Here is a 134,523-nt window from a genome sequence, read left to right as displayed (position 1 = left end):
TATTGTGAACATTATAGTGAAGTGAAGAAAATACCACCTGTATATCCTTTAAAGGTCTCATTCATAGATTGTGTGGATTTCAAGTGGAAGAGTTTTGCATACTTAATATATTAGACATCTTTAAGCAATAAAGCCATGACTTTATTGGCAAATGTTTGCTGACAGAATCATTAAATGTTTAAAAAGACAGTGACAGCAGACATGGTTATATAAATTACACATGGGATTTTTTTGGAGGGATAGGGCTATGGATATAAACCTTCCCTAATCATACAAATGTTTTTCCTAACATTTCTAAAAGCGGACTCTAAAGGGGCGCGTAGGTGGCTCAGTAGGTTAAGCGTCCGACTTCAGCTCAGGTCACAATCTCGCGGTCCGTGAGTTCCAGCCCCGAGTGGGCTCTGGGCTGATGGCTCGGAGCCTGGAGCCTGTTTCCGATTCTGTGTCTCCCTCTCTCTCTGCCCCTCCCCCGTTCGTGCTCTGTCTCTCCCTGTCTCAAAAATAAATAAACGTTAAAAAAAAAAAATTAAAAAAAAAAAAAAAGCAGACTCTAAATTCGTATCAAGAGTCTGTAGCCAGTGTAAAAACTCCCAAGGAGGTGAAAAGACAGGAGTGGGGTGTGCGGTGTGTGTACAGAGCCTGAGTTTTCAGAGCCACACTATTAGGATGGCCATAAACACAGTTTTTTTTCACTTGAAGCATTGCTGTTTTGGAAACATTTGTTGGTAATGTTTCTATCTAAAACAAAGATTTGGTTTTATTGTGGTTACCGTGTCCTACAAGACAATGTTTCTGAGACCGGCATATTTGGCAGACATCGACACCATAGTTGTAGATTATCGGAGTATGAAATTTCTGTAATACAGATTCACCTGTAGTCAAAACACACATGATCAGGTAATCTCCAAGTTCTAAACACCTAATCCAGGGGCACGGAGCCCTGGAAATTACGACCTGATGCCAAACCAGAAACCAAGAAAAGTTGTTTTATTTAATCCCCGCAAGGGCCAAAAGATATCCTCCGGGAACCTGATGGTCACTGGCAGCAGCAGGGGCAAGACGTGTCCCTGGTGCCGTTTCACTGCCTTATCGTGCTGTAGGCAGAAGAATGTAACAGAGCCTAGGCTGTCTGCCTTCTAGGGCCGTTCCATGGACTACTAACCTTACACTAAGGAAAACAACTCTCTAACTGAAGTTACGGTTTAGGTAATGATTAGTAAAAAGAAATACCCAAAAGCAGTATTAATGATTGGATTTGAGTAGAATTATAAGTGATGGTCAACCTTTGCTATAATTTCAAATGAAAAACTGTCCCTAAAGTGGTGGTTAGCTAAAACATTGTAGTAAGAAGAGAAGTCCATAGAGCCCTCAGAATAACAAGCAAAGGTCAACACGAAGATTACAGTGTTCGTTTCTGCTACATTCCTGGGTAAGGGAACTTTTGTAGACCCAGTGGGAACTTAACCACTATTTCCATGGGAAAATAAATTCCAGGTTCCAAATAGCTCATCTACAATGATGTTCTGGAACATGTCCATTAATTAGTTTGGACCTGCTACACTGTGACATCTTTGTCATATATTTGTTATAGAATGCCAGAATTCAATAGTAAGGTTGGAGAAAGGGGGGAAATTCTCTCATTCAGTTAAAGTAAGGAGTAACTAGGGGCCCTTGGATGGCTCAGTTGGTTAAGCGACCGACTCTTGAGTTCGGCTCAGGTCACGATCTCATGGTCTGTGGGACTGAGCCCCGGGTCTGTGTTGGCGGTGCAGGGCCTGCTTGGGATTCTCTCTTGTTCTCTCTCTGCCCCTCTCCTGCTCACACGCCCGTGTGCTCTCTTTCTCTGTCAAAATAAATAAGCGTTACAAAACAAAAAACTTCCTATCTTCTCAGTTTGTTTAAAAATATAAATAAGGGGTAACTGTTAACACAATTCAAACAGCTGATTCAAATTCAGGTGAGGAGGATGATCAAATTATAAAACGGTAAGGCCAATTGTACACCAGGAGGAAGACCTCAGTAACCAAAAGTTGTATTTTCACCTTAGCTGCATACATTGGTGTTTCTGTTTTACGCATATCTGGGTGCTATATGAGCTTACAAGTAGGTGTTTGCTTTTTTTTTTTTTTTAAAGTTTATTTTGAGAGAGAGAGCGAGGACGAGCCGGGGAGGGGCAGAGAGAGAGAGAGGGAGAGAGAGCGAGAATCCCAAGCACGGTCTGTGCTGGCAGTGCAGAGCCCAACACAGGGCTAGATCACACAAACGTAGGAGATCATGCCCTGAGCCAAAATCAAGAGTGGGTCACTCAACCGACTGAGCCATCCAGGGGCCCTGCATTTTGTTTTATTAAGGCAAAACCAGAAAGAGAAAGAAATGGACAGAAGTAGATACGATTCTACTAAAAATTACCCAACCTCATTCTTCTATTAGGTCATTGCTGTTTTTTTCCCCACGCCGCAAGCCACGGCCATTCTTGTCTTCATGCCTCCGTTCTGAGCTCTGCCAGTTAAATCCTTGAGTTTTCTAGGTTTTGTTTGTTTCGTTTGTTTGTTTCCACATGTGTTCCTCTTGTGCAAAAGGGCCTGATGTGGTTGGGAGTTCAGCCATCAATCAAGGCTATCTGGTTCAGGAACTTGGCTTTACCACTTTCCTTGGTAGTGTGATCCTGGGCAAGCTACTTAACCTCTCCCTGTCCTCCTTTGTCAAAATGAGGATTACAGAGTTGTGAGGATTCAGTGGCATAGTGCATGTAAGGCCCGAGGCAGGGTCTCCTGCACCTAGTAAGTGCTATGTAAAGGTCAGCTGCTCTTTTTGATTGCTTGCCAATAAACACTTTACAGGCAGTACGGCTCAAGGTCAGGGAGAACTGTTTTGTTTTTGTTTTGTTTTGAAACACTACCAAGACAGTGGGCTTAGCAGCACTAGACACAAGTTGACCTCAACACAGAAAAAGATCAAAGACTATGATTATGGTATACCAAATATCTGCATTAAAATATAAACAGTCCATTGACTTTTTTTCCAGATAGTGTTGAATACCCAGGTAAGTGACAGTCTGCAATAAAGAATTTTAAGTTTAGCTGAGATTTTTGGTGTCCTTCAGACTCCATCAAAGTGTTAAGAAATATAAAATGGGGTACAGGAAGAGTACACACAGAATGCACAACAGGAGAATATGGTCACCATTATTAACCCCTCCATTAGCCATCCTAAAGAATGAGAAATGCATTTCAGCTTCAATATGAGGTATTGAAGAAGAATTTGCTGACAATGAATCATAAAAAAGATGATGAAACATCTTCAAAAAGAGCCATCCCACAAAGGACCGAGTAGATGTTTGATGTGTAACATTTCCAACTAACTTGTTTTAGCGGGCAGGTATTCGTTTTAAAATGCAAATACAGTTCAGGGTTAAAGTGTGGGGTTTAGATCAGAAAACCATGTGTGAATCCAATAGCTAATATTTATTTACTAGCTATGCAAACGGGCAAGTTCCCTAGTCTCTCAGACCTCAATGCTCTCATTCTTAACACCATTGCTTGAATAAGATGATTTATAGGACCATCTGTGGTATAATATCTGACACCTAACAGCCACTCCACAACTGTCCATTCCTATTTCTTTTCTCTGAATTCATAGAAAGCAACTGGAATCAAAGTAGGACTTTCATTAGAAAATGGAAAGGGGCCAGAGGGCGCCTGGGTGGCTCAGTTGGTTAAGTGGCTGACTTCGGCTCAGGCCATGATCTCGTGGTTCATAACTTTCAGCCCTGCGTCTGGCTCTGTGCTGACAGCTCAGAGCCTGGAGCCTGCTTTGGATTCTGTGTCTCCCTCTCTCTCTGCCCCTCCCCTGTCTCTCTCTCTCTCTCAAAAATAAAACATTAAAAAAAATTTTTTTTAAGTATTGAACAAATACCACATTAATTAGAACCCTATTTACATATTTATTATTTGCTTGGAAGATTTATGTGAGATTTCTCTTTGAAGTTATTAGTGGTCTTGATGAAATGAAAGTTTAATTTTAAAAACCATGATTGAACTATACATTTTCACAGCGAGAACGGATTCAGCCAACACAAAGCCACAAGTGTTTTATTCACTCAGCTATGTGCCAGACTGATAGGCCTTTACCTAGAACTTGGCTCCAATGGAAAATGATCACAGGGGTCTTCCTTTATAGGGTACTAGGTGATATAATGCCAAGAGAACTCACCTCAACTCTGTGGCATATTGTGTTTGAAACAGGGAACTTAAGAAATCAACTTCGCAGCTAATGACCTACTAAAAAGAATAGAATGATAGAACGGAAAATATCCAGAGTCATTGTGGTCAAAGTTTATTTCACGAAACCGTTCCCTTCAGTTACATGCGCACGTATGTGCTTTTATGGTGAACCTGAACAAAAAGTTTTAGAGCTACTGCTGTGTATTCTGAGGCTGAAATTTGTAGCGTCCTGCAGGGGATAAGTAGTGAACCAGACAGGCCTTGTCCTCGTGGGCTTTACAGCTGAAGCGTAGGATAAAGGTCTGAACTGGCCTAGATTGAAGACTATAGGGAGAGGTGGAGCCGGAGAGGCGCATGAGACCAGTGGGCTTAAAAATATTAAGTTTCTTTTTCTCTTTTCTCAACTGCTGGCCAAACATTCTGGGGGCAAATCTGCTGGCTGATGAGAGAACACGTGACCCTGGATAGGTTATCTCATGAAAATGCAGTTTGTCCACGCAGTTTAGCTTGCCGTATCTCAAAGACGTTGTGTGGTCAAGGATGAAAGAAAACCTGGAAACACTAGGACTTCTGTGCTTGGAAAATATGAACAGGGTTGTGATTAAAGTCACTGAAGGAAGTAGATCAGCTGAACATTAAATCGTTTACATAAAGTCAAAGATAACTAAAATCTCAGGTGAAGTATTTAAGACTAAAAGGAAGTATTTTTTCACCCAGCAAGCTCTGACCATGTAAAACTTAATTCAAAAGGCGGAATTTGTGGGGCACCTGGCTGGCTCGGTTCAGAGATTGTGTAACTCTTGATCTTGGGGTTGCAAGTTCAAACCCTGCATTGGATGCACAGGTTACTTAAAAATAAGGTCTTAAAAAAAAAAAAAAAGAATTTATTGCAAAGGTTAACTTTGTAACAGTTGAAAATAGGAGACTCAGCCCAAATTGGTTAGCCTTCCTTCAATTAGGGAAATATTTATTGAGAGCTTGCTGGGCACGGCACTCGGACTCTGTGGGGAAGTAGAAGATAGTACATAGTTGGGCACAGGGAGCTTACAGTCTAGCTGCAAAGATAAATAACATCCTGGAAGCCCTGGAGACAAGCAAGGGCTCACAGTAGGGAACCAAAGGGGCAGAGTAAGGAGAGAAGGCCAGGTCCAGGCCCTACTGGGTAGCTCAGTGACCCTGGGCTGCTCTCAGAACTCTGAGCTTCTTTCGCTCCTTCTAAAAACCTGCGAGTGTGCTTGTGTACGTTCAAGAAAAGATGTGAAAATCTATAGCACAGTCCTGGCACATGGAAGATCCTAGATGAGTGTTTGTTGAACCTAAAGGGAGAGGGTTTTTATTTGGGACAGAGGAAGTGGTATGAGGTAAAGCAAGAGTACTGTGTCTTACAGTATCACAAGAGTGTGCTGAAAAATAGAAATTAAAGACGAAGGGTAGGGCCCGAGTGAGAGAACTTCGAAAGCCAAGCTGAAAAATCTAAACAGATACAATAGGCAATAAAGAAGCATTATTTGTACTTAAGCAAAAAGGATCTTCTGCTATTTAATTATTCAAGGAATACCTATTAATCATTTATAGTGTGCCGGGCACTGCAGTTAGGATACTGGGAAAACAGTAGCCCCTGCCCTCAAGTGGCTTCACTCTGGCAAGAGAGAAGAGAATTATTGTTTTAGAGATGTTTTAGTTTATACAGATCCCACTCTAAAAAATGTAAGTACCATGAAGGCTAGGGTTTTTTCCTTTATTATTCTTATTTTTTATTTTAAAAGTTTTTTTTAATGTCTTATTTTTGAGAGAGAGCAAGAGTGGGGGAAGGGCAGAGAGAGAGGGAGAAGCAGACAGAGGATCTGAAGCTGGCAGCACAGAGCCCAATGCAGGGCTCAAACCCATGAACTGTGAAATCATGACCTGAGCCAAAGTTGGACACTTACCCAACTAAGCCACCCAGGCACCCCTTAAATTTATTTTTCTTTATTCATTTTTAAAGTAGGCTTCATACCCAATGTAGGGCTTGAACTCATGACCCTGAGATCTACTGACTGAGCCAACCAGGCACCCCTCCTTTTTTTTTTTTTAACCTTTTTTGTTCACTAAGCGTCTAGAAAAGTGCCTGGCACAAAATTTGCACCATAAATATTTATTAACTTAATAGTTTAGATTTTGAATTCTTAAATAGTACAATGTCTTCAAGACTATTACATAATTAAGATATGGCTATTTGAGGGCACCTGGGTGGCTCAGTCGGTTAAGCATCCAACATCAGCTCAGGTCATGATCTCGCGGTTCACAAGTTTGAGTTGACAGCCCAGAGCCTAGAGCCTGCTTCAGATTCCGTGTCTCCTTCTTTCTCTGCCCCTCCCCTGTTCATGCTCTGTCTCTATCTCTCTCAAAAATGAACATAAAAAAACGTTTTTTTAAAGATATGGCTATTTTATAGGTTGAATGAGAAGAGTTCTGAGGAAGCAAATGTGGACTTTCAATCTCACTAAGAGTCCCAAGGTGATTAGTAAAATATCTGTACAATTCTAATGATGCCAATATATTCCAATTGTCCATATTATAGTGTAGGCTAAAAAATCTGGGAGCAGTGGAAAGTATGCTACTTTTTTCTATTGGCTTATTTCTCTTGTACATTTTTTATTGCCAAAAAAAACTTTAAATGTATGCATACTCTATTTTTAAATGATTAATGCCACATCATATTGAAAACTCTACAGGTTAAAAAGTAATATAAAAGATCACCTGAAATAAAAACAAACATACAAGAGAAGAAAAATATGGTTTTATGGGGCACCTGAGTGGCGTAGTTGGTTAAGTGTCCGACTCTTGATCTCAACTCAAGTCATGATCTCACAGTTTGTGAGTTCGGGCCGCACATCGGGCTCTGCACTGATGCTGTGGAGCCTGCTTGGGATTCTGTCTCTCCTTCTCTCTGACCCTCCCCTGCTTGTGCTCTCTTTCTCTCTCAAAATGAATAAATAAATAAATCATTTTTAAAAAAAGAAAAATATAGTTTTAGTTACAGCCTTTTGTATGGAAACTCTGTAGCATACTTGAGGAAAGATCTTTAAGTATTCCCTTCCCCCATTTTGTAGGACATAATCAATTATTCCATCTGCTCTTCTGGGTAACTTAGCATCTGCTAATTGACTAACATTCTTCCCTGAGTTTCCTGTAGCCATAGATGGTTCTAGAACATAAAAACAAAAGATATCTAAGAATAGCTTTCATAATACAAGTTTCCTTTAAATTATAGAGGAAAAAGGGAGGGGGTGGAGGGATGGGTTAAATAGGTGATGGGGATTAAGGAGTGCACTTGACGTGGGGAGCACAGGGTGATATATGGAATTGTTGAATCACGATATTATACACCTGAAACTAATATGATACTGTATGTTAACTAACTGGAGTTTAAATAAAAACTTTAAAAATAAATAAATAAATAATAAAGTATAGAGGGGGGAAAAAAAGAATCAATATTGACCAACTGGGAAGAACTAAATAAATATTTACATAGTCATAAATCATTTTAGTTTTCCCAGAGATTTTATGATGTTTTAAAGTATTAATATATAAAGCAGAAGCAATTAAGCAATTTAATACCAACAGAATTTATACTTCAGATGGGGGAAGAATGGATCATCTCAGTTTGTGGTCAGATACACAGATGCTTCCTGTTACTCTGTCCAGAACGATGTTAACATTAACCTCGGAGGAGGCCGTTAAGCCAGTCTTGAGCTGGAAATGGTAAGCATTGTGTTTCTCTCTATGGAGGAAGGAGGGAAGAATTATGTTACCTAAAATGTACAAGCAGCAAAGTTAGAGTACTTTATACAGTTATCACTGATGATGTGATAAAGCATCATTCAATCCACACCATATGTGTCCATCTCTCTGAAATAAAGCTGACAAAAAATTATAGGGGAAGAGACTCATGATACCATACTTAGAAAGCTCATGTAGGGGCACCTTGGTGAAGCAGTCAGTTAAGCGACTAACTCTTGGTTTCGGCTCAGGTCATGATCTCATGGTTCATAAGTTTGAGCCCCGGGTCCTCTGCACTGACAGGGCAAAGCCTGTTTGTGATTCTCTCTCTCTCTCCTCCTCTCTCTCCCCACCCTCCCCCTGCTCATGCTTGCTCTCTCGAATTAAATAAACTTTGAAAAAAAAAAAGAAAGCTCTTGTAAATACTCCATGTAGTCCATTTGTCCTTTTTTTTTTTTTTTTTTTTCCTATTAGAAGGGGGTTTCTATCTTGTCTGAATCAAACTGTTTGAATGGTGTGTTACTGAATTATTTTTTGGTTGCCTCTCTTTATCCTGACTTGAATTCAGAAAATTTCTGAAATGTTCATTCTTTTAAACCGTAAAAGGATTTTGTGTATTTGTTGTTTATGCCAACTCTTTAATTTGAAATAAAAAGAAAATTCAAAGAGCAAAGCAATAACTGCAAAAAGCCTCCACAATGTACTAAGTTGTCCAGATTTTCATTTTTGGATTATATCCATTCATAGTATTTGCTTTCATTAATCTGTATCAGCACATCAAAATCATTACAATGTTAAAGCACACTAAGTCTTCCAAAACATACCAACTCTTCCAAAATTAAGCTTTCTTAAAGGAAAATAGAACTACTAAAAAACAAACAGTAAGCGACTATTTCAGCTAAGAATCTGTTATTTATTTTTTTTAAAGTTTATTTTGAGAGAGAGAGAGAACATGAGCGGGAGAGGGGCAGGGAGAGACAGAGAATCCCAAGAGGACTTCATCATGACCTGAGCTAAACCAAGAGTCAGACACTTAACTGACTAAGCCACCCAGGCGCCCCTCAGCTAAGAATCCTAAAGTACCACTACAAACTCACTGTTTGTAACAACTGGAGAAACCAAGTTCTAGCAAGTGATTTGTTTCCGGTTACATAGCCTAGCCAGTTCTAGAGAGAAATGACTGTGTTTTGTTGTAGTTTTTGTTGTTAACTGCAGATTTCACCAGTTTACCACTAAAGTCCTTTTTCCACTCCAGACACTCAGTCTTTCCTTGTCTCTCATGATCTCAACTGTCTTGAAGAGTACTAGTCAGGCATTTTGTAGAATCTCTCTCCATTTGGGTTCCTCTTATGTTTTCCCATGATTAGATGAGTTAATTTATTTTAGGCAAGAAAATCTCGTATGCGATGTGTCCTTTTCAGAGCACCCTATTGGGGCATGATGTTGAGATATGTTATGGTTGCCTGTATAGTTTTCTTCCGCTGCCAGAGTAAATCACCACAGACCCAGTGCGGTAAGACACCACCCGCTTATTATCTCATGGATTCTGGAGGTGAGAAGTCCAGGCAAGTTGAAGCTGGGCTTCCTGCTCGGGGTCTCACAAGGCCGAAACTGAGGTGTCAGATGGCTGCATTCGCATGTGGAGCTCGTATCCTTCTTCCCAGTTCATGCAGGTTGTTGGCAGAATTCAGCTTCTTGGTTATAGAACTGACCTGTCTTCTGGCTATCTGGCAGCCAGGGATCACTTTCAGTTCCTAGAGGCCACTCTCAAGTTCTAGTTGTGTGGTGCCTCCACCTACAATGGCAGCAGGAACACCTCCCAGACAATCCCTCTCACACCTCGAATCTCTGACTTCTAGGCCAAGATTTAAAAGACTCAGAAAGGGGCACCTGGCTGGATCAGTTGGGAGAGCATGAGACTCTTGATCTCCGAATTATAGGTTTGAGCCCCATGTTGGATATAGAGATTACTTAAAAATAAAATCTTACAAAAAATAAATAAGTAAAATAAAAGGCACATATGATTAGGTCAGGCCCCAACCCATCATCTCCCTTTCTTAAAGTCAACAGTGTCACATAATATAACCTCATTACAGGATTTAAATCCATTATATTCACAGCCTGGAGGCAAGGCATATATATCAAAGGTAGCAAGGACAGAGGAAGTGAGCAGACATCTTAAAATTCTGCCCGACACACTAGTGATTATTGATCTTGATTACTTGGTTAAGCTTCTTCTAGATTTCTCCACTGTAAAGTTATAATTATATTAAAAAAATTGTAATTTAAATATATCATGGGAGGGGCACGTGGGTGGCTTGGTCGTTTAAGCATCCAACTTCCACTCAGGTCATGATCTTATGCTTTGTGAGTTTGAGCCCTGTGTTGGGCTCTGTGCTGACAGCTCAGAGCCTGGAGTCTGTTTCAGATTCTGTGTCTCCCTTTCTCTCTGCCCCTCCCCTGCTCATGCTCTGTCTTTCTCTGTCTCAAAAATAAATAAAAAACAAAAAATTTAAAAAATAAATTAATAAATAAGACTTAAAAAAATTTTTTTAATGTTATGGGAGACATACTTTGAACTATGTAAATATTCTGCTTTTCCTCAAACTTTCTCACATTAATTTTTTCCCCCACATTAACATTCTTCAATGGAATTGTCCACTCTCCTCCATTTATGTATTTATGTATGTATTTATTTTATTATGGACTCATGCATATATATTTATACTTAATTTGGGGAGTTATAATCCAAATTATCATTATTTTGTTGTTCAACTTCCAGCTTTAGCCATTGATACCTTTTTCAGGTAGTGTCTGTACCCTTTTGACATACCCTCAATCTTTTTTGAGCACTTCTTCACTTTCTGATACCAAAAGATGCTCTAGATTCAATTATATTTTTTCCTACCCCAGCCCTGGAATAAATCACTTTTCCAAGGATAACTCCAGTTTTGTTTTGTTCATTTTTTCATTTCATTTATTTTTAAAGTAGATTCTATACCCAACATGGGGCTCGAACTTATGCCCTAAGATCAAGAGTTGCCTGCTCTACCGACTCAGCCAGCCAGACACCCTAAGATAACTCCAGTTTTAATCCAAGAGAACTAGAAGTAAATTTCAGTTTGTACTGACTACAAATTAGTGTCTCCATAAATTAGGTGCAGATTAATGAATGTATAATAGAAACTTGCTGTCCTAACAAAGTGCCACAAATTTAGTGGCTTACAAAAACACGGTTTAGGGTCACCTGGGTTGCTCAGTCAGTTAAGTGTCTGACTCTTGATTTCAGCTCAGGTCATAATCTCATGGTTTGTGAGATCAAGCCCCACATTGGGCTCAGCACGGAGAGCATGGAGCCTGCTTGGGATTCTCTCTTTCTTCTCTGTCTTGCTCTCTTTTTCCCTCCCCCTCCTTTCTCTCTCCCTCTCTCAAAAAATAAACTTAAAAAAATACAATAAAATGAAAACAACATAGATTTTTAACTTACAGTTCTGTGGCTCAGAAGTCCAAAATGGGTTTTACAGGGCTGAAATTAAGCTATCAGCAAGGTTGCATTTCTCTGGAGGCTCCAGGGGATACAATCCGTTTCCTTGCCTTTTCCAGCTTCTAGAAGCTACCTGAATTCCTTGACTCATGATCTCTTCCTATATCTTTAGAACCAACAGCACAGTGTCTTCCAGTCTCCTCTGTCTCTTGTCCTTCCTCCTGTCTCGCTGTATTAGGATCCTTCTGATTACATTGGGCCCCCACTCAGATAATTCAGAATAATCTCCCCATCTCAAGATCCTTAACTTAATCATACTTACAAAATTGATTTTGCCATGCAAGGTAACATATTCATATGTTCAGGAAATTAAGACACAGACATTTTGGGAGCCATCATTCAGCCTACCACATGAATATATTTAGACTAATTAATATATATGGACTAATGGGACAATCAGGCCACATAAATCAAGCAAAAGGGAAATATCTCTTTAATAACAGGTCCCTTTTTATTTTTTCATAGCTCAGTAAGTCACTTTTTTAAAAATTGCAGTACGGGGGAGTCTGGGTGGCTCAGTTGGTGAAGCATCCGATTTCAGCTCAGGTCAAGATCTCACGGTTTGTGAGTTCAAGCTCCGCATTGGGCTCCATGCCAACAGCGCAGAACCCGGAGCCTGCTTTGGATTCTGTGTCTCCCTCTCTGTCTGCCCCTCCCCCACTCACACTGTCTCTCTCTTTCTCTCTCTCTCTCTCTCTCTCTCTCTCTCTAAAAAAAAATAAACACGTTAAGAAAAAGTACGAAAACACAAAATAAAATGTATTTAAAATTTTTTTTCAATAAAAAGTAAAAATTGCAATATGTTTGTAAATATGTCTAAATCCTTCATAAAAGTAAATGTCGGTAATCTTCCATTGGTAGGACATTGGTTTTGATTTGTCCTCCAGCAGGAGTGAAGAACTCTTGCTGATCCATCTATCTGTCTTCCTCCTCCATTTGCCACCAAGAGCACAGAATTTTACAGGATCACACGCAGTTGTAAAAGCAATGATTATAATTTCCTATGATGCATTACTCTGTGGACCAAAGAGCTTGATTCATATAACCTGTATGCACTTTGCTGGTTGGGAATTACATTGCTGGAACTAAATGGAAAAAAAAAAAAAAAAAATTAAACACTCTCTTCATACTCTTGGCTTTGTGAATTTACTTTTTATTCATTTATTTATTGAGCTAATGTTTGAATGCCTGACTGTGCAAGGCACTGCAATAGGTACTGGTGATGACTACTACTGGGCATGTAATAAATCATGATTCAAAATAGGGGATATTGCTTTTAGTAGCTAAACCTCAGGGAGTAATCCAGGTATCCAAAATTTATATACTTATTTTCTGTCTGGAAGTTACTTCTAAAGACAAGTTTTCCCCATTCTTATTACTTTCAACTGACTAGAAATAAAATTTTTGATATAAAGCATTATGTGGAAAAAGCCATAAGGCTTTCTACTCTAGTCCTAAACTATAGATGGGTTGCACTAAATCACAGACTTCTAAACACACATTTTTAAAAAAGTAATCTCTACACCCAATGTGGGGCTCAACTCACAATCCCAATATCAAGAGTTGGATGCTCTACCAAACTGAGCCAGCTAGGCATCCCTAAGTATACATTTTCATTCTTTCTTTTTAAAGGATGAAATAACAACTAACACTTACTAAGCACTACTCTTGCTTAGTGCTTTATATATATTATTTAGTTAACTCTACGAGGCAGGTGTAATTATCCTTGTCATTTCCATTTCAATAGGTAATAGTAATAGAAATGACATAGCTGATAAGTGGTCAAGCCAGGATTCAAATCTGGGCAATTAACTGATTCCAGAACTTTCTTTCTTAACACACAAATCAGCGTGTACATTGAAAAAAAAATTTTTTTAACATTTATTCATTTTTTGAGAGACAGAGAGAGACAGAGTGCGTGCAGGGGAGGAGCAAGAGAGAGGGAGACACAAAATCTGAAGCAGGCTCCAGGCTTAGCTGTCAGCACAGAGCCTGACGCAGGGCTCAAACTCACGAGCCATGAGATCATTAGCTGAGCTAAGTCGGAGCTTAACCAACTGAGCCAACCAGGTACCCCACAAATTAGTGTGTACATTATCACATAGTGCTGCCACCCAGTAAATAGTGTTGGATATAATGACTGCCCCAAAAAGAGTGAGCAGAAATTTTAGAAACAGCTTCAATGCTGCAAACGCTTAGTAAATCAAAGTCTTGTTGAGTACACACGCAATAACTAGAACTTAAGTTCATCATTGAGTTCGTTGTCTATTTGATAGCATGACTCAGAAAATATAGGTCCCAGCACAGTTATTCAGAATAAAGTAGAACTTCATACTAGTACCTGTTTTGCATTGGCAATTACTTTCCCATAACTGAGGAGGACTGCTGTCGAGTTGGGTATTTGTTGATTTATTTGTTATGATTTATTCAAACATTTATTTGAATGCTTGTGTCCCTTCAAAAATTTTATGTTGAAATCCTAATGCCCAGTGTAATGATTTTAGGAGGTGGGACCTTTGGGAGGCGCTTCAGTCATGAGGATGGGGCTTTCATGGATGGGATAAGTGCTTTTATGAAAGAGACCTCAGGAGCCCTGTGCTCCCTTCTACCTTGTGAGGCACCATAGGAGGTGGCAGTCTGCAACCTGGAAAGGGCCTTCACCAGAACCTAACCATGCTGGCACCCTGATGGTGGACTTCCAGGCCCTGGAACTGTGAAAAATAAATTTGTTCATGAGCTACCCAGTCCGTGGTATTTTTTTATAGCAACCCCAACAGACTAAAACAATATTATTTTTCCAGTTCTTGGGAAAATCCTGAAACTCTTGAGTATAAAAATTTTGGCTGCTTAGTGATAAATTCTTTAAAAATATTCTAATCTGGGGCACCTGGGTGGCTTAGTTGGTTAAGTGTCTCAGGTCACGAGCTCACGGTTCATGAGTTGGAACCCGTGTTGGGCTCTGTGCTGACAGCTCAGAGCCTGGAACCTGCTTCAGATTCTGTGTCTCCCCTCTCTCTCTGCCACTCCCCCCCCTTGCATTCTGTCTCTCTCTCTCTCAAAAATAAGTAAATGTTAAAAATTTTATATATATATATATATATATATATATATATATATATATATATATATTCTATCTATCCCTAATTAGAAAGAATGTTTTTCATGTTTATTTCTACATTTGAGTACATACATGTGTCATTCATAGAAAGGTATAGTTTTCTATTCCAAAACACCTAAGTGTAAAATATTTTCATATTAGGAGTCTGGGTGGCTCAGTCAGTTAAGTATCCGACCCCGGATTTTAGCTCAGGTCATGATCGTACAATCATGAGGCTGAAATTGGGCTCTGCACTGGGCATGGAGGCCAAGATTCTCTTTCTCCCTCTGCCCTTCCCCTGTTCATACATGTGCTAAAAATAAATAAATAATATTTCCATGTTGAAGTTCGTAGATATTTCCTTAGTTTAAAAAATATATAAATCTAGGGGTGCCTAGCTGGCTCAGTCAATAGAGCAAGCAACTCTTGATCTCAGGGTCGTGAGTTTGAGCCCCAGTTGGGCATAGAGCTTACTTAAAAAAATGAAATAAATACACACACACACACACACACACACACACACACACAAGTTGGAAAAGGGGGAAAATGGATTCAATTTATATCCACATTTGTACAAATATTTGAAATATGGATACACTCAACAAGAAAGAACATTATTCAAGATAATTGAAAGTTTTAGAATAAAATAGAAGATGAAATTTATAAAAAGTGACTTATATAGTCCAGTAAAATACACATAATCTAAGATATAATTTGAAAGTTTTGTCAGCATATATATGACTACATATGACTAATTTCTACTAGATTGCTAATCACTTGGAAGTGATTCACAAATAGGGTTGTCTATCAATAAATTTAAAGAAATGGAAGATAGTATCCTGAAGGACCAATAAATTATACAGCATAAGGGTTACTAGTTAATAAATGGATTATTTTTCTACATTTTTCTATTTTCCAAATTTATAGAGAGGCAGTTACTCAACATTTGACAACCTAGATAACTTCAGACTCTGCTCTGGGTGATTTGCTTATTAGTTTACCCAAGACCAAAATTTAAGACCTTAAGCCATATTATGAACATAGTTCTCTTAAAGAAGACATAGATATTCATTATTTAGGGGAAAAACAAAGTGCTAAAAATTCTTTTCTTTTTTTTTTTTTTTTTAAAGGACATTTGTATTAGCTTTGGAAAATTGATGACCAGCATTGGAAACCAATGCTGTTTATTTCTTTAGGGTTAGGAACCCTAACCCTAGGTTCAGTCGGTTAAGCATCCAACTCTTAGTTTTGGTTCAGGTCATGATCTCACAACGAGCTCCATGTCAGGCTCTGCACTGACAACAGGAAGCCTACTTGAGATTCTCCCCCTTCCTCTCTCTCTGCTCCTACCCTGCTAGCTTGCTCTCTTCCTCAAAATAAATAAACTTAAAAAAAGAAAGAAAACTTTGTTCATTAATTTATTCATAAAATATTTATAGTAAGCCTACCTGCTAAAAGTATACTAAGACTTATACAGATGGTCACACACAATAAATGGTTGAGAAATTATTGTCTCTGCCCGAGTTTCTAATGCACATGTATGAGTGAAGCACATGTATGCATTTAGTGACCCAAAAGATACCAGATCTCAATTTCCTAATGGGCCCTATAGTTCTCTCCCCTGGTTCCTAGATGGGTATCCCTCCATTATAAGTGTTCTTAATGATACATATGAACAATGTATACATTCATATTTGTGTCTCTAAACCCATACGTGGGAGATAAAGTAAGTAGTACTTAATGTCCCCGTTTTACAGATTAAAAAAAAAAATCAAAGACCTTGTCATTTAATTCAATCACTGAACTACCAAGACCCAGGCCCCAGTCTAGGGCTCTTAGGCTTGCAATTTACTTGTGTGCACTCCTAATCAAATAACAGCAATGATAGGAGGAAAGGACCACTTAGATAATCGCTCCCTCAGATAAAGGACTAAGATGACTTTCTAGTACTTCTGCTAGTAAATTTTTATTTTACTTTCTATTTTATTTTTTAATAAGATTTATTTTATTTACTTATTTTTAAATTGTTTATTTTTGAGAGAGAGAGAGAGAGAGCAAGCAGGGGAGGAGCAGAGATAGGAAGACAGAGGATCCAAAGTGGGTGCTATGCTGATAGCAGGGAGCCCGATGTGGGGCTCTAACTCATGACAAGATCACTAACCTGAGCTGAAGTCAGATGCTCAACCAACTGAGCCACCCAGATGTCCTGCTAGTAAAAATTCAAATACCGTAAGAGGACAGCATGTTGCCTCTGATAAAAATGCTGCCTCCCCCAAACAAATGATACATTTGGAGGAGAAACTTTTCCTGTTCAAATAAAAGTGTGTTGCTCTTTGACCTCATAATGTCATTTCAAGGAATTTGTCCTTACTGATATACTTAGAAAATGGGGCACCTGGGTGGCTCAGTCAGTTGAGCATCTACCTCTTAATTTCAGCTCAGGTCATGATCCCAAGGTTGAGGGATCAAGCCTCACATCAGGTTCCATGCTGAGCATGGAGCCTGCTTGGGATTCTCTCTTTCTCTCCCTCTATCCCTCTCCTGTAGTCGTGCCCTCTCTCTCTCAAAAAAAAAAAAAAAAAAAAAAAAAGTAAATATTTATGTACTAGGGTATTCGTTACTGCATTATCTATATTAAAAAAAAATCTAAAGGAATCTAGAGAAAGGCCTAAATATCCCATCAACAGGGAAGAAGTATAGCATAGTGGTTAAGAATTGCCTAGATTCCAATCCCATCTGCACAATTTACTAGCTATGTGATCATGGACAAATTACCCCACTGTGCTTTTGGTTTACCAAAAGCTAATAATAGAATTTACTTCATTGGGCTATGATATTTAGAACAGTGCCTAACCCACAGTACGTGCTCAATACATTTTAGCTATCATTATGGATAGGAATTGGGATAAATTTTGGTAGAGGCACACAATGGAAGACTAAGTAACTAGTAAACTAGTAAAGAGAACCCTATATACTCTACTTAACCAGAAAGCAATCTCTGCCGACTTAGTCTCCCTCCAATGCCTAAGAAAAAAATTTAGCTAAACTTAAGTTGGCTAAACTTAGCACATATATACTGAAGAACAAAGAGTAAATTCTTTGAACTCTGGTGGAAAAAGCATTTGGGGGTTTTGGAGAAGGAAGGTGAGAAGCTTTGGAGAAACTGGAGTGTGAGGAGAGAAGAGGGTAGTCAACACTTTTGATGCATTAGCTTTGTGAGTGGGTTCAGGAGAGAAAAGCGACCAGGAAAAGAACTAGGGGCCTTATTAGAAATTGAGATTGGTATCTTTTTGGTCACTAATTGCATCCATGTGCTTTACCGCATCAGAAACTCTTAGCAGAGACAATAATTTCTCAACTGTTTATTGTGTGTAATCGTGCTGAGTCAGAGAGTGAGTCAATGCAGCTCTCTGGGAGGGAGGTACTCACATGGGAAAAGGAATGACCTCTTCTGGGCAGATAGGCCAGTTTAGGAAAATTCCTTGCCCATGCCCTAATCATTGTATCTTGGTGCCCGGGAAAAATTACCTATTATTCCCAAGAATGAGCAGTTGAGTTGTTCTACTCAACCTTGAGGATCAGGCATAATAACTCAAGTTAACATCAGATGTTCACATATACAGAGCACGTTGGGTACTGCCCAGGGAATAAAATTGAATAGGCACAGTTCTTGCCTAGTAACCTTAATTGTCAAGCTATTAAGGATATTAGCAGGTGACTGTTAAAAGCACAGAAGCTCCTAATAATCTCTTTAGTAGTTCACCTGGCAGAAAAGTTTCCTACCCCTCTTAGGGTGTTTTTCATTTTCCTTGTTAAAATTGCTTTTCTTGGGGCACCTCTGTGCTGACAGCTTAAAGCCTGGAGCCTGCTTCAGATCCTCTGTCTCCCTCTCTCTGCCCCTCCCCTGCTTGCACTCTGTCTCTCTCTCTCTCAAAAATAAATAAACATTAAAAAAATTTTAATTGCTTTTCTTGCACAGGAACTTAATGAACTAAACCATAAAACATGAATGGAAGAACTAATTCTCATCAAAAAGTTCACAGTAGAATAAGATGTGGATTCTTAAGACTCAAATATATTATTGAAAATGATTACGTATCTCTTTTCTGGCCATCAATAGGTTTATACAGGGCACCGCATGTTCCTAAAACCATTCCCTTACAAGATATTTGTCCTAATATTCCAGTTTCAGATGAGGGTTTTACCAAAGGGCAATACATTTTCTATACCGAGTCACAGTGAAGGAAAGATGCAGAGTACAGGGGAGGACAATGATAAATTGGAACTGGTAGAAAATGCATCTCAAGTATAAGTGGGAACGACATGAGAGGGAAATAATAGGTAAGAACACTTGAGGCAAACCACTAGAGATAGAGTGAAAGGAATATGGAACACATCTCATCTCCTATGGAACAAAAGGTTTAAAGGGAGATGGACACACACATTGGCTGGTAAAGTGGATAAAGGAGAGGGCATAGGTCACAAGAGTGAGGACACACACAGGAGTTACTGAGGAATAACCCCAATTTCCCAAGGGAATGCTGCTGCCCAGGGATACACTACCCTTCCTTATCATTCCCTCCGGGTTTGCAGGTACAAAACAAGCCCCAACCCATCAAGAGGTGTGGCTGTTTAGTTCCTGCTTCTAAGTAAATAATACATTTCCACTTCATGCTTTATGGGAATTGTAGTTTGAGATTTGGGGAGCTAAAGGAAGGCATATGTTATCTTATTACTTAACTTTACCCACATAATGTTGCCCTTCAGATAGAGACCAGGTTGCTTCCAGTCTTTTTTTTTTTTTTTTTAATGTTTATTTTTGAAAGACAGAGAGAGTACGAGTGGAAGAGGGGTAGAGAGGGAGACACAGAATCCAAAGCAGGCTCCAGGCTCTGAGCTGTCAGCACAGAACCCGACTGGGGGCTCGAACCCATGAACCATGAGATCATGACCTGAGCCAAGTCAGACACTTAACCAACTGAGCCACCCAGGCGCCCCAGGTTGCTTCCAGTCTTAAAAAAAGAAACGAAACAGGCAAAAAATGTGTGGCCCTTATTCTTCTTGACAGGGGAAAAGGAGATTAATGAAATTTAGTCATGCTTTACTGCTCCTTTTAGATTTCCAACATTATCCCAGGCCTTTCCAGCAGCAAAGTAGATGCTTCTATTCTAGAACAATGGGGTGAGGTCACCCTATCCCTAGGAATACGAGGAAAATCCCAAAATCTTGGAAGAGTTTAAAGATCTCAGTATGCTCAGTTCCTGTCCTAGTTTGCCTTTGTGATTACAAAACTTTCTTTTTTGGGGGTGTCTGGGTGGCTCAGTCAGTTAAGCATTTAACTGTGGCTCAGATCATGATCTCATGGCTCCTGGGTTCAAGCCCTGTGTCGGGCTCTGTGCTGACAGCTCAGAGCCTGGATGCTGCTTCAGATTCTGCCGCCCTCTTTCTCTGCCCTCCCTGTCTCATGCTCTGTCTCTCTCAAAAATTATAAATAAACATTAAAAAAAAAATTAAAAACCCAACTTTCTTTTTTTAATTCAGAAAAAAATTAATATACAGTAGACTGTTGGCAGGGAGGTTACTTATCCTGCTGAATAATGTAGTAAATCCTTTAAATGGAAATGGAATGGAAGTCCCTAGAAAACTACAGTTCGGGGTCCACTGTGGTGCTCAAACTGTGATACTAAATATGTCACCTGAGGAACACTACTTCGTTTGGACCTAGTACTTACCAATCTATAGCACCCCAGCCTGGACAATCTGCAAGCAACCTAACAAAGACTCATTTCCTCCTATAAATAACCTTAAGCCCACAAAGAACATTTCAGTTACATATGCCAAGGATCCTGAGCTATATTTAAAAGCTTAAAGAATTTGAGCCAAAGGGAAGGGCCTCAATGCTATCTAGTATATAACAAGACACTTACCAACTCTGTAATGGATACAAAAGTACTAGAGTTGTGTATGTAGTAAGTAATTAGAAAATAGTTATGGATTAATTGATATATTATAGAAACTTCATTTTATAGTTGTTAATGGTCTCTGGCTTTCCTTCTCTCTCTCTCTATTTCCCTCTTCACTGCTGTGGTACAGACTCAGGACCTATGGCAGGAACTAATTGTCCCTCAATATTCACCCTTGTGGCAGTTTTAATTCTTTGACACTCCTCCCATGGGATGTATGTTTCCTCCTCCTGAATCTGGGTGCACTCTAAGACTGTGGACAGTGGAAGTGATGCTATAGAACTTCCAAGGGTAAGTCATAAAAAACCTTGCGGCTTCCTCATTGGTCTCCAGGAATGCTCTTGCTCTTGGAGCCCTGAACACTCTACGATTATCCTGAGACTGTCATGCTAAATAGGCCACAAGAGATGCTCTTGAAGACAATCCCATCTGAAACTGTCCTTCTAGCATTCCAGCCCAGGAGCCAAACTTGTGAGTGAAGACACTATCTGGGAACGGAGTCTTCCCGCCACAGGTGCTCCAGCCCCAAGCTGTTTCAGTCATCTTGTAGAATTCCATTCATCCAGCTGAGGATCCAGCCTTATGGAACACAGATCGATCACCCCATCTCTACTGTGCCCTTTCTGTACTTTGCACTCATGGAGTCATCTCATAAGCATAGTAAGATAGTTGTTGTTTTATATAATTAAGTTTTAGGGTAGTTTGTTACACAGCAAAAAATAACTAGAACACCATCTCTTAGAATCTTTGTTTTAGGGCACCTGGATGGCTCAGTTGGTTAAGTGTCTGACACTTGATTTGGGCTCAGGTCATGATCTCATGGTTTGTGGGACTGAGCCCCACATTGGGCTCCATGCTGACAGCATGGGGCCTGCTTAGGATTCTCTCTCTCTGCCCCTCTCCTGATCCTGCTTGCTCTCTCTCTCTCTCTCTCAAAACTAACTAAATTGGAATCTGTTTTAGTTAGGTAGATGGCTTTAGTTGGGTATATTTCCCAGCCTCCTCTCTTGCAGATGAATGTGGCTATTAAGTCTTACCTATAATATATGAGTGGAAATGATGCAATTTCTACGTCAAGTCAATAAAATGTTAAAAGGCAGGGTGCCTGGGTGACTCAGTCGGTTGAGTAGCCAACTCTCGATTTAGCTCAGATCATGATCCCAGGGTTGTGGGATCCAGCCCCACATCAGGCTCCACGCTGAGCGTGGGGTCTGCCTGAGACTTTCTCTCTTTCTTCCCTTCTTTCCAATTTACGCACTCTCTCTCTAAAAAATAAAGTAATAAAATAAAATAAAATAAAACTCCACTTCCTCTCTCTCATCCATCCATGTCTTGCTGGCTGAAACAGTGATAATTGGAGCAGCTATCTAGGATACATAGATATTCCGGATGGCTATCATAGACTGGATTCCCCACGTAGCAGACTCTGAGAAGAGTTTAGTGTACAGAATATTTATTTAATTTTTTTTAACGTTTATTTATTATTGAGAGACAGAGAGACACAGAGCATGAGCAGGGGAGGGGTAGAGAGAGGAGGAGACACAGAATTCAAAGCAGGTTCCAGGCTCTCAGCTGTCAGCACAGAGCCCAACACGGGGCTCAAACCCACAAACTGTGAGATCGTGACCTGAGCCGAAGTCTGTTGCCCAACCAACTGAGCCACCCAGGCACCCCAGTGTACAGAATATTTATTAAGGAGTTCCCTGAAGGTCAACACCTGTTAAGGAGGGAAAGAAAACAGGAATGGGCAGAGGGAAAGGCTGAGCTGTAGTGCAAGCCCAATGACAATCTCATCCAAACCCACAAAGAGCTCAGAAGCTAAGATATAAGAAAGCCCTTTAGAGTTGTCCTCCAGTGGATCTAGAAGGTCAGGCCTTTACACTCCCACATGGGTCAGTCATTGTATGTGAGTCATCCTACCATATGCTTTTGCTAGGTTATAATTACAGCATATTAGTGATCTATTATTACATAACAAAATAACCCAAAACTTAGTGGCTAAAAACAACAAACACTTAGTACCTCAGTTTCTGTGTGTCGGGAATCTGGAAGTCTATGGGTTATAGCCATCTCAACTGGGGGCCAAAGGATTCAGCTTACTCAAGTGGTTGCTGAATCCTTAGCTGATGACTGCTGGTTTCTTAGCACATGGTCCTTTTCATAGGCTGCCTATGTGTCCTCTCAACACGGTAGGTGGTGATCTGAGAGGGAGAGAATAAGAGAACACCCAAGATGAAAGCCAGTCTTTTAAAAACCTAATCTCAGCAGGGACATCCCTACTGATTACAAGTGAATCAGTAAATCCAGCCCACACTTAAGGAGAGGGGATTACATAAGGACATACGGGCATGAATCCCAACAGGCAGGGATGGTGGGGGTCATTTTCAAGGCTGCCTACCACACATAACATGCGCATAATTTTGTATCCTATTTTTAGTTGTCATCGACTTTGATGTTTTGTTTCACTACATATTCATTTAAAAAAAACCTTTTTTTTAATGTTTATTTTTGAGAGATACACTGCGAGCAGGGTAGGGACAGAGAGAGGGGAGACACAGAATTCAAAGCAGGCTCCAGGCTCTGAGCTGTTAGCACAGAGCCCAACGTGGGGCTTGAACTCGTGAACCACAAGATCATGATCTGAGCTGCAGTTGATACTTAACTGACTGAGCTACCCAGGTGCTGCTACATATTCTTCATTTAAATAAGAGTGTTGGGGTACCTGGGTGGCTCAGTTTGTTAAGCACCCGACTTCGGCTCAGGTCATGATCACACAGCTTGTGGGTTTGAGCCCCATGTCAGGTTCTGTGCTGACAGCTCAGAGCCTGGAGCCTGCTTCAGATTCTGTGTTTCTCTTTCTCTCTGCCCCTCCCTCACTTGCACTCTTGTCTCTCAAAAAATGAATGTTAAAAAAAAAATAGTAAAAAAACCAGCTGTTTCTAATTAAAAAACCTGCCTCTAATTTGTCCTTAATTCTCTATTTCCACAATTACAAAATGCATATGTAATACTAGATTTCTTTCTATAGTCCTTTCCAGATCCAAAATTATATGCTTCTAAATAAATGTTATTCATCTTGTGATCTCTTTACATACCAATTCAAATTAAATATTATAAACTAATGACTAGTCGTAAACCACACATTTGCCATGTTTTTCAATACCGACATATGCTTTGTAGTGTAAGTTATTTTTGAAATATTAAGATGTCAAAGATCTTGAATATCAGTCATAGGTAAATCAATCTTCAAAGTTTTTCAATGGTAAAATTCACAAATACTTTAAGCAAAAGGTATTTGTTTCCAAGATCCTTGTTCTCTTAAAATCTAGACCTGAGATCTAGTCATAGTGTTCTCATTAACATGGTCTCTTAGGCTAAATTAAACAAAATAAAGTACTATGCAATTAAGATATTTTAAAATATTCGTTATTAAAAAATTATTAGGGAGTTACTAGCGATCTTCATCATTATTAAAAGGTGGCCATTTTTGTCTCTCTATATTTTTTTCCAATAGATCTTTATCAGATTTTTTCCCACTCGTTTCCAAAAGTTGAGTCAATCACTAACAAGGTCTAGGCATGCTAAGACACGACTAGCCTCACCAAATGTCCTAAAAAAATAGCCTGTAATATTAATGTGTATCATAATTTCTATTTGAACCCTCATTTTCACAGCCATACAAGACCTTTGCTACCAACAGATTTGTAGTATTACCAGGGACATCTTAACAGTAGTCATGACATGTTAACATTAAAAAAAAACAAACAAAAAAAAAACCACCTCTTAGCACTGCTTTCTTTTCTCATGTGTTGAATAGTGGCAGTGCAATTGGTTAGAATAACAATAAGGCTGAGTTTATATTAGCTAGAAGTTTATGTTGGCAAAAGGATCCACTCGCCTCCTTTGTGCACATCAATAGCTCTGACCCTCTATTACCTATCTATCTTACTACCCTTACTTTACTAGCAAGTATTTTCCCCCTCTTCTGATAGCATTGTTTTTATGGTTTTGCTCTTAGAAGTAATCTAAGGGTTAGAACGCAACACTCAGTAAATCTTTCTACTTGACTGGTAAAAGTTCTATCAAAATAAGCAGAGTTCTACATAATAAATTTCACAACCTTGGTGGACGGTCTGTAGTAGCAGTGTTTTGTTGATTAGGTTGACCTTGGATAAGTCAATTTAATTCCTTGGAGCCTTAGGAAAGGAATGCATTTCTTTAGAAAAATGTAAGCTGGAGGTTATATTAGGCATGACTTTCATAATCAATAGTTTGAGTTTTTCACTTGATTCATTTAGAATGGAACTTTTAATTTTAGGATAAAGAACTTCCATGGGGGTGCCTGGCTGGCTCAGTCAGTAGAGTGACTCCTGAACTCTTGTGAGTTCAAGCCCCATGTTGGGCAGGGCACAGAGTTTAAAAAAAAAAAAGAAGGTTCACTGCAACCTCCTGAAACTGAGCAAAATTTTGAGTACACGTTTTCCTCTAATAATGGTCTTCAGTTATTGAGCACATTGAACATTTACTGTGTGTCAGGAAGAAAGCTAAGTTTCCTAGGTTTTCTGACCTACTCCTCAAAACAACTCTTTGAGGTCAGAAGTAAATACAATTATTCGATTTTTATCCCCGTTTTACAAACGAACAATATTAAAATTTTTCTAAATACCTTTCCAAAGTTGAACTAGATCTGTCAGACCTGGCAAGAAGTGGTGTTTAAACAACTCAGCAACAAACAATAATGATTGTATATTGAGTATTATTAAGAAGGCATAATACTTTTTATTAACGTATTTGTTATAATACAATTCACAATAAATTTGGGGAGCATTCTGTATGGAGCTTAGGCATTAAGATTCTTCTTGTACGTGTACTCAATTTTCATACTGTCCAAAAGGTTTACATTTGAGGCAACATGGGACAATAAAAATATCTCGAATTTAAACTCCCTTACCTTTAGTCTGTAACTCTGTAGCTTTAGGCAAGTTACTTCATATTTCCTGGGTCTCAAACCTATTAGTTGCAGGTTTTTTTGTGAAATTAGACATAACGTACTTCAAGCTTTAGCGATACATATTTAGAAGGTCCTCTTTTTTTTTTTTTTAATTTTTTTTTTTTTAACGTTTATTTATTTTTGAGACAGAGAGAGACAGAGCATGAACAGGGGAGGGGCAGAGAAAGAGGGAGACACAGAATCAGAAGCAGGCTCCAGGCTCTGAGCCATCAGCCCAGAGCCCAACGTGGGGCTCGAACTCACGGACCACGAGATCGTGACCTGAGCTGAAGTCGGACGCCCAACCGACTGAGCCACCCAGGCGCCCCTAGAAGGTCCTCTTTAAATGATATTACTTTTCCCATTGCTTCTTAGCTTCCCTTTTGGCTAAGATCAAGTGTAAATGAGTATCATTCTTCCTGGATATTTTCAGACTGGTTTCTTCACCCAAAGGGACTTGGCCCTGAGCCTTTGTAGACCTTCTCACTGCTGACCCTTTCATTACTTAGAATCATAATTCCATCAGCCAGGTTAGTCTCACCTATATATATTTCTTTTCTATCTGGGAGCTCTTCTTCAGAAAGTCTTTTTTTTCCCTAGCAACCACCCTTAATGTTTATGTCCGCAATAACCTTACTATTAAGCATTACACGATTAATAGGCACTCATCAGACAGACTTGCATGTTTACTTTATGTAAAAACAAGCCAATTTTACAGAGCACTACTTACCCCAGACAGAGTATTCTTTAAAGAATTACAAGTTCAACACGCACTGCCTAGATGGCAGCCCAAGGATTCTGGACCAATTTGGTTATATGTCACCTCTTCTCCACTTGAACACAATGTTCCCTCACCAACAAGCCTATGAAATCTACTAACATTCACTGAAAAGTACTGTGTAAAATACAAAACAGCATATGCCACATATGCCCCCTCGAGGTCAGCTACAGTGCTAAGGGGACAGAAAGGTTGTGCTGAATTCAAAGGCTTTAAGCAAGAATTTGTATAATTTCAGGCAACTTAGAATTTTAAGTACTTTAAGCAAAATACATTTCTTAATGTTTTACTAAAGAAGATAAACAGTTCTGAAAAAGCTCCTACAAGGTGACACATTTTGTACAATTTTTAAAGATAAAGTATCGATGACATATTATTATTTTAAAAATCTTATTGTATCAAGAATATTGCATCCTATAATTGGGCTAAGTCTTTAGTGAAAATAGGAATAAGGATTATAAAACAAAAGGATTCTGACCACAGATTGTGAAAAAAATTTAATAAATTAGATTATCTCCTAGGTTAATTGTAAAATTTTTACTTACTTTTTAACAATGAAAATTATGAAAGCTGTCAGGTTTTCTTCTATTATTAGAATAATTTAGTTCATTTAAGACTACAGATGGTGTTAATATAATGAATATGGAACTTCAATAAAGACCTAAATTATATCTCTTCACTCCTTCACTCTAGTGGTGTATGTGTGTGTATAATCTCTTACACAAAGAAAAATGTCACATAAATCACCGTGACACAGAAACAGATTCAAGAGAAAACAGAAAAATGGACTATATATTAAGCTTCTCAATGCTAATTCTTAGAAGTAATAACCTATAGGATCTGTATTAATGGGAGGCAATTATGTGTAGCAGGAAAGAACAATGGGCTTTGGAGTCAGAACTAAGCTTGAGTCCTCGACTTTGCTGTGACATTGGGCAAGCTACCAAATACCCCTAGGCTTCAGTTTCCTCATCTGTAAAATGAGAGAACACTATCTCAGTGAGTTGTAGCAAGGACAAAACAAGACAATACACATAAAACCAGAGTGCTTAGCATACAGAAAAAGCTGAATAATCATGATCTACCATTATTATGATTAATTATAATTATTCAAATACATATCTGATGTAGGATTATATTATATATATATTTTCTATTTACCCAGCTTGACAGAATGCTTAGATCATTAGCACTAGAAAACAGTGGCTCCTAATGGAAGGACCATTTTACAAACATAAACGATCAATGAAAATAAACAAAAACTCCTATTTTAAGGATTTTCTTTATATGTGTCACAAAGATTACCAATGCTTTTATGTGAAAGAGCATCTGTAAATATGTTCATTAAACTATTTAACAATGTTTACATACAACACATAAATGTTTTTGAAACCTCAAAATTCACTAATAACCGCAATATCATTTTCAAATAAGCATGGTACAATCTTAAATATTACATCATTCAGATTATTTTTTAAACAGATAAACCTGTAGGAGATCACTCCAACATAATTGTCCATTAATTATTTGTAACAAAACAGGGTTCCTAGTAGATGTTTCAGCAAATGGATGGCTCCTCTACTGCTTGGGCACCTTCTGTGACAGCTTTGACACATTTGGCCATTGTCTGTGAGGCTCTGCTAATTGAGTCTGAAAGATATTTTAAAAAGTGCATTTTGATAATACAATTTTTAAAAGAGCACACAGTAAAACTTTCTTGTTGCACATATTTAGGAACAACAAAAAAAGACTATAAAACCCTATTGAACTATATGTAATGTGAGAGCAACAAATTCAGAAGTCCCTTATTAGCTAATAAATGTTTTTAACAATTACTCCTAGGAATGATTAAATACTTATATATAAACAGCCATGGAGTGTCTGCGTGGCTCAGTCAGTTAAGTGTCCAACTCTTGATTTTGGCTCAGGTCATAATTTCACAGGTTCATGGGATCCAGCCCCACCATGTCAGGTTCTGTGCTGCCAGCACAAATTGGTATTCATTCTTTCCCTCTCTCTTTCTACTTGTGCATGCTCTCTCTCTCTCAAAATAAGTAAACTTAAAATAATAATAATTATATACACTCATACAATGTGCTAGTATGCAACATTAAAAATATTGTAGAAAATTATTAAAGACAGGTAAAACATGTACAAAATACTATTATTGAAAAAAAGTTTATAAAATAGTATGTATACTAAAATCCACTGAATTGTACACTTTATGAGTGAATGTCATGGTATGTGGATGATATTTCAATAAAGCTGTCAACCCCCTCCCCCCCCATAAATGAATAATCATATCTTTTGTTTAAATAAATATATGTGTATATCCCTGGATGCCTGACAAAATGTTAAAAAAATAAATATAGTTATTTTTCTGGATAGTGGGATCATAGTAATTGTTTGCTCTTTGGGCTTAAGTATGTATTCTATAACAAACATAACTAAAAAACAATTAACAATAATCTTAGATACAAACTTAAAAAATTAAAAAATACACTATCTGCTTTGATAGAAAATTATTTAAAATCATTTTTAAATTACCTCATAACACAGATATTATATCAGGTGTTATTTTATACCAAATGGAAGATTTGCAGTAAATAAGTTTCAGTAAGTCTGCATTCCTTAAAAACATTCCTAACAATATACATCAGAAGCACTGGTTTTTTTTGTTTGTTTTATTTGTTTTTTTATTTTACTTTTGAGAGAGAGAGAGAGACAGCGTGAGCAGGGGCGGTGCAGAGACAGTGGGAGACACAGAATCTGAAGCAGGTTCCAGGCTCTGAGCTGTCAGTCCAGAGCCCGATGCGGGGCTCGAACTCACGAACCATGAGATCACGACCTGAGCCCAAGTCAGATGCTTAACCAACTAAGCCACCCTAGAAGCACTGTTTAACATGAGTCACATTCAATGTTTTGATATTTCTACTGTATTTCTCAGAAAAACCTTAGCAATTCTGGCTGTCACTTACAAAAATGCTTCCTAAATTAGTATACAATGATTTTATACACAACAGTAAAATTTTATATTGAAAACATGCTTACATTTCAAAAAAAAAAAAAAAGAGAGAGAGCGTAAAATCAGATGATACAAATTACATTACTTCTGATGTTTGAAAATTTTCAAAGATTAAATAAAAATATCAAATATTCTTAATAACAGGTTGGAATCTTTTTTTTTTTTTTTGGCATTTATTTATTTTTGAGAGAAACAGACGGAGAGATTGAGCGGGAGAGGGGCAGAGAAAGGGAGACAGAGGATATGAAGTAGGCTCCGCACTATGAGCACAGAGCCCAATATGGGGTTCGAGCTCATGAACCATAAGATCATGACCTAAGCCAAAATCAAGTCAGCTGCTTAACAAACTAAGCCACCCAGGCACCCGAAGACGTTGGAATCACGATGCTAAATTAGGTGATCTTCTACCTTCCCACCTTCTATATTTGGCAGTCATGCTGACAAATGCATACCTGTCATGTAGAAGTCTTTTATTGTTAGCTGAGGTGGAACAAGCGGATCAGCAAGAAGTTGCTGGTTCACTAGCTACAACAACAAGAACAAAAAAGCATGAGATCAATAATAGAATTGAAAACTAACACCAGAGGATACACTAGTATGAAAACTGCATACAGGCAAGTTTTTACCTTGGAGAGCTCATTTGCTTGCTGGAAATAATTGGCTCCTTCGACATCATCATATCGGACAAGATTAGGAGAGACTTCCTCCAATCTGTTCCTTACTTGATCCAGAGTATCATATGGAAGAGTCATACCTGCAATCTATACATATCAGGTCCCCAAAATTGACACAAAGCTTTAGTACTTAAAAATTCAAATCATACATAATTGCAACTATAGTGAAATAATGTTGTACCAATGAAAATTCTATTGGCGTTCATTAGCATGTATATTGTGGTTAAGTGGAGAACACAATGGTCAAAAATTTTAATTCATAAACAGCTATCAGTATGTAATTTCTCTTTAGAAATTAGACTGATTATGAAATAAATCATTAAAGAGATAATGGTATGCTAAATCTGAATGCTTTTGCTAACCTGATACTGATCATAAACAAAATCTACAGACAACTGTGTATAATTTTAAATCTCATGATGCCTTTTTTCTTTTTTACAATAAAAAGTTAAAAGCAGTATTTTTAGGCAAAAAATAAGCCAAAAATAAAAACACCAATATCAAGTTCCCATTTTCTGAACATATTTTTCCAACAGAGATTATTCAAATCATCTCTGCACTTCAGACTTGGATCCGCTTTGTCTTTGACAAGCTAACAAGTCAAACTTCCCATTAGCAACATCACTAAGAACAAATACCTCAGAGAGGGCTCTTATAATTTTCCAGTCTTCTCTTGCCAAGCCAGGAGGTGTCACTGCTACTCTTGTCTGCTGAGCTCGGCCTTCAGTATTGACATAAGTGGCTGACTTTTCTGTGTAAGCAGCGCCTGGGAGAATAACATCAGCTATTGGAGCTCCAACGTCTCCATGATGTCCTGTGAAAAGACGGAAAATACAAACCATATTTTAGCAAAAAATTGATTAGGTACCATACATGAACCCAGAAGATACCCTTTTGTAAATCCCATTAAGAATTTAAAGTGTTAAAAAACAAAAAATAATTACAAAATTGTTTACCAAATTACAATATACAAAACAATATAAAAATTTTTTGGAATAAAAAGCCCACATTTCAACTCCCTTCCCAAAGAAATTACTGATAAGCATTTGCTATGTATCTTCCCACATAATTTTTTGCAAATACAGAAATACACATAATACCGCACATATATGGGCAACTAGCTATATTATTTCTCTTGATAATTACAAACTAGAAATGCTCAGGTATATGTAAGTGAAATTTGGTAAAGTAGATGGAAATGGTGGAGGAACAAAAATGTAGGACAGGAATGACAGTGATAATACTAAAAACACAATAAACAGAAAACTATACAAAATAGCTTGCTGAAAAACTGAAATAGTATAATGGAAGTTTTAATAGTTTAACAAAACTGTAAGAAAAAAGAACTTGAGTTAAACGAAATATATAAAATATTTAGTCTCATTTTTGTACATACATAGAAAAATACATGAAGCACACATTTCAAAACCATCATCAATGATTATCTCTGGATAGGATTAGGAGATGGATGTAATTTATGTATGTTGCTTTAATTTTAACAAACAAATAATACAAAACATTATATAATGCTTTTTACGTGCCATTGGCAATAAAAAGCCTATTAATAAATTTATGGTGTTTGTGTAAAATGAAGTAGAGAGTTATGTAATACTTTTCCCTGTAAAATATCCAGGAACACTCTGGACTCCATCTATTCCAGGGAAACTTGATTACATTTATGAGTAAGAGTTCAAGAAAATGAGTCAAATACAAAGAAGCCAAAGGAGTACTGTCAAATATATTTCATTAAATGTTCTGTAACATAACACTCATGATTTTTTAAACTTTTTATACTGTTTATATAAAAGTGCTTTCCTCTAATTATATAATAATGGTAAACATTCTTTGAAAAGCAGAATTTTAGTGCTACATAATATTTCACTGTATAAATAAACCATAATTTAACCATTCCCGTTACTGAAGCATTTAGGCTTCTTTTAATTTTTTGTTATTAGATATCATCAGGTAGTAATTTTTTTTTAATTTTTTTAAATATTTGTTTATTTTTGAGAGAGAGAGAGAGAGAGACAGACAGAGAGAGACAGAGTGAGAACAGGGGAGGGGCAGAGAGAGAGGGAGACACAGAATCCAAAGCAGGCTCCAGGCTCTGAGCTATCTGCATAGAGCCCAATGCAGGGCTTGAACTCATGGAGTGCAAGATCGTGACCTGAGCTGAAGTCCGATGCTTAACCAACTGAGCCACCCAGGACCCTTAAGTAATTTTTTTTAAAGTGATCTCTACACCCAACATAGGGCTTGAACCCATGACCCTGAGATCTAGAGTCAGAAGCTCTACCGAATGAGCTGGCCAGGTGTCCCAGGTAATAATTCTTTTTTTCTCCAGGTAATAATTCTCAATTGCAGTATCAACTATGTAACTAATAAAACCTATGATTTGGTTTTTAAAAAATATTGAGGGGCGTCTAGGTGGCTCAGTCAGTTAAGCATCTGACTTCGGCTCAGGTCAAGATCTCACAGCTCATGGGTTCGAGTCCTGCATAGGGTTCTGTGCTGACAGCTCGGAGCCTGGAGCCTGCTTCGGATTCTGTGTCTCCCTCTCTCTCTGTTCTTCCCCTACTCATACTCTGTTTCTCTCTCTCTCTCAAGAATAAATAAACATTAAAAAAATATATTAAAAAAATATTGGGGCGTGTGTATGTAATTCTTGAACGGAAAATATTCAATCCACTAAATATATTGCCATACAGTTTCTAATCTACACAATATTCAATTCTCTTCTGTTTCTGGTATCACAGATGCTACTTACCTTGATAAATAATGAAACAATCCTTTGGCAAATCCTGTCGAGTGATACAACCTCCATCTGCTCCCAGGAGAAATAGCACTTTGGGAGGGCTTTTACGAATTGCTTCCACCCCAGGTTTATAGCCAAGGTCCAAAGCAGCTACTTGGCTTGCAATCCTGTAAAACAATCAGATTTTTAGCACACCTGCAGTGTTATCATTATAAAAAATCAAATGTGATTCTTGAAATGATACTTAATCTCTTTTCTATTCAATGCTGACAAAGACCTTCCCTTATTTTCTTTACCCATTTTAAATAGATGTCAAAACCAGAAACAGCAGTTTTTTACTGTTTTAAGAATGGCAAAGAAACAAGGTGCTTAGAATTATTAGAATAATTGTGGAAACATTATGCCAATTGAAATTACCCTAAAATTGGTTCTTAGTCAACACAGTAAGCCAAAAACTGTCATTAGATAAAAATTAGACGATTTTGAAAACCGAAAGGGAGAAATTAAAACACTACCCATAAGACTGTAACTTGGAGAAAACTATAATTAGTTCATGGGTGTATGTCCTTATGGAGTTCTTTCTATGAACATATACTACTCTTATAAGCAGAAAATAATCCTTTAAAGAACAAATCTGGGGGCGCCTGGGTGGCGCAGTCGGTTAAGCGTCCGACTTCAGCCAGGTCACGATCTCGCGGTCCGTGAGTTCGAGCCCCGCGTCAGGCTCTGGGCTGATGGCTCGGAGCCTGGAGCCTGTTTCCGATTCTGTGTCTCCCTCTCTCTCTGCCCCTCCCCCGTTCATGCTCTGTCTCTCTCTGTCCCAAAAATAAATTAAAAACGTTGAAAAAAAAAAAAAAAATTAAAAAAAAAAAAAAAAAGAACAAATCTGAAATAACTATACTCTGAACAACTCAGTCTTTGGTCTAATTTGCTAATGTTAACTTTCCTTCTAGAAATAGTAGCCATTCTGAGGACCTACTATATATAAAGCAGAATGGTGTTTTACCTATTTGTTGGGGGAGGAGAGCAGGTCAAACCAACTCCTACCAGATGCTACTACTCTGTCAAACTCTGACTGGATAACGTCAAAAGAATGAAACGTTTTTAAAAAAAGTGTAAGATATATATAACGAAAACTACAGAACAACTTTGAAAGAAATTAAAGACCTTACTAAATGGAAAGACATCCCATGTCCATGGATTAGGAGACTTACTACTGTTAAGACAATACTCACCAATTGAACTTATAGATTCAGTGCAATCCCTATCAAAAATCCCAGCTGAATACTTTACAGAAACTGACAAGCTGATCCTAAAATTCATATGGTTTGCAAAGGATCCAGAATAGCCAAACCTATCATGAAAGTAAACAAAGTTGGAAGACTCCTAATTCCCAATTTCAAAACTAATCCCTGTGCCCCAATAGTATTTTTTTAATGTCTTGATACCTCTCTCTCAAAGATCTGAGCAGAGACTCACATTAACTTATGACAGTCTACCTCATCCTGGAAAAACAAACTCAGTAAGCCTAAGTTTTGCCTTTGCAATAAAAGATACGTCCTAATAAACTAAAATGAACTTTCAAAAAAAGGAAATCTTTTAATAATGAAATGAAAAACAAGGTTAATAAATTAAAAATTACATCAAAGTCAGTGCTCTCTAGAATGAAAACCGACAAAATGATGGAACAAAAAAAGACATTTTCTCTAAGGGTGCCTGGGTAGGTCAGTCGGTTAAGCATCTGACTCTTGGTTTCAGCTCAGGTCATGATCTCACTGTTAGTGACTTTGAGCCTCGTGTCGGGCTCTGTGCTGGCAGTGCAGAGCCTGCTTTGGATTCTCAATCTCCCTCTTTCTACCCCTACCCCACTTGTGTTCTCTCTCTCAAAAGTAAATAAACTTTTTAAAAAATGTTTATTTATTTTTGAGAGAGAAAAAGAGCGCAAATGGGAGAGGGACAGAGAGAGAGGAGACACAGAATCCAAAACTGTCAGCACAGAGCCTGACACAGGGCTCAAACCCACAAACCCCAAGATCATGACTTGAGCTGAAGCCAGCCACTTAGCCAACTGAGCCACCGAGGTGCCCCGATAAATAAACTTTTTCTAAAAAGGCATTTTCTCTAAACCCAGAGAAAAAGGAAATGAGAAAAATTATGAGGGAAAAGAATCAAAAGTCTGAAGGCCACCAATGCATAACAAAAGAAGCTTCTGCATGAGAGCAAGTAACTAAGTAAACCAGTAACTATGATATTCCCAGGCAAAGGTAATGACAGCTGAGTGTCACCACTTATATTCTGGTAGAATTTTCTTTAACATCAAAAATAAGGAACCCTTAAAAATCAAGAACCAAAGGGCAAGCAAGCAGACACGTACACCTACACAAAGTCAGGTCATTCTCAGGGACAAAACTGAGATTACAGGAGATTCTCTTTAAAATGTTAAATGAAATGGTGAAAAATTACTGACTATTAAAGGAAAAAAGACTGTCACCTTTGTACTTAGCCAGGTGTTTATCTGTGAGAAGGAACCAGAAATACATTGTTAGACATTCAGGAATTTTTTTTAAGTTATTAATTTTGGTATCCATTCAGAAACACAAAACTGTATGAATAAGGACATGGATGCAAGGGTGAACTAAAAATAAGAAGTAAAAATTGTGACCAGAAAGGATCCAGAGGTGTTGGTTAAGTGTCCAACTTTGGCTCAGGTCATGATCACGTGGTTTTTGAGTTCGAGCCCCATGTCGGGCTCCGTGCTGACAGTTCAGAGCCTGGAGCCTGCTTCCAAATCTGTGTCTCCCTCTCTCAGCCCCTTGCCCACTCACACTCTGTCTCTCTCTTTCTCTCTCAAAAGTAAATAAACATTTAAAAAAATATATAAAATATAAAGTTTTTCAAAGTGTTTACAAGATTTGCAATGCCAAATCAAACCAATAAAGGAGAAATATAACACTGAAATTAATGTTTTAGAATGTATGAAAATACTTCTAAATGAAAACAATTTGCCTATCATATTTAAAAGTGGTTAGCTTTAATCCTTAAACAAATTTGAAAAGTAATACGTGGGGTGCCTGGGTAGCTTATAGGTTAAGTGTCTGACTCTTGATTTCAGCTTAGGTCAGGATCTCAAGGTCGTGATATCAAGCCCTGGGTTGGGCTCTGCGCTAAGTGTGGAGCCTGCTTGGGATTCTCTCTCTCTCTCTCTCTCTCTCTCTCTCTCTCTCTCTCTCTCACTTTCTCTGATATTGCATTATTTTTAAAGACTAGCGCCTCCCCCCAGATTTAAAAAAAAAAAAAAAAAAGCTCAACATGACTCTTCATCAGGTAAATACAAATCAAAACCACAGTAAGATACCACCTCACACTTGTGAGAATGGCTAAAATTTACTACACTGCTCTGTCTCTCTCTGTCCCAAAAATAAATAAAAAACGTTGAAAAAAAAAAAATTGAAAAAAAAAAAAAAAAAAAAAAAAAAGGGGCGCCTGGGTGGCGCAGTCGGTTAAGCGTCCGACTTCAGCCAGGTCATGATCTCGCGGTGCGTGAGTTCGAGCCCCGCATCAGGCTCTGGGCTGATGGCTCGGAGCCTGGAGCCTGTTTCCGATTCTGTGTTTCCCTCTCTCTCTGCCCCTCCCCCGTTCATGCTCTGTCTCTCTCTGTCCCAAATAAATAAAAAACGTTGAAAAAAAAAAAATTGAAAAAAAAAAAAAAATAAAATTTACTACACAAAAAACAAAAGGCGTTGGAAAAGATATGAAGAAAGGGGAACGAACACTCTTGCACTGCTGGCGGTACAGCCACTCTGGATTATAGTACGGAGATCCCTCAAAAAACTAAAAGTAAAACTACCCTACAATCTAGCAATTGCACTATTAAGCATTTACCCAAAGGATAAAAAAAAATACAGATCTGAAGAGGTACATGCACCCCAATGTTTACAGCAGTATTAACAACAATAGCAAAACTATATAGAGAGCCCAGATGTCCATCAGCTCATGAATGGATAAAGAAAATGTGGTGTCAGGGCGTCTGGGTGGCTCAGTCAGTTGAGCATCCGACTTCAGCTCAGGTCATGATCTCGCAGTTTGTGAGTTTGAGCCCCGCATCAGGCTGTGTGCTGACAGCTCAGAGCCTGGAGCCTGCTTCAGATTCTGTGTGTCTCTCTCTCTGCGCCTCCCCACTCACACTCTGTCTCTCTCTCCTTCAAAAATAAATAAACATTAAAAAAAAAAATGTTTTTAAGAAAATGTGGTGTGTGTATGTATGTGTGTATACACACACACACACAACAGAATATTACTCAGCCATCAAAAAGAATGAAATCTTGCCATTTGCAATGACATAGATAGAGCTAGAATATATTATACTAAGCCAGATAAATCAGAGAAAAACGACTATCATATGATTTCATTCATATGTGGAATTTAAGAAACAAAACAGATGAACATATGGGAAGGAGGGAGAAGAGAAGAAAGGGAAATAAACCACAAGAGACTTTTAACAATAGAGAACAAACCAAGGGTTGATGGAGGGAGGTAGGTGGGAGATGGGTTAGATGGGTGATGGGGATTAAGGAAGGTACTTGTGATGAGCACTGGGTGTTGTATGTAAACGATGAATCACTGAATTCTACTTCTGAAACCAATATTGCACTATTAACTAACTCAAATATAAATAATAAAATATAAAATGAAATGAAATGAAATGAAATATTAAACTAGGGGTGTCTGGGTGGCTCAGTCAGTTGAGCATCCGACTCATGATTCTGGCTTAAGTCATGATCCCAAGGTTCTGGGATCAAGCCCCACATCGTGTGGGGAATCAATCTCTCTCTCTCTCTCTCTGCTCCTCTCCCCTGCTCACTCTTGCTCTCTCTTAACGAAAAAAAAAAAAAAGACTAGCATCAATTTACATGTTAATAATAACGAAATAGCTAAAAATTTATACATATTCATGATATTAAACAGCCATTAAAGTTTATAAAAAATTTCTAATTACAGGAGGAAATTTTATCAGGTAATGAAAATTGATCAAAACCAGGTTACAAAACTGTATACACAATATGATTTCAACTATATAACTAGAAAAATATTTATACAGGAAAAAAAGGACCAGAAGTAGCAACAGTAATTATCTGTAAATTGTGGAATAAGGATAATTTCCATTTTTGTATACTTTGTTCTCTTTCCAACTTTCTAAAATAAATTTGCATTATTAATATAGTCAGAAAAAAAACTTTCCTTACATTGAGTTCTCATGTTTACATTTTTATCATTTAATTGAAGTCACAGGACTTGTTGCAATTATTGAACCAAGGTATACTAATAGGGTACAGATTTTCAAAATTTTGTCAGCACTGCTTTTTCAAATATTTTAAATATTATTTATTATCTCAGGTTCTTCTCACACAGAAAATAAAGGTTTTAATCTATTTTGCATCTGCTACAGATGCTGCTAAATATTAAGCTGTTTGTAAGTCTAAATGTGACAATGTAACAGAATACACGTACACAAATTACTTGAATTTTACAGTATATAAAACAATTACTCAACATACCTATGAAGGATATTCATAACTTTCCAATCACTGGTAACACCACTACTCATCCGAATCTTTTGAGCAATGTTGGAAACAGCTGCAAGAATTGCTGCCCCATCATTTCTTTGGAGTGCAGAACTGCCTAAAACCACCATTGGTTTTTTAGCTTCATGTAATACCTATTTAAAAAGAATTTTGATTAAAAAATCTAAACAATCAACTAAATCTAATCAAATTTGCATCTACGATATGTGTGTCAAGTTTTAGTTTCAATGCAGAATGCCTTTGATTTTTACTAATCAACATATAGACATACATCCAACCAGATTTAACCAAAAACATGTTGCCAATGCTACGGTGAAATGGCTAAGTGAGAATCAGATAAAACAGACTTTCTAAAACTAAGTACTGAGAATGAGACTTTCCCAAATATCCTTTGGTCAGAATGATTATGGGTATGTCCAAGAAAAACTGGGCAACGTCCCTACAGACATTTAGTTGGCACCATCTAAGAGGAAAAACCACACTCAAGTACCATGCTACAGTCTATCTACCCACCATGCCCCAGACAAGGAGGAAGAGGTAGGGAAAGCAACCATCACTAGGATTACAACGCAGAATAGCTAAGACTTTAAGGGCTCTGCTTCCTGAATGTCAAAACATGAAGGGAAGTGCATGCCAAAAGCAAAGGAAACAACAGATTTGGTGGAGGATAGAAAAATTAAAAGCTGAAGACTATATAGCTCACTCTCCTGTCCACCTTCTATATCATTCCTCAATAAATAAGCGGCCCAAAGCAAAGAATCAGCATGAAAATTATGCCTAACATACTAGGGGAGGACATTTATCACAAGAGGAATTTCCCAAAAAATGTGAAGTGTGCAGAGAAATAGTTTTCAATAGCCTCAAAGAAAATGAAAAACACGCTTTTTCTCGCTTGAAAAGAAAGGCTTAGAAGAGTGACAAAACAGAGAGTATTATACAATAGAAGGACATTTTGTCACAGAACTCAGGAAAGAACTGAAAGAGAAACAAATTAGCGATGAACGTCATTCCAGAAACAATAAAAAACAAAATAAAACAGGACTTCAAAAATAGGGACAAGAAAGACAGGCAATACAAAATCATATAAAGCAAACTGAAAAAGAATAAAAGAACAAAGGAAAAATGACAGAAAAAGACACAAAAGGGGATCCAGTATCTGCTTTGTTGGTTCATTCTTTTTTTGTTAGCAGCACATCTTAACTAATAGAAAACAGACTTAAATCTAGTATAGAAAAAAAACATACTTATCATCTTCTGGGGCATGGAGATAGGAATTAGAAAAGAGGGACACTTTTAAGTAAGTATTTTTTTTATATTTTTGATCACTGCAGTTGTAATCATGTTTTTCCTATTCAAAACAAAGGAACTGGGCTTAGCTGCCTTGTCCCACTTGACTACACCTAAAGCTACACCATCTTGGAACGATAAGGAGAAGCGCGCACGCAAACACACAAGGAAGCAAAGGCACAGAGGATAGTAAAGCAGGAAGGAATGTCCTTCCATGATGACATCCTTGGACAAACACAACATCTGTCAAACTGCCTACCCTCCAGAGCCATTACATGAAAACCAGAAACTTCTTTCATTTTTTTTAACAATCAGCACTCCACCATACACACACAAATACTAAAGTAAAAAGAACCTTGAATCTTCACAATAAAAGGTATACCATGTCCCATAAAAATGTGACAGAGAACCACCATTAAGATATTCTGGTGAAGTTATTAAATTTCAAAGATAAAGATCTAAGTATAAAATATCAAAAAAAAAAAAAAGTTTCTATGGGCGGCTCAGTTGGTTAAGCGTCTGATGCTTGATTTTCGCTCAGGTCATGATCTCACAGTTCTTGAGATCAAGTCCCACATGGAGTTCTGCGCAAACCCCTGGTTGGGATTCTCTCTCCTTCTCTCTCTGCTCCTCCCCTGCTCAAGCTCTCTAAATAAGTACCTAGACAGTTAAAAAAAAAATTAGGACAGGGGTGGGGGGAAATATGACTGACATCACACTTCTCCACAGTAACAAAAGGCCTTGTTTATAAAGTTCACAAAGAGAAAAAAAAGAGTGTGGCTCAAGAACTCTATATCCTGCCAACGCTCTCTTCAGGAATAAAACAGACACTCCCAAGCAAGCAAGAACTCAAGGTATAGTGTACTTATGAGCCCCTCTTGGAAAAGTAAATTAAGACCTATAAATATCAGACAGCAATGAGATAAATGTAAATAAAGTGCTCAGTAGGGAAGGACTGGTGAAATTTAGAATAACTCTTGCAATAAAGAAAGATTTCCTAAAGTTTAATTGTTTCAGGTTCACTTCAATTTCTTTTCTGATAATTTCAAGTAAAATTAAACCATGGTACATAAAAACAGCATGTATAACACGATCTCGTCTTTGTTTGCCTATCCATCCATCTTGCTCTATACATGAATAGAGATGACTATGATGGTTCATCAATACTTGTTTGGGTTGGTGGAATTTGGGGTAATACTTTACTTTCTTCCATTTTCTTTTCTGTAGTGGTGTAATTTTTAACAGTAATCACACATCGCTATTATAAAACAGTAACTTTTTAAACTAAAAATGCAAAATTAACAAAGGTAGGTACATATAACTTGAGAGCACCTGGCTGAACGGATGGTTACCCAAAGCAATCTCCTGAAGAATTTTGGGGGAATCTCCCAGATGGTCATATCTGTAAGTGAGATCCACTGGGCTGCCAATAAGGGCCACTTTTAAGTCATTATGAAGCCAGCTGAAATAAAAACGACAAACTTTTAGAGCTAAATTACTAAATCAGAATAGTCATCAGTCTCATCAATGCTAGGGTCTACATTTATGTTACAAATGTTAAAAACACAAAAACACTCACAGAACACTTAACCTTAACAGATACAACTTATTGTGTACCTTTCAAAATAATAATGCTGTTAAGAATACACACCAAGGTAAGTCAGTGAATTAATTTGCTGTTAGGAACCCTACGCAACCTATAAATAAAACTTTTAATTTTAGAATAAATGATTTATAATTTTTATTTTGCCTTATCACAGCAGAGCCAGTCATCTCCTAATTATCCATTAAGGCCACTTTAATATAGTTCCTGAAAATAAACTACATCATTCATATTTATTCTCTTTGATAAGCAAGTATAGAACCAGCTCTTCTAAAAATAGTTACAAATGCAGTGACCACATATTGTTTGTCTGAGACAGTGCTGGTTTTCATCTGTTACCCTGGAGTAATTAATTCCCCCTTTCACTCTCAACAGTATCACATTATAGACAAATTATACCAACCTATTTATAAATCTCTAAAATATGAAAAGATGGAGGTATTCTACAAAATACCTGGCTTTGCTCTTCAAAAAAATGTAAAAAAAAACAAAAAAACAAACAAAAAAAACCCTGGAGAGTCATGACACTAATTGCAATGTGTGACTTAAACTGGATCCTGGGCAGGAAAAAAAAATCATTAGAAAAAATTATAAAAGAAATTATGGAAAAATTGGTGCATCTTGAATTATTTCAAAATGAGAAGATAAAGTAAAACGATCAGCAGGAGAAGAGGGAAGGAATGGACTGATTAGAAGCAGCCCTCCAATTATCTTCTGGAGTCTCATTCCGACTAACACTATTAGGAATCAGCTAAGTAGTCATTTTTCAGATGTAAAACAAATTATTATATAACCAGTTTTTAAACCCTGAATATTACTAACCTCTTTCGAATTCTAGCATTAAACAGTGGCGCCTCAAAACGCGGATTTGTACCAACCAGAAGGAGAACATCTGCCTCTTCCACACCAGCAATTGTAGTATTAAGAAGATAATTAGAACGCAAATCTGTGCTAGAAATACAAAATTAAAAATGCAGGTTTACTAATACACAATGACAATCCATGCAACATTCTCATGTCCACAAACCCAAGGTATTCCCAGACAAAAAATTCTTAGGAAGTATTTCTAAATTACATCAAAGTTTCAGATACTTATTATTGATAACTGGATTCTCTAATAGTTCCTGGCTTGACTTTGGCCTATATATGTGAAAACAAATTGGTGGTTATGATGGAGAATCCAAGCGGTCACATATCAGCCATATGTGTATTTTCTCTTTTTTAAATTTATCTTTTTAAGTAAACTCTACCACCAATGTGGGCTTGAACTCAGAACCCCAAGATTAAGAGTCACCTGCGGGGCGCCTGGGTGGCTCAGTCAGTTGAGCATCTGACTTTGGCTCTGGTCACGGTCTCAGAATTCATGGGTTCGAGGCCCGTATCAGGCTCTATACTGATGGCGCAGAGCCTGCTTGGGATTCTCTCTTCCTCTCTCTCTGATCCTCCCTGACTTGCACTTTCTCTTTAAGTAAAAAAAACTTAAAAAAAAAAAAAAAGAACCACTTGCTCTACCAACTGAGCCAGCCAGGCAGGCGCCCAGATGTACTGATTTATACACAGCTTGTCACAACAACAACAACAACAACGCAAGCCTAGATGCTAGATTCATACTGCTCACCCAGCTCCTGCAGTGGGGAAGACCTCTTCAGTGCACAAGGTGTCAGAGTCCACTCTATTAAGCAAATCTTTGAGAGCTACCAGGGCTTCAGCATCCACCAAGCCACCTGCAATTGCTGCCACATCCTTGCCTTGAACACTCTGCAACTAGAAATGGACGCAAAAGGTATCACCAAAACACCTCCGTTCAGCAAAGACCACTGCTCAGAACACAAAGCAATAGTTATCTGTAAGTATAAAAAAAAAAGCAATGAACTTCTGACTTAAAAGGTTTACACTAATTATTAATATAAAAGTGAGAAGCAAAGGTGTAGATGAGGCTAATAATACCACCAGCTTGGAGGGAAGCTGTTTTATATCAGAAACAAAGAGGTCTCATAATGAAGTTTGGAGAATGAAGAGTGAGGAATTACAGCTAAATACAATTTCTTCTGAAGTATCCACTGTTCCCTCAAGTCCTTTGTGTATGTTGCCTTTGTCTCTGGCTAGAAAGCCATTCTCTCCACTTTTGCTCTGGCAAGTTTGCATTCATTCTTAGATTTTGCCTAAGTCACCTTACGTAGGAAGGCATCCCTGATACGCTAGTCGTGGTTAGGCACCCCTCCCACAGGCTCTCTGAGACATGATTTCCTGCACAACTAACTGCAGCAGCACATGATACCTGACTGACTCTGCATCTTTCCTGACTACAAAATTGTGGGAAGTAGGGACCATATATTAGTGGTCTCTATAGCCCTACTTCCAGCATGATATCTGGCATTTGGTTCTTTTGTTTTGTTGCATTTTTTGTTTTTTGATTTTAGAGAAGAGAGAGCAAGTGAGCACAAGTAGGGGAGAAAGGGGCAGAGGGAAAAAGAGAGAGAACCTTAAGCAGGCTCTACATTCAGAGCAGAGCCCGATGTGGGGCTTGATCCCACAACCCTGGGATCATGACCTGAGCCACAATCAAGAGTTGGATGCTCAATAAAGACTGAGCCACCCAGGCGCCCCTCTGGCATATGGTTCTTAATAAATGTTCATTAAATGGAAGGCAATCTTGGTAAAACAAAAGAAGTGAAGAGACATACATGACCCCTCTTTGTTACAAAGATGTCCCTTAAAAATTACAAATACTATTTATTCTATATTTCAATTTTTTACCATTCCAGCTACACGAGAGAGTGCATCTTCCCAGGAAGTGTAGGTTAAAAGCCCCTTTTCATTTCTGACCATTGGCTCGGTTAGTCTTTGACGTTTTAGCCCATCATAGGCAAATCTAGGTAACAGAAAATACACCATTTACGGAACCTTGCTAGAGGCAACTATAGTTTTCAAGTTTAAAATATAAAAGAAATGTTATTTAAATACAGTACTGGTTAAAGTGTCAAACAGAATAAATACCTGAATACAAATAATTACTTCAGGTCTTTTGAAGGATGAACTAATAAATTATTTTATGAACACCATCTGAAACTAAAACATCTAAAAAGTTTGGGTTCTTATGATTTGTTTTCAGCTACCTGAATACTCTTGAAATTGTAACACATAAAAATCTGACAGCTAAAGAAGCCAATCATTTAATCACTTTTTCTTTTTTTTCTCAAATCGCTTTTACTTATAAAACTTGAATACCTCCAGACATTTTATCAAAATTATCACGTGCAAGCTCTAACTTATATTTAGCTTCTTTTCTCCAATGAACAAACTGGAATAGATTAAATATATTAATCCCCTTCAATTTTTCCAACTGGGAGGAAAATGGTATTTGTCAAACTTAGTAAGAAAGCCATTGATATACCTAGGACTATTAACATTAGTTTTGTCCAGTTCTCTATACAAATAATCTAGATTAATTTACAAGAATAAAGACAGTCCCTTAAAATTAAAGTGACTATAAAATTTAGTTTAAGTCAACTGCAAAAGTGAAGGAAAACAATGTAGTAGCACATACCTGGTTTTATCAGAGATCCACTCTTCATTGATGTCCTCATGCATCCTTGGCAAAATCCGCATCACCTCTCCAGTTCTTGTGCTTACCACAATATTACTTCCAACTGCATCCATTACATCAATGGATTCCGTCTTTCTGAGAAAATAAACACCTATGTTTACCACATTTATTTTGGCAATAAGGACAAAGTTTCTGTTACCTGGTTTCTCAAAAACAAAAAAATTTACGATGACTTTCCTTTCTGAATTTCTAAAATTAATGGGACTCAGAGAAACTGCAATAAAAAAAAATACCCTCGTATTTGAATACGTCACATTAATTCCTACTGTAAAAATAAAGCTTTAATAATTGTTATCTAGGGGCACCTGGGTGCCTCAGTCAGTTAAGAGTCTGACTCTTGATTTCGGCTCAGGTCATGATCTCATGGTTCGTGGGTTTGAGCTCCGTGTTGGGCTCCACACTGACAAAAATTTCTTAATCCGGGCTGTCAGCGTGAAGGCTGCTTGGGATTCTCCATCTCCCTCTCTCTGCCCCTCCCCCACTTGCGCTTGCATGCATGCGCACGCTCTCTCTCTCACAAAAATAAACTCTCAAAGAACAAATAAATGAATAAAAATAGGAACTGTTAAATAATACAAAAGCCAATGGTAAGGGCTCCAAATGGACAAATTTGATTATCAAGATAAATAGCAAGAGAGTAAGATTTTTGGGTATGGCCAATTAAAAAGTCTGATAAATCCTCCCCACAAAAAGCAAAAATAAAGCTGGACAAAATTAACAAAAAACAACCAATTCAGCACTTTGGAAATCTTCCAAAGGCAAACACCATCATGAGAAGCTTTTATGTGGGGCAAAACTACTGAACTTCAAGCAAGAAGCATAGAAATCAGTGGTGGTGTGTCTTGGGCCTGTTCTCATCCCCTTCCTACCACCTGAACAGGAGGCTCTGCCAGGCTCAGGGAGGCTGTGGAGATGGAAGTTTCTTTTCTGCATGCATTATGGGAGTTTCAGGAAGCAAAAGAGAAAAATCCCTACTTGAACATTTCACCTATGTACTGTGCCCCATCCCCCCAATCTTTTTATATACATAAAATACATGGCTTAAAACACAGAATTTTGAGATACTCCCACATATTCTAGTGGAAGTCTAAATATGGGGGGCAATTTAATGATAGGCTTTAGAACCTTAAAAATACCCAAATTTGTTGCAACTACCTACTCCATTTCCCAGTTCAGTCAGAAGAATCAGAGATATACGCGAAAATTTATGAATAACAATTTTTATCATAGATTTACAACTATATAGAAACAAACTAAAATGTCTAATAATAGGAACTGATTAAATAAAGGATGATATAGCCACATGTCTGAAAACAATATACAGTGAGAAGAGACTATAAATTTTAAAACATCAAGACAATTTTACTCTTTGGAAGAACAAGTGAATAAAATAATTATGTGGTTAAGTACTTTGGAATCAATCTCCAAGAAAACTATAATTAATTTGCCAGATTATCCTATCCTTTAATCTATCTACTTACTTTCCATTAAGAGGGTTTTACTTAAAGCAAATACATAAAACCTTAGCAGACCAAAACAATTAGAATACAGGAAGAAAATGAATCTTAAATTTTTTTGAATACTAGCCAATTAAAGGATAAAAAACAAATTGTCAAAAATTACAACACTGAATACCTTGTTTCCCAAGGGCGGGCAGTAAAAGCATAGGGCTTCGAAGTCAGGGCACCTACAGGGCAGATATCAATGATATTTCCAGACAGTTCAGACATGAACATCTTTTCAATGTACGTGCCAACTTGCATATCATTTCCTCTGCCTGTTGTTCCCAAATCATCTACTCCTGCAATCTCACTTGCAAACCTGCAGGATAAAAATATACCATCAAATGGTAAAATCCAGCAAAATTATCTCCTTTCCTATGATCACAGTGAGATAATGATTTTCGAAACACCAAAAAGACACGAGTTTATTTTCAATGGTGAGCAAAGTCCTTGAATAAAAAATTGTTCGATGCTTGCATGTAATTTAATCACAGCATAACACAAACTGCACGAATCATAGGTATAGCTCAGCAAGTTATCAAGGAGTTAATGCTTGTATATTTTTATTTGTAAATTCCACAGAAGTTGATATTCACTGAAAGAGAACAATTCATTTTATTGGCTTATGCAGAAAACATTAAAAACATCCCTCTTCTCCTACCAAAAAAAAAGTTGCCTTTTTTCTCTAGTATTGTTATTCCACCAAATTTTGTGACTATTATCTGAATGATATTGCAGAAGACAGAAGGAAAAACATTACCTGATGCAGCGAGTACACTGTATACATCTAGTCATGATAGTCTTTACCAATGGCCCAATATTCTTGTCCTCCACAGCACGTTTCCCATCTAAAAATCTGCTCCTATCATTTCCAAACATCATGGACTGGTCCTTTAGTAGATTAGGAGAGAGTTAACATAATGCTGCTAATGAAATTAAAACCTGAGATAATCAAAAAGATTTATGAAGTTTGACAACATACCTGCAGATCACATTCACCTCCCTGGTCACAAATAGGACAGTCCAGTGGGTGATTTGCTAACAAGAACTCCATCACACCTTCTCTGTATGAAAAGTTGTAGTACACAAAATGATATAAATTTTTGGCACTCAAAATGGCTATCTAACCTTCAGGGATGTACCTTTTCATATACTATTAACTTTACTTTTATTATCAAAATACCAATGTAACCATCATTCTAGTATTAGACACATAGTCTAAAAAATGCTTATAGAAGTCCAGGAATAAAGTATCATTAAAGAATCTAGAAAATTATGACTTTTAAAAACACAAAATTACCCAAAGTCACTAAATAGTCTTCAGAAAACATTAATTCAAAACAAAATAGGGTGCCTAGATGGCTTAGTCAATCAGGTGTCCAACTTCAGTTTAGGTCATGATCTCGTAGTCTGTGGGCTCAAGCCCTGTGTTGGGCTGTGCTGACAGCTCAGAGCCTGGAGCCTGCTTCGGATTCTGTGTCTCCTTCTCTCTCTGCCCCTCCCCTGCTCACACTCTCTCTCAAAAATAAACATTAAAAAAAAATTAAGAAAAAACAAAACACCCACACAAATGCACAGCAAAAACAAATATAATCAATGCCTATATAGTAACAGTAATACTTTACTACAATAATCTCAGTTCAATAAGCCCCAGACTCACTATTCATCATAAGTTGAACAGGTTACTATATAAGAGATTCTTTTTCAAGTTTATTTATTTTGAGAGACAGCACGAGCAGGGGAGAGGCAGAGAGAGACAGGGAGAATCCCAAGCAGGCTCTTGCGCTGCCAGTGCAGAGCCCAACATGGGGCTCAATCTCATGAACTGTGAGATAATGACCTGAGCTGAAACCAAAAGTCAGACACTTAACCGACAGAGCCACGCAGGTGCTCCTAAATAAAAGCTTTTTTTTTTTTTTCTTTCCCCTAAATAAGAGCTTTTAATGCTCAAAACCATAAATACCTGACTTCACCTCAACATGTACTTAATTCCACTGCTCCTAGAAGTCAAACGTGCCAACTTTTTCAAAACTTGCTACTGAATTTCCCATCTATGGGCAGGTCTAAATACTGAAATGAACAATTTTCTTCTCTAAGAAAAGTTACTATGCTAAATAACATGAAAGTACCTTGCTTTCTTAGATTTCTCTGAGTTTGTCAGGATATTCCAACCTTTCATTACTGGCATGGCACAAGCTGCCACAACCTGGAATTTCAATGGAAAAATGTCTAAGTATTTGTATTTAGTTGTAATTATAAGCAACCCAACATATAAAACATTCAGCTATACATTTGAAAATAAGCCCAGTATCTTTGAAGATTCATTTTTTTACTTTTCATAGTCACGATACGATAATCTGACACTTTACATTTCTCTATGAAAAAAAAATAAGATCTTGTACTTCTAAATTCTATCCTCCTAGTCAATGCAACTCTATATAGAGACTCTGAAACAGAACATCAAATAACTGTGTTTTGATTAGCAGGTACTACTGAATTAAAACTTAGAGGACAAAATGTCCTCTTCATTGTAATCCCTTTCTCTAGTGAAAATGGCCCGGCATGAGCCCTTCCAATGTACTGCCTGGCAATTCCACATCCTAGTTGTCACACAGCCATTTGGAAATACTACTGCCAGCTGTAAGAAGTCACCTTTAATTTCTCAATCTGTTGTAATTATATAGTGCTTGCATTTATAAAGCACTTTCACCAATGCATTTCCAATTTTGAAATGAACAGACTCAACTGCACAAAATAATAAATTTACAGATACAATTAAACAGGGCTAGGTTTCTCCACTACAACAATGATTCTAAGTAAAATTCGCTGCAAGATTTAAAGTTTTCTACCTTCTACAGCATGGTGTGGAATTTTAGGTATCAAGTACCTTAGGAGCTTTCTCAATTTCAACAAGGCACATCCTACAGTTTCCAGCAACAGACAATCTTTCATGATAACAGAATCGAGGGATCTGCATGCCAACCTTCTCACAAGCCTAGAAGACAAAGTAAAAAATTCTTGCATTAGAACAATCTGACCTCATCCTTGCTTTGCCTAAAACAGAAAAAGAAAGGCTATAACCACCTGCCTTATTACTCCTATCTATAAACATCTATACTTTTATACATTCTTCATCCCTAAAGAGATTTCCCTCCTTCTTTGCTCTTGACTCCTGCTCCTGTCTGCTCTCAAGCCTGCTCTAAGGCCTCAGCATGCCTATACCTTATGGAAAAAACTGAATAAATGAACCTCAGATTGTGCTGAAGGTCTGACTCCTCATTTCCACTCTGAACCATTGTCCATAAAGACACCCCTTCAAACTCTGTCCCCGTGGTTTCATATGTGGACTTCCCATGTACTAGATGCAGCGGGTATAGTAATAAGCAAGATCTTGTCCCAACCTTCATACCGGTTCACATTTCAAATGATTATACCCAAACCCTCATCTGGAGCCCTGACAGTTCACCACTTCTCCAAGTTTTAGACTTAAATAGTTCTGTGCATGGATACGCTCTATGGACAGCTAAAATTCAATCTATTTGTGTCCCCTATGATACATCTCCAAATAAGTTAATAAAGCCAGAAACCACAAAAATTTTTCCTGCTTTTCATTGTGCCTAAAGGCCTATCAACTCACTCTCACTGAATCTATCCTTTTATTTTCATTCCCATTGCCACTATCTATTTTAGGCCTTTAATTTTCAGTTCTACTAATGCAAGATACTCTTCCCTTGTGTCTCACACCAGTCTTGTTATTCTCCAAACTAACATCCTCTATGGTCCCTGCGATACAGCTTAACTGCCATGAAAACTACTGATAGGTCAAACTATAAGCTCTTTAGTATGACATATATCTTCTCTCATTGCTGAATCTATTATAGTAATTTGATTTCTTGTTTTCTCATCTTCTATATATACCTTATGTTCTAACAATAGCAAACTATTTAAAGCTTCTTTGTCCAAATATAAACACTTATCCTTTACAAATCTCCTCAGGGAGCACCTTAGATATCCCTAACATCTCTATCGCTTCCTATATACCTGGCAAAAATACTCTCCACTGTACCTTGAACATATACTGTTATGTATTTATTGTTTACAGGTCTATGCCTGGCAGATAGTCTAAAAATGACTGCTAAATGAATAAAGAGCATTTAGTTCTTGGTAACTTGCAGACAGAATGAAGTATCACTTCTTCAAGACCAATTTTGTTAGTTCTGAAGGAATCTGGAGAAATTATATATTTAATGCATGAATTCATTTACCTGCTTTGTAGGACACATTCTTAAAAAATATTACTAAAAATAGAGAAATCACATGAAATGAAAAGCATCAAGCAGGTTCACAACAAACAAAAATTATCTTTTCCCCAAACTTACCTAAATTAACTTGTAATTTATTTTTGGTAACTTCAAATTTTAAATGGGTATATACTTGGAAGGCAGAAGTGAAACAAAATAACTGCCATAATTCACTGAAGAAAGTCAGAAACAGATAAATGATAGCTCACTTTGAAATGCCAACATTTTAAATCCAACTTACTTTCATATAATTTTACTGTCTATAGTTCTTTTATGAGCATTTATCAAGGAATCTTAAAAATTTTTAAAGTAAATAAAGAGTGTAACAGAAATAAATTGATACAAAAAAAAACCACAACTTATACAAAAATAAAGAATTGGAACATATGCCTACTTGGAGTACGGTAGTTCCTGGTTCCACCATGACAGACTGACCATCGACAAATACTTCAATTAAGTTGCTTGCTGCTGTGGCAGTTGTTCGAACTGACCATCAAAAATATTGAGATGAGAAATAAATTAAGAGTTGAATTCATTATAGCAGAGGATAATGGGTTAACTCTAACCTACAAGTCTAAAATTTTTCCTCATTTTACACTATTCCCTTCTATTTCTCTAGATGCAAACTGTTAGAATACTGAATTAAGACAAAAACTTTTCCAAACCTGAATACCAAGGTAGAATATGGCTGCCCACTTTTAATGGTAGTTAATTTAAAATTTTTAATACCATGGAAAGTATGTTCATGGGAATACTACTTTTCAAAAGCAGGACTGCTTTTTCCGTTTTGGGACTGATAGTTCCTACTACTTTTTATTCCATGACAACTTCTATAAACTGTTTAAAGTTATATTTTTAAAATTATTCAATTTGACTAGGGTCATTTGTTTCTATTTTATTTAAAACAAATTATGTTTAGGGTCTTTTAAGAAACATTCCATAAACCAATGAATTGACAAAGACAGTAAATACAAAAATAGTACCCACAAATGCAAAAAAAAATACTCACCACATCCTTTATGAGACTTAGAAAGGCCTACTAAGGCCCTTTTTAGAGGTATCCTTAACATATTGCTAAGAATAAAACAAAGAAGAGTTATGTTATCATAGGAAATAATAAAACTCTAATTACAAACTTTTGGGTAATGGTTTTTAAGTTTAATAGCACTTTACATACATTATTTCATTGAACATTCACAAGTCCTGATATTTTTCCTCAAATTCTAGAGATGAGAATACTCAGTCTGAGAGAGAGTAACTAACTGACTTGTACAATGTCAAGGAGCTAAGAGGGAATAGCTAGTAATCAAATTTACGTAAAGGGCAGTGTTGTCGTTTTTAAAGTATAAACAATCAAATGTAAAACACTACTATGTAGTAATATAAATTTTAAGAATAAGTGAGCTTATCATTAATACTATGTAAATAAGACCTTCTGCCTTCATTTCGTAGCAATACTCATTCTAACATTCCATGTTCTTTTTTTTTTTATTTATTTTTTTTAATGTTTATTTATTTTTGAGACAAAGAGAGACAGAGCATGAACAGGGGAGGGTCAGAGAGAGAGACACAGAATCCCAAGCAGGCTCCAGGCTCCGAGTTGTCAGCACAGAGCCTGACGCGGGGCTCGAACTCATGGACCGTGAGATCATGACCTGAGCCAAAGTCGGACGCCCAACCGACTAGGCCACCCAGGCGCCCCTAACTTTCCGTGTTCTAAGCAGTCATCTACTAAATGTTCCTGAGATTCTGAGATGGCTCAGAAGTCCAAGCCTTTTAAGTATCTGGAGAGCCATTTTCTGGGCTTGGTACAATTATTTTACAGATTTGCAATTATAGGTCTGTTCTACCCTCATTGGATTAATGAACTTCTTGAATCTTTGTATCTTTGGTGCCTATTTCCAAGGCTGATACACAGTAAGCTCTAAAATAGTGGTTCTCAGGGTGCCTGGGTGGCTCAATCAGTTGGACAACTGACTCTTGGTTTTGGCTCAGGTCATGACCTCATGGTTTGCAGGCTTGAGACCTGCGTGGGGCTCTGTGCTGACAGGGTGGGGCTTGCCTGGGATTCTCTCTCCCTCTCTCTCTGCCCCTCCTCTGTTCGTGCTTTCTCTCTCACAAAATAAATAAACTTTAAAAAATAAATAAATAAAGGGGCGCCTGGGTGGCTCAGTCAGTTGAGAGTCCGACTTTGGCTCAGGTCACAATCTCACGGCTTGTGAGTTCGAGCCCTGCGTCAGGCTCTGTGCTGGCTCAGAGCCTGGAGCCTGCTTCATAGTCTGGGTCTCCCTCTCTCTCTGCTCCTCCCCCACTCATGCTGTCTCTGTCTCTCAAAAATGAATAAACGTTAAAAACAATTAAAAATAAATAAATAAATAAATAAATAAATAAATAAGAGTGCCTTGGTGGTTCAGTCAGTTGAGCATCTGAGGCTTGATTTTGACTCAGGTCATGATCTCACCGTTTGAGATCGAGCCAGGCATTGGGCTCTGTGCTGACACCTCAGAGCCTGCTTGAGATTCCCTCTCCCTCTCTCTCTGCTCCTCCCCGACTCACACTCTTTCTCTCTTTCAAAATAAATAAAAATTTAAAAACAAATAAATAAAACAGTGGTTCTCAACCAGGTACAGTTTTGCTTCCCAGGGAACATTTGGCATCATCTTTACACACTGTTGTCACAGCTGGGGGGAGGTTACTAGCATCTAGTGGGTAGAGGCCAGGGTACTACTAAACATCCTACAGTACACAGGACGGTATCCCGTAATAAATCTTTGTTGAATTACTGAAATAGGAATGAATTATATAAATAACACCCATTAAAGACATACGTAAGCAAACAGAATGTTAACTGAACTTTAGAGTTTTCATCCATTCATTTGATCATAAGGGCTTGGAACTGAACTTTTTGTCTACTCACTTGATCAAATGGGCTAAGCGTCTAAATTATAATTTTTCACTTGGAACTTCTAAAAATGGAAATTATGTGATCAGAATGTATCAATGTAGGGGCACCTGGGTGGCACAGTTGAGTGACAGACTCTTGGTTTCCGCTCAGGTCATGACCTCATGGCTCATGAGATCCAGCCCTGCCTGGGGCGCTACACTGACAGCATGGAGCCTGCTTGGGACTCTCTCTCACTCTCCCTCTCCCCACGCGCACACACACACGCTCTCTCAAAATAAACTTAAAAAAAAAAAAAGTATCAACATAATGACTTTCAAAAGTAAAGAGAGTAGAAAACAGTATGTATACATAAGTTTTAAGCATAAAATTTCACATATCTATTATAGAAGAGGTATAACAAGCTTTCTAATTCAGACTTGTTAATTCATAAAATTCATTAATTCACAACTTGTGATACTGAATTTGCAGACATGAAGGCTACCACATACCAATGAGTGATTTTTGATAAATAAGAGTTTCTGCTTAATGTACAGATCAGGAAGCAAACAATACTTCTTAGATTATGTGGTATTAGGAGTTCAGTAAATGTCAATTAGAACTAAATTCAACATGGACAGAAATAGCCACTGAAAATCAGTTTCAAAGTCCTCTTCCTTGGTACTCCCTCTCTGTACCATAGGCACACATTGTGTACATAACTTTATTATTCCACCTACTAAACTGTAGGTTAGTAATTGATTTTAGTACCTACTAAACTGTAAGCTCCTTGAAGAGGAATAGTGCAATTTGGTCATTTCCGTTTTCCGAAGACCTAGCCCTTGAAAAAATAACCATCAAATAATCTTGTTAAGTTCCAAAATGAGTAAACTGTATCTTATTAAAACGTATTGCTATATAAAGGTAAATCTGAATTTGCTGAATTAAGAGTAGTGACAGAATGAAAATCAATAATATTTCACACAACGTGAACACTTTCTTACTATTATTTTGTCTCCATACAATATAAAAGTATTGCCCACTTTAGCTAGGAAATCAAGCAGCAATAGGTGGTCTCTTGAAAATCCAGCAGGGAAGAGTGCATAGCCCCAACAAAAGACAGTTTCACAAAACTTTAATCTGTACTTTACATGTATTTATCTACCGCGTGGGAATGGAGATAATCGCCTCCAAATGGGAAAATGTTAATGACCAATCATTTCTAAAACTAGACTGGACAATTTTAGCATAGGAACAATACAATATATTCCCTACCATATAGCCTGCATCCACGCACTTCTCTCCAAGGTACCACTCTATTGGAAGCCACCATCGTCTTGCCTGAACTATTATAAAAGCCCCCCCAACAGGTCTCCTGCTTTCTACACTGTTCCTACAGCCTCTCCCGTCTTCCCACAGGCTGTGGCCTCGGACTTCAATGCATTCCTTCAGAGCTTTCTGGCCTCTCCTTGTCCTTCTAATTCGGGCTTAAAAGCCATTCTTCAGGGAGACTTTCCTTAACAGCCTGTCCTAAATTTCCCAACTACTCCCTAGTCCTATCACCCATTTTATTCTTCGTGGACTCGGTTCTAGTTCATAGCAGACGTTCGAGAACTATTTGCTAAATGAATTCTATGTCTAATCTCTGGCCGAAACTTAACTTCCACTTTCCTGGAATTAAAAAGTGCAGGTGCTCTGACAGCCTTATAGCAAACACCCTGCTTAACGATGCACACGCAACTCGGTGGAAAGAAGAACATTCCGTAAAGAAACAACTTGAAGTTTATTCAGCAGACACGATTCACGTTACATTTTCAACGCCCTCTATTCGTTCTCGAGCGGAGCTGGGGCGCGTCCACGGTCTCCCGGTACGCGCGTTAGATCCCAGGAACTTTTAAGCAACGAAGCGGTGTTATCCGCAATGCGACCTGGGGCAAAGCTTTTAAATATTTCCTAGTTTCCCCACCAGGGAAAGGGATAAAAAATGTTCCCCAACGCACTCAATGGACAAAAGCAAAAACAACAAAAAACCCCCGAGGAGTGGATGGTGGCTAAGGCAATAGCGGCCAACAACGTACTGTACCAAGTACGTGTGAACTCGGTGGGGGCAATGCTCAATCCGCGGGCCTAAGTCAAGTACATAGATCCTCTCCCGGGGAACAAAACGGCCTCGGCTCCACAAAGGGGAATGACCTGCATTTCCCTTGCACAGTGAAGGTCACCCACAAGCCTGTCTCCAGGCCAGCGCTCCCAGGGCTTCCTACTCCTCCACCAGCTTTCTGCTCCGAAAGACCAGAGACCATGGCTAACAGCCCTCACCTGCCGGCTCTCGCGGGTGCCGGAGGCGGGGTGGGACGCGGCACCCAGTCAAGGACAAGAGTAGAATGAGTCACCTGGGCCAAAGGAAACAGTCTCGTCAAGAAATCAACTCCTGTGGCAAGAGGCACCTCAGCCTTCTCACCCAAGCACGACCTCACCTTCCCCCTGGAGCCGCCGAAGCCGCTCTGCAGAACTGTCTGCACCCCACCAACCCCCTCAGAGAGACCGGCTTGCTTATTCAATATGGCGGCCTCGGCTGACCTCGCCCGCCGGGCCGGAGAACGGGAAGCCAGGAGGGACTAGAAGCCCCAGATTCGACAATTTCCCCGCTCAGGTTGAGTTCGGCAATTTCCGTCAGCTGGCCAGGGGGCGGGGCGAAGGGCCAGTCGGTTGGAAGGGGCGGGAGCGGGGGCGGGGTGGGGGTGGTACAGCTTGGAACCGCAGTTCCGCCGGAAGTAGTCAGGCTCCTGAGGCCCGGCGTTTTCGGTCACTTCCGGCACTTCAAGGGGCGGTTCCTGTAGTGTTCCGGGGCCGCGCGGTACTTATTCAAGAAACACCCTTTTGTATGAGTTTATTTCTAAACACAAAGGCCTGCTAATAGCACGTGGGCCGTTCAATTCAGAGCCACCCAGTTTTACATTGAGGATGAAGAGATTAACGTACTTTGACCTTTAACCTTCGGCCCCGTGCGGCAGAGGGAAACGCCTACGTCTCTATATAAGGCCTTTTCCGGCCTCCGGCGGCCCCTTTTCCCTTTTAGCGCTAGGCGCTCGCTCCCCTCGCTCGCGTTCTCCCCCCCGCTGCTGCCCCGTTCCGCGATCCGCTGGCGCCATGGGTTTTGGAGATCTGAAAACCCCCGCCGGCCTCCAAGTGCTCAACGACTACCTGGCGGACAAGAGCTACATCGAGGGGTGAGGACGGGCTTCGGGCTGGGGCCGGGCTCCTGCGGTCGGGCCACGTGGCGCGGCCTCTGCCGCCGCTGGGGGAAAGGCAGCGGGGCTGCGAGGGGTGAGGGATTAAACGTGTGCTTTTTTTCCGTTGACGGGGTTCAGCCGGGTTTTCCCGCGGGTTTACTCGGTTAGCGAGTGTAAGCCTGTAGGTCTGGGTTAGAGGTTACAATCTTTGAGGTCCGCCAAGTAGCAGGGATTTCTCGGGATAGCGCAGAGGACCAAACACGTGGTCCCTGATCTCAGGGAGTTTACTGAAAAACCGGGCAGCTTGGGTTGCCAGGTAGCAAATGGTCCAGTTCCCAGGAAGAAGTTAGACAGGGGTGGCGTTTGTCATTTATTTGCTGGCGTTGGTGGTTTTTTTTTTTATTTTTTTTAAAGGCGAGTGTAATTATTTTTGCGTCCGCGGCAGGTATGTGCCATCACAAGCAGACGTGGCGGTATTTGAAGCAGTCTCCGGCCCCCCACCTGCCGACCTGTATCATGCCCTACGTTGGTATAATCACATCAAGTCGTACGAAAAGGAAAAGGCCAGGTAAGATTACCTTGGTATTTGTCTGAAGAGCAGGATGCTTTCTAAACTTAAACCCAAGATTTAACACCTGACCACATGGGACCCAGGCTACTTTAGTTTTGTTGGGACATTGTGAGCTAAGTATCTTTGTGACTTGAGAAGGCCAAGAGACTGAAGTCCTCCGTTTTTTCACAGAACAGGTAGAACATGGACAACAGCAGTTCAACTTTTCCCCACACTGCCCAGACAATGTGCCTGGACCCTGACCTGGGGGGCCCACCTCTGGGGTGAGAGGGTGGCTCATTCATTCAGTACTTGGCCATTCTTCTGAAACTGCCAACAAGGGTGGAAGTTTGGGGAAGTGGACTCCAGTTCACTAAGAATGGAACTGAGCGTACTTAATGAAATCTCAAACTGAAATACTCATACTGAAAGAGTAAATCCTAGTGAGTATTGAATGTAATCCCGTCTCACATGCTACTAATGTTTGTTGGGTGAGGAGGTAAAGATGCAGAAGTGTTTATCTGGGAGTGGTTAGGGGTAAATTCGTAGTACAAAAGGGTTCTATTGATAAATAGGGATGGAAACAAGTTCTGGTGTATGGTCTGAAAAAGAACATCGTACCCACCTCATCGTGATCGAACTTAAATTCTTTTTTCAAGCCTTCCAGGAGTGAAGAAGGCTTTGGGCAAGTATGGCCCTGCCAACGTGGAAGACACCACAGGAAGTGGAGCTACAGACAGTAAAGACGATGATGATATTGATCTCTTCGGTTCTGACGATGAGGAGGTATGACCTAAATGGACACGTATGTCGAGCTTAGTTGTAGACTCTGGTGAAATTGCCTGGATTTGAATTCTGGTTTCACCACTTGGTTACCTACCTGACTTAAAAATGATGAGTAAAACCAAATCACCATCTTTCGGCTGAGCTCGTGATGGATTTGCTTTTTTCTGATGAGACTGGTCTTTGTTGTGGTGGCCCGCTAGCTTTTGAGCTGAGGAACAACTAGCTTTGTGAAATGAATTTAATTTTTCTTCATAGGAAAGTGAAGAAGCAAAGCGGCTAAGAGAGGAACGCCTTGCACAATATGAGTCAAAGAAAGCCAAAAGTAGGTCATCTTATAATCTATAATCTGTGCTGCTTTAATTTTATAATAATGTGAGTAATTTCATTTGAAGCTTGCTCGCCAAAATAATTTCCTCCTTTGTTGAATAGGTCAGTATTTTAAAACCCGTGTGGGTGGCTCTTCATAAAACTTCCACAGCTACTGGTCTGCAGCCGCTCTTACGGTAGCAGTTGTGGCATTCCTCTGTGGGAAAAAAACTGTCACACAATTAAATACCTCTTTCTTAGCACGACAGAAAGTGGGCATGTGAGTGACAAACAGATGACTTCTGTGGTTTTGTTGGGCTGAGGAGATGACCCACCGGAAAACAGATGACGATTTTAAAAACGTCTTCGACTAAAATGAAAAACGTAATTGAGTGTCTGAGTAATGCTGTTTGTGCTCTTTTTAGAACCTGCGCTTGTTGCCAAGTCTTCCATCTTACTAGATGTGAAACCTTGGGACGATGAGACAGATATGGCAAAACTAGAGGAGTGCGTCCGGAGCATTCAAGCAGACGGCTTGGTTTGGGGCTCTTGTGAGTTCGGTCTTTACTTTCTGAAAATAGCATCTGGAGTTTGCATAATTACCACCTTTGTCAAAGAACAGGCCTTTTCTAAGGTTTTTTTCTTGATGCTCTTTCAGCTAAACTAGTTCCAGTGGGGTATGGAATCAAAAAACTTCAAATACAGTGTGTAGTGGAAGATGATAAAGTTGGAACAGATATGCTGGAGGAGCGGATCACTGCTTTTGAGGACTATGTGCAGTCCATGGACGTGGCTGCTTTTAATAAGATCTAACGTTCGTTGTAGACAATTGCCCTTGAATAAAAGCTTGAAGACAACTGTTGACTCTGACTCTTACATGGGGTGGTTTTTATGTTTTTCCCATTTTGAGGGAAGAAACTCAATGGATGTGTAATTCAAAAATATAAATTTGGGTCAGCATTGTTAGTATTTAGCCCAAATTAGTAGAAATGGACTCGATGTTAGTATAGTTTCTGGACCCAATGCACGAGGGTACCGCTTTGACCACAATATTGCAAGTTTCCTATTTGCCTTGTTTTCAAAAGAAACTCTATAAACTTCACTTGTGGAAATTTTGGATTAAGAAATTTGACGAGGGGTGCCTGGGTGGCTTAGTTGGTAGAGCGCCCAACTCTTGATTTCAGCTCAGGTGGTGATCCCAGGGTTGTGGGTTGGAGCTCCATGTTGGGCTCTGCCCTGAGCATGAAGCCTGCTTGAGATTCTCTGCCTGGGTGGCTCAGTTGGTTAAGTGTCTTCACTTCGACTCAGGTCGTGATCTCATGGTTACTGAGCCCCAGTAGGGCTGTCTGCTCTCAGCATAGAGCCTGCTTTGAATCCTCTGTCTACCTCTCTCTGTGTGCCCCCCACCGCATGCTCTCTCAAAAATAAACGTTTAAAAAAGATTTTCTGCCCCTTTGCCCTGCTTGTGCATGTGTGCAGGCACTTTCTAAAATTTAAAAAAAAAAGATAAATTTTTTGCTAGATTTTTAGCCCTGCAGGTTTATAATGGTTCAGACCTTGGGTACTTTTGCAGGGAGTTAACCAAGTTAATACGCAGGCTGGTTTTCCTCAGTGGGGATGTTGGGAGTATTTTAATGTTTGCTGGAATACTTAATGAAACATTGGAGAAAAGGGAATTAAGTGTTGAGATAGACCAATGACTTCAATTGCAGACGAAGTATAGTAAAACCTTGGTTTGCGAGCATAATTTATTCTGGAAACATGTTTACAATCCAAAGCACTTGTATGTCAAAGCAAATTTCCCTTTAAGAAATATTGGAAACTCAGATGATTCGTTCCACAACCAAAAAACATTCATGTAAAAAGGGTTACAGGACTGTAATTTAATACAAAATACAAAGAAAAATTAACTTGCATGTACCTTTGAAAACCCTCATGGCTGGTGTGAGGGAGGTGAGAGAGGAGGGTTATTGTGTAGGATGACTTTCACCATCACTAATGAATGTTGACTACAGTACAGTTTTTTTATTTTGAAAGAAGGATCAGAGCGAGAATCCCAAGCAGGCTCCCCCCCCCCCCCCCCCCCCACCGTAAGCACGGAGCCCAGTGGGGCTCGAACTCAAAAACTGAGATCATGAGCTGAGCTGAAACCCAAGAGTCAAAACACAATTAACCCACCAAGCCACCCAGGCACCACAACTACAGTACAATGTTGAGAGACTTGTCATATACGTATTTAATGTAATTGGCAATAAGGCAGCAGAGGGTCTCTATCTGTAGGCAGCCTGACCTAGAATGAAGCAAGGCATTCCTAAGCTTTCTCTTGTATGGACAAGCAAAGGACTGCCCAGAGGTAGAGGTGCTTTGAAGTGACAAAAAAATACACTAGTGCCAGACACACTTCCAATGAAAAATTGATTTCTGCCAAACACCACAGCCTGAGAGCAAGCATCTGAGCGTGGGAGACAATCACCCATGGTCCGCAGCGAGAAAGAGAACCATTGGTTTAGTTGTGATTTGACGTTTGGCACCATATACTACTTGTATTGCAAGACCTTGCTCGTTTATCAAGTTAAAATTGAGAAATGTTTGCTCATCTTGCAGAACAAGTTACTCGCAGTACAAGGTTTTACTGTAATTTGTTGTCACCTAAGGATCTTCAAGTCGGGGGTTACTTGAGACTGAAACTTCACACAATTAACAAATTCCACTTGAAAGCAGTATGATCAGAGATGGGGTGTGCAGTGTTACTAAAGGGACACCTGACCCCGAGGAGGGAAATCAGCTCCAGGGAAAGATTCCCAAATTTGACACAAATTAGAACAACCATTCATCAGGCAGATGCTGCAAGTTGAAAACAATGCCTCATTGACCGTTAAGGGAGAGCTTGTTTTAAGGGTTTTTGGCAGTGTGGTTTTTGAGTAGCAGTGTGTCTTGGGAAAGGTGTTTACAGGTAATTGATTCCCAGGCTGTGGTTCATAAGCCTGGCTTGGGTGTGGAGGTGGGGACCGAGTGGCACATTTTACTTGGATTTGGAAATATGAGAACCTGTTGGGAAGGGACTTCCATACTGCGGTCTTGCTGCAGGTAAATACTGAGATGAAGGCAGTATGTCTAAGTCAAGCATACTTGACTTACTGGAATACCGGAAGCACCCGCATCATAGTTTGGAATATATGCAACCTTTGGCCTTTCTTTTTTTTTTTTTTTTTTTACCGTAGTTTTTATGAAAGAGTTTAGGAATTATATCTTGAAGTCTTATTTTTGTGGTCCCTATAGACCAAAGAGATGAAATGATATGTTTGAGGTCAGAATTTTCCTAGCCAAACCAGACAGTGCTATTCTTTTCCTCTCAGTTGGATTTTCTTTATATGGGAGACCACTTGGGGCGCCTGGGTGGCTTGGTTGGTTAAGCCTCCGACTTCGGCTCAGGTCATGATCTCACAGTCCGTGAGTTCGAGCCCCGCGTCGGGCTCTGTGCTGACAGCTCAGATCCTGGAGCCTGTTTCGGATTCTGTGTCTCCCTCTCTCTCTGCCCCTCCCCTGTTCATGCTCTGTCTCTCTCTGTCTCAAAAATAAATAAACGTTAAAAAAAAATTATATGGGAGACCACTTTACATGTGGGAAATTGTTTACATTCGAAAGAAAATGTATTTAATCAGTACTTCTACGTATTGATGACTACAATCTGCACTAAGCAGTATTTCTACCCTCATGAGGAATTTTCCAATTGTCAGTGTTATGAGAGCCAGCAGAGGGCAGTGCTTCATTTTCTGGAGAACCAGAGCCTGGAGATTATGGAACTGTTGCTATGGAAAGATCGAGATGTAGCAACTGGTGAATAGTAGCCCCAAATCATTCACAATCGTTGACATGTTAAAGGGATTGAGCTCAGCCAAAATGTAACATATTGATAAAAACTAATGATTAAAAATTTGGTTAAAAGTAAAAGGAGTTAGTCAATTCAAACTGCAGCTGTCTTGCAAATCTCAAAATGATAAACATGTGACTTTAAAAATCTTCACAGCCTCAAATATTTTTATTGGTATCTTTTAATTTTTATTTTAAAAAATAGTACAGTAGCATAGTTCAGAAATCAAGGGGTTATACAGTGAAGTCTGTCTCCCTACCCCCCCACCCCCAGGCCTCCTGTTTACCTCCATAAAAGCAACCAATATCAATGTCAACAAGTCCTTAGGTCTTTCCAAAACTAGTCTGAACATAGAGTAACTGTAGCATACAATACAAGGTGTTCTGCACCTTTTACTTTGTCCATCGAAATAGACTTGGATGTCATGGAAATTATATCTTGGATATTCCATATTGTATTTATAAAGCTTCCTGGTTTGCTAATAGTTACATAATCCTTTGTCTCATAGCTTATTTCACTGGTCTGTTTATTGGAGCTTTCGATGGCCTTCAGTTTTCTGCTGTTAGAAGCAATGCTCACATTTCATGTGAGCCAATATACCGAGCGACCTGTTTTTGAGCCATGGGGCGCAGAAAGCATATGTATACATAGAAAATGAGATATTTTTGTTTGTTTCTGACTTTGGAGAATTAAGATAAAAGAGGCCACCTTTTTTTTTTTTTTTTTTTTTACGCCCCAGAAGTGATTGCAGTAACTCAGACCATATTTATTTTTCATGTTCAGCATCCCTAGCACAAGGCTGGGAACCGTGTGGCAATTCAAAATGATTCATTCAGTATCCTGTCAGATGCTATAAAAATACAAAAGAGTTAAGAAAACTACAATAGGGAGTTGTCTCAAACACATAAAATTGTTAAAAATTAGTCATTATGTGATTAGGCAAGTAATCCAAAAAAAAGTTCAGAGGGTCAGGGAAGGCTAGAATTGAAAAGTTTTTTTAAAGAAGTTGGGACTTGAGCTGGATGGACCTTGATTGGTAATTTGTAAAAAAAGGAAACCCACACACACAAAAGAAAGAAAACACGTGAAAATTCCGGAGGGGGGGGGGCGGTAAGAAGCAGAATGATAAAGGCAGGAATAAGAATGGACAGTGACACATTTGGGAGGCAATTAGATCAATCTGGCTGGTTTTTGCAGTATCTGTTTGGTATTAGGGTGGGGTCAGGTTGTACATTCAGCCTGGCTCCTGTGAGGGCAGCGTGGGGCAGAGACTTGAAGGTTTCCAAGCCAGATAATGACAAAGGCAGACAGCTTTGACCTGGAGATGGTGTAGATGGAAACTTCTGAAGCAAAGGGCTGTTAAAACCCTAACATAAGTGAAAACGGCTAACTTACGGCATGTATACTCAATGAAATACTTTATGGACAATATAATTAAAAAGTAACAGACGCTAGCAAGATTAAAAAATACTGGAGTTTTTCCCTATTAGGAAAAGATAGGCTTGTGGACAAATACAAATACAAAAACCTTGGTGTTCATGTTTGGGGATATATGTGTACTCCCCACCCCCCACCCCCCCAAACAAATACAATTTAGCAATGGCAAATTTTTTGTCCTTACAATAAAAAAGTAAAAAAAATACATGCCTCATATACATTGTCCATTTTGAACCCCCTTGCAAGCCTATGAGATAAAGCAGACGCTGTTACTACCATTTTAGATGAGGAAACAACTCTGAGCAATGATTTGCCCGACGACTCACCTAGTGAGAGAGAAACTGAAACGCAGGTCTTGGCCAGGTAACGTGTTGGAAATAGAACGAAGAACATTCTTCATCCCTGCTTTTAGACAATTTAATCCTATTTCATTGATGTGACCCTTGCTGCATATCCTCAGTTAAGGAGAGTGAGAAGATAAAGTCACATAAGGGTACATTTAAAATGGATATTGAGACTGCTAAACATTCTCTCATTACGTGCTCTGTATGGATAATAATAGTTGCATTCCAGAAATGTCCCAAATGACCATCTGTTGTTTGGAAGGCCACTGGCCCGCATAACTTCAGTAAAGTAAAAATCAAAGGAAAATGTCCAGGGACTTCTCAAATTCATCCCCAAAAGAACTGCCCATATGTAAGATACTATTCAAACCTGACACCAACTTGTAAAACTTCTATCCTCCCTCCGTCCCTACAAAATGGGACTATTCTCTTTTTTTCTGATCACAGCCTGTTTTCCAACCTCTGTACATCTGCCCTTAATGTGTCACCTATCTGAAAATGCCTCTTTCCTCATCGGCACTTTAAAAAATTGCAGTCATTCTTCAAGATGCACTTCAAATACCTCTTTCAAGATATCTTTTATTCTGCTTCTGACCCTTTGCAGCCTCCGGACGCAGTCTTTTATAGAACTTCTATACTGTCTTGTTTTTAAATTCTCTGTGTAGCTCCCCTATGATTCCTAGGAGATTTTTACGTTCATCCAAGAGGAAAGGATCTAATATTTACTAAGCAGTTACTATGTCAGAAGGTGCCAAGAATTTCATTGATTAATACCAGCTAATAGTGATCAAGTTATTTATAGAGCTAAGTACCCTTCTAAGTGCTTTACCTGCATCAACTCATTTAATTTCCACAGCAACGTAGCAGGTACCACTATTATCTCCATTTTGAGATGGGAGAAACAGGTCCAGAGATTTGAATTAATGTAGCCACAAGGTCACAGAGCTAGGATGTGTGAGGGCCTTACTTCAAATCCAGATACCCTACTTCTGGAAGCCCTGGGACTTGCCTTCTTCAAACAGCTTCTATCCATTGAAGAGGCAGGTCTGACCCATTGGGTCTCTGCCTCAGTCCCCGAGAGCCTGGATTCTTTACTGTCCTGCCAGCTAGGCACTGAACTCCCTCACTCCCTTCCCTAATTGTTCAGTGCCTGTCCTCTCCTCCAGCCTCTGTCCTTTTAGTCACTCAATCCTGCTCCTAATCATTAGACCCCGGAAAGCTTCACTAGTCAGATTCCAACTATCCGGGGAGGAGGCTTGGAGTCCCCAGGCCCAGGCCCAATGCTACTTCCTGGATCTACCCTCAAACTGAGAATAAAAAATTAACTCCTGTTTCTGCTGGGAAGTACTTGTACTGCTTGCTACTCTCCCCTAGCAGATTCCTGTTACTATCAGCGATTATCAAAGCTACTAACACTAGAGTTTTTAGCCTGGGATCTAAGAACGCTATTTTATTAAATTTTTTTTTTTTAACATTTATTTATTTTTGAGACAGAGAGAGACAGAGCATGAACGGGGGGGGCGGGGGGGGGGGGTCAGAAAGAGAGGGAGACACAGAATCGGAAGCAGGCTCCAGGCTCTGGGCCATCAGCCCAGAGCCTGAGGCGGGGCTCGAACTCACGGACCACAAGATGGTGACCTGAGCTGAAGTCGGACGCTCAACCGACTGAGCCACACATTTTCTTAATGTTTATTTATTTTGAGAAAGAGTGCACAAGAGAGCACGAGTGAGCAGGGGAGGGGCAGAGAGAGAGGGCGACACAGAATCCGAAGCAGGCTCCAGGCTTTGAGCTGTCAGCACAGAGCCCCCCCCCATGGGGCTTGAACCCACAAATTGTGAGATCGTGACCTGAGCCAAAGTCAGACACTTAACCGACTGAGCCACCCAGGTGTCCCAGATTACCTTTTTTAAAAAAAGCATGTTTCTAGGGAAAGGACCTGAAACTTTCATTAGATTCTAAAATGAATTCAGCATCCCTCTAAGACCTTTGTAGACCTTCTTTAAAGCATTTTTCTTTTTTGGAAGCCCTACCTTTCATGTCAAACACTGAAACATATTGAAATCCCATATTAAATGTAAGTTTTTATATAATTACAAAATATTTCATTTGGCCGACATAAAGGTGTATTTTATAGACGTATAATTATTTATTAATTTTGACTTTTCAAGTTTCTCTTTTTGTATTCTAGAACCAATACTATTTTTTAAGATCTCAGATTTTTTTGAAGTTTATTTATTGAGAGAGAGAGAGAGAAATCCCAAGCAGGCCTTGAGCTGTCCTGATGCAGGGCTCAAACCCACAAACTGGGAGATCTTGACCTGAGCCTAAACCAAGACTTGGATGCTTAACCAGCTGAGCCACCCAGGCACCCAAAGATCTCAAATATTTTTATAGGCCCTTGGTAAGCTCCTGCTTACCAGGTAGTAACATCTCCTGCTCCATAATTTCCTTCTGCCCTTGGTTGCCTAATCCTCTCCCGCGTTCTCACCCTTCCTTTCTCCAACAGCCTTGAGAATCTCTCCATTTGCTTGAGCTAAGGATGAGCCTATAGAGTTCTCTTTGTCTTGGATCCTCCAGCTTTTCTCCTGATCCGGAAATCAAGGCCTATCCCTTGAGGGCAAGTGGAATCTCTTAACCCCTCGTGGTACAGGGGGCAGACACTGACAATGAGTACCTTTCTTCCTACCCTCCCTCCATACTGGGTAGGGCAGAAACCATGAAATTTGGGAGTGACAGGTTGGGATATGCTGAGCTATGCCACACATTTTGGGGGAATAATTTCCAAATCCAGATCTGATTGTTGTATGGGCCAACAGTAAAGGACAGAGCCAATAAAGATCTGAGACTAGCATTTCCAAAAGCTGAGAGATGAAATAAAAAAGGATACTGACTCAAGAAATAATACATCTCCTCCTCCCAATTTTCAAAATAAAATCCGGAAAATATGGAAAGTTAAATGCTTTTAAAAATTGCAGTGAGTAACAGAGTTTGTATTCATAAAAGACAAGGATACCATGGGGCGCCTGGGTGGCGCAGTCGGTTAAGCGTCCGACTTCAGCCAGGTCACGATCTCGCGGTCCGTGAGTTTGAGCCCCGCGTCAGGCTCTGGGCTGATGGCTCGGAGCCTGGAGCCTGTTTCCGATTCTGTGTCTCCCTCTCTCTCTCTGCCCCTCCCCCGTTCATGCTCTGTCTCTCTCTGTCCCAAAAATAAATAAAAAACGTTGGAAAAAAAAAAAAATTAAAAAAAAAAAAAAAAAAAAAAGACAAGGATACCAGCAGAGACAAGGGACAGGAACAGGATCCTCAGGAAACCCCAAAATCAAGCAACCCCAATGTTTGTTCACTTCTATACTGGGTGCTCTTTCCTCTCTGAACAATCTACACTTTTCTTGGCTTTCTTCTGGCACTTATTACTGTCTACCTTGTTCTGGCATTGTTTTCATGCAGGTTTGATCTCTAGACTTTCTAAACTGTTAAGTGCCACATGCCTCTGTATACCCCTTAGACACTCATCTGTTTGCTAAAGGAATAAATGGATAGAAGGCAAAATACCATTACCGTCTAAAATGCAACAGATTTGCACCATGAAGAGGTCACTCACTGACGTAAAGGTATACTTCATTGGTCTTGTACTGGTGCCTACATCAATACAGTTATAGGAATAGAAGGTAGAAATATATCACTATGTCACACATGCTTTCTTTTTCTGAAATCTTTCTGAGATTGGGCTGGCCTACCTACTATCTAGATGTCAGGGTTTTACATTGACAGCAATGTCATGCATACTTGCACATACCCAGAGTTTTCCAAAAATGTTAAGTACACTGATACCATGAGGGATTAAGGATAGGAGCATATCCTCATTGACAGGTGGGGTCACCTCCCCTTGAACCTGAACTGACCTGGTGGCTACTTGGACCGAGAGAGTACAGTGGACATGGTACTGCATCAGGGGTCGGACATAGACTTTAAGAGGCCTAGAGATGTCCACCTTGGCTTCTTAGGGCCCTAAACTGTGCCATATAAGAAGTCTGACTACCCCAAGGTACCATGCTGGAAAAGCTGTGAAGAAAAAAGAGAAGAGAAGAAGGGAAGAACAGACAGTAGGGCAGAGAAGACAAGCTGTTTCCAACCTCAGCCACTGGGGTCATCCCGGTCCAGCTAAAGTTCCAGACCTTGTGAAGTGGAGAGATGAAACATCTCTCTGTGCCTTATTTGAATTTCGGACTCAGATTTATGAGATATAATAGTAATAAATTGTGATTTTAAGCAACTAGCTTTTGGGACACTTCACTAGGCATTCATAGTTCACAATGTGTTAAGCTACTATAACCATTACTTTAATTTATAAATGTATATACATAGATTTCATGAAATAAAGAAATTAAGTACATGCTGCATTTTTAAGACACGTCTGATAGGTTCCTTGTGCAAAACTGAAGTGAGCTTAAGCACATATTTTAACACTTTTGAAATGAGTTAATCATATATTTAACATTAAGATTTAGGACTTCCAAATTACTAAGATTTAAAAAAATAGCTGATACTGTGTCACCAGTGGTGACTAATCCAATATGGTATAATTAGCAAAAATGACAGATAATTTAAGTTGCAGGGGGGAAAAAAATGAAGATCTTTCCTAAGGTTTATACCCACACAAAAATGTAATGCCAATAAATTGACTAAAAATAACAACAAAAAGATACGGTTAGTTCTGTACCTTGGAACCAAATAACCTGAAAGCATTTGTCAGGGGACCCACATAAAAGCTTTGCACTGATTTGTGGAAGAGTGATAACTCACTGAGCTGTTTCCAGGAGACACAGGTTCTTGGTCTCAGAGTTCCTGAGCTGTTCGCTCACCGTGCCAGAACAGCTGACTTCCCACAGCGTGTGCTTTAGTATCTCAGCAACCGAGGCCCGAAAGCGAGTTTGGAACTTCTTACTAATTAGGACGTAGAGGATGGGGTTCAAACAACTATTGAGGAATGCCAAGCCGGTGGAGAGGGGGATGCCGGCCTGAAGCACATGGTGGAAATAGCTACTGTGGTGGATTGTAAGCTCCCAAATGCTAAACAGGTGATAAGGAGTCCAACAAATCAAAAAGGCCATGACCACAGCGAGGATGGTCCAGAAATGCTTACTGGAGACCAGGATGCTTCGCTTCTTCACCTTGAATATGAGACACAAGTAGCAAATGCTCATTGCTAGCAAGGGGAAGAGGTACCCAACAATAAATTTCACCCAGGTCAGAACATGGTGCCTCACGAAAGTAAGGTCAGGATCATACTCGTGGAAATTGTTATAGCAGAGAGTGTGGTTATTGAACTCCAGAGTGTCCCGGAAGTATAGGGCAGGACCACCCATTAGAGAAGCCAAAAACCAAACGAACGTAATAACTATCAGGGAGTTCTTTAGGGTTCGGTGCCGATGAGATACGACAGGATGGATCAAGTGGATATAGCGGTCCAGACTAATCACCGTCAGGAAAAAAACACTAGCAAACATGTTCAGCTGGGCAATGAAGGAATTGGCCTTGCACAACAAGATGCCAAAGGGCCAGTGGAAATTCATGGCCACGTAGGAGATGTACAGAGGTAGGAAGAGAAGAAAAATGAAATCCGCAATAGCCAGATTGAGGAACCAGAGAGCGGTGACTGTCTTCTTCCACTTGAACCCCGTGAACCAAATAACAGTGGCATTTCCTGGAATACCCAAAATGAATGCGACACAGTATAACACCAGGGAGATCCAGTGAACAACTCCCAGGTGGGCTTTCTCCTCCAAATCAGACTCTGAGGAGTAATATTCCAGGGTATAGGAGTAGTTCTCAAATTCTTCAAATAATGTTTCGTCTAGATCTTCCATGACCTTGTCAAGTGGAGAATGAGGGTATCTCTAGAAGCAAATTTTAAAAGAAAGAAAACAATGTTTAAAAGCAGAAGAAATGTTCAGTGAATAAGGAACGCCAGGCTAAAAATATTGCATCTTATGAACTGGAAAAAGTATATTTTGGGATAAGATTTGTGATTATATTCCAGACGTCCAAATCTTGGTGAACCTCGAGTTTGCTCCGATTACTCTCAAAGCTGTAAGAATTGATTTTTGTAAAGTATTCAGTAAATGCCAAATTAAAACGACGCAGGTGTAATCCCTCTCTCCGTAAGACCTATAGGCCTGACTAGAGAGAATCTAACATTCAATAGGCATATATTAGGTTCTTACTCTGCACGATTATTTTATGGAAGGTACAAAAGAAAACAGATGAATACTTACACGGTGATGACTTCAAATCCCTTAGTGGTACCCTGACTTCCCAAGCTATGGACAGAGTTCCAACTGCTTCATCAATCCACCCACCTGGATGTCACAGACAAGTGCTAGAGATTTTAATACCCTATTTTGTATCCATTGATGTTTTGATTCTATGTTTATGAATGCAAATATGTCCATAAGAATTATATCAGTATGGAAGGCTTTTCAACCAAAAGGTATCCTTGGGAGTAAACTTGACTATGACCATTTAGTTTCTGTATCAATTTCCCATAGAGTGCAGCTAAGCTTTACTTAAAATTTTGTTTTATTGAAATTCCTTTGAAGTAATTTGAATTAATGATCTTTTACATTTACAACAAAAATCTGATTTTTCTTTAAAGTTTATTTATGTATTTTGAGAGGTCGGAGGGGCAGAGAGAGGGAGAAAGAGAATCCCAAATAGGCTCCGTGCTATCAGCACGGAGTTTGGGTCTCAAACTCACAAACCGTGAGATCATGACCTGAGCTGAGATCAAGAGTCAGAGGCTCAACCAACTGAGCCACCCAGGAGCCCTGAAAAAATCTGATTTATTAATCATTTTATTTTGTTTATGTTTGTCCATACAAAAATGTGTCTATTATAATTTCACCCAAACTTAAATTCTCTTTCATGAGCTTTTCTCCCCCCTCCTATCAAGGGTTAAGAAGATGGAAAAGGCATCTTTTCAATCAGAGTAAAGTTTTGCTGGGTGCGATTTTAACAACCTCAATTTTATTTCTTGTTATTTCTGTCTGTTATATTCAAAATCAAGTAGAAAAAAAGATGAATAGTTGCATTTATTTCATGGAGCTACAATCATGAATGGGGCAAATATGTAAGATCTGGGATTACAGTAGGGTTAGAATGAAGAGGTCAAAATGTCCCATGTTGCTCAGAGACATCTCCCACTCCTGCTAACGCTGAATTTATCATCCCACCTAAAATTGTCTGAGGAATCTGGCAGGGCATAATTAAAAAATAAAAGCAGGGGCACCTGGGTGGCTCAGTCAGTTGAGCATCTGACTTCGGCTCAGGTCACAATCTCATAGCCCATGGGTTCGAGCCCCGCGTCAGGCTCTGTGCTGACAGCTCAGAGCCTGGAGCCTGCTTCAGATTCTGTGTCCCCCTCTCTCTCCGCCCCAACCCTGCTTCTGCTCTGTCTCTCTCTTTCAAAAAAGTGAATAAACATTAAAAAAAAATTTTTTTTTAACTAAAAGCAATTCATTAGCATCCTTCCAGACCCAGCCACCCTTCTTTATTTTTCAATATTCAGCTCAAATGCCACTTTTTCCTAGAAACATTTCTTGACATCACCTTCCCCCAGATAATTATAATAAGAAGAACTATTATTATAAATAATAGTCAATGTTATTGGGAATTGTTTTGGTGCCAGGCATGTATGATATAACTTGATTCTCATAAGAATCTTATAAAGTGGGTAAGTGGTCCTATTACTATTCCCATTTATAAGAAAGGATACTGACGTTTGAAGAAGCTTAGTGAGTTTCTCAGGATCACACAACCAATAACCGGAGAGTCAGGATGTAAATTCAGATCTGTTGAAAACAGAGCCTGAGCTCTTAGCTACTACAACCGTGTATGACACTGTGCTCTTATTGTACTTAATATACTATATTGTCATTGGTTTATCATTGATTTCTGCCCTACCAAACTCTCAATTCCTTGAGAACAATGCCTGTCACCTCTGAACCCCATGGTCCCTAGCACAAGTCTTAACGTATCACAGGTGCTTAACAAGGGCTGAAGAAATGATTGGCTCTGCTACAAACCCTGTTCAGAACCAAAGGCAACAGGAGAGTTTGTGAGTTCACCCCCAAGTCACCGTCATCGCCAGAGTCTCTCTGACCTTGAGCACCCCCAGGATCTTGGCTTTTCTCTTGACACCCGGTCTTTTCCTTCATGTATCCTACTTCAGGGAGCAAGAATTGGCTTCTTTCTTGCCGCCCTTTGCTTGCAGGTCTGGGATCTAACTCTGCCCACCGCTTCTGGTCCCTGACCCTCCTCTGTGTCAAATCTTTTCTAGCCTAATGTCTAACTCCCTGTCTTGGTTTTCTGCCTATATACTGGGACACCCTCACCTTCCTGGTGGTTATGACCTTTTAGGCTGTTAGGAATTCTGCAGCCCAACGGTCCACCCAGGTGGCGGTCTAAATCACCTTACAAAATCCTAAGCAGGAGGCAGAAGGAACCTCATTCTCCAAACACAGAAAGCCAGTGGAAGACCCCTAACTGCACTACAATGATTATGTTCACCAAAAGTCAGAAACCTCTCCCTTCCAATGCCATTACTGACCCTACTGGGCCAGAATGATCATAGGACCTCCTGAACGACACCAACCACCTCTGTTCCCAGTTCTCTTGGTGGAGGGGGGCAGCACCTTGCAAATGAGTGCCCTAGCTCGTCCGTTTCAGAATCCCTTCGAACAGAAAACCCTGAGGTTCACAGAGGTTCCCAATCTTCCAGAAAGCAGATGAGTTGACTGGACACAACGTCCAGTTAGTGCAAGCTGGAGAAAGATCTTCAAGAGTTGCTAAATGTTGCCCAGCTGACACCTTCACAGGAAATATAATCTAGGAATTCCCCTACAATTTAGAGCAGATGTTTTTGTGTGGTGATGATAGTGAGGGGTGTGGGTAGGATGGAGAAAAGAGAGAAGTAAGGCAGAGTTCAGCAACTCTCCCCCTGAGTCCTTGGACAGAGAGTTAACCCTTAAGGACATATTCTTGTATAATTCTTTTTTTTTTTAACGTTTATTTATTTTTGAGACAGAGAGAGACAGAGCATGAATGGGGGAGGGTCAGAGAGAGGGAGACACAGAATCTGAAACAGGCTCCAGGCTGTGAGCTGTCAGCACAGAGCCCGACGCGGGGCTCGAACTCACGGACCACGAGATCATGACCTGAGCCGAAGTCGGCCGCTTAACCGACTGAGCCACCCAGGCGCCCCAATCTTGTATAATTCTTATACCTTGCTGATATGTTGCTTTAGTTTATAGGCACCTCCGGACCTAATTAAGCTTCCAAATCTCACACCTACCCACCTATCTAGCAACTATATTAGTTTCATAGGGTTGACAAGACCAAGTGCTCTAAACTTAAAATCTTAAAATTTTAGGGGCGCCTGGCTAGCTCAGTCAGTTAAGTAGCCAACTCTAGATTTTGGCTCAAGTCATGATCTCACAGTTCGTGAGATCGAGCCCCGCAGCGGGCTCTGCACGGACAGTGCTGAGCCTGCTTGGGATTCTCTTTCTCCCTCTCTCTCTCTCTCTCTCTCTCTGCCCCTCCCATGCTCTCTCTCTCTGTCTCTTAAAATAACTAAATAAACTTTAAAAAAAATCTGAAAATGTTAAAACAAATTTTTTGTCTCACAATCTGGAAGCTGGAAGTCTGAAGTGAGGTGCAGGCAGGGTCGTTTCCTTCCTGAAGTGAGGGAGGTCTGTGAGGGAGAATCTTCCCTAGCTTCTGGTGGTTTGCTGGAAAACTTTGGCATTTCTTGGCTTGTACATGTGACACCCTAATATCTGCCTTCATCACCACATGGCGTTCTCCCTGTGTGAGTCTCTGTGTCCAAATTTCCCCCTTTTATAAGGCCACTGGTCATACCGGATTACGACCTACCCTAATGACCTCGTTTTAACTTGATGACCTCTGTAAACACCCTAATTCCAAATAAGATCACATTGTGAGATACTGGGGGTTAAGACGTCAACCTATCTTTTTGGGGCGGCCACAATTCAACCCATAACATTAACCTAGTGCTGGCAGCCACCATTTCTGAATTGTAATCACTCATTCATTCAGTACGTATTTAAAAAAATTTTTTTTAATGTTTATTTATTTTTGAGAGAGAGAGAGAGACAGAGACATGCAGACCATGAGCAGGGGAGGGGCAGAGAAAGAGGGAGACACAGTCTGAAGCAGGCTCCAGGCTCTGAGCTGTCAGCACAGAGCCCCATGTGGGGCTCGAACTCATGAACCACAAGATCATTTCAGTACGTATTTAGTAAGCGCCTCCATTTCTCAGGGACTATCCTAGTTAATTGTGCTTCCTCACTAAATGAGACAATTATTTCTTCCCTCTTAGTTTTTAGATTCTAGCAGAAGGGGATAGACAATAAAAAAGCAAATGACATGATGTGTTAAAAGGTGGTAAGGGCTGTAGAAAAAACTGGGGGGAAAAGAACAGAATAAAGGGAAAAGGTAAGGTGCTTTTAACTTTCAGTGAAGTGGACAGAGAAGGACTCTTTGAGAAGATGGCAACCACAAAAGATGGGGGGGGCACGGGGTAAGGGAGTTTGTTACGTGGATCTTGTAGGCGAGAGTGTTCCGGGCAGAGGGAACAGCCAGCGCAAAAGCCTACGGCAGAAGTGCCTCTAACACATTCCAGAAACAGTAAAGATGCCAGTAGAGCTAGAATAGGGTGAGCGAGGTGAGCAAGGGGAAGAGTAGAAGAAAGGAAGCAAGAAGGATGCGTGGGAGGTCAGATTGTGTAGACGGTTGAAGGCCGCTGAGGGACTCTGGCTTACACTCTAAGGGAAGTGGGACGCCATTGAAGGATTTTGAGCAGAGGTGAAATGTAATCTGTTTCTATTATCAAACAATCCCTCCTTCTGCTCTGCTGGGAACAGACTTTGGCGTGTGGTGGTGGCAGTGCGGCCAAGCGAATAATATAGAAGTAGCAAGACCAGTTAGAAGATTATTGCGAGACGCCCGGTCAGAGATGAGAGTGGATTGGATAAGAGGAGAAAGGACTGGATTCCTTTTTTTTTTTTTTTTTAAGCTTATTTATTTTGAGATCGAAAGAGAGGGGTGGGGGAGGGGCAGAGAGAGAAGGAGAGACAGAATCCCAGTCTCCACACTGTCAGCGCAGAGCCCACGGCAGGACTGAAACTCACGAACCACGAGACCATGACCTGAGCCAAAACCAAGAGTCGGAATCTTAACCGACTGAGCCACCCAGGTGTCCCGGGGCTGAATTCTATCTCTGTTTGGAAGCCAGAATCCATAGGTTCCTTGGTGGATCAGGTGTGAAAGAGGAGCGTCAAAAAGGACCCCCAGCTTTTAAGGGGCCCTCTGTCCCAGAGTCTAAGGCCCTCTACCACCCTTTGTTCCCTCTTCTCCTTGGCTGGGACATGGATCCAATGAGGAGATATCTTGTACCATGTGGATGAGGGAAACATGTTTTTTTCATAAGCTAGAAGCAGCTTGGGCCGTCAGATGACCTCAAGGAGCAGAGAGGCCCTACCTCTTCGGACTTCCTTTCTCTACGTGACTAAGTGAGAAAATATTTGCCCCGCTATTGTCTTGGGCTTCTGGTAAAGCAGTGGGGCCTGTATCCTAACTAACTTAGCTCCCCTAGACCTTGCCTTGAAGCACTGGGCTGGAGACCTAGCAGTGCCCACCTCCCATGAAGGGAGGCTGTGAGAAACCCTCAAGGAAGGAGCTACTCTTAGCAATGGTCATGGCTCCTGGAAACATACTGGCAGAGAGAAAGCAGGGAATCTTCCCTTAGCGACAGCAGAAAGAGGAAGAAGCTGCCTTTGTAAGGGGGGAGTCTCTCTTACCCAAAGCAGCATTTCCATTCCTCTTAATTTTTTTTTTTAACATTTATTTATTATTGAGAGACAGAGAGAGACAGACCGTAAGCAGGGGAGGGGCAGAAAGAGAGGGAGACACAGAATCCAAAGCAGGCTCAAGGCTCTGAGCTGTCAGCACAGAGCCTGCAGCAGGGCTCGAACTCGTGAACCGCGAGATCACGACCTGAGCCGATGTCGGACGCTTAACCGACTGAGCCACCCAGGCGCCCCTCCATTCCTCTTTAGATGAGAAATGTACTTTCTGATTTGCCATAGTCACCACCATTTCCAAATCATTCATTTATGATACTTTCAAGAATACTGTCAGCACTTGAATTTGTAATCTTTGCTTAACACTGTGCCCTGTATCTAGAAAGAAATAAAATGATTGCAAAATAAAACTGTACACATACGAGACAGAGTACAAATAAAGTATGGATAATGCAATCTCAAAATTACACCTGCAATCTCGGGGCACCTGGGTGGCTCAGTCGGTCAAGCATCTGACTTCGGCTGGGGTCGTGATCTCACGGTTTAGGAGTTCGAGCCCCACGTGGCGCTCTGTGCTGACAGCCCAATGCCTGGAACCTGCTTCGGATTCTGTGTCCCCCTATCTCTCTCCCCCACCCCTTCTCGTGCTCTGTCTCTCTGTGTCTCTCAACAATAAATAAATGTTAAAAAAAAGTTTTTAAAAAAAATAAAGAGCAAAAAGAGAGACAAAAAGAAAGCAGGAAAAAAAATGTGTCCTCAATCTAATCATGTGGGTACGTGCACACACATAACACACATGTGTTTTGAGAAGTGATGGAAGGCTGGCAATCAGACTCAGTGGTGAAACTGGAGAAACATCGGGGCAATAGAAATGAGCCTTGCTGGGCAGTAACCAGAAATGGAGATGAATAGCAAGCGAATTAAGTCTTTGAACCCGGGCTTAAAGGAAACCCTGTCATTTATTACATAGGCAGAGGCAAACAGTCTTGGCTGGCAGTGACTTTCCACTGAGACCTCATATAGCTTTCTCAATTTGGAAATGCTTGGAACAGCACAATAAGAATGTCAAGATGAGACGTTCAGACTTGCCTGAAAAGAGGAAATAGCTACTGTATTTGTCTTAAACCATATGTGCTGCTGAAAGGCAAATAAATAACTGTGCCTGAGATAAAGACTAACAGATATACGTGACCGTAAAAGCTTCTGAGTAGCCACTTAACTAGGTGCCAGGCTACGCGGTGGGTGTGCATATATGCAGATCCATCAAGTCTGTTAGAAATGGGTGATAAATGCTCGGTGTGGAGCAAAGGTCAGAGGACTACCCCTGAAGTCTGTGGTTTGGTTTCCAAACAGCATGAAGAGCGATGTTTACCGCAGGGATTCGGATTCTGAGAGGACCCAAGTTATCACATTCCTGGGTTACATTTACCCAGATACTCAAGTGGCCAACGTCTGGTCCTGGAGCAGAGAACTGTATTTTTAATTAAATAAATTGGTCTCTGATCAATTCAGATTTAATAGATAGTAAAGTCTGAACTCTTTTCTGAACAAAGAGATTTCATTGCAAGAATCCTGGCAGAAAAGTGTGGTGATAAATGGTCTGTAAAACCCAGATGATTTGGGGGAAGGACATCTGGTAGAAATGTGTATCATTAAACTTTTAAATGTGGCTTTAAACTTTTAAACTTTTAACTGTGGCTTGGCGATAGAGGGAAACATTTTGTGTATCTACCTTGACAAAACACAAGGATTCCTTCTGGCAGAACATTTGGTGAATGCAAGGGGGTTTAATTTAGTTCCACAATGATGAGTTAGATGGATTTTTATGGACCATTGCAAAAATGTACACCTAACAGAATCTTAAGAGAATTTAGTCTCTAAACTCCTTTGAACAGAGAGAAGGATATGGTGTTGTTGATCTTTGTCTATGTGGATTGCCCGTGTAGGGTCCCCTAAAAACCTGGTAAAAAAGAATTGAAGAGCTGAATGTGTCTCCTTTGAAAACCTTGAGGGAACATGTATTTTGCTTCTGAATGAATGACAGAAATGAGTGGAACAGATCAATGGACACGACAGAGAAACTCCGGTGAAAACCACAGATCGGTGACCCAGCAAAACTTTATTTTTCAAGGGCTGTCTTCTTAGGGAAGAGAGATTTTTTTTGAAAAGCATATGTGTATGTGTGTGTCAGTGGGCGGGGGAGGGAGGGGAGCTGGGGGGAGTTATTTGGGAGCATTGCTCAGTATTTTCCACTAGCTATCAAATGTAAACTCTATACCACACCCCAGATTATACCCCAGATGTCTGACACCAGTAGAGTATTTTGCTACCCTTTGGATGAACAGTCTCTGCTTGGAAGATGTTGAAGTATGGCCAAGTTTTTTAAAGGCACCTGTTGATTGTTTAAGGGAAGCCAGGGAAGTTTAAATGGAAATTAAAGGCTGGGCGTGAGACTGATGGCTCCTGCTGTTTGGGAGGTGGTAGAATAGTGATTGCCACAGAGTTTCTCCCATCCCAAGCCCTGGCATGACACACACCCTAATAGAGAAGCATCTTGCCTATCTGTCGTTCCTATGTCGTTTGCTACTACTTAACGTCAGACATGAAGATAAATAACGATAGTCCTTGGCATACTAGGAGGCTGGGAGTATTTTGGTTTGGCTCAAAGAAGGGGAGTTTTCTGGTAGTGAAGGCCTTTGAATGTCGTGCTTAAGTATTTGGATTTCATTCCATTGCCAGTTGGGAACGAATAAAAATGTGTGTAGCTGGGAGTGACATCGCCAAAGCTTTGTTTTTGTAAGGATCATCCGGCAGCAGTTTGGGAGAATGTTGCCACGATTGAAGACAAAGAGGGAAGGGCCTTAGGCATGAGAGTGAGAATAAAGATGAGGGAGACATCGTTTGAGAGACGTTCACTTCGGAAATTAATAGAAGCTTTCAGGAAGCATAGCTAAACTGCGTATAACCTTCACAATAACTTTTTTATTCAGCTGGCATTAAGGTCAACCTCAGATAGAAGAGCCAACTAATTTTAGGCATACAGATGTTTTATTCACTTTTAAAGCAGTGGGGTTGGGAGAGAGTTCTTCCTTTATGGGAAAAAAAAAACACAAGTGAATTGAGTGGAAATGAAATGATACCTATTTCGTTCTGTTGGGATCAAGGTCTTTTCATAAAAGGCACTTGCCGGCTGACTAGAAGTGTAACCCCCACGCTTCACTTGGACAGTTGAAGAAGACGAAGCACATATTTGAAAAGTCAATGCCTACTTACGTTTCAGGTGTTTTAATGCTCCACCCAGAAGTTAATATCCAGATTTGTGCAATCCGTATGGCCCTGTGGACTGCTGGGAGAAAACAGAGAATGGTTAACCTTGGGTCAGGGAGAAACTTTTAGGCTTAATTTCTTTGCAAGACTTTCAGCTAATTAACACACAGATATAATTTAAATATCCAGCAATAAGGGCACCTGGGCGGCTCAGTCGGTTGAGCATCCGACTCTTGATTTCCGCCCAGGTCAGGATCCCAGAGTCACGGGACTGAGTCCCACGTTGGGCGCGGTGCATAGTGCCTGCTTGAGATTCTCTCTCTCTGCCCCGGCCCCGCTTACTCTTGTGCTCTCTCCCTCTCGCAAAGAAGTTAATAAAGAAATAAATATCCAGCAATAAAGTGGTCTATGGGCTCTGGAATCAGAATGCCTGTTGTCAGATCCCAGTCCCATCTCTTCCTAGCTGTGGTATCTTAGACAAATCAGCGATTCCCTCAAAACCTCAGTTTCCTCATTTGACAAATGGGCATAGTAATAGCACTAACTCATAGGGTTGCTGTGATAATCACAAAAGGAAATCCTCAAAAGGTGGTTTGGCTCAGTACCTGGCACATTAAGCGTGTTCAGTAATTGTAGCTATGGATTATCACCAGTTCAGGACTAACCAGAGTGGGAAACTGGCTGGCTCCTGTGAGAAGGGCATTCGATTCCTGGGGCACCTGGGTGGCTCAGTCGGTTGAGTGTCTGACTTCGGCTCAGGTCATGACCTCGAGGTTCGTGGGTTTGAGCCCTGCGTCGGGCTCTCTACTGTCAGCGCAGAGCCTGCTTCGGACCCTCTGTCCCCCTTTCTCTCTGCCCCTCCCCTGCCTGCACTCTCTCTCTCCCTCAAAAATAAACAAACATTTAAAAAAAGAAGAGCATTCGATTCTTGATCTCGGGGTCCTGAGTTGGAGCCCCATGTTGAGTGCAGAGATTACTTAAATAAATAAAACCTTTAAAAAATATAAATAAATAAACAGACACTCGTTTTGTTTTGTGGGCTTCTTATTTTTCAAAATATTGAATCTGTATGGAATTCACACATTGTTAGATGCCTGTTTTCTGAAGGTGTTTGAGTTGGGGGCTGCCATTATTATCCCCAAATCTGGCCAAGAGTGGTGAAAAAATAGAATACCATAGAACATTATAGTCTTCTTACTTCTCTCGTTTATAAAGCTACTTATTTACCTCTGAATAAAGATATAGTCTACGTCTTTTACATTTTTCTTTCTTTCTTTTTTTAATGTGAGCTCTATGCCCAACATGGGGCTCAAACTCATGACCCTGAGATCAAGAGTTGTGATCAAGACCTACATGCCCTACCAACTGAGCCAGCCAGGTACCCCAACATAGTCTAGGTCTTTATCTCATTTTTTTCCAAATTTTATTCAGAGTCTGGGAGAATCACCATCATCAATAATGTAATGTTTCAAAGCCTTAGTCACAGCAAAGAGAATTCCTCAAATCAGTATTTCTTTGAAAAGGGATTTTTCAAGTAATTTTTTAGCAGAAAGAATATGGGTACTGAATTTGAAAACCTTGGGGCGCCTGGGTGGCTCAGTCAGTTAAGCGGCCGACTTCTGCTCAGGTCATGATCTCGTGGTCCGTGAGTTCGAGCCCTGCGTCGGGCTTTGTGCTGACAGCTCAGAGCCTGTTTCGGATTCTGTGTCTCCCTCTCTCTGACCCTCCCCTGTTCATGCTCTGTCTCTCTCTGTCTCAAAAATAAATAAACGTCAAAAAATAAAAAGAAAAAAAGAAAACCTTGATGGCACAGGACTTGTGTAACCTTATTTTTGTAAAGCATATGACTAGACCACTACTGGAGATCCGAGTTTTCCCAGTTTTGGGATATTTTCATTCATATAAACAATCAACACCAAAGCTTTAATCCTTTTTTAGTGTCTCCCGGCAGTGTTATGTCTCCTGAAGAATGGATTTTAGAGCACCTCACAGAGTACATAACTTTTCATAAATAGATACCACCCATGGTTTAAATTCAGAAAAGTCTGGGCCACACAGTGGAAGTCTGCAGCTACCATACCTGTTTGCTATTCTATTTCATCATTACTTGGCACTAAAGACATTTTGCTTCTCAATCACATATTGTCAATGACATTTACAGAATAGGGGCAATACTGGGTTTAGGGTGGAGACTGGGCAGCCATTGGATTCTTATTTTAATTTATATTAAGATATTTCCTTTGTGAAGGAAAAAGAAGGCTATTCTCCTGCAGGAGAAGGAACAAAAGTCAAGGGACTTGTAGAATAGACCGAAGTTGCAGCCATTTCACAAAACAATACTGTTTATCATTCAGAGAGGTAGTAAGTGAACTTGGTCTCGGAGGTGGAAGAGAAACTGGTTTTGGTTGCAACAGTAATGTTTTTTTCAACACGACAGCAAAAATGTGCGGGGTGGTGGGAAGGGCAACGGTGCTAGAACTTCCTCCCATTCATGGAAGATTATGCCTTACAATATACATTTATATAATGCCTGACAATAGCTTTGCCTCCCCACCCCCCCACCCCCCAAACAGGGAGGACGTAGGAGGGAGTGTGGGATAAAGTGTAGTTGTGGAAGATAAAATAAAGCCTAAGTTGAAAGTCTTTCCAGTTGGTCATTACCAAACAGTTGGGTGCCAGAATCATTATTTTGATGGTTTGGAGCCATTCGTCATGAACATTTAAAATTATTTCATGCTAATAACTGCAAAGCTGGCAACCTCAGCTCTCCACTTTGTCATGGTCAATCTGTATCAGGAGTAGTTTGTTGAGGTCGGCAAAACAGATTTTGAAAAGACCACCGGAGGGTGAAAGCCGTGTAAAAGGAAGGACCTAGGAGACTGAGGACACTTGAAAAGTTACATCTTTGCTGGAATGGCTGGAGGAAACCAGTGAGAAGGGAAAACTGAAGGAGTCTGATAGCTGTCTTCACATACTTTAAGATGAGGAAAAAGTAAGACATTACTGTGTTTCTCATGTTGGAGCTAAGACGAAAAAATGTTGGCATAACAGCCAAGAAAATTTGGCTTAGTAGAAGCAAGAATTTATAGCTGTTCAAAACAGAGAATGTTAAAAAATCTACCAAACAGCAAATGGAGCAAACAGATACGTCGCATTGGGTGGGCACTAAGGGGGCTCGGCACAGCCAGGCTGCTGGTTGGGGATGTTCCAGAAGGCACTGATGCACGCACAAAGAAGGGGTCTTTAACACCATTCTTTCTTTATTTAAAAAAATTTTTTTTTGACGTTTATTTATTTTTGAAGGAGAGAGAGACAGAGTGTGAAGGGAGAGGGGCGGAGAGAGAGGGAGACATAGAATCTGAAGCAGGCTCCAGGCTCTGAGCTGTCAGCACAGAGCCCGACGCAGGGCTCGAACCCGTAAACCACGAGATCATGACCTGAGCCGAAGTCAGACACTCAACTGACTGAGCCACCCAGGCGCCCCCTTTTTTTAGTTTTTCAAATGTTTCTTTATTTATTGAGACAGAGAGAGCACAAGCAGGAGAGGGGCAGAGAGAGACAGAGACACAGAATCCAAAGCAGGCTCCAGGCTCTGAGCTGTTAGCACAGAGCCCAACACGGGGCTCAAACTCACGAGCTGTGAGATCATGACCTGAGCCGAAATCTGACACTCAACTGACTGAGCCACCCAGGCGCCCTACAGTCTGTTTCTTATTAAAACAAATGAGAGCCATTTACCTCAATACACTACTGTGGATAGTTTGTGATCTATCTCTGAACATCTGGATATCTCACTCTATAAATTAATTCAGGGACTCCTTTGCAACTTACAATTACAATAATACTTTACAATTATCCCACTTATGGGAATGTTTCCTTATCGTTTGTCCCCCTTGGTCCACCCAAAAGTTCAGATTGCACGGCACAGGGCCAAGATTAGGGTGAGGCAAGTGAGGCGGGGTCAAACAAGTGTAGGGCCAGATCCTGACTTCACTTAAAATTTTGGTATTTTGTTCAGCAGATTTTTTTTTTTTTTTTTTTTTTGCATTCATTTTGATTAATGCAGTTTTTGGTACTTTGTACAATTTTGCATCAGTTGACTCACCCTGGTGCTGGCCCTGCCATTTAAGTCCGCAGGTACTTAGTAGCCTGGTGTGTTGAAAGAGCACTGGAACTAAGGAGACACCAAGTCTTAGTTCTGTGTGTCACCAGATGCAGGACTTTGGATGAGTCCCCTTCCCATTTGGGATCCCAGGCATCTCATCTAATTTTATTTAAAAATTTTTTTTTAAGTTTATTTAATCATTTGTGAGAAAAAGAGAGAGAGAGAGTGCTCAAGGGGCACAGAGAGAGAGAGAGAGAGGAAGAGAGAATCCCAAGCAGGCTCTGCACTGGCAGCGCAGAGCCTGACGTGGGGCTCAAACCCATAAATGGCGGGATCACGACCTGAGCTGAAACCAAGAGTCAGACGCTCAACTGACTGAGCCACCCAGGCGCCCCGGTGACATTTAATTGTAGACTTTTATGAGAAGCTGAAAGATGGCAAGACAGTGTATTCTAGGTCTTTTACTACTCCAAGTAGCACCGAATCTGGTGCTTTGCACAGAGTGGGCATTCGAAAAGTGTCTTCTAATAAATGTGGGGGTTTTTTGTTGCACACGGAAACAAAATTATAGACCAAGTTCCAAAACGAAAAGTCCACACAAATTAAAAACATTCTGCAAATAAAAATCAAGCCTCCCCAAACAAGAATATTATCCGTCTTTCATTCTTCCCATAAAAAAAAAAAAAAAAAAGGAATTTGAAATCATTGCTCTTTGATTTATTTAATTATGGCAAATTCTTATTGCTTCTTTTTTTTTTTTTTTCTGGGAAATATTCTATTCAAATATTTCAGGTCTTTAGTGAAGCAGACTTGTGTAATCATCCAGCCCTCAGGGATTTCTTTCCATCTAAAGATACTAGTACCACCCTAATGAGTCAGATTTTATAAAATGTAACATCTGGGAGAAAAAAATTATAAACATGCAACCGTACCCAAAACAGCTGGAGAGCTGCAGGAGAAATAGAATCTCCACTTCCTAACTAGTTCTTCCTGCCTAAGTTTGCATAGCTAGAAGGTAAGGAGAGAAAGCATTTACATTTTCTCCTTTTCTTTCCTTGACTAAGAAAGAAAGAGAAAAAGAAGGAAGGACAAAAGGAAGGAAGGAAAGAAGGAAGGAAGGAGGAAGGAGGGAGAGAAGGAAGGAAGGAGAGAAGGAAGAGAGGGTAGAAGGAAGGAATAAGAGAGGAAGGAAGGAAGCAATAGATTGCAGTTCAGTGGTAAAACTTATGACTGTATTTTAAGAGCTTTCCCTTGTTCTTGGCTCATTTTATAATTGGCATCTTTTCCGTTTACTTAACGCTCTAGAGCGGTAGAAAAGAGAGAGGAAAGAACCACTTCTGAGGCCTCTTAACTACATTATTTTTGTAAATTGGTCCCGGACCCAGTAACTATACAGTAAAAGAATTTGGATTTATTTAGTATCTTTCTTTCATATTTGATAGGACTCATGCTGACCCAGAAACAGAGGTGTAGTACTTGAGGAAAAGAAATGGGGTCTTGTGAAGGTCATTAAGCATGGTGGCTCATGAGAAAGAATGGACGTATGTATATATCCACTGTTCCTACTGCTCAGTACTTTGGATAACTCAAAAGCCAAGGGTTTCATAGGTACTCAAATCAGCACCTATCCAAGTAACATAATATATCTTCATTGAAATATAACACAAGCAGTTAATCTCCTGGCAAGGAACTTGGAAGGAACTCAGTAACAAAACACTTGATATAATAATAATAATAATAAAAAATTTAAATTCTACTTTTAGAACAGGTTCCTGTATCTTTTCTGTTCATCACAGATTTTCTCTAACAAGACAAAGTCAGACAAACTATTTTAAGCCTAAAGTCCAACTATCAAAAATTATTAAAAGCAGAAAAGACACGGCAATTTTAAATTCATCTTTTTTTTCCTAATTTAATCCTAGTTAACATATAGTGTAGTTATGGTTTCAGGAGTAGAATTTAGTGATTCATCACTTACATATAACACCCAGTGCTCATCTTAACAGGTGCCCTCCTTAATGCCCATCACCCATTTAGCTCCTCCCCCTACCCATCTCCCATTTACCCCCTCCCCCTTCCCAACACCCCTCCAGCAACCCTCAATTTGTTGTCTGTATCTGAGTCTCTTATGGTTTGCCTTCCTCTCTGTTTTCATCTTATTTTTTCTTCCCTTCCCCTATGTTCATCTGTTGTGTTTCTTAAATTCCACATATGAGTGAAATCATACGGTATTTGTCTTTCTCTGACTGCTACATTCATCTTCAAAACCACCATACAGAATCACATTAACAGTAATCATAGATAGCTTGAGTTGAAGACACTTTAGTTTTGTCTCCATTAAGATAATAAAATTTTGAAGGTTCTGAAAAGAGATATCCAGAATGGCCTTTCTATTACTTCTCAAAAATCAAATTCCACATACGCACCTGGAAAATGAGACCGTAAGGCAGTGTCCAGAATGTTCGTTAGAAATTATCTCTCTTCTCTCACTTCAGAATTCACTTGTTAAGCAACACCCACGTTGAACTTTATGTCAGTTACTGTACAAAGCAAATCATCTTCTCTGACAGGTTTTCCTAGCTGGTAATGTGCTTAGGTAGCAGTTACGGGCCCTGAAGTTTTTTCCTAAGATGGATCTGGTAAGCCTACATCAAAGAGATACAGAAGATGGACTAATGGCTTTTGCAGGGCTTTTTTAAAAAATATACTTTTTTTTAAAAGTTTATTTTTATTTAATTTGAGAGAGAGATAGAGAGCAAGTGGGGGAGAGGCAGAGACAGGGAGACAGAATCCCAAGCAGGCTCTGCGCTGACAGCTCAATGCAGGGCTTAAACTCACAAACCGTGAGATCATGACCTGAGCCGAAGTCAATGGTCGGGCGCTTAACCACCTGAGCCACCCGGGTGCCTTCTTATCACCCAAGAGAAGGGAGTCGATGTAGCCCACCTGGGCAAGGTCCCACTCAACCACCTCCACTCACATTTCCACAGTGTGTGGCACTCGCCAAAGGCACGGAGACTAGTGTCCTGGGGCAACGGGTTCCAACATTTAGACGTGCTAAATTTCTGCACCAACACAAGATTTCTCCTTGACCGTGAGCTCAATGTGAATCAAGAAAGGGATGTGACTGGGGCGCCTGGGTGGCTCAGTCGGTTAAGCGGCCGACTTCAGCTCAGGTCACGATCTCGCGGTCCGTGAGTTCGAGCCCGCGTCGGGCTCTGGCCTGATGGCTCAGAGCCTGGAGCCTGGAGCCTGCTTCTGATTCTGTGTCTCCCTCTCTCTCTGCCCCTCCCCCGTTCATGCTCTGTCTCTCTCTGTCTCAAAAATAAATAAAACGTTAAAAAAAAAAAAAGGGAGAAAACCGCCAGAGGATTAGCAGAAGGGAGTCTCCGGAGTCAAGCGCAGACTAGAGGCCCACGGAAGAGGGTAGGAAGGGCGGCGAGGCGGTGCGCGCTCCACGGACTGGCGGGAGGGAGCCGGGGCGGAGGGGCGGCTCGCCGGCCAAGCGGAGCCCCCGAGTCTGGCTGGCAAAAGCGGAGGGGCCGGACAGACTGTGTTCCCACAGCAAGCGCGACTTAGCGTCTGGGAGGTCATAAGTGAACAGCTCTGCGCGGAAAGCGGGAAGGCTGGAGGACAAAGGGAGGGAGAGCTGCTGAGCCCCCGGATGGCAGAGCTCAGCTTGGCGGGGAACAAAGGCGCCAGCGCCATCTCCCCCGCCCATCCCCCAGCCAAAATTCCCAAAGGGAACCAGTTCCTGCCAGGGAACTTGCTCGCTCCACGCAAACACCCAACTCTGTGCTTCTGCGGAGCCAAACCTCCGGCAGCGGATCTGACTCCCTCCCGCTGCCACAGGGCCCCTCCTGAAGTGGATCACCTAAGGAGAAGCGAGCTAAGCCTGCCCCTCCAGCCCCCGTGCACCTTGCCTACCCACCCCAGCTAATACGCCAGATCCCCAGCAACACAAGCCTGGCAGTGTGCAAGTAGCCCAGACGGGACACGCCACCCCACAGTGAATCCCGCCCCTAGGAGAGGGGAAGAGAAGGCACACACCAGTCTGACTGTGGCCCCAGCAGTGGGCTGGGGGCAGACATCGGGTCGGACTGCGGCCCCGCCCACTAACTCCAGTTATACACCACAGCACAGGGGAAGTGCACTGCAGGTCCTCACCACGCCAGGGACTCTCCAAAATGACCAAACGGAAGAATTCCCCTCAAAAGAATCTCCAGGAAATAACAACAGCTAATGAACTGATCAAAAAGGATTTAAATAATATAACAGAAAGTGAATTTAGAATAATAGTCATAAAATTAATCGCTGGGCTTGAAAACAGTATACAGGACAGCAGAGAATCTCTTGCCACAAAGATCGAGGGACTAAGGAACAGTCACGAGGAGTTGAAAAACGCTTTAAACGAATTGCAAAACAAAATGGAATCCACGATGGCTCGGCTTGAAGAGGCAGAGGAGAGAATAGGTGAACTAGAAGATAAAGTTATGGAGAAAGAGGAAGCTGAAAGAAAGAGAGATAAAAAAATCCAGGAGTATGAGGGGAAAATTAGAGAACTAAGTGATACACTAAAAAGAAATAATATACGCATAATTGGTATCCCAGAGGAGGAAGAGAGAGGGAAGGGTGCTGAAGGGGTACTTGAACAAATTATAGCTGAGAACTTCCCTGAACTGGGGAAGGAAAAAGGCATTGAAATCCAAGAGGCACAGAGAACTCCCTTCAGACGTAACTTGAATCGATCTTCTGCACGACATATCATAGTGAAACTGGCAAAATACAAGGATAAAGAGAAAATTCTGAAAGCAGCAAGGGATAAACGTGCCCTCACATATAAAGGGAGACCTATAAGACTCGTGACTGATCTCTCCTTTGAAACTTGGCAGGCCAGAAAGGCTTGGCACGATATCTACAGTGTGCTAAACAGAAAAAATATGCAGCCGAGAATCCTTTATCCAGCAAGTCTGTCATTTAGAATAGAAGGAGAGATAAAGGTCTTCCCAAACAAACAAAAACTGAAGGAATTTGTCACCACGAAACCAGCCCTACAAGAGATCCTAAGGGGGATCCTGTGAGACAAAGTACCAGAGACATCACTACAAGCATAAAACATACAGACATCACAATGACTCTAAACCCATATCTTTCTATAATAACACTGAATGTAAATGGATTAAATGCGCCAACTAAAAGACATAGGGTATCAGAATGGATAAAAAAACAAGACCCATCTATTTGCTGTCTACAAGAGACTCATTTTAGATCTGAGGACACCTTTAGATTGAGAGTGAGGGGATGGAGAACTATTTATCATGCTCCTGGAAGCCAAAAGAAAGCTGGAGTAGCCATACTTATATCAGACAAACTAGACTTTAAATTAAAGGCTGTAACAAGAGATGAAGAAGGGCATTATATAATAATCACAGGGTCTATCCACCAGGAAGAGCTAACTATTATAAATGTCTATGCGCCAAATACCCGAGCCCCCAGATATATAAAACAATTACTCATAAACATAAGCAACCTCATTGATAAGAATGTGGTCATTGCAGGGGACTTTAACACCCCACTTACAGAAATGGATAGATCATCTAGACACACAGTCAATAAAGAAACAAGGGCCCTGAATGATACATTGGATCAGATGGACTTGACAGATATATTTAGAACTCTGCATCCCAAAGCAACAGAATATACTTTCTTCTCGAGTGCACATGGAACATTCTCCAAGATAGATCATATACTGGGTCACAAAACAGCCCTTCATAAGTTTACAAGAATTGAAATCATACCATGCATACTTTCAGACCACAATGCTATGAAGCTTGAAATCAACCACAGGAAAAAGTCTGGAAAACCTCCAAAAGCATGGAGGTTAAAGAACACCCTACTAACGAATGAGTGGGTCAACCAGGCAATTAGAGAAGAAATTAAAACATATATGGAAACAAACGAAAATGAAAATACAACAATCCAAACGCTCTGGGATGCAGCGAAGGCAGTCCTAAGAGGAAAATACATTGCAATCCAGGCCTATCTCAAGAAACAAGAAAAATCCCAAATACAAAATCTAACAGCACACCTAAAGGAAATAGAAGCAGAACAGCAAAGGCAGCCTAAACCCAGCAGAAGAAGAGAAATAATAAAGATCAGAGCAGAAATAAACAATATAGAATCTAAAAAAACTGTAGAGCAGATCAACGAAACCAAGAGTTGGTTTTTTGAAAAAATAAACAAAATTGACAAACCTCTAGCCAGGCTTCTCAAAAAGAAAAGGGAGATGACCCAAATAGATAAAATCATGAATGAAAATGGAATTATTACAACCAATCCCTCAGAGATACAAACAATTATCAGGGAATACTATGAAAAATTATATGCCAGCAAATTGGACAACCTGGAAGAAATGGACAAATTTCTAAACACCCACACTCTTCCAAAACTCAATCAGGAGGAAATAGAAAGCTTGAACAGACCCATAACCAGCGAAGAAATTGAATCGGTTATCAAAAATCTCCCAACAAATAAGAGTCCAGGACCAGATGGCTTCCCAGGGGAGTTCTACCAGACATTTAAAGCAGAGATAATACCTATCCTTCTCAAGCTATTCCAAGAAATAGAAAGGGAAGGAAAACTTCCAGACTCATTCTATGAAGCCAGTATTACTTTGATTCCTAAACCAGACAGAGACCCAGTAAAAAAAGAGAACTACAGGCCAATATCCCTGATGAATATGGATGCAAAAATTCTTAATAAGATACTAGCAAATCGAATTCAACAGCATATAAAAAGAATTATTCACCATGATCAAGTGGGATTCATTCCTGGGATGCAGGGCTGGTTCAACATTCGCAAATCGATCAACGTGATACATCACATTAACAAAAAAAAAGAGAAGAACCATATGATCCTGTCAATCGATGCAGAAAAGGCCTTTGACAAAATCCAGCACCCTTTCTTAATAAAAACCCTTGAGAAAGTCGGGATAGAAGGAACATACTTAAAGATCATAAAGGCCATTTATGAAAAGCCCACAGCTAACATCATCCTCAACGGGGAAAAACTGAGAGCTTTTTCCCTGAGATCAGGAACACGACAGGGATGCCCACTGTCACCGCTGCTGTTTAATATAGTGCTGGAAGTTCTAGCATCAGCAATCAGACAACAAAAGGAAATCAAAGGCATCAAAATTGGCAAAGATGAAGTCAAGCTTTCGCTTTTTGCAGATGACATGATATTATACATGGAAAATCCGATAGACTCCACCAAAAGTCTGCTAGAACTGATACATGAATTCAGCAAAGTTGCAGGATACAAAATCAATGTGCAGAAATCAGTTGCATTCTTATACACTAACAATGAAGCAACAGAAAGACAAATGAAGAAACTGATCCCATTCACAATTGCACCAAGAAGCATAAAATACCTAGGAATAAATCTAACCAAAGATGTAAAAGATCTGTATGCTGAAAACTATAGAAAGCTTATGCAGGTAATTGAAGAAGATATAAAGAAATGGAAAGACATTCCCTGCTCATGGATTGGAAGAATAAATATTGTCAAAATGTCAATACTACCCAAAGCTATCTACACATTCAATGCAATCCCTATCAAAATTGCACCAGCATTCTTCTCGAAACTAGAACAAGCAATCCTAAAATTCATATGGAACCACAAAAGGCCCCGAATAGCCAAAGTAATTTTGAAGAAGAAGACCAAAGCAGGAGGCATCACAATCCCAGACTTTAGCCTCTACTACAAAGCTGTCATCATCAAGACAGCATGGTATTGGCATAAAAACAGACACATAGACCAATGGAATAGAATAGAAACCCCAGAACTAGACCCACAAACGTATGGCCAACTCATCTTTGACAAAGCAGGAAAGAACATCCAATGGAAAAAAGACAGTCTATTTAACAAATGGTGCTGGGAGAACTGGACAGCAACATGCAGAAGGTTGAAACTAGACCACTTTCTCACACCATTCACAAAAATAAACTCAAAATGGATAAAGGACCTGAATGTGAGACAGGAAACCATCAAAACCTTAGAGGAGAAAGCAGGAAAAGACCTCTCTGACCTCAGCCGTAGCAATCTCTTACTCGGCACATCCCCAAAGGCAAGGGAATTAAAAGCAAAAGTGAATTACTGGGACCTTATGAAGATAAAAAGCTTCTGCACAGCAAAGGAAACAACCAACAAAACTAAAAGGCAACCAACGGAATGGGAAAAGATATTTGCAAATGACACATCGGACAAAGGGCTAGTATCCAAAATCTATAAAGAGCTCATCAAACTCCACACCCGAAAAACAAATAACCCAGTGAAGAAATGGGCAGAAAACATGAATAGACACTTCTCTAAAGAAGACATCCGGATGGCCAACAGGCACATGAAAAGATGTTCAACGTCGCTCCTTATCAGGGAAATACAAATCAAAACCACACTCAGATACCACCTCACGCCAGTCAGAGTGGCCAAAATGAAGAAATCAGGAGACTATAGATGCTGGAGAGGATGTGGAGAAACGGGAACCCTCTTGCACTGTTGGTGGGAATGCAAATTGGTGCAGCCGCTCTGGAAAGCAGTGTGGAGGTTCCTCAGAAAATTAAAAATAGACCTACCCTATGACCCAGCAATAGCACTGCTAGGAATTTATCCAAGGGATACAGGAGTACTGATGCATAGGGGCACCTGTACCCCAATGTTTATAGCGGCACTCTCAACAATAGCCAAATTATGGAAAGAGCCTAAATGTCCATCAACTGATGAATGGATAAAGAAATTGTGGTTTATATACACAATGGAATACTACGTGGCAATGAGAAAAAATGAAATATGGCCTTTTGTAGCAACATGGATGGAACTGGAGAGTGTGATGCTAAGTGAAATAAGCCATACAGAGAAAGACAGATACTATATGGTTTCACTCTTATGTGGATCCTGAGAAACATAACAGAAACCCATGGGGGAGGGGAAGGAAAAAAAAAAAAAAAAAAAAAGAGGTTAGAGTGGGAGAGAGCCAAAGCATAAGAGACTGTTAAAAACTGAGAACAAACTGAGGGCTGATGGGGGGTGGGAGGGAGGGCAGGGTGGGTGATGGGTATTGAGGAGGGCACCTTTTGGGATGAGCACTGGGTGTTGTATGGAAACCAATTTGACAGTAAATTTCATATATTAAAAAATAAAAAAAAAAATAAAAATAAAAATAAAAAGGAATTGAAGGGCAAAAAAAAAAAAAAAAAAAAAAAAAAAAAAAAAAAAAGGGATGTGACTGCTTAAAAAAAAAAAGAAAGAAAGAAGAAAAACAAACAAACAAAAACCCCTGTGATTTTGCCCTCGAGCTGTTTTAATAGAATTGAGGGAGAGTTTGTCCAACTCTGCTTGAACTGGTCAGGTTGCACCCGGGGTTGTTGTATTCTTTTCTGAGAATTACAGTTTAAGAGGAACAATGGTAAACTGGAGCATGTCCAGAAAAGAGAGAACAGGATGGAGGGAAAGCTTAAAACTGTATCATGTTGAGGAACACTGAATGAATTGGTGGAAGCTATTTATTCTGGAAAAGAAAGAACAGGATAACCTTTTTTTAATTTATTTTTTTAGTAATCTCTGCACCCAACATGGGGCTCGAACTCACGACCCCAAGATCAAGAGTGGCATGCTCTTCTGACTGAGCCAGCCAAGCGCCCCTGGGTAGGATCACTTTTTCAAGCGGGTCAAGGTCTGGTATGCAGATGAGGGAAATTTATCTGGCTGGAGAGCAAAACTAAGGACATGAGAGAAAAAGATATTTGAGCTCAACAGAAGGCAAACTTTCTGAAGACTATAGTGGTTAAAAATTGGCATTTATTCATTTAAAAAATATTTCTCAAAAAAAATTATTTTTTAATGTTTATTTTGATTTATTTTGAGTGAAAGAGAGAGAGGCAGAGAGAGAGGGAGAGAGGGCCCAAACAGGCTCCATGCTGTCAGCGCAGAGCCCAACGCAGGGCTCGATCTCACCAACTGTGAGATCCTGACCTGAGCCGAAGTCAAGAGTCAGACGCTTAATTAAACCGACTGAGCCACCCAGGCGCCCTTTATCAGAAAACATTTTTTAAAATATTTATTGAGCATCTGCTATGTGTTGTGGGCCCTGAAGAAAGAGTAGTGACTGGTGGTGAACAGAACCCGTGGAGCTTTCATACTAGTACAGAACTGGGTCAGATGATGGCACATTTCTCATACTTGGAGATGTTTAATGAGGCAACCACAAACTGAGGATTTTGTGGGAGGACACCAGGAATTCAGTGTGACTGGGCTTGATGATGTCTAAAGTCCCGCCAACCCTGAAACTCTCTGTTTGGGTTACTCTAACGTCGTACCGGATACAGTTCGATGGCTCTCCTGGCCATTGGTCAGAATGTACAGTTCTGATTCTGTGGCTTAGCGGTAATTTCCCAATCAATGAATATATGCCGTGCTGCCTTCACTAAGTATTCTTGGAGGGGTGGGGTGGCATGAAGGATAAAAGGAGAGGACAGTATAAAATTTCTTTCACGTGTAATGTACTGTGAAGGGAAACACTTTTCTTATTTCTCATTTTGACTCCCAAAGATGTGACTGCCATGTCTATTTCTTTTCATCTGTTGCAACTTGCCATTTTTTGTTGGGGAAATGGGAGTGCTCCCTTTACAAACCAATTTCTATTTTTTAATCTCTTTGGAAGAAGGTGAAGTAGGGGCACCCAGGTGGCTCAGTCAGTGAAGTGTAGGACTCTTGATTTCAGCTTAGGTCATGATCTCACGGTTTGCGGGACTGAGCCCTGCGTCAGGGACTGTGCTGACAGTGTGGAGCCTGCTTGGGACTCTCTCTCTCTCTGCCCCTCTCCCACTCCCTTTCTCTCAAAATAAATGAATGAACATTAAAAAGAAAAAGAAAGAAAGAAAGACAGTGAAGTTAGTATGGCTAAAGATCACAGAATTGTAGTCTATTAAAGTGAAATGAGATGTCAGAGACAATTTAAATCTACTCCTTTCGTTTTATACATGAAAAAAACGTAAAGTGGAGCACTTATAAATATCTGAATGCTGAGGAGGATGGGTCGAAATAAATACCTAAATACTAAAGACAGAAGCACTAATATTACTAGGATTTTAGGGAGAACATTTACTTTGGGCCAAGAAAGTTTTATAAAGAACCATGCAGGACTTCTAGAAATTACAAAGTTAATATTGAAATTTATGTTATTGGATGCATAAAATAATAGGGTAGACTCAGCCAAAGGGAGACTGTAAACCTGAAGATATATCTGGGGGCGCCTGGGTGGCTCAGTCAGTTAAGCGTCTGACTCTTGATTTTGGCTCAGGTCATGACCTCATGGTTTCATGGGTTCGAGCCCCTCTCTCTGCCAGTGCAGAGCCTGCTTGGGACTCTCTCTCTCCCTCTGTCTCTGCCCCTCCCCTACTTGTGCTGTCTCTCCCTCAAAATAAATAAATAAACTTAAAAAGAAAAAAAAAAGAAGATATATCTGAAGCAGGTACCTAAAATGTGGCACAGAGAGACAATAAGATGGAAAATAGGGAAAAAAGCTAAAAAGTAAAAGGCGAAGAGGAAAAAGCCCTAACATATTATGAAATCAATGTTGCAGAAGGGAATGAAGCCTTGTGTTAACCAGGTGGTTAAAAGTAGGACCACTATCAAAGTCTAGGTTATATGTGGGTGTTTTGATCATCTAATAATAGGATTATAAATAATGGCCATAGTATTCCTGATCAGGACAAAAGATGACTGATTTGGGGATAATTCAATCTGGCGATTCTCAGAGGTACCAAATGTCTTCTGGAGAGGAGAGGGTACATATTGTTCTGCCGTGATAGCATCCACAGACCCATGTGCCTTCAATTGAGGAAGAAGGGTCATTTTTGAAAACCGGATCCCTGGGGCCTTCACCTAAATATAGAACAACTCCCTAAAAGAATAAAATCAGAAGGACAAAAACTCATTCTAGAAGGAAATCAGGACCATGATTCTAAGACCTTTTGTAAAATTATGAAATGCTTGTAAATTTCTCATATTGACCGTGTTTCTGTTACTTGCTATTCTCTTCTAGCGATTAACAGTAAAAGATTGAAGATAAAACTAAATGTTTGTGGAGCAAAGAGTATGGCAGTTGGAGAGATGTGCAACAAGAGAAGTGGGCAGAGTCAGCTATGGCGGGAGCAGAAGGTGTCTGAGTTGGTGGGGCCCCTCAAAGATAAGGAGAGAAAAGGAGCTGGTTCGAGCCTGGCTCTGAAGCTGAATAGCAGAAAAAGACCATGGAACTCTCCAACAATGTAGTCACTGCGGTCTACATAACTTTTTGTGCCTTAATACATTCGTTCAGTTGTGAAGTGACCCTGTAGGTAGAACCTTCTTAGGAAGGCTATTAGTAACTCAAAAGCTTGGTGGAGTTATGTTTCTGGCAGTATGGTACTCCAGCTACTCCGGATATTTTTAAAGCACTTTTCACTACAAAACCTCTAAAAACACTAAATTAAACAGGGGCACCTAGTGGCTCGGTCAGTTAAGCATCCAACTTCAGCTCAGGTCATGATCTCATGGTTTGTGGGTTCGTGAGTTTGTGGGTTCGAGCCCAGCATCGGGCTCTGTGCTGACAAAGTTTTATTTATTTAAAGCTTATTTATTTATTTTGAGGCAGACCGTGCACATGCAAGAGGGGGAGGAGCAGATAGAGAGACAGAGACAGAGAGACAGAGAGAGAATCCCAAGCGGACTCTGCACCATCAGTGCAGAGCCCGATGTGGGGCTCAAACTCAGGAACCGCGAGATCATGACCTGAGCTGAAATCAAGAGTTGGACGCTTAACCGACTGCGCCACCCAGGTGTCCCCAAAAATCATCTTTTTAAATGTATGGCTGAACTGGCAAGAAAGAAAGGAAAATTCTTAGTGGCCTGAACTGAAATGGAGGGATCAGGAATCCAGAGAGACATCAAAACTGTAGACTGTCCCATGGCTTATGCAACCTTTCCTTTGTTGTTACCACCATGCAAAGCTCAGAATATATAATGTAGGACCTGGAAATTTCCTTAAATGCCTGGAACCAATAAGTCTCCCAGGTTTTGGTGAGGGGCTCTGTCTGCATGTTGGGGGCACACTTTTCACCTCTGCTTTAGCCTCTATTTTCTGCTTGCAGAACCTTCAAGGTCATCCAGAGGTGAAAGCTTAGGGCCTTTTCCTGGCTTTCTTGGCCATGCACAGAACCCCAGGCATGAGCATAGCCTATTCTTGCATGTGGCCTTCTGGATTCTCAGGTACACATCAGAGCTCTTCAAGGCCTCTCTGTATGTCTCATTCCTCAGTCTTTCTTTTAAAGCTTTTGGTTAGTCTAATGCTTTCCCTCCACTGGTGTCCATCACCTCAGGCAGCTGAAAAGCTAAGTAACTGCCTGTTATTATTTTTGACAAATGCTTCTGGGGAAAAAGCTTTTCACAGTAGGTGAGCTGACTTAGGTCAAATATAGATAGTCTTGCAAGTGAGTTTTTCCAAGAAGCCACCAGACAGGTCATAGAACAGTTCTCTGGGGATGAAGCTTTGAAGGATTTCCACAACTGCTTTCTATTCCTTTCAGTTGCTGCCTGGCTGCTTGCTAGTCTTCATGGAGAACGAATGCAGGCTGCTGGTTTTCAAGAATATTGCAAAGCAGGATGAGACCAGGGCAAGTTAAAAATGCCACACAGCTCACTTCTTTTACTGTGATTGAGTAGTTTTGAATTTTGTTGTTTTTGTTTGTTTTTATGTATCTTTATTTAAAAAAAATTTTTTTAATTCATTTTTGAGAGACAGAGAGAGACAGAGTGCGAGTTGGGGAAGGGCAGAGAGAGAGGGAGACACAGAATCTGAAGCCGGCTCCAGGCTCTGAACTGTCAGCACAGAGCCCCCTGCGCAGGGCTCGAACTCACAGAACTGTGAGATCGTGACCTGAGCCAAAGTCAAGACGCTTAACCCACTGAGCCACCTAGGTGGCCTTGTTTGTTTGTTTATTTCAATTTTTTTAATGTTTATTCATTTTTGAGAGAAAAAGAGAAAGAGACAGAGCACAAGCTGGGGAGGGGCAGAGAGAGGGAGACACAGAATCCGAAGCAGGCTCCAGGCTCTGAGCTGTCAGCACAGAGCCTGATGCGGGGTTCAAACCCACAAATCGTGAGATCATGACCTGACAGAAATGGGTTGCCTAACCAACTGAGCTACCCAGGCACGCCACCCCTTGTTTGTTTTTTGGGGTTTTTTTTTTTGTTGTTTTTATTATTTTTTTTAATTTGCATCCAAATTAGTCAGCATATAGTGCAATAATTATTTCAGGAGTAGATTCCTTAATGCCCCTTACTCATTTAACTCATCCCCCCTCCCACAACCCCTCCAGTAACCCTCAGTTTGTTCTCCATATTTATGAGTCTCTTTTGTCCCCCTCCCTGTTTTTATATTACTTTTGTTTTCCTTCCCTTATGTTCATCTGTTTTGTCTCTTAAAGTCCTCATATGAGTGAAGTCATATGATTTTTGTCTTTCTCTGCCTAATTTCTCTTAGCATAATACCCTCCAGTTCCATCCACATAGTTACAAATGGCAAACCCTTGTTTGTTTTTAATGAACACTCCCAGATTGTTGCAAGCTTTTGGGTAAATATCAGAGTTATGTAAAAGTTGAATGTGACCATTTTGCCAGCTTCTTGTTGCTTTGTGGAGGAGAGAACTTTCAGAGGTCCTTACTCTGCTATTTTTGCTCATGTCACCTGAATAAGGAGTTTGAATAGGCATATTTTGTGCATATGGGAACCACGTGCCTCAAATAGCATGGTGTTCTTTTAAAAATTAAGCTTATGGAATCTAAGAATAATAATGTAGCCCACTTACTAGTTAAGCTCCTATGGAAACACACATAGTTTTCCACCACCTTCTTCTCCTTCCTAAACTTGCTTTAGTTGTAGAGACCTATAAAAGTGAATGAATGAATAAATAAGTGAATCAATCAACCAGTCAATCAAATTTGTGACTCATCAGAGGGTCCAGTTTAGGGACTTAAACACAATGAATATTCAAGGAATGATGCTGAATCAAAATATATAGGCTCAAAATAGGCAAAGTTGACCAAATCTGTATTATATTTTATCCTACACGTAACAGTAGCAAGTCTGTAGCTTTACATTTATCTCATATGCACTTGTGGCTCCTATATTGAAGATTTCCCACTTCCTTTAATGTTTATGGGATATATCTTAGTTTGAGTGGAAAATGAGCACTATCATATAGTTTTAGCAGTGAATTCTTTCTATTAAAGACAGGGGAAAAAGGACAAAGGAGGGATGGAAGAAAGTAGGGAGGAGAAAGGAAGATACCCCTGTCCCTTTGTCATGGTGGTGGCCATTGACAAATTTTGAAAGCATTTGACTAATACCTAGCAGAGGTAATTCTTTTCCATCAGAAAACTTATAACTAGCTCAATTGAGGGACATTACTTAAAGAAGCTTGTCTGGAAATAATCTGAAAAGATCCTTGTGTCTCATGTCTTCCTTAATTTGTTATAATGAATGAGTCATAATATTTTAAGAGGATTAGAGCTGCTTATAATGAGTGCTACATTTAAGGGACTAAAGAAGCTTTAGTAACAATATAATATAATGTGATTATGGTACAACATAATATGATGGGACAAGATAATATGATTCTTTCATTTCCTGTTTTCACTTGCAAATTACAAAAAAAAAAAAAAACCAACAAAGCAGCTTTTTCTTTCATTCTTTGTTAGAGAAGAAAATGGGAAGGTTAAATAGTATCTGGCTATGTATACTCACACACACAGATACTGTGTTAACTCAATTTTAAATATGTGTAATAAATTTGGTGTAATAAATCATTTTATCTCTTTACTTCTCTAAGACTCTCCTTTATTAATAATGAATATAAAAGCAGGCCTTCAATGGCTTTCTAGCAAAGGTAGTGCATATCTTAAAAAATTACTTTATCTGTATTAATACTTAAAATCATCGAATTAAAAGCAAACTGTGTTATTTTCCTCAGTTCTTGTGACATTAAGTCACAAGACTCAAATTTGAAAAACACTGAAAAATAGGAACGTTCTTCAAGACATCAGGCCTGGTCTGATTAGTCTTTGTCAAGGAAAAACAAATAGAAAGATAGTTCCATGTTAAAAGAGAAAAGAGGGGTGCCTGGCTGGCTCAGTCAGTTAAGGGTCTGACTCTTGATTTGGGTTCAGGTCATGATCTCATGGTTTGTGAGTTTGAGCCCCACGTTGGGCTCTGCTTCGGATTCTCTCTCTCTCTCTCTCTCTCTCTCTCTCTCTCTCTCAAAATAAATAAATAACCTTAATTTAAAAAAATTTTTTTAAGAGAACAGAGCGGCGCCCGGCTGGCTTTCAGTAGAGCATGCAACTCTTGATCTGGGGTCATGAATTCAAGCCCCACATTAAATGTAGAGCTTTCTTTAAAAAAAAAAAAAAAAAAAAAAAAGACAGAGGGGCCTGGGTGGTTTAGTTAGCTGAGCGACTGATTCTTGTTTTCAGCTCAGGTCATGATTTCACGGTTTGTGAGTTTGAGCCCCGAGTTGGGCTCTACGCTGACAGTGCAGGGCCTGCTTGGGATTCTGTCTCTCACCCTCTCTCTGTGCCCCCCCTACTCTCTCAAAATAAATAAATAAACTTTAAAGAAAATGGGGAAAAAAGATAAAAAAAAAGTAATCTGTGACTAGTGATGAAACATTTTTTTTGTTTATCTTTTTGTGTTTGTTTATTTATTTTGAGAGAGAGAGAAAGAGAGCACAAGCAGTGGAGGGGCAGAGAGAGAGAGAATCCCAAGAAGGATCCCAAGCAGGCTCCAATTGTCGGTGCGGGACCTCACGTGGGGCTCAGACCCACCAACGGTGAGATCATGACCTGAGCCAAAACCAAGAGTCAGACGCAGGTGTTCCTATCTTTTTTTTTTTTTTTAATTGAGGTATACTTATGGCACAGTCTAGGTCCCCTTTCCAGGTAAAATGTTGCCCTAGCTCCTGGGGAGCCATCAAGAAACAACGTCCAAAAAAAAAATTAAAAAAAAAAAAAAAAAAAGAAACAGCGTCCAATTAGCAGCCCTTCAGGGACTGCTGTTACTACACAGAGTTCCCTTCCCAGGGCCATGCCCTTCTAGAGTGGCTCACCTCCAGTGATGGCTGAAATGGAAGTAGGAAGGCCTGGCCATCATGCCCCAGTGGGGGATAATTCTTACGGGTCCATTTTAGCTTCCCAGGTCCACCTATGGAGACGGTCCTACCTTTGCAGCTCAATTTCTCCCCCTGCCCAGTTGTCTCTCCACCTTCTACACACAGGAATGGATCCTAAGGGCACAGCCTCATATCCGATCATTAAGCTGTCCCTGAGTCTTCTTTTAGAAGAACCCAAACTATGACACATGATAGACATCAGACAACCTCCAAATAAGGAACTTTTTTTTTTTATGTTCTGTTTTCTTCAAAAATGTCAATGTCATCAAAGACAAAGAAAAGCTATGGAAATGTTCCAGATTAAAAGACTAAAGAGACATGGCAAGTAAATGTAACATCTGATGCTGACTGCATCCTATACGAGAGAAAAATAAAAGGCCCAAAAGAACATTATTAGATCAACTGACAAAACTGGAACATGGATTAGAGGTTGGCTGACAGTATTGCATCAACTTAAATTTCCTCTAATTATTAATATGCAATGGTTATGTGGAAGAATGTCCTTGTTCTTAGGAAATAGACACTAAAATATATAGGTAGGGGCACCTGGATGGCTCAGTTAACTGTCTGACTTCGGCTCAGGTCATGATCTCGCAGTTCGTGAGTTCTAGCCCCACATAGGACAGCCTGCTTCAGATCCTCTGATTCCCTCTCCCTCTCTCTCAAAAACAAATAAACATTAAAATATATATATATGAGGAGAAGGGGGCATGAGTTGTGCAACTTCCTCTCAGGAAAACTACATGGACGCATACACAGAATATAAAAACAAATGGAGCAAAATTTTAACAATAGGTAAAAGGGATTTGAAAGAATTCTTTGCCATCTTCTTGCAAGTTTTTTTGCAAGCTTGAAACTATCTTCAAATAATACATTTAAAATACATAAATAATTATAGGTCAACCAGATACAGCAAAATGTTAGTCATCAATCTAGATTATAAGTATGTAATTGTTCTCTGCACGATATTCCTTCAACTGCTCTGAATGTTTGAAATTTGTCATCATAAAAAATTGGAAAAATACACAGACTAGGATATTTGTTATGGCTCAAGTATTTAAGGCTTGCAAGACTATACTTTTTGGAGCATGATGTACTGATTTCAGATAGGAGCCACAAATTGAATGGTTAATATATCTATGATTAAATGAGAGAATACATATCAGCATGCCAATTAGACGCCCTTGTCTAAAGTAGCGCTCTTTAAAAATTTTTTGTCAGTGTTTATTTATTTTTGAGAGACAGAGAGAGACAGAATGTGAGCAGGGGAGGGGCAGAGAGAGACACACACACAGAAGCTGAAACAGGCTTCCGGCTCTGAGCTGTCAGCACAGAGCTTGACTCAGGGCTCGAACTCACGAGCCTTGAGATCATGACCTGAGTCGAAGCAGGCACTCAACCCGACTGAGCCACCCAAGCACCCCTAAAGTAGCACTCTTTAAATCATTATTTACCTCTTCACTCAAGGAAATCCCATTAGATATACAGTGTAAGCTCTGAGTCCCAAAACTCTTTTTTTTCTTTTTTCAGTTTATTTATGTATTTTGAGAGAGACAGAGAGAGCACAAGTGGGGGAAGGACAGAGAGAGAGAGGGAGAGAGAGAGAGAATCCCAAGCAGGCCCCAAACGGTCAGCTCAGAACCCGATGCAGGGCTCAAGCCCACAAAACCATCAGATCAGGACCTGAGCTGAAGCCAAGGGTCAGACACTCAACTGACTGAGCCACCCAGGCACCCCAAAACTGTCTTTTTAAATTCTCCGCTATATCCTTAGTTGCAAGAACAATTCCCAGAACATGGAACAGGCCCAATAAATATCTGTGGAAAGAACGAGTGAGGAAGAGCTTAAATAAAGATGATTTTGGTATAGTTTAATAATTATACCTACTAACCATGAACTCCTGTCATTATGGTCAACATGAAATTTGGCTTTACTTGTTTGGCTTACTTTCTCTTTCTTATTACAGGTTGGGAGAATCAGAATTCTGAAATTGTTTCAGCAACCCAGTAGTTTATCTGGATAAAGCTGAGCCAGGGAAGCTTGAGGTAGTGTTGCTGGGCTCCGGGAGGGAGCAGCAGAGCCTTCAGGAAGCAAGCCCGTTGGGAGATTAAGTGTATAGAGTGACCTTGAGGAACGAGGTGCAGCTGCTCCTGGGGGCCTCGGAGGGAAGGACTCACCACACAGGACAGAGCCGACTTGAATCCCGGAGAGCTGATGCTCCACCACGCGTGGAGGAACGAAGTCAGCCGGCTACAGGAAGCCATGCGTCGGAGAAGATAGCTTAGTTCTTAAGCAAAGCATCGACACTCACTCAGTAAGGCCAGAAATAAATAAAGCTGCGGGAGACGGCTCAGCCAGGAGTCAGAATGCAGAAATCAGGACTGGAGCAAGACCCGAGAGGAGCCTAAACAGATGTGGAAATAGAGTGCAGTAGCCTGGCAATCAGTTTCGTCTTATTTGGATGTTTGCCCACGTGGAGCTGGGTGGAAGTGTTAACCACAAAACAACAGCCTTCCCATGATCAAGACCTCCCAGCAAACCACTGGGGCTTGCTGATGGTGCTGGTGGCTAACAGGGGCTCAGTCCCAACTGGCAAGTGTCACCCTGAGACACAAGCTGCTGTTGTTTGAGGGCACCCTTTACATTTTACTTGACTGTACTGTACTTAACATTTCTACTCCCAGCTCCGAGTTGAGGCAAATTGACCAGAGTATAACCAAGAGCCTTTTTAATTTTTCGTCTTTATCCCCCTGCCCAGTACCCTCCCACCTCATTTTCAAATCTAGAAAGCTGATTGCTCCTTAGGCAACTTTTATTTAAAATCATTTGTTGCGGCGCCTGGGTGGCTCAGTCGGTTAAGTGTCCGACTTCAGCTCAGGTCATGATCTCATGGTTCATGAGTCCGAGCTCCACATTGGGCTCTGTGCTGACAGCTCAGAGCCTGGAGCCTGCTTCGGATTCTGTGTCTCCCTCTCTCTCTCTGCCCCTTTCCACTCATGCTCTCTCTCTCTGTCTCTCTCTCTTAAAAGTAAATAAACATTAGGGCACCTGGGTGGCTCAGTCGGTCAAGCGTCCGACTTCGGCCCTGGTCATGATCCCGTACTTCATGGGTTCAATCCCCATGTCGGGCTCTGTGCTGACCAGCTCAGAGCCTGGAGACCTGCTTCAGATTCTGTGTCTCCCTCTCTCTCTGCCCCTCCCCCACTCTGTCTCTCTGTCTCCCCAAATAAACATTAAAAAAAAGTAAATAAACATTAAAATAATTAATAACAATAATTTGTTTAAATTTATAATTAAATATAAAATTATCTTTTCAATTATGTAATTAAATTTAAAATTATTATTTTATATTGAATAATAAAAACGTATCCTTTTAACTAACAGACCCAGCAGATATCTAAAGTGTTTCCAGGGTGACATCTTACTGTTTAAAAAAAATACACACACTCCTCAACCTCATGACACACTGGAGTGAGAATTAAAATCAATACAGTGGTCTTAATACAGAACTATACCGTGAGACATGATTTGTAGGTGTCCGGAAAAATATGATTTATGGCTGGGTTTTATTTCAGATACCTTACCCATTTACAGTGATAGTACCACATAATGTTTCTTCCATTTTCTTCTTCGATCTATTTCATTAGAAAATACCCAACCCGGGGCACCTGGGTGGCTCAGTCGGTTGAGCGTCCGACTTCAGCTCAGGTCATGATCTCATACTCTGTGAGTTTGAGCCCCGCATCAGGCTCAAACGTGTTGACAGCTGGGAGCCTGGAGCCTGCTTCAGATTCTGTATCTCCCCCTCTCTCTGCCCCTCCCCTGCTCATGCTCTGTCTCTGTCTCAAAAATAAATAAAAACCTTTAAAAGAAAAAAAAGAAAATACTCCACCTAGTGACACCTGTGTGGCTCAGTTGGTTGAACGTCTGACTTGATTTCGGCTCAGGTGATGATCCTAGGGCCGTGAGATCGAGCCTGGCATTGGGCTCTGCGCTGAGCATGGAACCGGCTTGAGATTCTCTCTCTCTCCCCCTGTGCCAACTCTCTTTCCCTCACACACTCTCTCTCAAAAGAAAATGCTCAGCCCACTGGCCTGAAAGAGGACTTTACTAAAGAAGTCACCGGTGTGTCCAAAAGCTAAGTTACTGGAGGAGGAGTTATAACTCCAAAAGCGGACTAAATTAGTGTACCAGCAAAGCAAAGGCTTCACTTCCGTGGATTAATGTACAGTTTTGCAGTAAGAAAATTCTGGAAAAAAAAAAAAAACTATTTTAATTTTATTACAAAATTTATGAGTTTTAGTTTAGTATTTATTTATTTTTTATGTTGAATTACATATAAGGAAATGTCCTAATTTCTTCAGGATTTAGGGCCTGTCAGGAGCAACTGTGAGAGACATTGAAAGGGGAAGAAAGATTCTCAGTGTCTTTCCTATCTGGTGTGCCTTCTCAGCTTCTCTCTGCCTGTCGCTGTCTGAGTGTTTGACAATTGCACACATTGTCAACAGCTTAATACAAATGATCCTTGTCCGTAGAAATATGAATGAATTGTGTCTACTGGAATGCAGTTGATTATTGTCCTGTGAATTACTGATCAGTTTTGCCAGTTTTGCGACTGTTTCTAAATTCATGTCAACATTCCTGATGGCCTATATATGCATGATACTTTGAATTCTCATTTCAACCCATGGTAACATCTCACCGAGTCCATCATTCATTAATGAGTTAAAAAACAAAAAACAAAAAAAAAAAAACCTTGTGACACGTTAATTTTATGTGAGTCACGATTTACCTGTTTAAAAAATTCTCTTTTCATAGATCTTTAGTCCAAAAGTGTTGCTCCGACCTTGGGAGGACAATGAAGAAGGAGGAGGATGGAGGCGTGGTAAGGTTTTTAAAAAGTGTGTATGAAGTTTCTTTCCGGTCCACTCAATTTCCAAGACCTACATTTACCTTCCAGTCCTAGGATAATGATGGGACTAAACATCAAGGTGGGGAAGCACTTCCTCAGAGGGGTGGGGGGCTCAGTGAATTCCAGGCAAGTGGGGAAGGGCTTCAGAGGAGAGAATTCTGACAGCACCCCAAGTGTGGCACTGCGGAGGCAAATTCTTTCTTTAGGGATCCCAGACTCTCTTCCCTGCACCCCTATCTGTCCTCTTTAAAGACTGTGTATTAGAAGCCAAGTCCCTAATATGACTGTTGGAATCGAGAGACCGAAAGCGAGATTAATAGAATTGCTTTGCACAGCCAGAACATTAACAGAGTATTCAAGAATGTGCAGCCTTCCTTTTATCTCTCTCTCTCTGTCTCACTTTTTTTTCCACAGACTGAGGCCACTTTAATCGCTGCTGCAGCTACTCAAACAGAGGAAGAGAGCCAAGCTCATGCTCTAGCCATCCCCAAACTCTAAATAAACTGGTGAGATGTGGCGCTTTGCCGGATCAACGCTGCAGTTTGAGAACACGGCAGGCCTTCGTTGGCCCGAGGACACTTACCTGGCTCACCATCGTGGGATGAAGAGAAGTCCCAGCAGCCCCCAAAGACACTCCAGTTATGCCTCATCTGTCACTGCCCTCGACCTCCACTCTCCCTCGGGACATCTAAATATATCAAGGGTGTTTATATGTAGAGTTGAATTCTGGTTCTAGGTTTCCTTTCCAGTCTGTCTTCTTTCTCTGTCACCCTCATCTCTTTAGTTGTTGAACTTCCCTCTTTCCCACCAGGCCCTCTTCATCTTGTGCTTTGGTGAAATCCACAAACCATCATAAGCATTTCTGGGCAGTATTTTATGGTAGTTAAGGACTAGGGCCCTGGAGTCAGACAGACCCTGGTTCCAAACTGCAGTTCCACTTATTACCTACCTGTGTGGCCTTGCGAAGTTAGTCAAAAGTTCCAAGCCCCGATTTCTCCATCTGTAAAAGAGGGATCATAATAATATCTACTTGATTGGGTAGCTGTGGGGATGAAATGAGGCAATCACGTGGAGCTCGGTGTCTGAAGCATAGTTATTTGTCACTATTATAATTGTTTTCCCTAGGCCTCCAGACCTCTAAATCCCATCTTCCCTCTATTTCTAGTGTATGTCTATTTCCTATTGTCTTATTTGTAAGTACTATTTCACATTTGTTCCCAATCCAACGTAGAAACTGGTAAGGTTTAGGACATCCTACCCAATATATGGCACCTTGGCATATTAAATAGCTTAAGCTGAAGGAGTTTGAGAAACAGCAGCAGCAGAAAGGACTCTCTGACCTCCCTTGTCTCCCTTGAAGCAGGTCATAGGAGTCTCACGTGACAGATGCCCTCCATAGACCCCGAGGAAAGGGCATCCTTACCTCCAAGGAAGTAGGGACTCTGAGAAGGATCTGAGCAACAAACCTTGCCATGTTTCCCCCACTTTACTCTCTCCGCTCACAACCCTTCGTCTTAACACGTTCTCAGAGGTTCTCATTTTTGGTCAGGATAAAAACACTCCAGTATAACGGTTTCCTCAGGTCTTCGTTTCCTTATGAAGGCTCCCGAGTCATGCCAAACTTGTATTAAGCAATCTGTATGGTTTTCTCTCAATATTCCGTCTTTTGTCGCAGGGACCCCAGTTGAGAATTTAGAAGGGGAGGAGGAAAAGATATTTTTTTTCCTCCCCGATAATGGCAAATCAAAGACAGTGGTCCCACATACCACATCTTTTTTTTTTTTTTTTAATTATTACAGCCAACTTCAGTTTCTTCATCTGTGATCTGGGGAGAAACCCCATCGAGAGACCACGGCTGGGTTGTTTAAACAATTATAACAAGATACCTTCTGTACAGATGTAGCTCTCACAAACACGGTGAACATTCCTAAAAACCCACCGGACTTTCTGCAAGAAGCGTGGCAAGCACCAGCCCCACAAAGTGACACATTACAAGAAGGGCAAGGGTTCTCTGTCCACCCAGGGAAAGCAGCATTATGACAGGAAGCAGAGGCTAAGGTGGGCAGACTGATTTTTCAGAAAAAGGTTAAAATTACAAAGAAGTGCTGAGGCTTGAATGTGTTGATCTCAACTGTAGACGGAAGAGAATGCTGGCTATTAAGAGAAGCAAGCATTGAAAGCGATCTAGCTCTAGGGGCGCCTGGGTGGCTCAGTCGGTTGAGCGTCCGACTTTGGCTCAGGTCATGATCTCACGGCTCGTGAGTTCGAGCCCCGCATCATGCTCTGTGGTGACAGCTCAGAGCCTGGAGCCCGCTTCATGCTCTAGGTCTCCCTCTCTCTCTGCCCCTCCCCTGCTGATGCTGTCTCTCTCTGTCTCTCAAAAATAAATAAACATTAAAAAAATTAAAAAAAAAAAGAAAGTGATCTAGCTCTAAATGTCATATTTGTTTTATTATGAAGATGATATAATCTTGAAGTTATGTTCACTTAAAAAAAAAAAAAAAAAAAAAAGAGGGGCCCCAGGGTGGCCCAGTGGATTGAGCGTCTGACTCTTGATTTTGGCTCAGGTCACAATCTCAGGGTCATAGGGTCAAGCCCCGTGTCAGGCTCCGAGCTGAAAGTGCAGAGCCTGCTTGGGACTCTCTCTTCCTCTCTCTCTGCCCTTCCCCTGCTTATGCTCTGTCTCAAAATAAATAAACAAACATTAAAAAAAAGAAAAAAAAAGAAGAAGAATAGGGGTGCCTGGCTAGCTCAGTGGGTAGAGAGCATGTGGCTTTTGATCTCCAGATCATAAGTTCAAGCCCCACACTGGGTATAGAGTTTACTTAAAAAAAAAAAAAAATACACAGGATACATATGTGTCTAGCACAGTGCCTGGTTTATAGCCAAGAATTGTGATATATCATTATTATTATCTTACTTTATTAATCTTTGAATTAGGGTGTATTATGAAATAATTCACATAACTAGCATGAACTTTGTTGACAGGCTGCAAATTCTTAGGCTTCCAGCTAATGTAATGATCACAGGCTGTAATCAGAGGGCTCATTTGATATTATTCAGGATTGGTTTAGCTAACATTTTGGATTTATGCTTCATTCTAAGAAAACATCGGCTGAAACATACCACTGTGAGCAACAAAATAATGGTTTCCTGCTGTTACTGTAAAGCTGCATTGTGCTCATTCCTTCCTTTCCAAAGTAGGACATTCTGATCCTATGATAATGTTCTACTGAAGGAATTTATTTATTTTGCACCAAATGATTCGTGTAGATGAGTTCATTTCTTGTGCTGAAGACGGGTCTAACATAGCTGGGACTTCTTGCTGTGATCTCACTGACTTGCTGTCATCCAACTGGCTAGAAAACACAGGAATTGTCTGGCTCAGCAAGAAGAAGACCAGCTTTTCAAAAGAAATTCTTTTGGGGCATTCTCTCAAGTTTGATGAATAAGTTATTTACCGATTGCTTAAGAAAAAACGTAAAATGGAAGCAATGGTCATTCTTTAGGAAATTACTGAAGAACACTCAGTGGACTTGAGCAGATTCCATTTCACATGGCAAAAAAAAAAAATAGATGTAGTTTTTAAAAATCAAGCTTTTGTTTATTTGAGGCTGAAATAAATGAATGTGAATATTCTTTTTTTTTAATTTTATTTATTTATTTTAAGTAATCTCTATACCAACATGGGGCTCGAACTCATGACCCCAAGATCAAGAGTTGCATGCTCTTCTGACTGAGTCAGCCGGGTGCCCCAGAATGTGAAGATTCTTGTAAATATTTTAATAAAAGTTTAAAATGGACAGACACTCTCTACAGTCATTTTCCCCTCCTTGTGTTCTGGGAAACACAATACCTTTCTGAATAAATCTTTTTTATAGTGTTTGATATATTATAATCCTTCCTCTGATATAAGCAATTTTAAGTGTGAACTGAAGTTCAGAATACTTGCCCTATTCATTATCTCAACAAAACAAAACAAAGAAAAAAAAAACAAAAGGCAAACTATGGAGAAACGCCATGTTTATACATGAAATATTATTCCAGAGCAAAGCCCCTCTCCCAGATAAGGCAAGAAGAACTCGGTCATTTTACCACCTTCTAAAATTTCCCCCATCTTCTTGGTTAGTGCATGTGAAGGACTATACTGAAGTAACATTTTGTATGTGAGCATGTTGATAATGAGAAAATCACCCCAGAGGTGAAGGGCTATTTCAATAGGGCTAATGAAATAAAAGCCCATGTGGGGCAGAAAGGCAGTCAAACAAAAAAGTCACGTTTAACATTAGCTATCTGATCGGGTAAGAGTAAATAATTTATTATTTGCTTTTTTAGTTTATTTATTTTGAGAGAGAGAGAGAGAGAGCGCGCGCTTGAGGGAAAGGCAGAGAAGAGAGGGAGAGGGAGAGAGAGAGAGAGAGAGAGAGAGAGAATCCCAAGCAGGCTCTGCACCATCTGAGTGGAGCCCAATGCAGGGCTCAAACTCACAAACCGTGAGATCATGATCGGAGCCCAAATCAAGAGTCAGGTGCTTAACTGACTGAGCCACCCAGGCGCCCCAAGAGTAAATAATTTATATCAACTTAGTATTTTTCATTATGTAGCTAAACAATTGATTTGACTAAGCTTTTATTTCCTGAACTTGCTGGTTGTTTTTGATTGGGGAGCAAATCACCGGCTCTACTGAAAGGTAAGTGGTATTTTCAGATGTTAGTTCATTACAGTTCATTCTAAATGAACTCTTCTCTGACCACCACCAGCCTGTCCCTCAGTCTCAATCAAGGTCACTGCTCTATATGCTTTACTTATAACTGTTAGTTATATATTTGAATACATAATAAATGTCTCTCCTCTGACAGGCTGTAGTTTTTGCTTGCCTTTATACCCCTAGAGTCTAGCTCAGTGCCTGGCAAACAGTAGAATTCAAAAATATTTATTGCCTGGCTGAAAGCCTACGTTAGTGGCTTTTGATAGAAGACATTTATGCCCATGGCATCTTGACAATAACTAACAATAATTTTTATCTGAGAGGGCAAAGGTGAGTTTGAGGTGAGAATTTAAATTCTTGATTATCATCAAATTCGTTAGTTCCTGTATTCAGTTCCTCTTTTTTATTAGAGGTGTTAAAAGACTGTTGAGTGCTTAGGAAAGCTAGCTTCCCTCCTGAAGGATGTGTTAAATCTGTTCAGCCACTTAATTAGACAAGGACTTTTGGTTGACAATGGGTCTTACTTCCAGGAAAAGGTGATGAAATTTTCCTCTAAAATCTTACAAAAGCAAACTAGTTCACTATTTCATGAGTAACTCATAATTAAAACCAGTTCACCCAGTGGCGCCTGGCTGGTCCCATCAGTGGAACTCTTGGTCTCAGGGTTGTGACTTTGAGCCTCATATGGGGTATAGGGATTACTTAAAGATAAAATCTTTAAAAAAAAAACAAAAACGGATAAATAAAAAAGAAATAAAACCAGTTCACCTAACCACATGCAAAAGGAAGCAAATACCAGGCACACCTATTTATATAATAGCATTTAACACATTGTGGTAATACCTAACATTTCCTGCGTATTTTGAAGTACAATACGATGTTAAGCCATTTTACGCGCATTTTCACATTTAATTCTCTCAACAACCCTGTGAGATACTATTATTATTTCCATGAGGCAAAGAGAGCTTGGGCACTTAGCAATAGTGTTGAAACTCAGACAAGAGTTCTGGGTCTGTCTGATTTCAGGCACTTCCTTCTTAAACCTTGTGCACCGTAATAATTATCTGTGGAAGTGTTTTCTCCCTTACTAAACTGTGAGAGCCTTGTAAGCAAAGATTATGTTTTAATCATCCTTTCTTGTTTGTTTGTTTGTTTGCTTGTTTTTGAGAGAGACAGAGTGCTCTAGATAGGTAGAGAGAGGGGGAGACAGAGGATCTGAAGTGGGCTCTGTGCTGACAGCAGAGAGCCTGATGCGGGAGCTCAAACTCACAAACCGTGAGATCATGACCTGAGCTGAAACCAAGAGTTGAACGCTTAACTGAGCCACCCAGGCACCTCTTGTTTTACTCACGCGTATGTCTCAAGTACAGAGCAGCCTGCGGAAAACCTAATAGGTGCTCAATAAAAGTTTAGTGTTGGAGGAGAAAGTGCTTTCTCAGTCATCAAAACTATAGTATGTGTACTAAGGTTTCAGTGTTAAACATAGTTAACTATATCGTGTATATAAATAAAATACACAAATCTAACAAATATTTAGACAAAATAAAACAAGTAATTATACACGTAAGTATCCTACTATTTTTTTTTATTAAATTAGTAATCCATATTTTCTGTTGAAGCATAAGAAACTGCCATTTTGTTAGGTCAAAAATGGTCAAGTCAAATAACAGCACTTTTAAAGGGTATAACCTAATTGAAAAATCTATGTCAACTCTTAATTATATAATCAGGCAGAATACTCCATTACCATATTTTTTTTCTATGCAAACAGAAGTGCATCATTATAAACCACCAATGAGAAAGTTCTATGAAAAATTAAGGATGTCATATCCATAAGCACTATGTTCCAGGTCCGGGGATCCAACTGTACGTATAAATTATTTTTCATGAAATTAGGGACAGTGTGGTCCTAATGAAAATTCAACACCACACATATTTTTTTAGATTCGGCTTGAATTCTCTTTTCCAAGCTACCAGGTTGCAGACCTCCTTTCAAAGTCCTTCTCCACAAAGTCCTCCCTTTTTCATAGCAACTCTGCCTTCATCCCAAGACCTGATGCACCCCCTAGTGTTCCTCAAACACTTCTGGAATGATTATATTACATGTGTTTATAACGATCACGTTTTGTTGAATATTGAGGTCTGTTATATGCAATTATGTCAAATATTTGAAATGGCAGAACTAAACCCAACTGACTCATTTATTATTATTATTATTATTTTAATTTTTGAGAGAGAGAGACAGACAGCACGAGCAGGGGAGGGGCAGAGAGAGGAGGAGACACAGAATTCAAAGCAGGCTCCAGGCTCTGGGCTGGCAGCACAGAGCCTGATGCGGGGCTCAAAGTCGTGAACTGCAAGATCATGACCTGCGCTAAAATCGGACGCTCAGCCAACTGAGCCACCCAGGTGCCCCCATAGACAATTCTTTAATAACATTTTGGGGGGGGGCATAAAAAGAAAACACAAAATTAGAACTTCAGAGAGAAACCCTAGAAGCCATTTTAAGCACCAGTGAAATCTGCTTCGCTTCTGCATGACTCCTGAGGGAACACTATGACCCTCCTTATTGAATTCTTTATGCGTTAGACTTTATGAAATGAATTACCTTCTTGGCTTCACCTTAGCTGGAACTTTGTATTCATGAGATTGCCTTTTTGACAGTAACACCAACAAGGCCTCTTGTTTTTGGTGTCCTAAAAAGTCTGCCTAACCTACCCGTGAGCCTGAACCCTTTTCCTACTCTCTTTTCGTCTTCAGTTTAAAAAGAACACTCAAAACAAAGTCCACTTGGGAATTTCCTGGTCCTCGTTGAGTCAGCCTGACTTTGAGCCCAGCTGTATTAATGGATTGGTTAAATTCTGAAATGCTTTATGCAGATCAGCCACACTGGCAATACAGGTTTTCAGGACTTCAGTGAGAGCCTTCACTGCCGGATTGAGTTAGATGTGGATTCCTTAGGAGAGTAGTCAGCAGTATTACTGAAAACAGCAGTGAAAAACATCAAGTGTTATATAAATATATTGCTATTGTAACCTGAAAATCCCTGTTGTTGACAGTGGACACAAATGGGGTCGTATTTAGGGTGTTAATTCGGGATTCATTGGGGCGTCTCCATTTTTCTGATGTAGTTCCACTGTGCTCGCCCGAAAAATATATCACACTTGAGAAGAGTTCACCCAAAAGTATTCCCAGGGCCTCCAGGAGGTTATTGCACGTGTTTGAGTACAAGTTCGCACCCCCTGGGCGCCACAACTCTTATCAGTGCACTGCCCGAGCATGGGAATGCTTGTCGCGTCAAAGCTGGGTAGGGCTTTGGCATGAAGTGAGGGTCGTGGAATGGAGAATTCTCTTTCATTGATTTTTTGTTGTTGTTGTTTTTGTTAGCAGAGACCATAAACAGGGCTTCTTGCGCCCTGGATGCTTTAGTGGAAACAGCTCTCTGCTTTTCACCTGCATGCTGCTCTCACATCCCTTGTCTCATGGGTCAGAAGTCTGTGCTCCTCCCTCCTAGCAAGTGCTTCCACAAGCTCCTCGGGCTCAGGAGGACTTCTGGTGGGTACATCCCATCAGTTACTCAGTCAAGTCCAAATCTTGTCATCTCACTTTGTGTCATGGGACACTGACTCTCACCTCCTCCATGAACTGTTAAACTGAATATGCCTGTTCACATCCCTCTCTGCCTTTCTAAACTCCACCTTCGGTAGGCACCCCATACTTCTTTTTTTTTTTTTTTTAATGTTTATTTATTTTGAGAGAGAGAATGAGCATGCACATGACAGAGAGAGGGGCAGAGAGGTAGAGTGAAAATCCCAAGCAGGTTCTGCCCCATCAGTGCAGAGGCCAATGGCGGGGTTCCATCCTACAAACTGTGAGATCATGACCTGAGCCAAAATCAAGAGTCAGATGCTTAACCAACTGAGCTACCCAGGCGCCCCAGCACGCCATACTTCTAAACGTTTTTAGGTTAGGGGCTCCTGTCTAGCTCAGTCAGTAGAGCATGCGACTCTTGATATCAGGGTTGTGGGTTCGAGCCCCACTGAGCATAGAGATTACTAAAAAAATAAATTAAAAACAGATAAACGGACAAACAAGCCTTTTTGGTTTAATAACTTCATTCTGTTCCCAGGCAGCATAGCTTTAAGCTTACCAAGGGCAAGACTCTTCCTTTAAAATTCTTATGTCTCCTTCTACCAACCTAGCCAAGGATTCCATCAATAACTGTTTGATTGAATAGGATTATGAACAGGCACCTTCTTTTAGCTAATGATAAACAAACAATCCCTTTCTCCCTGGCAAAATGGCAAATAATAATTTCCAACTTCCATCTTTTTTTAAAGATTTTTATTTTTATTCATTTTTTAGATGTTTATTTATTTTTGAGAGAGAGAGACAGAGACAGAGACAGAGACAGAGTATGAGCAGGGGAGGGGCAGAGAGAGAGGGAGACACAGAATCCAAAGCAGACTCCAGGCTCCGAGCTGTCAGCATAGAGCCCCCAACTCAAGCTTGAACCCACAAACCGAGAGATCATGACCTGAGTCGAAGATGGATGCTTAACCGACTGAGCCACCCAGGCACCCCCTGGTGCTGGTTTTATTTTTTTTAAGCAATCTCTACGCTCAACGTGAGGCTCGAACTCATGGCCTCGAGATCATGCCCTACCAGCTGAAGCAGCCAGGTGCCCCCCAACTTCCATCTTCCACATGGAAGTGAAACAGAGTAAGACAAAACAAAAAAATATTTAAACCATTCAAAAGTCCTAACACACTTTATTTGATTTTTGAATTCCTTTATCACAAATGATGTGTTTATTTGCACATGTCCTGCAGAGAGCTGCTGCATGCCATATTTCAGACACCGAAGTTCACAGGGGTTCGTTGATTGATGTTTTAATAATGAACAAGAGTGGCCAATGAGGTCCACATCAGATGGCTGGCTTTCCCCCGGGTCAGTTCCCCTCACAGAGAGAAACTCTTCCACGGGCAAAACCAGGCCCTATTTAACCTTTACCCTTCCACCTGCTAATTACTCATCTGACCAATATATTAATTGGGCTGACGGTACCATGGCATAATGTCTTACAAAACACTTGTGCCTGAATCATGTATACTTGGCTCCAACTGGCACGATTTTCTTAAACAATGAAGAGCATTTTTCGGGGCGCCTGGGTGGCTCAGTCGGTTGGGCCTCCGACTTCGGTTCAGGTCATGATCTCATGGTTTGTGGTTTGAGCCCTGCGTCGGGCTCTGGGCTGACAGCTTGGAGCCTGGAGCCTGCTTCGGATTCTGTGCCTCCCTCTGTCTCTCTCTCTGCCCGACCCCTGCTCATGCTCTGTCTCTCAAGAATGAATAAATGTTAAAAAAAAAAATTTATAAAAAAAAAAGAGCATTTTTCATCTTATTTGAGTATCAACGGAATAATCAGAGCATACTATGATGATTGAAGAATATGAAAAAACCGTCTGAGTGAAAGAGTTGCCTCAATCAGTATTTATTGGGTGTCCACTGTATGTGGCACTGTATGTAACGAGCATCCATTATATAGATCTCACTGAGCAGTGACTCAGCCAGACATTTAAAACGGAGGCAGGGGGAGGTGGATTGTGGTGCTGGAAGAAACCTGGCCCATCAGTTTTATTTGAGAGAAAAGGGAACTGAGGTCCCAAAGGTTTGCTTCAAGCCATGAAACAAGCTAAAAGCTTCGTTGGTGTTAAAGCTCTGCGGTGACAGGCAAAATCAAAATGGCAAGTGTAAAGATGTGCCCTCACACCTCTGAAGCATATTTGGAAACTGTGCAATTCAAGAGAATGCTATTAGGTGTGCCTAATACTACTTCAGACTTCACTACTCTCATTAGAAGTTTTATAAGGCAGAAACCTTTACTAGTCAATGTTATCAAAGAAACCAGCTGAATTAGAACTGAAGAGCCCCCATGAGATCAAATATTTAACTTTTTTTGTGGTTTTTATGAAAGCTGAAGACCGAAGAAAAAATAGGAATTTTCAGTATGATAGAGTTTTTAAATCACTAAAGTAATAGACTATTAGAGAAAGTTCAGGAAAAAAAGAAGAGCTATATCACATGAAGAGGCCCAGCATCCACCAGTGTGGCATAAAAATTATTACTATTGGGGTGCCTGGGTGGCTCAGTCGGTTAAGCGTCCGACTTCGGCTCAGGTCATGATCTCACGGTCCGTGGGTTTGAGCCCCGCTTCGGGCTCTGTGCTGACCGCTCAGAGCCTGGAGCCTGTTTCAGATTCTGTGTCTCCCTCTCTCTGTGACCCTCCCCCCGTTCATGCTCTGTCTCTCTCTGTCTCAAAAATAAATAAACGTTAAAAAAAATTAAAAAAAATTATTACTATTATTATTATTATTATTTTGAGTAGGCTTCCATGCCCAGCACAGAGCCCAATGCAGGGCTTGAACTCATGACCCTGAGATCAAGACCTGAGGTGAAATCAAGAGTCGGACACCTAACTGACTGAGCCACCCAGCCACCCCTAAAAATTATTTTGAGCAGAAGGCACCTGAGGTCCCCAAATAACTCAATTGTCATAAAGCGCCTCCTGGAGAGCATTCTGGGAAGACTGACTCCTTATTAGAGGTGACATCTGTACACCACCCCTAAACAGACAAGGGCCCAGTCAGTTATCTTTCTAAAAAAGCATTTGTTTTCCCATTCCTTTATTAAGGGATGGTATATAAATTAGGAAATCATAACTTATGATTTCCTTCCCTCAACTTCCTAATTAAGAGGGTATATAAACCCAAATTCTAACCATCTCTTTTTAAAAAAAAATTTTTTTAATGTGTATTTATTTTTGAGAGAGAGACAGTGCAAGCAGGGGAGGGGCAGAGAGAGAGGGAGACACAGAATCTGAAGCAGGCTCCAGGCTCTGAGCTGTCAGCACAGAGCCCGACGCAGGGCTTCAACTCACAAACCAAGAGATCATGACCCAAGCTGTAGTCGGACGCTTAATTGACTGAGCCACCCAGGTGCCCCACTCCAGTCAGTTTAATTTGCCAGCCTTCAGAACTGAACCTAAGAGAGTAAAGTTTTCCCTCCCTAACATACCATCAGTTTACCATCGGCACATCATAAGCTCATTATAGGCTCATTACCACTACTATTTTGAATACTTCAGTTTTTTTCAACTGCATTTACTTTTTACATAATTAATATTATTAATACTGTTAATATTACAAGCACCCATTCATGATGCTACATAATCCTCTAAATTATGATTTCCTAATGCCTGCAAGATATTTCACTGAGATGCTATATAAGAAATCCTTAACTAGCCTCCTACCATTGGATATTTGACTGCTTCTGATTTTTTAAAAATTGTAAATGATTTGGAAAAAATAATTTTGAGCATACAGCTTTCCTCCTTTCAAAATTACGCGCATAGGTTGTCTCCAAGTGCTGTGGCCTTTGAAAAGGGAATATTCAGTTAAATATCTACCTCAGATGACAATTAGTGGTAAAGTAACAAGACATGTGACATTCTGTTATAAACTAAATGACTGAAGTCCCAGGTAAAATCATAAATAAAGACCATGAGAAAACTGAAAAAGCATCTAGCGTCAGGAAGATGTGAAAACGTGAGGAGAATTTAATTCAGTCAGAGGAATTACTTGAACTAAGTAATTGAAGACCCACAGAAAGGTCCATTGGTCTTTTATTTCTTTCCCCTACACAACAAACAAAAAAAACACTGGTGGATTCATTAAGCAACAAGTTTGTGGAAGCTTGGGTGGATGAGTTTGTTTTAAGCGAAAAAGGGCCAATTTGAAAGAATAATTGCTGGTGAAAGTTATCAAATTTTCATTTGGTTTTCATTAGCTTTTACTGGGAGGAAAGGATAAACTATTAGACCAAAAGCAGCTGGCTCCCACCTCCCAAAAGAACAATCACGTTAGATAAACCTTTTCTCCCAGCAATTTCCCTGCATTTAGTCATTTGTCCTTCATTAGGAGAGCCCAGGTACCAATTATCCTAACAGGCAATTGATTATGAGATTTCAAAAATGCAGCAACAACAAAGAAATGTTTGTTCTGAAGAACCACAAGCTATTCCTCTTTAAAAGGGAGGAAAAAAAACCCACAACAACAAAAACCCAACCAACCACATTTACAGCTCAGTTTAGAACTTTCCCCCCTACCTTGTCATTTAAGGAGGGCGAAATCAATTTTCATCTCAGAGCACCATTTTCTCCTACTAGTTTTCTCTAAGTGGCCTTTCCACAAATGATGTTTGATTATTTCTGAGTCACAACTACTTAAAATCCACATTTATGAGCTGTAATTTTCTAGGTAAAAGCCGAGGAAATTACTCAAAGTTCTTTGTGCCCTCCCACCCCCTCCCCCGAGCAACACCCTCATGTTCTCTCTTTCAGGGTTTGAGGTTTTAATCAGCAGCAGTAGCAAACCTGGTTATGACCTTCCCTAAAAACTGTGACAGGACCAAAACTATGAATCTGCACATAGAACTTTTCCTAAACTATCAGGAGTCCTTTTTCTGGTCTGCCAGCTGGTACTTAGTCAAAATACTGTTTTGTAAATAAATCATCTGCAGAAAATCCTCATCAGGTCGGCTGCAAATGTGTCAGTCTGAGGAAAACAAACAAGAAAGCACTTACCAGCTAATTTACTTTGAGGAGAGAAGCTATTTTGATGCCTGGGTGTGACCTCCCCGCTCCAGAATGAAATGGAGGGTGGTTTTCAGAACGGCTACGTTGTACACTCTTTCCCAGCCTCCTCATTTGGCTTTTATCTGGCTTTTGAAATGACACTGGAGGAGAGTGATGTTGGGTTTCATTTGAATGTGGTTCTTCCCTTCCTCCACCACCCTCCACAAAAATGCATCATGTATTCCAGGAGAAAAGTAAACGATGAACAAACAGCACAGATTAATTCTTTTGCTCAGCGTGTAAGTGTGTATAACTGAGGTTTGTTTTTTGAATGGAAACCATTGCTATTGGCTGCAGTGCCGCAGGCTGAAAAGTGATGGGGGGGCACCCATCCTTCCTTTGTTTGATGGGCTTTTGCTTATGAGAAGTCAAGTTAAATTTCATTCTGACGGTGGAATGAAAAGAACCTTAGAATGTCAAAGGAGAGCTCTTCAATTGCACAGCGAACTGTAGGGCTCATTAGGAGAGATTTTACTTACCGGGTTAAAGTGTGTTTCTGACAGTGGAGAATTGTAATCACACATTAATTAGGTGTTTTAGTTTTTATTTCTTTATCTAGATGGGCTGCCAGAGAAAGCTCTTAGGAGCCGAGGAAATTGACGGATTGGTTTTTTTTTTTTTATCCCTCATCTCCTTCTGTGGTCCCGCAGATGTGAACACATCTGTGTATCTGAGGTAAGGCTCAGAATTCAGAAATTCACAGGATAAGAAACATGGAGGCAAGCCTTGAGGTGGTTAGCTTCCCTCTGCAGAGCTAACGTGTTTTTTGTAAGCTCTAACAGCAGCTCGATCATGTGATATTGGAAATTGAACATTAGGTCACAAAACATTGTTAGGCCAGCTAATTGAACAGCCTTAGGTGAGCTGCCAGAGACGAACGCAATTTTGTATTTGACTGAAGGATAGCAGAATATGCCATCTCAAAACATGCCTCTGTGGCATAAAGATTATTTTGAGCTGATTGTTTTTAAGAAACTGCAGACACACAAGAAGCTCTGAAAACAGAATGGAAGTTACCCTTTTGTAAGGGAAATCTATATTTATAAAGGAAATTTACATTAGAAAGGGGGACTGTATCAGGAAGCGAGCTATTACCAGAGATGACTTTTTCACCTGAGAGACTGTCTGCTTGGCAAGGCAACCTTTGTTTACCAAACATTTCCTCTTCTCACCTTCCCGTGAATTTCCTTCCCCGGCTTTTAGCACCAGATCCCAATCCCTTTCCTTACCTCTGGATGGTATGTAATCCTCAGTCTTCTGGTCTTTCGAGTCTCATATTCTAGTGGGGCTCCCGTATATATGTAATTAAAATAGTGGGTTTTTTTTTCTCCTCCTGTTAATCTTTTTTTTTTTTTTTTTTTTTAACAGGGGGGAGCCTTAGCCAAGAACAGTGAAAGGTAGAGGGAAAATTATTTTTCCTCCCTTTCATGACCAAGTCTAGAAAATCTAAAGCAGCAATGCTCGTGGGGGGGGGGGGGGAGGCGGGGGGAGGAGGGAACATATCAGAATAACCCTAGGGGATGTGTGCACATGCTTTTTCAATATATATATATCCCTCAACCCCATAAGGATATACCCTCTCCAACATTTGCCCGATCCCTTGATTCCACAGAAAATAACCACTGTTAATAATCTTTGCATATTTCTTTTCAGTATTATCTGAGCATAAATATGGTCTTTGGAGGAGGTAGTCGTAGAGCTCTCTGCTGGAGATTCGTATCTAGTCACCAGTTCCTACTCTTTTGTATCAGCAACATTAGCATTTGTTAGTAGTTGTAGGTATGGGGCACCTGCGTGGCTCAGTCAATTGAGCGTCCAATTTCAGCCTAGGTCATGATCTTGCGGTTCATGGGTTCAAGCCCTGCCTCAGACTCTGCTGTCAGAGCAGAGCCTGCTTCCTATCCTCTGTCCCCTTCTCTTTCTGCCCCACTCCCCATTCTTATTTTCTCTATGTGTCTCAAAAATAAAAATAAAACATTAAAAAATAGTTATATGTAAACTTCTGTAATCATACCAAAGTACAATTTCATCCACAAAAGACATTTTGAGAATTTGGGGAAGAGTTAGTTATTTTACAGAGTTTTGACTGTATTTTTTGGCAATAGAGCAGGGAGCATTGAGTAGCAAACGATAGAGAAGATAAGAGAAAGGACAGTTAGCAAACGCTTACTAGGTACCAAGCACAGTTTAAGCACTGAAATCCAGGAAAGCGTAAGCATTTCTTCCCCCAGGATTTTATTTGTAAGCAATCTCTACACCCAACATGGAGCTCGAACTCACAACTGAGATCAAGCATCACATGCTCCACTGACTGAGCCAGCCAAGCCAACTGCCCCAGTGTAACCATTTTTGTTTTAATGTTTTAGTTACCTCTGAAAACGACAGAAGTGAAACATACGCTTGCTTAGCTTTGAAACCACAGAAGTGAAACATATGCTTACTTAGCTTTGAAATTGCTACCAAACAATCAGGAGCAGTAAATAAAATCTCTCCGCTAATGAACCCTATAGTTTGCCATGCATTTGAGAGAGCTCCCCTTGGACATCGTAACATGATGCCTTATAGTTGATCCATTATTCAAAAGCAGTTGAAGCTGAAGGGCTCACGTGCACTAGAGATAACTTACTTGCCACCCCACGCATGCAATAGATGCAGTGGACATCAGCCAGGCTACTAGGTGTATTGGCTGAGCTGGTGAGTCACTTCAATGGAGATGGCTTAACAGAGCCTCTACTGGATGTTGCATAGTTGTCCTGAGCATTCAGTCTCCAAACACCATGCTTTTAAGAGACTTAACCAATTGAGGGCACCTGGATGGCTCAGTTGGTTGAGCCTCTGACCTTAGCTCAGCTTATGATCTCCTGGTTCAGAAGTTCGAGCCCCACATCAGGCTTTGTGCAGACAGCACCAAACCTGCTTTGGGTTCTCTCTCTCTCTACCCCTCCCAAGCGTGCTCTCTCTCTTTCTCTCTCAGAAATAAATGAACATTACAGAAAAAAATTTTTTAATTAAAGAGACTTAACCATTAGCCTATCTGTCTATGAGAAGAGATGTTTCTGGAATTGAGTGAGTGGGGGGAAGGGGCAGGAGTAACTTCTGCCACATAAAAGGATTTCAGACCCTCCCCTGTTCATGCTCTGTCTCTCTCTGTCTCAAAAATAAATAAACGTTAAAAAAAATTTTAAAAAAAAAGGGGCGCCTGGGTGGCTCAGTCGGTTAAGCGGCCGACTTCGGCTCAGGTCATGATTTTGCGGTCCATGAGTTCGAGCCCCGTGTCGGGCTCTGTGCTGACAGCTCAGAGCCTGGAGCCTGTTTCAGATTCTGTGTCTCCCTCTCTCTGACCCTCCCCTGTTCATGCTCTGTCTCTCTCTGTCTCAAAAATAAATAAACGTTAAAAAAAAATTTAAAAAAAAAAAGGATTTCAGGACAGTGTCACCACATTCTAAATCATTGCAAATTCTCTGAAGCCTGTTGGGGGTAGTATTTCAAGGGGTCCTTTGAGAGGGGCATGTGTGTGTAAGCAGGTCTGTAGGGCCACCTTGGCCCAGAAGAGAAGATATGAAGTGCCTCTATCATATTTTTTGGTTAACGGTATGCCTCTCTTAAAGAACTTTTCTTCACTGATGCTTGAAATTTCACTGTTAGAGAATCGTTCTTTGGAAAAGATGACATTTTAAAAGAAAAGCTTTGTATTAATTTAGTGAAGCTCTAATAGTTAGAATGGGTCAGGCAATTTTAATATGGCCATCCCCTCTCCGCACCCCAACCCCACCAGAAAAAAACATTAGGGTCAGCCACTTGGTCTCCCTTCTTTTGATAAGATCAAGATCGTTATTCTTTTCCTTTCTTGTTTGATGTTAAAATAGGTTACTTGCCCCAAACACCCGAGTACTCTGATGATAGAAATTTCAGAAGTAGATATTTGGGAAAATACAGTGAGGCCACATTGATTTTGTTAACGATAATTTCTAAACTTTTTGTTGTCACTGTTTATTTAAAAGAAAAAAAGAAAAAGAATTCAGCCTAGAACATTGGAAAAGAGATAATATACAAGCAGACATTTTCTTATTAAAGAAGCTGATTTGTGGGGCACCTGGGTGGCTCAGTTGGTTAAGCTCTTGCTTTTCGTTCAGGTTCATGAATTCGAGCCCCAGATTTGTATCCTGCTTGGGATTCTGTCTCTCTCCCTTTCTCTCTGCCCCTCCCCCCTGCTTGCTCTCTCTCTCTCTCTCTCTCTCTCTTTCTCTCTCTCTCAAAATAAATAAACTTTAAAAAAAAAGAAGATGGTTTGTGAAAAATGGGAAAACTTCACTTCTTTTCATTTTTTCTCTGGTCATAGAGAGAGACGACTGTCTCTTTGTTTACATGCCCTTCTTCGGCCTGTTTCTTCAGGGTCAGAGATTAAATTTGGGGGCCTTTATATGTTGAGCAGTGAGGCTGGAACCATGCAAAGCTTTTCCTAGACTCTGAAATGGACTCACAGGCGCAGACTCAGTGGCTCTGAGAGGTCACATTGATGAGCCAGGCTAACCTGACCAAACACGGCAGCTTTTATGCCACTTAAAGCAGAGAATTCTGAAAGGCCATTAAGGACAAAGCCCTTCTCCAAATTCTTGCTTTTAATTCCGTATGGCCCCTGCAGGAACTGAGCCTGGAGGATGCTCAGGAAGTCTGTTGGAGGATTTAGCTATACATCTTTTTAATTAAAATACACAAAGGTCTAATTACCTGCGGAAATGTGGGGAACGGCTTGTATTGTTATCTCTTATTTGAATAAACCTTCTCTTTTAATATGCCAAATGACAAATCAAATGAGATCTACATAGAAGGATTTAGACTGGTTCTCTTCACTACGACATCTCAGATGCTGAGGGCCTGAAGCTTTTGCAGAGTGGAACGACCCCCTCTCAGAAGGTCCCCGCGTCGAGCTGGTGCAGTGAGGCCTCTGCAGTGAGGCATGTGGGCAAAGGCTTCAGGGCTCTGGGTTAATAATTTCTCTGGGAGAACTGGTCGCAGCCACTCTAATTCTTGGAAGAAGTATTTCCTCTTTTTGTAACCAAGGGAAGTAAATAACCTTGTTCACTTACTGCCCTGGAAAAAGAAATGTGGTTTGCCAGTGGTTAAATCAATCTGCCGTATGTCACTTAGTCAACAGGCATCTGGGTGACACCATGCTTGGTCCTGATTCAAGAGAAAGGACTGCTCTGGGAATTCAGGCCCCTCCCAACCATCTACTCTAATTATGCTACTTTTCTCGTTAAACTGCTGATTATGGGTATGATGTCAGTACATCTGTATTTTTCTAAAATGTCACATTTTGGGGAAGGAAAAGGATCACAGAATAAAGCATATTTTCTCGACTTCTGTAACTGGTTCAATCACTATTTGCATTTTTCATTAGGAAATTGGTAGCCCGGGGGCCTGCTGCAGCTGCACACGCGTTTTGTTCCTGCTGCACAGTGTTTTCCAGAGTTTGAATTAATTTCCATCATTTAAAAATCAGGAGATGTCACATCGCCGTCCTGATGATCATCTCCTCGTGGAAAACTGGACAGAGCCGGGAAACAATGGGTCTGCGTCCCAAAAGGACACCGTCGGAGGAGGCCGGGTAGCGGTGGTTCCCGGTACCGTCAGCAAGGCGCTGCTTTCCGGCTCTGTCCCTTTCTCCTGCCCTCCCGACTCCTGGACAATATCCATCTGACCCTCCAGGAATTTGCCCTTTCAACCCGTGCTCCTTTCTAATTCTTTTCCTGTTGAATTTCTTCAATTTAGGGAAAGTGAGTACACAGAGAGGTCATCAGGCAATCATTTTTAACCACATGAGGAATTTTAGGTCTGTTTGTTTTTGTAAATAAAAATGAATCCTCTGCATTTCCCTAGTAAAACCTGAACGCATTACAAAATGTGATTAAATTAACACAAGCAACTTTAACCTGCTTAACTAGGATCAGCGATATGCCAAAGGAAGGACATGGGGCGCGGACCGCCCAGGTGCAGGCAATAGGGAGGGCACTGTCTGTAGGGAATTTAAAAACAATAATGAAACCAATTAAAGCCCTTCTGCTTTTTGTGTGATCACCGCGTGCCAGCAATGCTGAACAAGGTCAGTGATGAAACACTCCTCTCAAAAATCCTTTTGTTGGCTCAAGGTTTAAAGAATTGCTTTGAGAACTATGAGTTTAATTTTACATACATAGTATATCCAATATATTATGTACATATATATATACACACACACACACACATTTTATTTTACAAGGTGTTTAAAAAAATTTTTTTTTAACGTTTATTTATTTTTGAGACAGAGAGAGACAGAGCATGAACGGGGGAGGGTCAGAGAGAGAGGGACACACAGAAACCAAAACAGGCTCCAGGCTCTGAGCGGTCAGCACAGAGCCCGACGCGGGGCTCGAACTCACAGACCGCGAGATCATGACCTGAGCCAAAGTCGGACGCCCAATGGACTGAGCCACCCAGGCGCCCCTACAAGGTGTTTTACATGAAAGTTTATTACTTGTTCTTATTTTAATTTTTAAATTAATAAACTTTTTTTTTCAGGAATAGAATTTAGTGATTCATCACTTACATATAATACCCAGTGCTCATCCCAACAAGTGTCCTCCTTAATGGCCCTAGCCCCTTCAGCCCATCCCCCCACCCAACACCCTGCCAGCAACCCTCTGTATTTAAGAGTCTCTTATGTTTTGTCTCTCGTTACTTATTTTTTAATAGACGATGTAGTTTACATGGAAGTAAACTGGAAAAGCTCCCAATTATAGAGACATCCCCAGTGCCAGGCGTGGCCTCAGTTCTGCTTTCTTTTGAGATTAAATTGGTAATGGTTCCAAATCGGTACAGTTCCTGTTTCCTCACTGTGATACTACATACGCTTACATTTAAACTATAGATTTGAAACACACAGCGAAAGCACATGGTAAAGCACATGGTAAAGCATGGTAAGCACATGGTAAAAATCAAGAAACAGAATTTAAGTCGTTTCCATTTCTACATTCCATGCCACCACTTGGAGCTTTTAGTTATATTTAAAATGGGAAACAGTGAAAGAAAGGGAGAGGTGCAAGGTGTGGTATATTTTGTTCGGCAAATGTAAATTTTTAGTTCAAAACTTTTTCTTTTTTAACTGAATTTGGATAAAACTTTTAAAATAGAAAATCATTACACACACACACACACATATATATTAATGTTTATTTTTTGAGAGAGAGCGAGAGTGCACATGAGTGGGGGAGGGGCAGAGAGCAAGGGAGACACAGAATCCAAAGCAGGCTCCAGGCTCTGAGCTGTCAGGACAGAGCCCGACGGGGGCTTGAACTCAGAAGCCATGAGATCATGACCTGAGCCAAAGTCAGATGCTTAACCAACTGAACCACCCAGGCGCCCCATAAAATTGAAAATCGTTTTTAAAAATTGTTTTAAAATGAAAGACTGGGTGGCTCAGTCAGTTGAGCATCCAACTCTTGATTTCAGCTCAAGTTGTGATCTCAGAGTGGGTCGTGGGATCGAGCCCAAGGTGGGGCTCTGCACTGAGTGTGGAGCCTGCTTAGGATTCTCACTCTGCCCCTCTCCCCCTAATTATCTCTCTATAAAAATTACTTACTTGGGGCACCTGCATGGCTCAGTCGGTTGAGTGTCTGACTTCAGCTCAGGTCATGATCTCACAGTTTGTGAGTTCGAGCCCTGCGTCAGGCTCTGTGCTGACAGCTCAGAGCCTGGAGCCTGCTTTGGATTCTGTGTCTCCCTCTCTCTGCCCCTCCCCTGCTCATGTTCTGTCTCTCTCTGTCTCAAAAATAAATAAAAACATTTTTAAAAATTACTCAATTAATTAATTAATCAAAAAAATGAAAGATTGGAGGCACCCAGCTGGCTCAGTCTGTAGAGCATGTGACTCTTGATCTCAGGGTTGTGAGTTCAAGCCCCACATTGGGTGTAGAGGTTACTTAAAAGTAAAATCTTTAAAAAAAATAATAATAATAAAATGAAAGACTGATTCAAGAAGTAAAAGCATTACAGCAATGATGTGATTTAGTAGTTGCCTAAATTGTACCTTCTGCAGACAGATCAGTTTCACTAAAATTCAATTACTAATTGCTGATGTAGAGAAGTATCTTTTTCTCCTATCCATTTAAGTGGGGTTCCTGGGAGAAAAGACAGATTAACAAGAGAAAAGCATACACATTTATTTAATATAAGTTTTAAGGTCATGGGACCTTCATAAGGAAATAAAGACCTGAAGAGTGTTTTATGCCAGGTTTGATGAAGAATGAAAAGTCATGAAAAAAATGTGGTGGGACAAAGAAGGGTATGAGCAAAGTGTATAAACTGGGGGAACAGCAAGGCCCCTTTGTTCAAATTCCTCCTGGTGTCATGGATGTAAAGATGGATATACTTTCCTCAAGTATAGGGAGGGCGCCTTTCCCACAAGGCTTTCAGGACCTGCTTCAGGAGAAGGTCAGAAGGTTCTTCCTGCTGCCCACGCTCTTTCGCAAATTCCTTCATGCTTAATATATTCAATATGTCAAGGTGCCATATTTTGGGGTAGCATGTCCTGAGCCTTGTCACTGGATAGCTATTTGCATGAAATATTATTATATCAGACAGCAACCAATGGATGTGCAGTCAAATTGTTAGTAAGACATAAAAAGAAGCAGTTAGGCCTGGGAACTTATATACATTTTAACAAAGGGTGTTTCATTGTGGAGAAGTGAGAGACAAAAGGAGAAGGGGAGGTGGACTTCTAGGGGTGATAAGTTTGGGGAAGCTGACTAAAAATGTATGGTAGATAAGGGTTGTTTTAGTAAGTGCTACAGTCTGAATGTTTGGTCCACCCCCCACGGCAAGATTCATATGTTAAGTCCTAACTCTCCACCCAGAAAGTGATAGGAGAGGGGGGGCCTACGAGAGGTGATTGGGTCATGAGGCAGAGCCCTTGTGAATGGGATTTAGTGCTCTTCCTGGTACATGAAGGGAGACACTTTTTTTTTTTTTAAGTTTATTTTTGAGAGAGAGAGAGAGAGAGAGAGAGAGAGCATGAAGGGGGGAGGGAAGGGGCAGAGAGAGAGGGAGACACAGCATCTGAAGCAGGCTCCACACTGAGCTGTCAGCACAGAGCCTGAGGCGGGGCTTGAACTCACAAACTGTGAGACGGTGACCTGAGCCAAAGTCAGACGCTTAACTGACTGAGCCACCCAGGCGCCCCGAGACTCTTTTATAAAGGGGAAATTTGTTACCTTTACAAAGGCGAATTTATGTCCTGTCTTTAAGCAGAAGGAGGGAGAACAGAGAATCCCTTCGGCGTCTGCTGTTTCTTAATTGCTTTCAACTCAAAATAATCCTTACACCAAAGTGGCATATTTGGGGGTGGCATATGTTTCAATAACCTCATAGACTCAGCAAGATGCGCTCAGAAGCACTCGGTTTTTTCTGTGGCTGTTGGAGCATTTGTTTTTAAAAAAATTAAAAAGTTGTTTTTCTTTTATAAAATTGTGGTTAAAAAACACGTAACATAAAATTTGCCATCTTAACCATTTTTAGATATACAATTCAGTAGTTCAGCATTCACACTGTCAGGAACTAGATCTCCAGCACGTTTTTTCACTGTTTCGTTTTTTTGTTTTTTTACTTTCGGTGTAGTTGACACATACCGTTACATTAGTTTCAGGCGAAGGACACAGTGATTCAACAAGTCTACGCATTATGCTGTGCTCACCCCAAGTCTAGCTGCCACGTGCTGCCATATTATGCTATTAAATACCATTGACTGTATTCTGCATGATGTATTCCTTTCATCCCTGTGACTTACTCATTTCATAACTGGAAGCCTGTGCCTCCCACAGCCCTTCATCCCATTTTGCCCATCTTCTCACCCCCCTCCCCTTTGGCAACCACCAGTTTGTTCCCCCCATTGGTAGGTCTGTTTCTGCCTTTCTTTTTCAGTTTCTTCATTTGTTTTGGTCTTTAGATTCCACATGTACATGAAATCAAATGGTGTTTGTCTTTCTCTGTCTGATTCATTTCACTTCGCGTAATATCCTCTAGGCCCATCCATGTTGTCGCAAATGGCAAGATCTCATTCTTTTTTATGGCCAAGTAATATTCAAGTGCGCGCGCGTGTGTGTGTGTGTGTGTGTGTGTGTGTGTGTGTGTGTATTCCACATCTTCTTCATCTATTTATCAATGGAAACTTAGGTTGTTCTCATATCTTGACTATTGTAAATAATGTTGCAATAGGCATAGGGGTGCCTATATCTTTTCAAATTCATGTTCTCATTTTCTTTGGATAAATACCCAGCAGGGGAAAAGAACTTTTAAATCTTCCAAAGTGCAACTATATACCTATTACAGTAGAACTCCTGGTCTCATACTGAATTTTGAAAAGACATTCGAAAAGGGATGCCTGTCTAGCTTAGTCAGTGGAACATGTGACTCTTGACCTTGAGGTCATGGATTTGAGCCCCACATAGGGCATAGAGATTATTTTTAAAAAATATGTTTCAGTGGACAGGTCAGGCAGAGAAGACCTCAGGCTAAGTAGCCAGCACAAAGAAAGACAGTGCAGGGAGCAAGGGACCAACTTCGCAGCAGCAATGTGGATAGAAAGAATGGAACACGAAGGTCCTGCCCAAGACAACCTGATTTGCCAGGAGAGGCAGAGGTCCAGGTGGAGTTACCGGAGAGGCTAGAAAGGGGTCCAGGCCACTAATTTTACTATGGTCTTTGAAGATGCTGGGTATCCTTGGACTGAAACTGTCCATGGAATGAGATATCAGCTGCTTTGTTTAGACTTCGTTGCTTTGTAGTCGATGCCACACCATAATACCTTCCACACCACCCACCCATTCAGAATAATTAACCCATGCCAGAATAATTAACATTTCTCAATTAAAGAATCAGAATGATTATCACAGAATTTTCAGAAAATAGAAAAGAACATAACATGACGATTAAAATCACTCCAATCTCCACCATTTAGAGAGTAAACCCATGACATTTTGGCATAGTTGTATACTTTAATTAATTAGTTAATTAATTAATTTTTGTACATAATCTCTTCCCCCAGCATGGAGCTCAAAGGGACGACCCCACAACCCAGAGATTGAGAGTTGCATGCTCCACCGATTGAAACAGCGAGGTGCCTCTATTTGTAATTTTTTTTAATTTCTATATTTTATTTATTTATTTATTTATTTATTTATTTATTTATTTATTTATTTTTAATGTTTATTTATTTTTGAGAAAGAGAGAAAATGAGCCAGGGAGGGGCAGAGACAGAGGAGGACAGAGGATCTGAGGAGGAGTCTGTGCTGACAGCAGAAAGCCCAACATGGGGCTCGAACTCATGAACTATGACACCGTGACCTGAGCCAAAGTGAGAAGCTTAACCGACTGAGCCACCCAGGCGTCCCCCAAATTTCTATATTTTAAAAATATTATGCGAGATTAGTTTGTACTTGCAATTTTGTGACCTGACCATTTTACTTACACTATGAGCATTTTTCCATGTCATTATATATTATTCAAAACCATATTTTTAATGACTGCATAATATCATACTCTACAGATGTTCTTTAAGGCATTTTAAAAAGTGGCAATTTTACTGCCATCCTAGAAAATGAGAGTTAAAAAGTGGCAATTTTATTGCCATCCTAGAAAACGAGAGTCCTATCTTCAAAGCATTCCTGGGATCCTATGCTAAAATAAAGCACTATCAAGCTGGATCCCAGAGATAAGCGTATTTTATGAACTACTGAAATGAAATATAAAATCCTAGCACAGGAAATAAAAAAAAAAAAAACAACCCACAAAACCCTAGCACGGGCTGCAATTTAAGCAAATAGAAACAGAATCTGGTACTTTTTCTGTCAACAAATAACTCAGAAAGCTTTTCCATAAAATTAAATAATGATGTGATGTGTTATCCACTACATTTGTAGCAGCATAATTACAATAATGAGACACATTTAATATAATGAGACTCCATATTTTTAAAATGCTAAGTCACGCCAAGCATGCTGTTTGGTGTTGCCCAGTTATTAAACCATTTAATATTTCCATTTAAATTTTATGAGGTCCAGGAAGCAAAGTGAGAAGAAATTTTGTTGAATTATAAGCATATTAGGTGGGAAAATGAAAGCTTCTCTTGCATCCTCCAGAGTCAGTTAGCAACAGAGTTGCAAGTTTATAGCTTCAGTTAGAGTTCAGGAGCTCTCGCCAATGAATACAAATTTATGGCACTTTAAAGAGCATACTTAATATTTTATTTTCTTTCCCGTGATTTCAGCTACCAAAGTATTGCAGTAAATGTCACACTTGGGAACTTACCTGGGAAAACTGCCCCCAAACCATTATGGTGCCAGTACACATAAAGGTGATCAATGCTAAGACCGGGGCACTCGTGGCCAAAACAGAATATGGACATGGTATTGAAAAATCATTCGCTGGGAGAAAAAGCCGAGTCGGATTGATTAAGTAACACTGCACTTTGAGATCAAGAGTCCTGAGAAAGGTGTTGACCACACATTTTCTAGGAGGGGTCTTTGCTCTCTAGAACAGACTCTAGATTTTGTGATCAGTCATTTGATGCAGGGCGAGAGGGGAAACCAGCACATATTGACTGCAAAATCTGGGCTTTAAGAGAACCTGGATTCTAGTTCTGACTGCTCTCCCACTAATTGGCTGAATGGCTTTCAGCAAGTTTCAGAAATTCCCCAAACCCTGGTTTTCTTATCTGGCGAATGATAATGATATTACCTGTATCCCAGTGTTGTCGTCAGGTTCCAATGAGACAGTATCTGTAAAGCACATAAACAGTAAGGTCTCAATACATGCTTATGTTCTTTATTACTCGTCATCTATTATGCCTTGCCCTAGGTACTTTCCAGTTAAATTATCTGTTGATGAGGTGCTATTAGCACCTCTTCACTTAGTAGCAGTGACCACAATTGCCTCCTCAAAATCCATTCCTTCCTTCTTTCTCATCACCAGAGCCACAATTTTATTTAGGACAGCAGTGTATCCAGATAAAACACTACATTTCCCAGCTTGCCCTGAAGCTGAGAATGGCCACTAAGATTTATGTGGAAAACATTGGCTGGGGCTTCAAGGAAAGCTGGCTGTGTTTCAGAGGTATGCCTTGGAAGGTCAACAAGATGAATGAAGCTTCAGCCGCTTTTTGGAACTATAATGGAACAAGAAGTGCAGGGAAGAAGTTACAAAAAGTCTAGAATCCTGGAGGTCTCAGCCTTGAGCTTTTTTTTTTTTTTTAATGTTTATTTATTTTTGAGAGAGAGATAGAGCATGAGGGGGGCAGGGTCAGAGAGAGAGGGAGACACAGAATCCAAAGCAGGCTCCAGGCTCTGAGCTGTCAGCACAGAGCCTGATGTGGGCCTCGAACCCACAAACCGTGAGATCATGACCTGAGCCGAAGTCGGATGCTTAACCGACTGAGCCACCCACACACCCCTAAGCCTTGAACTTCTTTTTTTTTTTTTAATTTTTTTTTTAACGTTTTATTTATTTTTGAGACAGAGAGAGACAGAGCATGAACGGGGGAGGGTCAGAGAGAGAGGGAGACACAGACTCGGAAGCAGGTTCCAGGCTCTGAGCCATCAGCCCAGAGCCTGACGCGGGGCTCGAACTCACGGACCGCGAGATCGTGACCTGAGCTGAAGTCGGCCGCTTAACCAACTGAACCACCCAGGCGCCCCAGCCTTGAACTTCTTGAGGCACTCAAGGGAAGTCAGCAACATTTTACCTCCCTAAACTTACTGTTTCTTGAGAGATATAAGCCTTGAATGAGTTTAGGTCACTATTACTTTGAGTTTGTTGTTATATGTTATCCCAAGTGTAGCTCACTTTTCCCACACCATATTAGAATCCTTGAAAAATGATGACACCTTCATCATTCAAAGGATCATTATAACAAAGTCTCATTTTGTGAAGTAACCTGAATAAGTTTGTTTGTGAAACAAACCAAAAACCTGAGAATCTACCTCACAGTGTTTTTGTTAGAATGGAATGAAAAAGAAAGGGGTGCCTGGGTGGCTCTGTTGGTTGAGTGTCAAACTCTCTTTTTTTTTTAACATTTATTTATTTTTGAGAGAGACAGAGACAGTGCGAGTGGGGGAGGGGCAGAGAGAGAGAGAGGGAGAGAGAGAAACCCAAGTAGGCTCTGCATCGTCAGCACAGAGCCCGATGCACAGGGCCCGATGTGGGGCTAGAACCCGTGAAACCGTGAGATCATGATGGAGCCGACACCAAGAGTCAGACGCTTAACCAGCTGAGCCACCCAGGCGCCCCCCAAACTCTTGATTTCGGCTCAGGTCATGATCTCACGGTTCGTGGGTTCGAGGCTTGTGGGATCCCAGGGTTGTGGGATCGAGCCCCGCATTGGGCTCCTTGCTGAGCATGGAGTCTGCCTAAGATTCTCTCTCTCCCTCCCTCTCTCTGCCCTGCTTATGTGCATACTCTCTCTCTCTCTCTCACACACACAAATAATAATAATAAAATAAAAAAATAAAAAGGAAAAAACACATAAATTGACTTGTCTAATACAGTCCCTGGCATGTGGTGATTATTTGGCTTATAGGGGCTAACACTAGAGGGCTATCATGAAAGAAAACAAACTAGAAGAAAATCTTGCTTTGTCCTTGGAGTAGAAACCAAGGACAATCATTTTTATAGCTCATTAGTCGACATTCTGTATTATTATTATTTCCCTAAACTCATTGTCTGATACATTCATTATTCAGGAGGATTCTAGCTCAGACGTGATTAAGAAGGCAAGGCATAAAGGAAAGTCGGTGGACTTTCTTCAGAAGGCTGGAAGCACAAGAGTGGCCTGTACGTATAGAGAGTGGCAGGTAACAGCTTGTAACCTCCTGAGGCTGCTTCTGGGATGTGAGAGAAATCATGTAATTGTATCCCATCTCACGTTCCGAATGATTATGTCAGGTAGGATATAGATTCAGAAAAGTGCAGCTGGCGGGGGCCGGGGGGGGGGGCACCTGGGTGGCTCAGTCAGTTAAGCAGTTGACTTCAGCTCAGGCCGTGATCTTATGGTTCGTGGGTTCGAGCCCCGCGTCTGGCTCACTGATGTCAGCCTGTCAGCACAGAGCCCGCTTCAGATCCTCTGCCCTCTCTCTCTCTACCCCTCCCCTGCTTACTCCCTCTCTCAAAAAATAAATAAAAAACATTAAAAATTAAAAAAAAAAAGAAGAAAGAAAAGTGGAGCTTTGCCAGGTCCTGATGGCCTGGCTCCTCGTTTCCTGCTTCTCTACTCGTGCTGGGGTTACAATGGCAGTATCCCAACACAGAATAGGAACAAACTCGGTGGCTCCGTGTGAAGATTTTGAATGGTGGAAACACACACAAGGCCCTTCCCCTGAACCTGTGGCGGCCACGTGACTAACAGTCACTTTGAAACCCTCAGGGGGATGTCACTGCCAAGAGCCCCGAGTGAGGTCACCGTTCACGTGCTGAGGAGCATTTTTGCATCGGGCCAGTCTGCGTTAGCATCAACTTGTTTTTAGTTAAGCTGTAAAACAGCAATAAGATGTCAGAGACAACTCCCAGA

At 40.4% G+C, this 134,523-nt stretch overlaps 3 protein-coding genes and 2 non-coding genes across 13 annotated transcripts; 3 read left to right on the top strand and 2 right to left on the bottom strand.

The window, feature by feature from the left end:
• Positions 1–25,343: 25,343 nt before the first annotated feature.
• Positions 25,344–56,211, bottom strand: NDUFS1 (NADH:ubiquinone oxidoreductase core subunit S1). 4 transcript variants are annotated; one of them, XM_060623172.3, is made up of 20 exons: positions 56,052–56,211; positions 55,894–55,967; positions 51,703–51,767; positions 51,088–51,179; positions 49,280–49,387; positions 48,522–48,598; positions 47,375–47,456; positions 47,153–47,283; positions 46,526–46,711; positions 44,831–44,965; positions 44,041–44,155; positions 42,902–43,047; positions 42,106–42,234; positions 41,013–41,142; positions 38,367–38,527; positions 32,824–32,978; positions 30,695–30,870; positions 30,009–30,143; positions 29,835–29,907; positions 25,344–28,007 (listed from the first exon to the last, which is right to left on the bottom strand). In XM_060623172.3, exons 3-20 carry the CDS (start codon positions 51,761–51,763, stop codon positions 27,916–27,918), a joined length of 2,184 nt encoding a protein of 727 aa, XP_060479155.1. In that variant the 5' UTR covers positions 51,764–51,767; positions 55,894–55,967; positions 56,052–56,211; the 3' UTR covers positions 25,344–27,915. The 4 variants fall into 4 exon arrangements, with proteins under 4 accessions (XP_060479155.1, XP_060479152.1, XP_060479153.1 ...); XM_060623169.3 differs by having other exon boundaries at positions 55,894–56,211; XM_060623170.3 differs by lacking the exon at positions 55,894–55,967 and having other exon boundaries at positions 55,968–56,211.
• Positions 56,212–56,479: 268 nt separating this feature from the next.
• On the top strand, positions 56,480–59,306 carry EEF1B2 (eukaryotic translation elongation factor 1 beta 2). Its single transcript, XM_060623173.3, has 6 exons — positions 56,480–56,804; positions 57,253–57,375; positions 58,017–58,143; positions 58,399–58,465; positions 58,875–59,000; positions 59,108–59,306. Exons 1-6 carry the CDS (start codon positions 56,725–56,727, stop codon positions 59,260–59,262), a joined length of 678 nt encoding a protein of 225 aa, XP_060479156.1. The 5' UTR covers positions 56,480–56,724; the 3' UTR covers positions 59,263–59,306.
• On the top strand, positions 58,241–58,318 carry LOC132674096 (small nucleolar RNA SNORD51). Its single transcript, XR_009608407.1, has one exon. It is a non-coding gene; the product is annotated as a small nucleolar RNA SNORD51 (small nucleolar RNA).
• On the top strand, positions 58,614–58,746 carry LOC132674099 (small nucleolar RNA SNORA41). The gene has a single exon (XR_009608410.1). It is a non-coding gene; the product is annotated as a small nucleolar RNA SNORA41 (small nucleolar RNA).
• A 9,114-nt stretch (positions 59,307–68,420) lies between the features above and the next one.
• On the bottom strand, positions 68,421–119,150 carry CMKLR2 (chemerin chemokine-like receptor 2). 6 transcript variants are annotated; one of them, XM_060623174.2, is made up of 4 exons: positions 118,881–119,150; positions 106,479–106,529; positions 79,258–79,330; positions 68,421–69,999 (listed from the first exon to the last, which is right to left on the bottom strand). In XM_060623174.2, the coding sequence occupies exon 4, from the start codon at positions 69,967–69,969 to the stop codon at positions 68,902–68,904; it is 1,068 nt and encodes a 355-aa protein (XP_060479157.1). In that variant the 5' UTR covers positions 69,970–69,999; positions 79,258–79,330; positions 106,479–106,529; positions 118,881–119,150; the 3' UTR covers positions 68,421–68,901. The 6 variants fall into 6 exon arrangements, with proteins under 6 accessions (XP_060479157.1, XP_060479159.1, XP_078307081.1 ...); XM_060623176.2 differs by having other exon boundaries at positions 79,258–79,327; XM_078450955.1 differs by lacking the exons at positions 106,479–106,529; positions 118,881–119,150 and adding an exon at positions 102,795–103,132.
• Positions 119,151–134,523: the final 15,373 nt, after the last annotated feature.

Source organism: Panthera onca, chromosome C1 (genome assembly GCF_046562875.1).
Source record: "Panthera onca isolate mPanOnc1 chromosome C1, mPanOnc1 haplotype 2, whole genome shotgun sequence".
Classification (NCBI taxonomy): domain Eukaryota; kingdom Metazoa; phylum Chordata; class Mammalia; order Carnivora; family Felidae; genus Panthera; species Panthera onca.
Note: the sequence above shows the minus strand (reverse complement) of the source record. Positions and strands in the feature narration are given on the sequence as shown.

Excerpts from the sequence above, each read along its gene's own strand:
- NDUFS1 (XM_060623169.3), bottom strand. The coding sequence starts at position 51,763 with ATGTTAAGGATACCTCTAAAAAGGGCCTTAGTAGGCCTTTCTAAGTCT. Across the intron at positions 42,235-42,901 it reads TTCCCCACTGCAGGAGCTGG|CACAGATTTGCGTTCTAATT; the intron begins GTGAGCAGTATG and ends TTGTATTTCTAG. Across the intron at positions 30,144-30,694 it reads TTATAAGAGCCCTCTCTGAG|ATTGCAGGTATGACTCTTCC; the intron begins GTATTTGTTCTT and ends TGATATGTATAG.
- EEF1B2 (XM_060623173.3), top strand. The coding sequence starts at position 56,725 with ATGGGTTTTGGAGATCTGAAAACCCCCGCCGGCCTCCAAGTGCTCAAC. Across the intron at positions 57,376-58,016 it reads TACGAAAAGGAAAAGGCCAG|CCTTCCAGGAGTGAAGAAGG; the intron begins GTAAGATTACCT and ends TCTTTTTTCAAG. Across the intron at positions 58,144-58,398 it reads TCGGTTCTGACGATGAGGAG|GAAAGTGAAGAAGCAAAGCG; the intron begins GTATGACCTAAA and ends TTTTCTTCATAG.
- CMKLR2 (XM_060623174.2), bottom strand. The coding sequence starts at position 69,969 with ATGGAAGATCTAGACGAAACATTATTTGAAGAATTTGAGAACTACTCC.